The 141,447-nt window shown below is 52.8% G+C and overlaps 6 protein-coding genes across 17 annotated transcripts; 3 read left to right on the top strand and 3 right to left on the bottom strand.

Moving 5' to 3' along the window:
• Window positions 1-37,269: 37,269 nt before the first annotated feature.
• LOC122378403 lies at window positions 37,270-61,970 on the top strand. Its single transcript, XM_043359420.1, has 16 exons — window positions 37,270-37,350; window positions 37,637-41,294; window positions 44,202-45,120; window positions 45,526-48,145; window positions 48,417-48,855; window positions 48,901-49,071; window positions 49,330-49,497; window positions 50,080-50,441; window positions 50,747-50,970; window positions 51,457-51,657; window positions 53,065-53,255; window positions 53,608-53,838; window positions 58,343-58,663; window positions 59,141-59,224; window positions 59,590-59,711; window positions 60,038-61,970. The coding sequence occupies exons 1-16, from the start codon at window positions 37,333-37,335 to the stop codon at window positions 61,310-61,312; spliced, it is 11,004 nt and encodes a 3,667-aa protein (XP_043215355.1). The 5' UTR covers window positions 37,270-37,332; the 3' UTR covers window positions 61,313-61,970.
• A 522-nt stretch (window positions 61,971-62,492) lies between these two features.
• On the bottom strand, window positions 62,493-78,328 carry LOC122378402 (putative Polycomb group protein ASXL2). The gene is made up of 12 exons (XM_043359418.1): window positions 78,184-78,328; window positions 71,949-72,055; window positions 71,310-71,316; window positions 70,576-70,775; window positions 69,699-69,814; window positions 69,050-69,200; window positions 67,586-67,895; window positions 66,141-67,171; window positions 65,571-65,726; window positions 65,124-65,321; window positions 64,845-64,943; window positions 62,493-63,927 (listed from the first exon to the last, which is right to left on the bottom strand). The coding sequence occupies exons 1-12, from the start codon at window positions 78,326-78,328 to the stop codon at window positions 62,824-62,826; spliced, it is 3,624 nt and encodes a 1,207-aa protein (XP_043215353.1). The 3' UTR covers window positions 62,493-62,823.
• Window positions 74,900-96,472, top strand: LOC122378456 (serine/threonine-protein kinase MAK-like). 8 transcript variants are annotated; one of them, XM_043359548.1, is made up of 15 exons: window positions 74,910-74,963; window positions 75,168-75,228; window positions 82,123-82,249; window positions 84,409-84,689; window positions 85,256-85,310; window positions 85,981-86,102; window positions 88,129-88,231; window positions 88,633-88,742; window positions 91,740-91,911; window positions 92,688-92,863; window positions 93,184-93,336; window positions 93,737-93,912; window positions 94,425-94,575; window positions 95,167-95,250; window positions 95,711-96,472. In XM_043359548.1, exons 4-15 carry the CDS (start codon window positions 84,505-84,507, stop codon window positions 95,721-95,723), a joined length of 1,500 nt encoding a protein of 499 aa, XP_043215483.1. In that variant the 5' UTR covers window positions 74,910-74,963; window positions 75,168-75,228; window positions 82,123-82,249; window positions 84,409-84,504; the 3' UTR covers window positions 95,724-96,472. The 8 variants fall into 8 exon arrangements, with proteins under 8 accessions (XP_043215479.1, XP_043215483.1, XP_043215487.1 ...); XM_043359544.1 differs by lacking the exon at window positions 75,168-75,228 and having other exon boundaries at window positions 74,900-74,963; XM_043359552.1 differs by lacking the exon at window positions 75,168-75,228 and having other exon boundaries at window positions 74,914-74,954.
• A 332-nt stretch (window positions 96,473-96,804) lies between these two features.
• Window positions 96,805-126,578, bottom strand: LOC122378455. Of its 2 annotated transcripts, none has more exons than XM_043359542.1 (2): window positions 126,466-126,578; window positions 96,805-99,761 (listed from the first exon to the last, which is right to left on the bottom strand). In XM_043359542.1, the coding sequence occupies exon 2, from the start codon at window positions 99,728-99,730 to the stop codon at window positions 97,199-97,201; it is 2,532 nt and encodes an 843-aa protein (XP_043215477.1). In that variant the 5' UTR covers window positions 99,731-99,761; window positions 126,466-126,578; the 3' UTR covers window positions 96,805-97,198. The 2 variants fall into 2 exon arrangements, with proteins under 2 accessions (XP_043215477.1, XP_043215476.1); XM_043359541.1 differs by lacking the exon at window positions 126,466-126,578 and adding an exon at window positions 101,782-101,939.
• A 2,728-nt stretch (window positions 126,579-129,306) lies between these two features.
• LOC122378401 (acylcarnitine hydrolase-like) lies at window positions 129,307-131,061 on the top strand. The gene has a single exon (XM_043359417.1). It carries the CDS (start codon window positions 129,307-129,309, stop codon window positions 131,059-131,061), a length of 1,755 nt encoding a protein of 584 aa, XP_043215352.1.
• Window positions 131,062-132,252: 1,191 nt separating this feature from the next.
• Window positions 132,253-136,376, bottom strand: LOC122378454. 4 transcript variants are annotated; one of them, XM_043359538.1, is made up of 4 exons: window positions 136,284-136,376; window positions 134,076-134,318; window positions 133,352-133,544; window positions 132,253-132,722 (listed from the first exon to the last, which is right to left on the bottom strand). In XM_043359538.1, exons 2-4 carry the CDS (start codon window positions 134,310-134,312, stop codon window positions 132,583-132,585), a joined length of 570 nt encoding a protein of 189 aa, XP_043215473.1. In that variant the 5' UTR covers window positions 134,313-134,318; window positions 136,284-136,376; the 3' UTR covers window positions 132,253-132,582. The 4 variants fall into 4 exon arrangements, with proteins under 4 accessions (XP_043215473.1, XP_043215475.1, XP_043215472.1 ...); XM_043359540.1 differs by having other exon boundaries at window positions 136,257-136,285; XM_043359537.1 differs by lacking the exon at window positions 136,284-136,376 and adding an exon at window positions 136,056-136,228.
• Between the last annotated feature and the right edge of the window lie 5,071 nt (window positions 136,377-141,447).

Here is a 141,447-nt window from a genome sequence, read left to right as displayed (position 1 = left end):
ATACGGGTGCACTGCCGGTGTGCTTACTGCACGGACCATCCGTAGTGGCCGCGGTGGGACTGTGCGCCATGACATATAGTGGAATTGCACTGACTATATTGCACTTATGTTGGGTACTTGGGAGTATTGAAATACACTTAACACTTACGACTTTCGAAAATGACTTCTTTTCTAATGTGCATTCCATGGATTACAGACTGTTCCAGGATTGTGATAATTACATGACCTCTGTATGGCCGAAAGTGGTTATGTCCTATGTAATTTTGCATGAAGCAAGGTCATCGTGCTACCCTTTCGAAGTTCGTCAGATAAAAACATCTGTTCATTTGTGACATCAGCTTAAGTAAAACTTCTTGCAAAACACATTTATCTGCCACGAATCTTCGCTGCATAATTTCCAACCAGCAAGCAGCATCCGTGCACCGTCTCACAATGGGGATCGTAAGTCGTAACATAAATGAAGACACCCCTTCCTTTAGGCTGAGGTTCGCCACTGACCTCACGCCCGTCACGTCCGTTCGGCGCAACTAGGACGTGGTGACGCAAAGACGTGACTCACGGAAAGATTGAGTGACGCGTCCCGCCGACCACGGGGTCTCACCGGTCTGCCCCGACGGATATGAGTAACGTCAGGTCCGTGAGACTGCCGAGGAACTCTTGATGGTTGGTGCCGAACGTTTTTTTTATACTCTTTGAACGAATACCTAGTTCTAAAACTTTATTAGACGAAACTAAGAGCTCGACATTAAAATGTTGCCTGCTATGACATCCGCGCTTATTCAACGGGTCACACGGTGGCGGTTCAATAGCCTTAAAATGTGAGCCCTTCAAAAAATGATGAAATCAAGCCTACCTATCATTGAATTCACCAGTACAATTTACATCCCTCGCACTTCCCCGATTGCCACATTCCTGCATGTGTTTATTACGATGCGCGTTATATAACATAGTGAGCATAACATGAAAACTGCTCCTCTTAGTACTCTTTCTATAGTCTCCTGGCTTTAGTTCGTGCCTGAATTCGTGTTCGCAGCGGACGGCTTGTCGAGCCGCCCTTCACCGTGAGATAATCGCTGTTTGGTTTCGTTTGTTGTGTAAGGTGGATGTCTGAACTCCTTTCTACGCGACATTCCGAGGCTCTTTGTTCAGCACTCCGCTCCCCACCGTTCACGACCAACACCTCGAACCAAAGGTCACAATCCACAGTTAGTCCACGCTCACAGCTCACAGTATACACTGTGCAGTCAAGCTAGTCAGTCCACGCCCACAGGTCACAGTATACACTGTGCAGTCACTAGTCAGTCCACGCCCACAGGTCACAGTCCTCAGGCTCAGTTCACATGAAGCCCTCGTGTCACAGCGCTCAGTCCACAGCTGACAGATAGTTATTTTATCACCAGTACGAAGGACGATGTTCACTGTCATCTTTGTTCAGCATTGCGTTTCGGGATGGCCTGTATTTACTTGTATGTTGTGCATAATGCGCAGCATGTCACCCTAAAGCTAATGGGGCGGATTTGAAACGCACGTTCTGTTGATGCAGTGCTGTATATTTAACGCAGTGAACTGAATAAAACCAGCTGGCTGTATCTGGGAAACGCTCGTAGGCGTCGATTGTTATGAGATTTGGCGGTCTAGTTTCCTCGTTGACATATTTACCTGGATGTTTCGTGCCGGCAGCTGAGATTCGTCGTTAGCAGCCTTTGTGCTTTGAACAAGAATGTGTAGAAGGGCTCGCATTAAATGCTGCTGAGAAATAACACCCGGCTTGCTTCACTGACTAAGTGAGGCCGTAGCGTTTGGTTTTGTGTTGTTTTTAGCATAGAATCTGCATTGGCTCGAGAAAGTTGCAACCTTTTCCGTTGGTGTGTCATCCGCACCACTGCGGGCTCAAGAGCAATGTCGTGACTATTTTTACCACACTGAAGATAGCCAGCCCAGCAACACTGCAAGCTCTAACGTTCAACAGGCTTGCTAACAGTCTAAACTAATAACAATAGTAATTTGTTCTCGCTTTAATTGATAAGCTTCTACCTATAAATATTTCTTAGTTTTTTTGTAGTTTTATAATTAGTATTGAGCAACTTTAGCCATGAAAACAAAAAGAAAATACAATTAGTGGCCACTCGGCTAAATGTCTTCCTCGGCATGCCTACTGCCTAGCCTGTTGAGCCCGAGGAAGGCTTATGCTTAGCTCTGAGTTCGGTTCCGTGAAAGGACTGTGATCGAAATACCAACCAGTAAAACGCCTTTTGGGCAAAGAACGAGCGAGCGAGATAGTGAGCCCTGCACGTGCGAAAGGGCGAGGGGGTACTTCCAACGGGCTTGCGCAAAGCACCCCTCTAACCGGTCGCTAGCTGTGTACCAAATTTGAACGCAACCGGCCCAGCCGTTCCTGAGATCTGGAAGCGGCACTCTGCACGTGCGCACGTGCAAACGGGGTCCAAACTGACTTTTGCACGGCACCCTACTAACTGGTCCCCAGCCGTGTACCAAATTTGAGCGCAATCGGCCCAGCCGTTCTCGAGATCTGGAAGCGCCCCCTGCACGTGCGCACGTGCAGTAGCACCTTAACCGCAACACATGGGAATGCATTGCCTGGTGGGTGCCTACCTGTATGCCAAGTTTCAGCGAAATCGCCCCAGTAATTACCGAGTTATTAAAATGGGAACAAATTTGACACCTCTTATTGTTGTATTTTGCACGTGCACTGGGGGTGACCCACATGCATCGAGAGTATCCTATTTTAGGTAGAAAGGATGCAGCTACCCTATAAAAATTACCGCAAGTCAATCGCCCAAGCGGCTGCTGAGATATGAGCCTCTCAAAATCACTACTTTTGCAAAACAGCTTGAACACCCTTGGCTTTTCACGTGGCATGTGCCACGACGGTCACTGAGGTGTATCAAAAGTAGTCAATTACGGGGTAGAAGGGATGGGGCTACCCAGCAAAAAAGACCGCAGGCCAATCGGTCCAGCGGTTGCTGAGATATAAGCCTCTCAAAAGCGTTACAGGCCGGGCCGGGCCGGGCCGGGCCGGGCCGGGCCGCTCATACTTAGATTTTTCCGTTATATTGAAAAGACTCGCTTCGCTCGCTGCGCTCGCTCGCTCGTAATAATCATATTTTGATAACAAAAACAAATGCACACATAAATTATTTCAACAAACATATTAACGTTATTGCGATTTGGGAACTGAATCAGTCGGTTTTCGTAGGCGAGCTCGCCACGGCTGTGCCGCAGCGCGGCTCAACATTGCGGCACAGCATACGTTTTCCACAGACACAGCTGGTCCCTGCGATGGTAGGCAGCCCGCACTGCACCCATGCCATCCGGCACAGCCTACGCTACAGGGTGCTGCAAAGCGGACGAGTCTGCACGGCACGGATTTTTCAGTGAACACTGAACATCAGTTGCGCAATATCATGACCTCCCTCGTTGGGTTACGCAACAGCTCAGGTGAATGCTCATCACTTCATTGTCGAGCATTGTTTCGCGTTTGGCATCAGCTGAGTCTTCTGACCTTGCTGGTTGACGTGGCCCAGGTATGACGTCATCTGTTCAGACCATGTTGTGACGTGGCACTGGTGTGACGTCGTCGGAGCATACCGTGCCCGGCACTCCCGCCGGGCCGGGCCGAACTGCGCCGACCGCAGCCGCCTGTCACCGTCGCCGGTATATCCGTTATATGGACCGCTCCGCGCCGGCCGGAGCGAGGCGACGCTGGCGCTGGCCTGGTCAGATAGGAGATAGATAGGAAGGAACTGGTGGCTGTTCCTGGTGTCCCTGCTGTGTAGAGTGCACCGTACGGGCTGCTGACGCACCGGTACAACTCAATTTACACCAGATATTAGCGCTGCTGGTAGGTAGTGTGTGCACCGGAACATGGTGCTACTGACAGTACACTGAGAAAACAGTGTCCCCATTTTCGGTCTCAGAGACCAGTTTTCGGGCTAATGTACCATATTCAAAACAGACAGCACATTTCGAGAATACTTTCTGAGCAACGCCACATGGGATCATACGATCCCTTAAATCGGTATCATTGATCGCAGAAACAGAGCTCAGTCAGTACCCATTATCGGTGTCAAGCTTTAAAACTAGTCTCACTATGAAACCAGTTTTCAGCCCGATCCCCATTTTCGGGCTCACCTGAATCCAGTTTGAGGGCTCAACCCGATCCCTTTAATCGGTATATCATTGATCGCAGAAACAGAGCTCAGTCAGTACCCATTATCGGTGTCAAGCTTTAAAACTAGTCTCACTATGAAACCAGTTTTCAGCCCGATCCCGATTTTCGAGCTCACCTGAATCCAGTTTGAGGGCTCAAATTGTGTGGTGAAGCCAATATTAGGGCTCACCTCATCGCTTTTCGTCCGATGCAGCCCCTCCTTCCCCCTCCCCCGTGTCCAGCAGCTGCGAATAAGACGAAGCCGCGGAGAAACTTTTTTTTTGCTCGGCCAGCCTAGCGCCAGTCTCGAGCGGAGGGACAGTTAACCCGGCAATTTTGGCCGGGATGCAAAAGTTACGTTAAACCGGTTTATGTTAACCCGGGAGCAAATAACAACGTGGGAGCCTATCTTAGGTGTGGCAAAGCTAACGAATTACTTACTTGTTGCCGAGGTGCCCAAAGAAGGTACTGGAACCGAAAACACAACATTGGTTCATGTATTTATTAACATTCATACACACAGTCATACTTGTGCAAGGTGTCAGTGTTCGGTTGTGGGGTGTAATAGCCAGGGAAAAAGTTCTATGAACTGAAAAACCCGGCGCCTATTACTTCGCAACATGGTTGTGTATTCAACATGAACTGCAAGGAGTGCAGACGACATTGCCTGTGCTAACTTAACGTCTCACGGGCAGCGCCGCGCTCTGACACCTTGGTCCCAGGGTGCAGGGTCCCAGAAGCGGCGGCGTTTCTGACCGCAAATCGCCGGAGAGCCGGTCGACGCCGTTGAGGGGACTGAGCAGGCCGCTGCCAGCTCTACCTTCACGTCCGCGCGGCGCAGCTCGGTGTGCGGCGGCGGCTCATCGCGCGGGCCGCACCCGTCCGTCCGCTGCACGAGCCGCTTTTCGATCCGACAGCGCAACACCGGCACGCCATTGTGCTGGTTGAGCGGCGGCAGCGGCACGTAGGCAACAAAACAGTAGAAATCGATGGGCCTGGATCGGCGTTGCCAGCAACGCCGGTAGCGGCGCGGCGGGAGGCGCCAGTGCCGCCGTCGGGGACGTGTGCCCTTCGCTGCGCTCATTCGAGTTGGCCGGCCGGCCGCGCGGCGTAGTCCTTTTGACACGGTGCGAGAAGAGCCGGATGAAGGTGGACTTTTTATTGGCGTTGCTGGTGCTCACGCCGCCGGCGTCCAGTTTGGGCGGCAAGTCCGAGTACCAGGAGTCGAACAAGTCCCGCGCGAACGCCGCCAGCCGGTCGTCGTCACTGCTGGCGGTGGCCCGCCGACGGCGCTGCCTCAGAATCGGACGAGTCGGTGGTACTGAGCACCTCGCGGGACGGGTAGCTGGGAGTGGGCCGGCCGCGGCCCCTGCCAGGCCGCGCCACCTTCACCGGCGCAGCCGCCTTCAAACTGCCCTTGCTGGGCGGCGGGTTGGTCGGCGGAGGCGGCAGCGGTGCCTCGACGTCAGTCCGAGTCGCTGTCACTGGGCGGCCGCCGCGGAGACGGCTTCTGTTTGACCCGCAGCCGGCCTGGGCCGGCTCGGCGCCCTCGGCCGGCGGCGCGCGCCGTTTCGAGCGTTTCACCTTTTCACTGTTCCTCTCGCCTGGTCCTCAGCGTCGAGCGGCTCGGCGCTGTTCGGTTTCATGTGGCCCATGCTGCTGGGAAACTCGGGTGGGGACAGCTTTCTGACTGGAGTGCCGTCGAAGATGGAGGAGACGGGGGTGCTCGCAGAGTCCTTGCCCAATGCCCATGATAGAGCCGAGGCTCCACTGGACGCCCAGCTTAATCGGGCTATCGCCGCCCTCCTTCTATGGTGGATTCTTCGGCCCCCTACAGCCACTAGGGCCATCATATACTCCCAGATGGCGGCACCTAGGGGATGAGGGGGGGGGGGGGGGTGTCTGGGCCACTTGTCCACCTCGTGGCCTGCGAGTCGGAGCAAATGATTATGGGGTCTTCCTCGAAGGACGGGTGCTCCAGGAGATGTTGCTTTGCCGTCTTGAGCGCCACCATCTCAGATCGGTAACTGGAGCAAATCCTCCCCGCCGCCTCCCGCAGTACCAATGTTGTACTGTCTGGGTGCTCGGTGAGGACCCCAGCGCCGCCTTCCTATTACTCCCCCGGTCGCAGACCCGTCGACCCAGGCCCACGTCGCACGCTGGGGGAGCGCTCCCAGGCACGCCTCCGCATCACTCCTCCTCGCTGTTGCGGACGCCCCGATCGGCAGCCGGTCCAGGTGGACCGTGACGCCGTCTGTTGGCGTCTACGGGGGCAGTCTCGTGGATAAGCGCGCCTCGGCGGGCAGCGCCACTCCAGTGGTCCCACACCGCTCCCCCGCGCTCTCTCCAGCCGGTCACTGACTTCAGTCACGGTTGGGGGGGGGGGGCTTCCGCCACGACGCGGCGGGTCCTCCGACGGGAGGGAGAGCGCCTTCGCCAGTAGGCGCGATGCCAGCGCATCCCTCCTCATCTCTCCATCGGCACGACGCCCGCCTCTGCCCTCACGGCGAGTCTTGGAGCATGGAAATCGGGCAGCCAGTGATGACTCATGCCACCATCAGCATCTCCGCCTCCAGGACGCCAAGATGTGTGGCCGCAGCCGCAGGCAGCCACGCCGACCCCGCTGCCCGCATGCCCAAGTAGTCTCGAATCGCTGACACCTCTCCTGAAACAAGAGTGTTGTCGTAAACTTAAACCCCTTGCTGGCGCCCGCCAGCCGCGACAACACCGCCACACCAATTTTTGTGACCCCGGAACTTCCGTCCCGAGCTTTATTTCACGGCACGATGCTACAGTGCGCTACACGTATTGTGGTATTCAGCTTCCATGGAAACATCAACTAATTTGGACGCTCAAACATGGGAGTCAGGAGTGGTTAAGGCCCAGAGCGTTCTGTCTGGTTTATAAAACCTTGGCCAGCAGATGTAAACGTGCTTTTTGTATAAGTGGCTTAATTTTGACGCAAAAGGGCACTAACCTTCGGCGCAAATAATGCAGAAATTTCAGCGCAAATTGCAAAATAGCTTGCGCCGAACTTCGGCGCATGACGGCTTCACGGGCGTCCGGCGTACCATATGGATGTTTTCCAGTTTGGGCTGCAGGTTTTAGCTCTAGGTTTTAGACTGTAGGTTTTGGGTTGGGTTGGGCTGGGCTGGGCTGGGCTGGGCTGGGCTGGGTTGGGTTGGGCTGGGCTGGGCTGGTTGGGGTGGTTGGGTTGGGTTGGATTAGGTTAGGTAAGTTTAGGTTAGTTTAGTTTAGGATAGATATGAATACCGTAAAATGAGGGTGTTAAGGGACAGTTTTGAGGTGTTTTGTTATATAACTCAAGAAGAGTTGGAGATAGAAGCATCAAATTGTCAGTATTTGATGTGGAATTTGGTGCTTTACATGCCTGCCACATTAAAGTTTTTAAGATTTATACCTGCATATTATTTTTTATTATTTTTCATCACTGTCCCTTAGCACCCCAATGTGGGGTGTTAAGGGACACCTATATTATTCCAAGAAATGGTCATCAAATGCCCACAATTGGGGTGTGGAAGGGCACACAATTTATTTATTGAAATGTTTTGCATATTCTGTCACAAAACAAGTCAGGTTCATTCACCACTAATGACCTTTTTAGCCAATTACGTGTAATGCAGTTTACGCTTGTGGAAAATGTGCTAATTATAAGGTAAACAGAACTAAAAAGTAATCTTCTGTCATCAATAAAAACCCATGTTGAAGCTAGTCACTTGTCATTATGTTGCCCTCTTTGTTTTAGCCTTTTTATGATGACATCACATTTACCTACATCAGTCTCCATTGACCCATCATTGTAAAAGAGAGTGTTGAGATGTTTTGTTACATAACTTAAGATGTGTTAGAGATAAAAGCATGAACTTGCCAGCATTTTATGTGGAATTTGGTGTTTTCCATGCCTACTGAAAGAAAACTTAATGAAATTATATTTAGATATTATTTTTTATTTTTTCTTCACTGTCCCTTAGCACCCCACATCCACCTCAAAATATGCATGTATCCGGAAAAGAGGAAGAGGATGATGAATGAATGGGTGGATTTGCACAAGTTTTTCAGGAAACATGTGCAATACATGTAACAATACACCTTTGCATTCATTTTCCCTGTACCTACACCCACTAGTTTATGTGGTACACACAGAGTTTTGGAGATGTTTCAATTTTGTGAAAATGTAGCATGATTTTCAAATCCATTTTTGAACCAAATCACTTGCATGAAAAACCATACCATTTTGTCCTATGGTCAAGAGCAAAACAGTGTCAACTACCACACTGAAGGTTTTATTGAACCTTCTCAAATTAGGAAGTTAATATAACTCAAAGTTTTTCCCATGCAACTGTCCCTTAACACCCCACTGTCCCTTAACACCCCATTTTACGGTACCTATTTTTTGTAAGTTGAATTACTTTTTTCATTTTGTAGCATCATATGCCTTCCATCTTTGAACTGCCATATTCAAGCACCAGAATAAGTATGGACTTGAACCTTTTCCAGTCTGGATGCCTGTATGGCATCCAGTTGTGCAAAATCATGCAGTTGAAGGTATTGTAACCACAAATAAGAGCTGATGACTCAAGTCTGAACTTGTCCATAATTGGTTATCTTGATGTATACTTGTAGACCCTTCCTCTTACTTGGCACACAGGCATGGTGTCACAGTGTTCTAAAATTGGATTTCAATTGGGTGTCCCAACAAAAAAAAAATCTGAAGACAAAATGAGATAGATTTAGTCTTTCCGCAAAACTGCATAATGCCATTTTTTACCTCAGATTTTGTCAGAACCTTCACAGGATCTGAAATGAAATGATGTAGAGTAGATGCATCAACTGTCAAGTCATGCGTAACCTGGCAGCTGGCTGTTGAATCAAACTTTTGACATATTTTTTTTTAGCAAAGATGAAATAAAGCCACTTGTCATATTTTTAGGATGAAAATATTTTCCCCATCATGTGTGGTTAGTCACCTAAAATTCTGAAACATGGACCACTGTGATACCAGCATTCCATCATGTCAACCAGCATTCCGCAGCATGTTAGCAGAAGCAGCAGCATGTTATAAGTATATGAAAGATCCAAATAGGTTGCAGGTTGGTAGGTATTGGTACTAAGTTTAACTTAATAGGTTAGTAGGCAAGGTTAGGATTAATTTTAGTTGAGCATCAAGATAACCAATTACGAACAAGTAACAAAATCCTTACCTACCCTTGAAAGCATTGCTTCAATCACATCATCACGAAGAACCAGACAAAAATTTTGCACATTCTTACACTATTTGACATCCTGAATCCAGATATGATGCTTTCATGTGGCGCAAATACAAGAAAAACGAATTATCAAACCCGTGCGTATTCGTATCAACGGCGCCACAATTGTAGATCAGACCTTTTCTGAATAAATGCCACCACAATTATAATTGATAAGGGATTAAAATGGCATGAGCATCAACATCTTGATTTTTTCTAAAAGATAGCGATAACTGATAACTAATAACTTACCATTCATTTTGAAATCACGGCGGTAGGTACACCAACACATGGCACTGAAAACAGCAAAAGACGGAATGGCGGAATGTCGTATGGAGCCCTAAAACGCAGCTCGAATTGAGCCCGAAAAGGAAGACGAACTGAGCCCGAAAAGGAAGACGAACTGAAGCCGCTTTCGGGGCTAATGTACTTTATGCCCGAAAACGGCGCCTAACTGATACCGATTTTAAAATCATACAGATTTGAGCCCTGTTTTGGCACTCATATGAGCCCTTATTCAAAAATGTTCTCAAAGTGTTTTCTGAGTGTAGATACTCAATACACCCGCACAGTAAAAGACGGACAGCTAGCTTATCAGCTCAACACATAACTGGCATGTGCGTTGCACAGTATACCATTGAGAGTGGGTCCATCAGTAATCGGTACAACACCTTTCTGCCAGTTCGTTCATCAGTATGCCACAATACCGTCAGTTAGCTCAGGGTCGGTCCGAGCGTGACCGAAATATTAGCACGGCCGGGCGGCAAGCGACAGCGCCCCCGCTGATGAGAAGCAATCAGTACACGGGTCCCGTCCCTGTGGGTCTAATCAGCTGCACACGGGTCACGGGAACGGCACGGCTTCAGACTCAGCGACACCCCGGCAAGTGGGTCAGACGCTCAAGGCTATCTTGCGCCTCGACTCGAGCACACATATGCCAACAATGAGCGTTTCAGGGGCGTATCCAAGGGGGGGCATAGGGGTCATGCCCCCCCTGGAGCCCAAAAGGGCCCCCATCGCGGTGTCATAAGTACGGTAAGGGGCACAATAAAAGCGTAAGGGCCCCTCGGGGCATTCCACTGGGTTCGCGGGGGCCTTTCGGGCCTGAGACCTTGCCGCTAGGGCCCTCTGGGCTGAGGGGCTCTCTTCATTGGTTATAAAAGGGCCCTTCGGGCCTGAGGCTTTGCCACTGGGCCCCTCGGGGCCCTCTCCATTGGGTTCGCAGGGGCCCTTCGTAATTTTAAGGTAGTAAAGCAAATAACTACGTCATGAAATTAAGAAAATGTTGGCCCCTTCGCTCACATGGGCCCCTTTCGGTCTGATTGGCCCCCTGAGGAAAATCCTGGCTACGGGCCTGGCCCTGTCAGGCGTTCAGGGGCCCCTTGGGGTCCTTAATATGCTCAGAGAGTTTTCCTGTAGATCAGAGGACCCGTCACGCGCGCTCAGGGGCCTCTTCATGCACTTAGAGGGCCCTGTCGTGTACTCAGAGAGCCTTTCTGTGGCTTAGAGGGCCCCGTGAAGCGATCAGGGGCCCCTCCATGCGCTCAGGGGGCCCTGTCGTGTATTCAGAGGGTTTTTCTGTTCCTTAGAGTGCCCTCGTCAAGTTATCAGGGGCCCCGTCAAGCGAAGTTAAGACCTTGCCACTGGGGCCCCTCTGGGCCCTTTCCATTGGTTGTAGAAGGGCCATTTGGGCCTGAGACCCTGTCACTGGGCCCCTCTGGGCCCTCCATTGAGTTCGCAGGAGCCCTTCAAGCCTGAGACCTTGCCGCTAGGGCCCCTCTGGGCCCTCTTCATTGGTTATAAAAGGGCCCTTCGGGCCTAAAGTTTTGCCACTGGGCCCCTCGGGGCCCCTTTCCATTGTGTTCGCAGGGGCCCTTCGGTTCTCTCAGTTATAACATTTTTTTTTCCATTTTTTAAATATTTTTTTAAATTTATTTGGGCCCCCTCCAAAAAATAGTGGATGAAATCCGATGACTTTTTGGATTTTGAGGGGTTTACCTTGGGCCCCTGTAAGTTTGGCCCCCTCCTGGAGGAAATCCTGGCTACGCCCCTGGAGCGTTTACTGCGGGGCTCAACGGCATACATATACTGCGGGGGCTCAACCGCTGAGCCTCTTAGATGCCAGTTTTTTATGTTGAACTGATGTTTTGTGGCTTAAATTTACCTTTTGAATGCATTTTTTTTTTTGCCCAAGGTGTCAGGCGGTGTGTGAAGTTCTAAAACGCTTGCAGCCGTTTAGATATCAGCGAATCATTTATTAGAGCTGTTCGTTTAGATATACGATGCAAGGTAACTTCCCTATGGCTGACTGGTAGACGGACGCGTCAAATGAGTGTTTCGTTCAGTTAATGAACGATTTTAGTTGCCACACTTTGCTGTGCGACACAGTTGCCACCATATGTGAGAAAGTAAATGCACATTCCGAACGGTTTTGCGCCATTTTGTGTCGGCCGCAGATCAGGTTCGTTTCAGTCTTCGTAATGCGCATTTACGTTGATTATGCATCTGCGATATTTGAATGAACTCATCTCACCTTCCATTCAGGACATGGTATTCAAGATGCTTTACTCTGTATTTACAAATAAGTCAGCCATCTGACTACTAGGCCTTAAAGCGTATTGCTGTGTACGTACCGAGCACATATGCCACCGACGAGGGGCGGCCCGGTGGCAGATGTGCTGGCCATTTTGTTTCGCTCGACACATGTCTCGTCCTCACTGACAACGGTTCCCGGTTGAATATTTAGTGACCATGATTCTAGTTCGTTGAATCTCTGAGGTCAGTGCAGCGCACGATCTGTCAGAGGCAGGTTAGATATGTAGACACCACTCTCCTGCTCCTGCTCCAAGGTCGGTGTAGCGTGGACTCTCTGGCCGGCGCCGTAGTGCAAGCTGTAGTGAATAATGCACAGCCATACAATCGATTGGTGCTCAGCTATTGTCGAGGTTATGGGCGGTTTTCATGAAGGAATATCCTAACGTGGACGAATACAATGTAAATTGCAGGATTGCCATCACCATGTCGTGCCAGTGGACTCCACACAAGTTGGTAAAAGTCGCGCGCTGCTCAAGCTATGCTGTCTTGATGTTATCATTTTCCCTCTAAACTGGAGACTATTTAATCGCACTCCCTTAGTACCAAATTGATGCACATTTCTGATGCGTGGCGGGCAAACACAAAACAGGCTACAAACAAAATTAAAGTGGCTTCATGTGTCGACTGCTTGCAAACAACATGCTTTGCAATGGACCCACCATAAAGTTTATTTTACGGTGGTTCGCTGTCTGAGTGCGCGATGCGGCTCACATTAATGGAGCCAATAAGCGTCGCCAAGCCGCTACTATCAGTTACCAGCACTGCTACCCTTTCGAATGCACTCTATTGGTTACACGCAGATATACAGTTATCAGTTGCCCTTTAATGTATGTTTACCTACTGGGTAGTTGCATATTGGCACCAGTCCTTTGCTTTGGAAATCGAATGCCATCACCACCGGCGATGGAATATCGTGGGTGAAGCGGCACACCGAGGCGTTATAGGCATTGACGTCAGCAAGGCCTCCCCGTCGGGGTTCATGACGTCATATAAGGCGTGCTCAAATATAATGTGACGTAGGTTAGGCACATGCGCAGTGGTTATAGTTTCGTTTACACCCAGCCCAACTAGTCTGCTCCTATCGACGCTTGCATACGACTCACTAACAGCCATCGGCAGTTTTCGGCGGTGACCTGCAGCAAGGATGAACTGCCTATAGACTTGCTTCTCTCCATATGCCCCTCGACTCCGCTCACCGGATCAGACGGTGGCAGTGACTCAGCAGTTCAGAATCGAACTACGCAGCCATACACACCACCACAGACCGATCGATTCTCGTCTGCAACTCAACTCAACGGGACCTGCCACGTTCGCAATGCAGGAAACAATACAGTGCCCACTTCAATGGCGTAGAAACGGGGCATGACAAGCACATGAGCTGCACATGAAAAGTGACATTTTCTGTGGACGTTCAACGAAATACAATTTGAATCTTACGCGAGTGCAAGGCGTGTCACCAACCTTGACCGCCTTAAATTTGCTTTAGCGTCATCCTTCACTACCCGCCATCGACTTAGCAGCACTCGTGGAGCTGAATGTCCGTGTTTGCGGTGCAGACAGTGTCGCTCTTATGCGCCGACCACACGGGTCCATTACGGTTCATTTAGCCAACTGGGCTGAGTCGGCGGAGGCCCCTGACCGCCGCGCTTTGGCGGCGCCATGCGGCACGACTGTTCCCCGGTCCGACTGTTGCACTGTGCACCGTGTGTTCTTTGTTACAGTCACTTCGATAATGTGTTGCTCAGCATCAGAGAGATGAGAATATAGCATAGCCAATCAAGGTGGTCTTGAGAATTATCATTTTCGAAAATAGAACTTCAGGCTCAGCGCTTAATCGGTTTGGATCTCCCTCAAACTCATCACGATCTTTCTTTAATTAACCGAACTATTAGTGATCAGAACAACAAACAACAAGAACATGTTGGGAGGTAAGCAAAACTTCAGTACCTCCGGCCCTGCTTCTCCCATCCACCCTCAGTATTTTATTTTACCAGTCTTATTTGTCGTGTAATGACTAATTGCGGTGGTTCGCATTTAGTTGCCGTCCGCCGAACTAGATTCTCCGTCTCTACTTCCAATAGAGGTGGCTTGCCGTTTACTTACCATTCTGCGCCTAACCAAGCTCCACCGTCCGCTGGCGGTGGGTTACCGGTCTCCACCATTATTAATCGCCGACAGTTTACCGGTCTCTATCTATTGTCGGGCTCCGCACCGGTCTACTCCGTACACACATACGTTGGTAGTTTACCAGCCTCCTTTTATGGTTTGTTTACCAGTCAACCACTTTACCCTATCAAGTAGTTTACCGGTCTTCCATTCGTTGGTGGTTACTGGTTTACCGGTAAACCACCTTTCCCTATAAGATAGCTAACCAGTCTCTCTACCGCCTCTCGGAGTCGTGATCGGCCCGCAGAGGGCAGTCGGTGCCGCGCCCAGCACGAATTAATGCCAGCTGACGCAACCAAGTGGCGACGCAGCTCGACCGGGCGCGCCGGCCGACCCGCACGCGACCGTCGGCGGCGGCGGCGGCGGCGGCGGCGGCGCGGTATCGGTGACCGCCCCCGCCCTGAGAGCACGCCCGGCGGCACCGGAGCGGCAGCGGAGCGGACTCGCGGAGCGGAGAGCGGCCCACGCCGGCCCAAACAGACAGCAGCGCCACCGCCTCCAACGGGGAGTGTCTGAGAGGCCAGTCGTGGGCGTCGTCCTTTGGCAGCTGTGTCTCGCTGACAGTCTGAGGCGCGTGGAAATGAATCTGTATGGGCCGTGACGTTACATGTATATAGTTTGCCAGAACGCTTGGTTGAGAACTACAGGTCTTAACCATCACAGATTCACTTTCTTTTATTTGTTGGTAGGGCTCTAATTTTGTTACACAGTTAGGTTGATCTTAGGATACCTACCAAAACCATTTTACCGAGCATTCTGAATAGAAAGCACCTATTCAGAAGTTCGGATCTTTGAAGTTGGGTTGACTTTCACAAAGTCGCTATGACAGAACGTTTTATTTTTAGTCCCGAGCTGAAGGCTGCTGGACAGCCAGCAGCCAGTTTGGTGAAGCTGATCTAAACATAACTTAATTGGCTCGATTGGCTCAGCTAAGGTAGATTTCGCTGGAATGTTGTTGGTGAGGGAAATCTGCTCCTTCATCCTCATTGAAATTATACCTACCTTATTTTCACTGAACTTAGAAATTCCCGTTAAACGTTTAAACCTTGCCAGATACCCTTCCTTGCGTGTAATTATGCCGATCACAGGTGTCGTCGCTTAAATGCATGGTTTCAGTTTACACGGTTGGATTGAAGTCATTATGTCTGGCTGTGCACGAGTCTGCCCAGCCATCTGGGAGCTGTGCCATAGCTGTTCAGATTCGCCTGCTGTCTGCGGTTATGCGTTGGTGCGTTGGTGATGTAAATAATAACCCGACGAGTTCTACCTGGAAATGAGTTTTTGAGGGATTTGAGCAGCCGGTAATAGCGAAAGCGCCCCTGACAGGCGGAAAGCTTAGATAAAATAATGATGTTCAATCTAATGGATACGATTTAAAGACGGCTAAACTTGCAATGTCAACAGAGTTGATTGGGAAGCACACACATTCAACTACACGATACTTCGTTGCATACGACAGACGCTGGAAAAACACTCCCTAATATTTTTCACCTAAATAATATGGTCAGAGCGAAACTGCCTGGGTGTGACACATGTGCCAAAGCGCAGTGTGGTGTGGCAGGTTGGATAACGAACGTCCCATGTCGGAGGGATGCGGAAACTTAGTTGAGAGAAACAGATGTCTTATACAGTGCGACTCGTGTGATGTCGACGGCTGTGTGGTGAGATAAACTTGCGCGTTTTTCTGCTTGTATACATGATAACAGTCTCTTGCTGACTAAGCACACAATACACGCATAATTGCCTAAACAGGGAACCATTTCAAGTGTTAGCAGGACATGGCCTCAAAAATCGAAGGTTGGTGCGAAATCAGACACCATCTGATGGCTGATGGCGGGCAATGCAGCTATCAAGATGCACCGTTGACCGTTTTCCTTGAATTCTGATATACATGTAGTACGTCATATATAACATGAATAACATGAATAGATTCATGCCATGCTATCATAAGAACGTAAATAGCTTATATGAAGTTTGCACAATGTGTGGTAAAATTCAAACGAACTTTCAAAAATCCACGCCCAACCGCATAACACCCATGATATACCCATATACCCATGACGTGGGTATGGGTATACAGACGTGGTCAGGTAGGCTAAAGGGCTTCATTGACTTGCGGTTATGTGCTACAAACTGCCAAGCAAAATGTTGGAGCAATAACAACGTAATTCGAAATATAACGCAACTGATGAATACATTTGATAATATTCGAGATGGATGATTTCTTGCCGCAAAATCATGGAAGTGTTTGGCAGTAAACGCAAAAATGAACGGAATGCCTTCTGGCTTATTAGATTATGTATGCAATATTACATCACGTGGAGCATAGCGGAAACTTTAAGATTCAATCTAAACAGCGCACAGTGCGCCGTCGGTCGCCAGCATGCCCTGGTGGTGGTTCTTACGTAACCACACAGCCTGGCCGCGTTACCGACGCCCCAGTCGTACGCAGTTACCGCTAACTTAGACAAGTCAGCGACCTGCAGGTAGACTGGCGATGCAATTGGTTAGACCGTCTATCATTTGTAAGCTGACCTACCAGGACGACGGGGTCGAAATACCAGCACCCTTCCAGTCTCGAACCTACTATATCGTGCTTTGAGCCACGTTGCATAACAGTTGGAGCCTTATGTAATTGAGCTCCGTAGGGAAAAGCGTCCAAACATGATATGAGCCATGCAAACACCAGAAAAATTGCTTTGATGTTCCACACCACAAATAACACCGATTTGCCTTTTTGTTCACTTACGGTCATGGTCGGCTGCTTCACGGACAATTAAACTATTTAATAATGTGTTCTATGGGCAATAACAAAGCTGCAAGGGCGCACAGTAAAAGCAGAACATAAAGTACTATTACATGATGGCCCAACTATAACAATCGAATAATCCTAATTCAATAGATTTATATTGGTTTTGTCATCAAAACTGGTTTAATCGTTTCGTTTGCCAAGTAATGCTGTATTCATCATACGAGTTAGTTTTGAATTGTTGCCAAATAATATCACGATTGTGCAAGCTCGAAAATAGAACGAATTTTATTACAGGCAAGGCAACTTCAACATTTAGCACTGATTGAAACCACCCAGCCTTCACATTGACTTTGTCGGCCCTGAAGCGGGACGACGGCTCTGCTCAATGACATATCGCCGAGGACGAGGGCAGGAACGATTCGAGTCGGTCGGCTCTTTACAGTCCGGTGGGCTGCGCTCGCATCGCAGCTAAAATATCGCTGAATCCTCCGTTCCGTCGTTTCCATCCTCAGGATACTGAAATCCTTCTCCTCCACGCCGCAACCCCCACTACGGGCTGGACAGGCACCTTTATCTCATGCGGGCTGCTCCCTCGGAGCGGCACCGCCATGCTCCCGAGGGAGCACACCCCGTAGCCGGGTGCAGAAAGTGCTTGGGGGGGGGGGGGGGGGCCTGGTCGGCCTGTCCACTCGGACGGACTCAGCCCCGGCGACTCTCTGTCTGCCCAGACCAATGTCTCCCCCTGAATCCTATCATGCTTCCGGCTATGAAATGGTCTAAATGGACCGAAAGGGTCTAAAAGACCCAACAAAACAAAAACAAAAAATCGCTGAATCCTTGTGAACGGATGTGATTTGTGAATGCAGCATATAGGTACCGTTACATAAATGTTCGGTTTTTATTTCATAACTCAAGAGACCGTCATTCGGGATCTCGATCATAGGTATAAGCACAGACCTCGTGATTATACAGACGTCTATTGTGTAAGTTAGGAAGAAAAACAGTGAGAAAAAAAAACAGAACAAAACAGAGAAAAAAAAACAGAGAAAATACTCTTCTCGCTGCTGCCTTCATTAGTTGCATTCTGGCAGCTTCTAATGGATTACGGAGTAACGGTAATATGAAAAGACCACAGGAACGGTTTTAAGGAATAGGAGCGACGAGCGACGAATTGATATTTATTTATTTATTTATTGAACGTCTTTGGACCATCCACAGGAGCCGTGGCTATTCTCAGTCCAGTGTCACAATCGCTGAACAGTAGTAAAAGTGGGTAAAAAGGTAGGGGAGACCGGGGAGAAGTGGGACATTATTTTGACGTCAACTTTGAAAAATCGTAAAAAATAGAATATTTAAGATTTAAGTAATTTGATTGCATTTACTGGTAAACGGTTTATTTCTACTTCATTCTTTACTGTTTTTATGCGTGTTTGTTCACGTGCCATTTCTCAAATTTAAATTTTAGGAAAGGTTGACAATGGGGTGAACTGGGACACGTCCAGGAGAAGTGGGACAGATGATGGGGAGAACTGGGACTGGTCAAGAAATGTGATTTAAATGGAATACAATGAAAATTTGATGACCCATCACGAAGAAGAAGGTGTTTTTAAAATTGACACCAAAAGAAATCACCTCGATTATCTTTTTTGAATTACACTGACAGCACAGAGTATCCTGGAAAATTTTCCAATGCATTTGCATGCAGGAGAACTAGGACAGGGTTTAGGCACGTTGTCTCAGTTCTCCCCAAGTCGTCATTTTTATTTCAGCTGCTCTCCCACACAAAAAGTATAACATATACATAAAAAAGTGTTTCTGCATAATTAACCCGCGCCCTGGTGGGGTCTGTTTATAACGCGACCTGGTGGGGGGGGGGGCTATTTTTTGCCCCCCCCCCCCTCGTATCTCCGAAACTACTGGACGGATCCGCAAAATTCAAACGGCGTTCGATAGCCCTGTCAAATTTGTCGAAGGAAACCAAATTTCATTGACCTCGGGGTCACCGATGACGTCACAGGTCAGGTCAAAGATGAAATGTTTCACCGTTCACGGGTCTTCTAGGGAATGCGCTATAACACCGAAGAAAACGCATTTTGTCGAGAATCAGCGATAGGGCGTCAGGTGCCTAGTACATATGTTGCTATAAGAGGTCACTGACAATACCAGGTCAGGTCACAGGTCAGGTCACCAAGGGTCACAGGTCAGGTCACATGAACCTAACTTTAGGTACTATGGCTGTGCGATGCATGTTTATGGCCAATTTTTCATTTCCAACTCAATGGTGTTGGTTATAAGACTATCAGGTACGGCTTAGGTCACTTTCTGGTGAAGGTCAGGTCAAGATCAGGTCAAAAAAGGTCAAATTTTAAAGTTGATAGTTTTGCATAAAATGGGTATTGATTCGATGCAGCTCGTCACGGGGAGTCTAATGGTGTTCTTTGTTTTGCGCTACGGGGTCTAGAATTGCTAAAAATTGAGTTTGAAAATTTGACGTCATCAATTTTGAACCGTTTTTTCGCAATAACTTCGCCAAAAAAGAGGTATCAATCTGAAATTTGGTGTGTGGATAGAAGGTGGTAAGCACTATCACATATGTTCCGGTTTTTGCGAATTTAAAAAAAAAAACTTTTTGAATTTTTCGGCTATTTTATTCATTTTTTTTATTTTTAGGGGTCAAAATCCAAAAATTTCAAAAATCCGAGATAGCAGTTTTGTAGCCCTGTCAATTCTATAGCTTTTAAGTCTGGATCGTTTTTCTGTATTTGCAAAGCTATAGGCCTGACAGCTCTTCCCGCGAAACCCTTTTTTGGGTCGAAAACGGCAGAACATGACGTCACTCTGACGTCATTTCTGGCCAACCTATCATAGCCTTTGGAAATTTTTTGGTCACAATGTGTAAAATTGATGTCCGGGAGGGTACTGAAAGTTTGGTGACGATCGGCGCAGCGGTTCTGGAAATATATCGAAAAGTCTGGAGGGGGGGGGGGGCAAAAAATAGCCCCCCCCACCAGGGCGCGGGTTAAGATGACTTCACTGATATCCAAAGGTGAACGGCCTGAACATTTCACATCGCTGAATAAGCGGCAAATTGAATTAGAGTAAAATGCCACATAATCACATTTTAGACCCTAACTCAATATCTCAGAGACAGGCAACCGGAAAAGGAAACCGCTTGGTTGTGACGTGCCCCGACTAAATTCATGATAAAATATGTTAAAACAAAATTGTTTGTCCAATCGGTCACTAAGATATTGAAGGTGTCCCACTTCTCCCTCGTCCCAGTTATCCCCACTCTCCCCTACATGCATTCACCGCGTCCGGCTAAGGAAAGAACGTCACAACGCCACTTAGCTATTCATAAGGATTGAAAGTTTTCTTTTATTGATGGATTCAACCTAAAAACGCTGGAACATCGTCCACCACTGCACTTTGTTTACAAACCTATGGCGAAGTTTAGCCGTATGTGGACAAGCTTGTCCAAATTATAAACCCTGCTGTGGTTAGCCTGCACGCGGACAGCGATCAGTCCCCGGCTGACGACCTTAAAGAGGAAAATTTAAGAGGAAACGCAGGGTACCTACTTGGAACATTTCCCGGACTGATGATAGATAAAATGCGTTTCCGGGCAGGTTTGAGTTTTAACTAAGGAGCCTCTCCTTTGGTTGATATACCTGACTGTCGTGTCCAATCCACCCCTCCCCTGTGGAAATTCACTAAAATTAAAATTTCTGAAGAAATCCCCGGCAGTGATATCGTGACGCTTTGTGATACACGCAGCGTTATTATGGCACACGCTTTATGTATACATATACCTAATGCCTTTTGTGACACGTAGAACAGCGATGCGTTTACACTAGTTAACTGTTGTTTGACCTGCTGGAGCCATCAATACGGGAAAGTAAATGTCCTTTGTCTTTTCGAGTTGATTCAATGACTCAAATATACTAGGTTCATGAATTAACAGCATTGCTATAATAAAGCGATAGCCTATGCCCTCACAAAGATACAAAGATCGCAAAGACCTATTGATCATGGGACTGACAGACGTGACGTAAAGCTGATGGTAAGGGTGGAACATGTAGTTAGTAAAGAGGCAGTAGCCTACGAAGATATTCAAGAAACAATGAGATATAAATGTATATCTTGAAGAGCCAGTAGCCTTGAATATATTCGTAGGCTACTGGCTCTTTACTACATACCTGTCCAATATATCTACAAGGGTGGAACACTTCGATGCCTTGCATCATTATGTGAAAATTTTGTTAAATATTATGCACCCAAGACACACTATGCACATACATAAATGAATAATTTTATCGCTTCCCCCCACCCCTATTCAATAAATGATAACATTTGCGCTATGCAAAGTTAATATAACCGCTTCCATGTATGTATGCTCATTACAAATGCTATACTTATTTAAACGTCGCATGACATTCAAATATGTGGTTCTGTAAGTAAACGTTTCATGAAAGGTATAAATTTCTTATTATCATGGTTGTGGATAATTTGGTATGTAATAGCGATTTCAAGTGCAGGGAAAGTCATGACCGTTTTAAGGACAGTGAGGCACCAACATCTGGATGCATGCCAGTGCCTCTGGAGGGCAGCCAGACACATCACTCCTGTGAAAAGGCCCCCGAGTTCGTCAACTAAGTGATCAGGCAGAGCTGCCGAATCTGCTCGAAACGGTAACGCTTCATTATTCCTCAGGACTAGGTGTTGATGGTAACAGGGTTTAAAAGAGAATGGATGTTTGTTTTGTCATTTTGCCACCATATATGTAGGTATTGTACAGACAATGCAAAGACATTCATGGATGAACAATACATTGCATTTTTTTTTGGGGGGGGGGGGGGTCGGTCACTTATGTAACCAAAAAGTGGCCGAAATAAGCGCATGGCGATGCATTTAATTATCCATAACGTTTGTTGTCCAGATGGAAACAACCTATGGCCAATTGGAAGCTGGCCACTTTGCCCCGTCCACTTTGCCCCGCTACCGTCCGAGACAAAAATATTCCAGCTCACCTATTATGTGGGGCAAAAAGCATTAAAATTGATAGAAGGCATGTGCGATAACCGCGCAATGTATGAACGAGACCGATTTAATATAATTCCAAACGATCATAGCATAAAATAACATTTAAATTACGTAAAAATAGTTAGTAGCCTGGCAAGAAATGCTTTTCCGTGAACCACAGAACAATGGTGGCGGGCCAGAAACCTCGGCGTGGCTCATTCGAACGACCGCGAAGAGAACTATAATCGGCAACCAATAACTGGAGTTGACAGCAGTTGTGAAGGGCTAAAATACGGGGTGGCCACTTTGCCCCGGGTGGCCGTTTTGCTCCGCTTTACCCTATTGGTGAAGCTGTGCAGAATCGGAGACTGGCGGGAGACCAGAAGATAATACTACAGAAGACGGCCGGCTCTTGGCGAGCGCCGAAAATAGCCTTTTGCTGGAGGATTTTTAATGCAGCTACTTTTCTCATTATATAATCGCAGCGATAGATAATGCCTGGAGAACACGCCCGTTGCTGTATTACACCAACAATCGTTCGATGCACACAGCTATCTGGCAACTAAAGCAAACTTACCAAAAACCCGACCGCTGTTGATCGACTTTCTCGACATGGCAATTCGTTAACAGCTGGTTCGTTATAAGCAACATAACCATAGCGACTTTGAATCCCAGGATATTCGTCTGGTCGGAAATCTTTTTTTAACGAAGTTCCTCACTTTGCACCAATTGACCGAGGCCATTCCGAGTGGCGAATTGACTGCCGGTTCGAACGACTGCCGGTTCGAGCCTACTGGGCGCTCGCTGTTTTCTACGGACGGGAATGACCCGAGGTCAGTCAGAATCACGGCTTGTGGTGCAGCCTGCAGGTGAGATGAGTGGGCCGGTTTAGATCCGGTGAACGTTTTACTTAGAACTGTGCCGTCCTTCCGGAGAGCTCAGTTCGAGCGGTGTGAATCTCGACCTTCGCTGCCCAGGTCAGGTCAGCAGATCAGGACCCGGTCAAGCTTTGTTCTAGCTGAAGTATTATAATGGGATAGACAATGGGAACTATTTTGAGTTATGTTCTTTTGAAATAATAGTTCCCATTGTCTATCCCATTATAATACTACTTGTCTCCTAATCAATTTGTTCTAGCTGTTTACATGCGTGCTGGACTGCTGGATTTTTTTGGTCGATAAGGTAGGTAGGTACTCGAAAGGTTTTAAATGCCAAGTTTGAAGTTTATATCTAGAGTGACTTGAGTTATCCCGGTATATGCGTGACTGTGCTAAGATCTTTACAAAGCCTGTTTATGATATCGAATGTAATACATTTCAAATATTAGAAAATACATTAAAAATACAAATGTATTTTACAAGAAGCGATGCTCAAGCCTCAAATGGTGCTCGATTCATGGCTCACATGTTTTATACGGTTAGCACTTGAGCTGCCATGAGCTGATGTCAATCCTTGGTTGAGGACGACCATGGCTTATGAATATCACTCCTTACACAAGTTCACTAACGAATCTAACAAGTTTCGCTTCTTCTGTTTTGAAGCTGACAGTGGCACGGCTGAAAATGATGGAAATTTTGTTTAGAACAGGCCTAGTGTTTACTGGTATATCCCATTGGCACTCCCTCATATCAGTCATATTTCCTTTCGGCACATCGCTGTCTGCCGGTCCCGGCAAGGGAGGATGTGTCCGTCAACCGAATGGAGCCTTCCAGTGACTTCTGCACACCACCGCCACCGCTCTTGCACCAGCCGAGTCACTGGTCCCGTCCGGTACGGGCCTGCTATCCATCCGGCTTTGACCGGTAACCACGAGCCGGTACCCACGGAACGGACAAAGATCCCACCCGGCCCCTGACCGGCCGGCCGCGTCCCAGCCGCCGCCGGCGTCCCCCCAGGCCCGGCCCGAGCGCCCCCGCTCCTGTGACCGGGGCCCCGCAGGTCGCACCAGCTCGGCCTTGCGGCTTGCGGGCACGGTATCCTACCGTCCGTAGCCCCGAGAAGTTTCAGCCCCGGCCGAGACCCGCTGTGAGACCTATCGTCGTTCTGTTCGTATCGTATCGGCGTGAGCTGAACCACCGAGCGAATCGCTCCCGACGTTTCCATTTGCCCAGGACGGGTGCGCCGACCCTTTGGACCGAGTGGTGTGCTCTCGGACACCGGTGTCCCGTGTTTATCCACGCTCGTATAGGGCCGACAGAGGGCGGTCGGCGGCGATATTTGTGCCGCCCGTCTCGCCCAGCGCCGCGGCCGCCCGACCGTCATGCCCCGCACGGCGCGGCCCGCGGAGGTCGACACATTTGGCGGAATTTAAGTTGGCGGGTGCCGACGGAGGACGCCAAATCGATATCCAATCGGGCTAAAACCTGTCGGGGTTCGTCATCTAATGTAATTCTGTCTATCTGTGTCCTCACTCATGCAGTCTCTTTCTTTTACCAGTTATTTTCACCATCTGTTTCAATAAGGTCGAGCGAAAGGCCGTGCGACGGTCGGCAATAGCCAGTGCTCAGCTGACATACGCCTGGCGTGGTGCGGGAGGAAACTGCCCAGCAATTTCGTGATTTTCAGATGTTCTTCACCAGATAGGTAAGTGAATACTATCTCAAAACATTCTCCAGTGTCGATTACATGTTTTGTGAAAATCCCTTCAAACAGATTGTCCGCGTTTGCGAGTATTTTCAATGTATAGATGTGCCGAGAAATCGCTGGGCAGGCCGGGGCTAGTTGAAAATGGCGTTCGTCTCTTGTCGGCGGCGGCCGGGAGCGGCGGCCGCACGTGGGGGAGGGGAGTGGAGGGGGGGAGTACCGACCGGGGACGGAGGACGGTCCGTGTGGGGGTCGGCAGGAGGACTCGGAGGGCAAGTGAGGCGCCGCGTGGGCCGAGGGTCGCTCTGTTGGGTGCTATTGAGGATGGTGTTTGACAGTGTGTCTCTGCTCGGATTCTTGCTGTTTTGCGCGTAGGACTTGTGTTGTATAATCTTTCAGATGACGCCAGTCTTAGTGTGAGGACAACAAACAGGTGAGTTTGGCATGGTGGCAGATTTGACCCCAACAGGAGCGCGACTCGGACGTCAGAGCGGCGTGGGAAGACCGACAAACCACCGCTCGGCGTTCGAGGACTTCTCTTCAGGACCGTCGGGCCTTCGAGGACAGTTTGAGGACTCAGGGAGCTCAGTTTGGAGGCTCGGTGAGCACAATGGTGTCAGTGATAAGGTTTCGGTTTGGATATTTTTCAGGAAATGTTTTCACGGAATTCATTTGAAGGACTTTGTCCTGGACTTGTGAGATTGAGAACATTCACCTTTGAGCACTTGAAGTCGAGCCTAGGAGCTAGTTCTCACAGATAATGGTTTACACTGGAATAGCACAATGCTTTTTGCACCGGCATTAGGCATGCAGTTTATAAGATGCGTAGTTGTCCAGTGTCCTGGGTATCCTGGAAAAGGAACAGATAAGAGGAAATTTGAGCGCTCTCGTAGAATGTTCCATTTCTGGGAAATATGTGGATATTTTCAAGTCTTAGATTCGTGGAGTAGATTCCAGGCTGGCTAGTTTGCTGACTTCCATGTTCTAGTCGCTTCTTATAAACACATAGAAGCACTTTGCTGCAGGTTCCATCGACTGCCCGTGCAGAGGACCCTCGATGTGGCAGCGGTTTGGACACTCCACTCTGTGTCGACTTCGGCGTGAATTGAGAGGGCTGGCCTGGAACTGGACTAGCTGGACACATCGGGACTCCCGACTCGGGACTGCTAACTACATAGGTAGCCTCGGTTAGGCATTGACTTCCGTTTTGAAGCTCCAAATCCAAAATCGCAAAGTTGAGATTGAGACGGTGTCATTCTAGTGAACGCTCCACGGCTCAGTGCTAGACGAATTGCTTCGCATTTTGACGTTTATTTTATTCGTCTGTGTCCTAAGCATCAAAATTTCGTTATCAGAATCTGCTAATGATTGCTGCCAAGAGGTCTTTCGGTTGCTGTTTTCTTGGATTGTTCTGGTGATTGTTCCTGAAAAAAAGAGTCCTTGCTAGGCAATAAATTAAGTACGTGGCGATCAGGCCCAATTTTCGCTTACCTTTCCCTCTTGATCTTTGCACCAGACATTTGCATGGATCCCAGAAAATGGATCTGGGATCTGATCACACTGATTTTAATCTCAGATCCGATGGGATCATAGATCCAGCTCTCCCATTTGTCGAGAGATCCATTGGGATCATAGATCCGAATCTTCGTTTTATGTAGAGATCCGTGATTTCACCGGGTTCCTTTATGTGCAGTTTGTCGTCAGCTCCTATATGAGATCACAGATCCAAGATATATTCTTAGCGTAATGATCCAATGGGACAGCAGATCCCAACTTGTCGTTTGATTCGAGATCCACTGAGATCATAGATCCTTCACTCGGATCCTTCCGCATGTGCGCTTTGCACAATCTCTGAAGTGTCTTTCTCCAGTCTCCACTAGTCTCTCTCACGATACAGCCGAATACGCAGTTGGTACGGGCTTATGCGTTTCGTAACTATTTACTTTGACTTATCTGTAAAGGCTTGGTTGAAAAGTTTCCGTTGGTTGCCATCGACTCGTAAGTCGTATGCATCTTTTTTTCGAGATAGGTTCTCATAGCTGTCTACAATGCTGTCTGCATCATGCTTTTTGCTTATTTATTATATTGAAGACAATCGTTCTGAATGAGAATCGGATGCCCCATTGATATTTGGAAATTGTCAATCGGTTGCTGGTTTTTTTTCTGAAGACCATCCAGCTAAGTAGGTAGATGCTATTTCCTGTGCTGTGTGCCGCAGGCCGATCCCGTCGCAGTCGCACTTTGCTCTGGCTTTCTTTGTTCGGTTCCTTGGTTTTAGAAACTGTTGCGATAACATTGCATCATCTGCTCGCTCTGTCTGGAAAGATGATCGCACAGATACCGTGTTTGTGTGCCTTTCTAGGACACTGTTTCCTCATAGATACAGAGGGTTTCCTGTCTGGCATGGGATCATACTTTGCGTTGGTACACTCTGTTTTCTTACCGCCTAGTTAGTTACCACTTTGATGCCCTTTTGGCAGGCGCTCAGATAGGATTGGCTTCCAGATTTTTCTTTAGAGGACATTTGCCGATACCTTGTCGTTTTCGGGATTTTCACGTCTGGATGCATTACCCGGACGTTGATCTGCAAAGTCTTCCATGATTCGGTACCACTGATGGATCGTAAGCTTGACAATTTGTCGTTGGTTTGGCTTTGCGTTGGCTCGTTTGACGTTTGATTTATTCCATCGGTTTCCTTTTTTTTCATACTGCCTCCTCCTTTTCTAGGATTAGGTTTAGATGGACTTCGCCGTAGTGCTACTGCTAATCAAGGGAAGTGGAAGGCGTGATTTTTTTTTTCGGCTAGTGGCAATAGTCATGCTAGTAGCTTTATCGATATTTCTTTGCTTTTGACGAGACGCCGTGCTGTTTCAGATTAAATGGTACACTTTCGGTGACTACATACTGCACACTGCACAGTGCTCATTCCCTGCTGTTAGGTACCTACTCGCTGCCTTACTTGGTCAAGACTTCATTGTTAGCCTCTATTCGCAGGCCTGTTTTCATCCATAACTGGCAGCTCCATCGCTGTGTCCGCGTCGCATAACTGCACCTCTTGGGTGCATGCCTCCTGCATTTGAAGTTCTGTTGTTTTTCGTAGCTTGACCTGACAGAACCACTGTCTTGGTCGTATCCTGAAACGGCAGGTTTGCTGGGTACTGACTGGAATGTTGAATTCGTTCAATTGGCGACTCTTCTGGCTTCTGGCGACATTTCAACTTAGCAGTAGGTACCTACTTCTGTCGTTTTATCAGCAACTGGTAGGCTGTGAGGAGTGGCGTGTTTCCTGAATTTACCGTGCCGAATTTCTGCAATTACGTACCCTGAACCTGCTGCACCGGCTTGGTTTTCTTCCGAACCATCGGCTAGGTCGACCGGCCCACTGGCCTCATGGACAAACTGTTGCGATGGTAGTTTGGTGGTCTTACAAATCAGCAGATCTGCTGGTATGTTATCCTCGCAGGCCGGCTCTCCACTGGTTTGTTTGCCGGCCGATCCGGCAGCTCTGCTGGCTGGTGTGACTGCCGAACAGGCAGCTGAGCTCTACCATTTGCTGGTCTAATCGGCAGCTCTGCTGGCTGGTGTGACTGCCGAACAGGCAGCTCTACCATTTGCTGGTCTAATCGGCAGCTCTGCTGGCTGGTGTGACTGCCGAACAGGCAGCTCTACTGTTTGCTGGTCTCATTGGCAACTGCTGGCTCGTATATCTGCCAAATACATAGCTCCGCTGGTTTGTTTGCGGGCCGATTCGGCAGCTCTTCTGGCTTGCCGGCCGAACCGGCAGCCCTGCTGGCTGGTGTGACTGCCGAACAGCCAACAGGCAGCTCTACTGGCTGTTTTCTAGGCTAACCGGCAGCTCTGCAGGTTTGCCAGCCGAACCGGCAGCTCTGCCGGCTGTTTTGCCGTCCGAACCGGCAGCTCCACTGGTTTGTTTGTCAGTAAAAGCGGCAGCTCTAGTGGCGTGACGCCGTCATTCTGACAGCGAATGTCGTCGGTGACGCGTCGGTCAGCTTTCATGACTCATCAGACATTGCTTATCGGGCCCGCGTCGGGGCGCCGGCGGCGGCTGGAACCCAGCGACGATCAAAAGAGCCGACCGCCGACGGCTCGACGAGCTGATCCCACCTGGGCTTTTCCAGGAGCAAATAGGGGCCATCCCGGCAGCACTTTGGGATTTTGAAAGGAGGCAAATGCTTGGTTAATGTGGACTTGTCCTACTTTTCATGAGACTGCTAATTCTTTATGCTTTCATAAATGGCTTTGTTTAACCCGCGCATGACTGGGGGGGGGGGGGGGGCTCTACAGAGCCCCCCCTCATGTTTTTCAGCAATATCTTCTAAACCGTTTGACGGATCAACACGAAACTTGCGGTACCCTCAGAGGCATCAATTTGACACCTTTTGTTAAAATTTCAACTTTCTAGCTACCATAATTTAGCCGGAAATGACGTCAGAGTGACGTCATGTCGGCCGATTTTCATGCTAAATACTGAAATACGGCAAACGCTCTCAAGAGCTCAGTTTTAAAGCTAGATCCATTTTCTTTGCATGAGTGGACTACAAATACACGTAGCTATCGAACTGCCATCTCGAATTTTCAAAATTTTGATAATTTTGAAAAATATTTATTTACAATTCCAAAAATATATTTTTAATTTTTTTCAAAAAGTTTTTGACTTTTCTCAAAAACCAGAATATATGTGATAGAACACACACTGATGAACTACATTTGCAAGTTTTAGCCCAATATCTTCAAAAATAGCCAAGTTATTCGCATTATTGTCAAAATTTTACAATTTTATGTATTTTTTCTCAAATCCATTTTTCAGTACGTTTTTGACGTCGTACAGCAATATAAATGGCACCATCGTGTTCCTGAGCTCAAACTGCATCTGATAGGCACCTTTAAATTTCATTTTCAAAATTTGACCTTTTCTGACCTGAAAGTGACCTGACCTCCGGTAAATTCAGCTGACAATGACCTCAAATGACACAGACGACACCATTTTCGAAATCTACGAGTAAAATGGACCATAAAACATGCGTCACGTGACCGATACATGATATACAATTTTCGTGACCTAGGATGACCTGGCCTTGACCTTAAAAATTCGAAGTAAAAGTTCGGTACCCTCAGGGTATCTAAGGCATCCGTCAAGGAGTGCGTAAACCAAAAATGAGCCTGATCGAACCGGCGGTCCGGCGGTCAGAGCCTAAATTGTGAACTAACAAAAATGTCGATAATTTTTACTTTGACCTGGCCTGTGACGTCATCGGTGACCTCGAGGTCAATGAAAATAGGTTTTGCTCGACAGTTTTTCCAGGGCTATCAGACGCCGTTTGAATTTTTACGATCGGCCCAGTAGTTTCGGAGATAGGAGGGGGGGGGGCTCTGGAGAGCCCCCCCCCCTCCCCCCAGTCACTCGCGTTATGGAAAATACCCCAGTCATGCGCGGGTTAAAGAAAGCGTTTTCCCTCGTTGCTCGTTCCTTTTCAACAATTGATCGTTCCAAGTTTGTTACCTTCAATATACCTAGGTCCTATTCCTGTTTTATGTTACAATACTTTTCATTGTTACGCGGTACGCACTTTGCATATATCGTCACTGCCAGAATCTGTCGATAGTTTCTCCAGACCAGTCTGGTGTTTTTCGACCGAGCTATTTTCCGCTGCAGATTACGCCCCATCCGCTATCGATCTTCGGCGCGCCTATTTAACCCGTCCTAATTGCCCGGAACAGGCTCCCAGGACTCGGCTGGGCCAGGGTGGTTCCCAGGGAACGCCGTTCGTTGATTTACACCAATCGACGAGAGAGGTGTGCTTCGACGTGTCTAATGTAAGATGGTTCCAACTCCCAGCCCGTTGTAGTATTTTAATATTTTATAGATCGATTGGTATTGGCACCGTAAAAGAAAGCACCGAAAATAATTTTGCTTCTTTGCTCGAGTGCTTTGGCTGGTGGAAAGAGCCTTTTCTTTGACACTCCAGTGCTCGTAATTTATTTTTTATTATCTAGTTTTAACATCCTATAAACGGTCGAGGATTTGAATGTTAGTTAACGATCGGAAAGCTGGATGCTTAACAAATAGTTGTGCTTAGAGTGCCATCACAGTGTAGCTCATCGATGGACCTTCGGTTCTGCCTGGCGGCTCTTGTTGGAATTATCGACATATGGGGTCGAAGTATGTAGACGTTTTCGGCGCACGCCGTTTATTTGCAGAAATCTTACGAGAACCGTTAGGCCTTCTTCGCTAGCCAAGAAGTTGAAAGAGCAACAAAGTATATTCATTCGTGACTTACGTCGGTTTTCTAACTGGTGCGTCGTGACTTGTCTCCGAGATAACATACACAATTTCATTGGTCCCCATATATTCGTATTGCATTCTCTTGTTGCTATCCTCGACTACACTCCAAAGTGATAAGAAAATAACTTATCTCGTGGAAGTTCCCGGTGACCCCCGGGCATTCTGGAACCCCAATCATCATCCTGCATCCAAGAAAAATTCAGGTCGAGCTTGACTCGGCCGGTTTTATAGCGGTGGTCCGTGGTTTCGAAGTGACATTGGCTCGTGACCCTCCGTCGCCCCAATCGAACCCTTTTCCCCTCTCCGAATACCCCTCTCTAAGGTGCTCAAGAGGGCGTGGTGAGACCGATATAGGGGGCGACACGTAGACCTCTGGTGCCGGCTGCTGTCCCGTGGACGGAGCCGACGGAGGAATGTATGGCTGGCCCGGCGCGACGGGCTTGAAGCCGCATGCACCCGTTCGGTTATAAACTCGTAAAGTGATCCAGCACCGGTGATTATGTGACTGAGCTGTCTGGGCTAGCTTCCCGACCGGCGCGGTGGTGTGGTGGTGACTTGTGCGACTGGTAGGTGGCAGCTTTCATTGTGTTCTCGTTTCGGTATTTATTGGCCGATATTTATTATCGAATATTTACTTGCTCACGCTCCATAGGATACTGTGCCAATCAAGCACTTTGAATACTCTCTCGCTCCAGCATTTCCGTCTCGCTGTCGGTCTCCGTCGGCGTCTCCCTCTACTCTGACGGACAGGGTCGGCTCTCGGCGTCCTTGCACAGGGTCCTCTCCTACCTCCAGCGCTCCTTTCCGTGCAGAAGAACACCCCTGTCCTGCCGTGACGGGTCGGCACGGCAGACGCCCCTCCCGTGCAGGAGACCCCTTTCCTACCTCAGACACCCCCTCCCGTGCAGGAGAACCCTCTGTTGCCTCCATCGCCCCCCCCCCCCGCTCAGGAGACCCCTCTCCGATACTCTCTCCCGTGCAGGAGACCCCTCTGCTGCTGCCGCCTCTGCTTTCAAGCATTGGACCCCTCTCCTACCTCAGACATCCCCTCCCGTGCAGGAGACCCTGTCCTACCTCAGACACCCCCTTCCTTGCATTGTACCCTCTGCTGCCACCGGCGCCGCTGAGTCATCTCCCCCGTCCGTCCGCCGCCGCTGGCTGAAGACGCCCACCGGGCCGGCTGCGCGCGGCGCTGTGCTATCGCGGGCGGTGGTGGGCCGATTAGCTGGCCGGCCCGGCTGGCCGGCCCGGCGGGACCCTGCTCGGACCCGCGGCGGCGCGGTGCTGATCTGGCTGTCGGGGCGGACACCGCCACCAGCCGCCGTTGTTCGCCACATACTGTCCTGGGACGGTCATAGTCGCATTGACGGCTGGTGAAAGACCGGGGATAGTAGGCAGCAATCCTGGCTGGCGTGTAGGCTGGGTGATGTGCTCAGCCGCGTTCTTGTGCAGTGTGGTGTGTTATTTGGTTGAGTTCTATCGAACGAGATTTATTTGCTCCAGTCTCGCTTGTCTTACCTGACAGTCTAACTCTTCAGAAGAAAAGGCTTTTGAATTTGGGTAGAGTTGGGTCGTGTTGACAGTTGAAGAACCTCCCATTATAATTTGGAGGACCTAAGCAGTGAAGCATTCACCAACTTTTTACTTCATACGAAAGATTCCATCATCATTCTTTATGAGGACAGCTCGCCTTTTTTGTTTATAAATGTTATAGCAAATGTTGGGAGTTAATGGTCGCCCCGCTACTCTACTTGCACCAATTTCTGACCGCGCGGTTATCAAACAGCAACTCATGCTCTGAGGAGGTTGTTAGGGCCCCAGAAGTAGTTATGAGTTACATAATTCGTGGCCCAAACAAATGAGAGGCATGCTTATTTTAAGGCTCACATTTTAATTGCTGCTCGACGGTCGGGGAAATGTTTATGTTATGTTCCCTTATACCGGCTTGTAGCTTACCTTTTGATCTTATCATGCTGTACCCATTGTCGATTTGTTAGGACCATAAACATTCTAACGCTAATTTCGGGTACGTATCACCCCCGATCAGTGCTTTGCTCCTTGGATATGCTAACTGGATGCAAGGGCGGATCTAGGGGGTCGTTTTGGGGGGGGTCACCAGTCGGCCGACATACCAGGTCTGGTGAATGAATTCTGACGACCGGGGGGGGGGGGTAGGGAGCGAGTATGTCGAGATCAAAAAATGACATTTGATCTTCGTCGTTTATAAGATGAAGTTTTATCGTAAGTCACTCGGCTCAGTAGTTTTAGTTAGTGAAACCCACCTATATAGGAGCGTCGCCACGGATTTTTTACTGGGGGGGGGGGGGAGGCGGGTCGACCGACTTAAAAACCCAGAAGTAGATATAGTTACCTCACTTTTAGCCTAATGCATTAGTAAATAGTAGCATACAGTCACGATCTCTCTTATTGACCTGTGTATGAATCGGCGGCGCGAAGCGCCGCAAAAATTTGCAAAAAAAAGTTGTCAAAACACAGCTCTAAAACACAAATATTACAACCTTTTTAGCATGCTAGTACAAGCCGGAGTTCCTTCACAGTACACATATGAATTCCGATTCAATTTGACACGGTTGGTGTTATTACAGTCACTGTTATTTCTCTCTTATTGATTGGTGTATAAATCGGCGGCGCGAAGCGCCGAGAAAATTTGCAAAAGAATGTGTCGAAACACAGCTCCAAAACACAAATTTTACCACCCTTTTAGCATTGCAGTACAAGCCGGAGTTCCTTTACAGCACACATATGAATTCTGATTCAATTTGACACGGTTGGTTTATGTAATTACAGTCAAGATTTCGTATTGACCTGTACGTATGTACATAAATCGGCGGCGCGAAGCGCCGCGAAAAATTTGCAAAAACATTTGTCAAAACACAGAGGGGGCCTCCTCTCTACAGAGGACCACCGATCTCTACTGCGGGCCTCCTCTTTTCACAGGGCCTCTTAACTACAGAAGCTACAGGGCCTCCTCTCTACAGAGGGCTTCCTCTCTACTGAGGGTCTCTCCCTTTAAGAGGGCCTCCTTTACAGAGGGCCTCCTCTCTTCAAAGAGCCAGAGGACCTCATCTCTGCAAAGGGCCTCCTCTCTTCAGAGGGCCTCTTCTCTACAGAGGGCCTCCTTTCTTCAGAGGGCCTCTTCTCTACAGCGGGTCTCCACTCTTCAGAGGGCCTTCTGCATTCAGGCGGTCTCCTTTCCACAGAGGGCCTCCTCTCTACACAGGGCCTCCTCTCTACATAGAGCCTTCTCTCTACAGCAGGTCTCCTCTCTACAGAGGGCCTCCTCTTTAAAGGGGTCTCCTCTCTACAGGGGGCCTCCTCTCTACTGAGGGCCTCCTTTCTACAGAGGACCTCCTCTACAGAGGGCCTCCTACCTACTGAGGAGTCAGAGGGGCCCTAGCGGTCAGACACAGACACTAGCGGTTATTCACTGGAGGCCCCAGGAAGTAAGAAGGGCCCTAGCTGTCAGGCTGGTCAGAGGGCCCTGAATGTCCTGACGTGATTTTTGGGATTCCCGTGAATTTCTTTCGCCTCAGACGTGATTTTGACCTGCCAGGGCCCAGGGGCACTAAAAATAAAACAAACAAAATAAAAAATGAAAATAGGACATCACCAAAATTAAGTGACCGAAATCCGTTGAGTTTTTAATTTTGCGTATAGGTAGGGGCACCACGAATTAAATTCATGACCATCCCCTTGGAGTTTTCCTGGATCATCCCCTGGTGCTCGCACGGTTGAGACAAAAACGAGTAAGATTCTGGTCTTCAATACGCCTTTTCACGCAACACGATCCAGAAAAACAAAGGTATTAGCTCAGAAGTGTTTGACAGGTGATTTTGAGCATGCAAGACGGCGTCTATAGCGCATTTAGGTCTTCGGCTTTTGGGGGGGGTCAAATGACCCTCTCAGACCTTTTGGGGGGGGTCATGACCCCGTGGACCCCCCCCAGGATCCGCCAGTGACTGGATGGAGTCCCTTGAACATGCTAATCCTCTATACGACAATGACCCGGCCGGGCCTCGTTTTAATAACGAATGAATATTCCCGTCCCAAGCCTTGTCGAAACCACTTGCGCCACTCGCGGCGGCAGCGTCGTTTGGAATGGCGAGACAATGCGAGAGATGGGGTGCACTCGACGCCGCGTATACCAGCCAGTTACCAAACCCGCTAAGCGCATTCTCCGTCCGCCGTGAGCCAGACCCCCAGGCTGGAAAGGACCGGATCAGGGTCAGGCCGGTTCGGAGCCTGGTAGAGTCGGGTCAGGATCGTAGGGTAGAGTTGGGTCGGGTCAAGTCGGTTCCAAGTCTGGTAGAGTCGGGTCAGGTCGGGGTCGGGGTCAGTTTGGGCTGGGTCGCTCAGAGTTGGGTAAGTTACGCACGGGTCTGGTCGGGTTGGGTGGACCTGGTTGACTTAGGCTGAGCCGGGTCGGCTCTGTTCCTTCGCCTGTCTGCCGGGGCCTGGCCTGGTTCTATACCCGCTCACGGAGGCCGTCATGGCCAGAATATGGCCGCGCTGTGCCTATGCGTACTTGGCATGCAGCGGTCGAGGGTGGATGCTGCCTAAATCAGCCGGCACTGGGCCTCCTCAGACGCTTCCTGGGACGGTCAAACCAGCACCAGAGAGTCGTCAAGCAGGTGTTTGTTGTCATTCCGAGCCATTGTTTGGCGGTTGTTAATTCGCCCGGCTCAGTGTACCGGCACTGAGTGACGAAATGTGCGATTTTTCACGAGTTAACATAGTTCACACACGTTACCTATAAGGCAAAGGTCTGTCCGGTGGCGAGGCATGCGTGAAATCGGAACGGTCTCACGTATTTACGCCATCCGGACAGGCCGAGGCAGTCTCCTCGCCCTTATTGATCGTCGTCATTCGCCGGCCGTCGGCCCGGTACAGTGTTCACTCCGAGTTACACACGCTGCGACGAGCGCCGCCGGTTTCCTGATGTGATTCACGGTCTGGGCCCTTTGTTGTTAGCAAGACCGGCTTGTTGCCCGCTTCCTCCGTGCCGTCATGACCAGCCGCGTGTGTTTGTGTTTTATACGGTATGGCGTGTAGAGCGAGGCTGATAGGCGTTTACGGTTTAATTTAATTTACGAGATGTTGAAGGTCGCTCATACGAGCTCGAAGGTAAAGCGATGCTAAAGTTTTTATTTAGACTGTCAAAGTAGCATGATCTGTCGATACTGTTGTTTCCACGGAAGGCAGCTTCTACTAGCATTTTGCATATCGTCTTGCACCAATTCACGCGGCGCCTGCCGTGGTTTCCCTCAGCCTAACCCACCCCCTCCCCCGGCAGAGCTGTCATTCCTCTTTCCGCAGACGGTGCGTACCCCAGAGTCCCCGATCCGTGCCGGGAGGAAACGACCATCTGTCCCTCCGAACGACGACGGTTTTGCCGCAGTTTTTGCTGCTCTCTGCGCACTTCGGATGTGCCCCCGGCCGTGTGATAATTTCCCATCATTCCGCGGCTATAATTCGCCTACGAATGGCGATCAGTTGTTTAGTGGTTTTGTTGTCACAACGCGTTCATGAAGTTTTGGACAGAAAGTAACATATCCAACGATTTTTTTGTTTCGCGTTGCAACTACAAGGACATAAGAGGTGCAAGCGCCTATACTGGGACGTTGCCAAAAAGGCGTGTTTTGATACAGCGGATGTAAAAACGGATTTCGGCTTTCAGCTTGTTCAGGCGAGCGTAGCGTGAAGAAAGACGACTGCATGGAGGCCGCATGTTATCTTCACACACCTTGCATTTCATGTATATTGACGGTGTATTAGCAGGTAGCTTCAATGCAGTTAACCTTTAGCAGGTGACTGCAAATCTTTCTGCACTCTTATGCTTTGACGCCTGGGTGCGCCGCTTGAATAAGTCAACTTGCCGCAGCCCCTCACAGGTCCCGCGCGTGACGTGATGCGGCTACCCGCTACCTCTGTCGTCCTTCGAAACTCCGCTCCCACCTCTAACCTGACCCCTCTCTGCGTTCCAGAGGCGGCCGCGCCGATGCCGCACCACGCACACAAGATGGACCGGTCGGGCCGGCGCACGCCGCCGCCGCGCCAGGCGCCGCCGGTGCCGTTCCTGCCGTTCCCTGGGATGCCGCCGCTCGGCTGGCTGCCGCCGCCCACCTCGTCCTCCGCCGGCGGCCCGTCACCCGCCGGCGGCATCGCCTTCCCGCCCGTGTCGGCCGCCGCCGCCGCCGCGGCGCTCGGCTTCTCGCCGGCGGCGGCTGCGGCGGCGGCGGCCGCGCTCGGCGGCTTCCCGCCCGTCTCCAGCGGCGCGCTGGGCTTCCCGCCCACCTCGGCAGCGGCGGCGGCGGCCGTGGCGGCCATGGGCGGCTTTCCGCCGGGGGCGGGCGCGCCCGGGGCGGCCGGCTTCCCGGCGGCACTGCTGGCGGCGGCAGCGGCCGCCGGGTTCCCTCCGCTGCCGGCCGCCGCCGCGGCCAGATTCCCCAGAATGCCCTTCGGAGGACCGGTGAGTAAGACGCATCTGTTTATGCTGATTGTATTGTGTGAGAGAAGTAAGGCCTCAATAGCTACGGTTTAGTATGATGACTCTGACTACAAATGACGTGTGGCTCTTACAATATAATTTATAGTTACAGTTTCTCGTAGGATAAGTTATGGTAAATTTGAATATTGAAGCTGTTTTCAAATTCCTATCATGAGTGGCAACTTAACGTAATTGACCGCTGTTCTAGCGCCGTCTCCGATCGTCACACGGGCCTCGTGTGACTCGCCCCCGCCTGCCCTGTCCACAGATGTTCTTCCCTCGGCCGCCGCCGCCGGCGCACGCGCAGTCGTCCCAGCTGCCGCCGTCGTCGTTCGGCCCGCGCATGCCGGCTCACAGCCGTCGGCCGCCCACACCGGCGCCGGCACACTCGTCGAAAACGACGACGCCGCTGCCGCCGCCGCCCCCGTCGCCGCCGCCGCCGCCCAAACCGCCGTCCTCTGCCGGCTCGTCGGCCGGCCCGGCGCAGGATCTGGAGGCGGAGATGCGTGAGATGGCGGAGCTAGAGGCGCTCGAGATGGCCTCGTTCGAGGCGGAGGCGGCCGAGGCCGAGGCTCGCTCCACCGCCGACCAGGTATCGCACGCCATGGGCATCCAGCTGCCGAAGGAGCTGCAGATCACACTGGTTACCAAGGCGACCAAGTCGGGACGCAAACGACCGCCGCCGCCGAAACTGCACCCGATCCGGCCGGCCGAGCCGCGGGCGGGCGGAGCGGGCGCGGGCGCGGCGCCGGCCCGGTCGTCCGCGCCGCCGCCGCCGCTGCACCCGCTGCAGCCCGGGGTGCCCGTGCCGCCGTGTACGACTGTGGAGGTGGCCCGCACGTGGCGACCAGAGGGACCGCCCGTCTCCGGTCCGATCGAGACGCTGGCCAACCGGCAGAGAACGCCGCTGGACGCGGCCTCCGGCCCGGGAGAGTCAGGAGCCAAGAAGGCAGGTGCTGAGGTGACTGGGAAGAAACTGGGGGAGGGCGCGGTCAAGAAGGTCGGAGAGGGGGCGGTAAAGAAGTTACCCGATTTGAAGAAGGTTGGTGATGTGGCTAAGAAGGCAGACGGACTGGCGACTGCCCGGCCCAATTCCGAGTCGCGGTTGGCGCCGCCTGTGGACGGTGTGGCTCCTCCGAGCAAGGAGACAAAACTGACTCAGCCGACTCCAAAGCGGCCAGTGGAGGAGATGCCCGCACCTCCCACAATAAGTGTAGAACCCCCTCCTGCGAGTCAGGACCAATCCTCTAGTGGCGTTTTAGCCAAACAGGCTAGTGATGTGTCGCCGGTAAAAGTGACGAAAGCAGTCGACGACAAGGCTGCTACACCGCAAAAGAGTGACTCTAAGACGAAGAAACCAAGTGAGGTGAAGTCGAGTAGCTCAGGCATTTCAAATAGCAGTGTGGGTACAGAGACTTCAACGCCTCACAAGTCGTCGAGCAAATCCAAAGACGGGAGCAAGTCTAGCTCCAAACACAAATCTGACAAGAAATCTCACTCGTCCGACAAGAAGTCGTCGACCTCTGGTCGGCTGAGAACCTCCTCTGAGGACTCACGCTCGAGCAGCCCGAGTCTCTTCAAGAAGAAGAAAGACAAGCAGCACCGCCGCGAGGAGGGCGGTTCCGTGTCGGTATCGGCCGCCACCGACGGCTCTCAGATCAGCCCAATGCCGAAGATTCCCCCGCTGCGGATCACCAAGAACAAGGACGAAGGGTACTCGGTGCAGGCCGGCCGGCTGGGCTCGCCGACCAAGGCCATCACGGGTCCGCCGGCGCTGCTGGCGCTGCCGCCGGCGCCGTCCGCCGCGGCCGGATCCCCTCCGCCGCAGCAGGCCTCCCCGCAGGCGCGGCCCAAGAAGAGCGAGTCGTTTTACAGCTTCGAGGTGGACGAGGCGGTTCACATCCGCAACGGAGAGGACGGCCGGCCCAAGTTCGTCTGTGATATCTGTCAGACCAGCTACCAACGGCTGCATAGTCTCAAACGGCACTACTACCGCACACACATCAACCACAAGTACATCCACGAGAGCGACATGGCCAGCGCCGAGCTGACGGCCCTCGCAGACACCAGCGGCTTCAAGGAGGCCACAGAGCTGGCCGTGGGCTCGCGGCGGCCGTATCTCTACTGCTGCTACCCGTGCCGTTCGCTGTATGACTCCCTACCAGCTGTGGTTGAACACCACGCGGCCGCTCACACGGGCAAGACGCGCGAGGCGCCGATCGGAAAACGGCTAGAATGTGACAAGTGTGATGAGACATTCGCGACTAAGCGGGACCTGGAGAAGCACCGTGAGGTGCACGCGTGTAGCTCGTTCGCGTGCAAATTCTGCGATCAGGTGTTCCCGTGTGAGTCCGTCAAGAAGCGACACGAAAAGATCCACAGCCGTGAGGCGCGACCGGCGGAGGCGGGCTCGGGTCAGACGATCGCCAAAATCAACTTTGGCGGTGTCAAGATCAGCGTTGGTATCGGGAACCTGCAGCAGCTGAAGAAGTTCCAGGAGGCGTGCAAGGAGGTCGCTAAAACGAGCAACGGAACCATCAGTCTCGAGTCGGACGACCTGGAGGCGCTGGAGCGTCTCGAGGATAAACCTGTCGGTGAGCGCTGCATGTACCCCTGCAACGTGTGTGACAAAAGCTTCCCCACCTACAAACGCATGTGCTGTCACATGCGGATGGCGCACCCGCATAAGCCCGTGCCCGTGAAGGAGCACGCGCTGGTGGCCCGCCACCGCGAGCAGGGCGAGGGCGAGGTGGAACGGCAGCGTGCCGCCGACGAGTCGCTCTTCTACGCCGGCGTGCGGGAGAACGTGGCCGACAACCTCACCAACTACCTGGACGGCACGGAGGAGGTGCTGCGCCACCAGCCGCCGCGCCGCCGCTCCGTCGGGGATGCCGAGATGGCTCCGGACACCGAGCAGGCCGGCGCCGCCCGCTGTCTGGACGTGGCGTCAGGCCTGTGGGGCCGCCGGGCGGGCACCGCTCCGGCCGCGCCGCCGCCGCCGGCCGACCCCGTGCTGGCCGCGCTCGGTCTGTTCCCGGCGGCTCCACAGCCGCCGCCGATGGTGGTGAAACAGGAGCCACTCGAACTGCCGCCGGCGGCCGCCTGCTACCGCGCCATGCGAGAGCGGATCATGCAGAAGTCTGCGCCGCCCCCAACAGCGGCTACTGCGCCCGCGCCGGCAGCGGGGGGCGAGCCGGACGGCGACGAGACGAAACCGGCGGCAGAGGAGAGCGGGGAGGAGAAACCTACAGTGCCGACTCCACCAGCAGACACACCGGAGACAGTCACAGAAAACATGGAGACAGAGGGAGCCCCGGACACTGAGGGAGCCCCGGAGACTGAGGGAGCCCCGGAGACTGAGGGAGCCCCGGAGTCTGAGGGAGCCCCGGAGACTGAGGGAGCCCCGGAGACTGAGGGAGCCCCGGAGTCTGAGGGAGCGGTCGGAGGCGAGCCGGACGAACAGGAGAGTCTCACTGGGGAGTGGGAGCGTCTCATGTGTTTCGTCTGCCACGCCTGCGGTGCGGTGTTCGGTAGTCTGTACGAACTGGACGACCACAAGGCATACCGTCACCCGCACGTGCTGTGCGGTCACACCAGTCTACCGGACGACCTGGAGCTCCTCTCCGAGAGCGTGTTCGGGCAGTATGTCAGCGGCGTGTCGGCCGAGCGGGACAACCTCGACTTCCCCGTCGAGTGTGTCACGTGCGGCCGCAACTGCAACTCGCTGCCCGAGCTGCACCGGCACATCCTCGAGTGCGCCGGCGACGCGGACTGGAACACGTGGACCACGCCGAGGAAGCGCAAGTGGCGCGGTTTCGGCGCGCGTCGCCGACGCCGGTTCCAGAGCCGGCGCGGAATGAAGCGGATCCTGACGACGCCGAGCCGACCCAAGCGGGAGAAACAGCCCAAACCCAAACAGAACAGAGGTGAGTTGAACAGGATGAATGGGGTGAGCTGAGGGTTGTGACCTGTGTGTATGGGCGTGGGGCGAGATGTGGGCTGTGTGAGCATCATCTGTTTGCGTGAGCGTGGAGGGGTCTGAGCCAGTCTGGCTGTTTCGGATTAACCCGCGCCCTGCTGGGGGGGTGTTTGAACACCCCCCCTTGTGGTTTTTCGCGAATATCTCAAAAACGGCGGCGCGGAGCGCCGCCGTTTTTGGTACACCTTATCATACATTAATTCTACACATGTTATGAAAATTTCAGACCAAGGTCATTCAAGGCCAGGTCACCAGGTCACTTGAAGTGACCTCACCTCATAAAAAGTTTCAATGTCTGTCATAGCTACACCGAGTGACCGATCGCTTTAAAACTTTCAGCGATTGCTAAGAGCAATAGCACGTACAAAATGTATATCTCAGAGTTTTGATATCGATGACCTAAGGTCAGGTCAATTTTGCGACCTCCCCATTATAAGTCAATGGGAGAAAATTGAAATGCGCCTCCTTTGGACGAAAGACATTATAAACACTCCCAAACACTGAATTACAAGTAGTTTAGACACACTGAACATGAAAATGGTGTCCGTGACCCCTGTTTATGCCCTGAGGTCATCTTAAAACTTGAAGTGTCTGTTAGATACCATTGTCACGAATGGTATCTAACAGTTTTTCGCAAATAACTTTTGATAGAGGCATGCTAGAGCGATGAAAACGCATTAGATGTGTTCAGCTCGACGATACGGATCGACTGATATGCAACATGACCCTTTCAGGTCAGGTCATGACCTTGACCTGAGGTCAAATTTTCAAGTTGACCTTTTAAGGTCAAGTTGTAGTTCATTCGATGCGTCTTGACGAGAGGAACACGATGCCGGTAAAAGTAAGCTCGTGCAAGGCTTGGGTCAAAAGTTATTGCAGAAAAACTGTTTCCGAAAAAATCGGCTATTTTTGCAGTTTTTGCCCCCTGCAGGCAAAACTGTTGACGTTAGGTCAAATCTGAGAGGAATTCTCAGAAAGGGCGTTAATAGGGCTATCGAATGCGCTTTTCCGCGGCGCTGTAGCTCTATTGGTTCCCGAGTTATGCGTTGGCATCTTGGAAATTGTCGACATTCGACCTGGAAATCGGCGAAATTTTGCCTTCAATGACCTCTGGTGACCTGACCTTTGACCTGACCAAAAAATTGACTGAAGTGATTTCGTCATTATTTTTGACGCTCTTTCGAACGCCGCCTTCTGCGTATCGCTACGTGGCCCAGGAGCCGAGTTAGAAGGGGGGGGTGTTCAGACACCCCCCCCCCCCAGCAGGGCGTGGAAATCCAGGACCCCCAGCCGGGCGCGGGTTAATGGGCGTGTGCTGTGAATGAAGACATTGAGAAAGAAGGATGTGGTCATGTGATGATATGGAGCAGATAAGGGGCGAGTGGCGTGCATCTGATGACAATATCTGAGCGAATGAATGAATGATGCTTGTGCACTTGACCGCTTTTTGCTGGCTAACACCATCAAGGTAAGTTACCTTACTAATTTAATCATGTACGGTACCACATAGAAGCACTGCATGCTGCAATCCATTGATCGTTACACCACGATGTACACTAGAGGTGGCAAAATGTGGACCCGTGGACCCGGTCCAAAGAACCAGTCTGGACCCATATGGGTCCAGACCGGTTCCTGAAAATTTTCTGACGAGTCCAACCGGGTCCTACCATAAACTGTACATCTTGCACACTACACATTATTGCAAAATATGAAGCGAATGAAGCGAATGTTTCTTGGCACACAGTAGCTCATGAGTATTCCCAGTGGGAAATAGGCTGCTTTACATGATGCAAATAATGATACCTACAAGTAGTTTGTATTAATTGTCTTTTGCGGAACCGGGTCCAACTGGTTCCGATTCCAACTAAGGCCGGGTCCGACTGGTCCCAGAAATGTCCAGCCGGGTCTGGTTTGAGTCTGGTTCCCAAAATTTTCATCTTTTGCCACCTCTAATGTACACACACACTAGGCCAGAGTAGGCCCACCCGTACCTGGGCTCACCCAGCCGTACACATTTGGATAGTTTGACTGAGAATATCCGGACTTTGCAGCGTTCTCGATGCGGCTTCGCAGCAGTGAGTACAGTGTGCCTCCTCCAAGCTCTGCCTTTCTCCCACCCTCTCTCCATGGCTCCCCGCTCTTTCTTTTTCTGTTGCTCTTTGCCCAGCTCTTTTGCGGCACAGGTTTGGAGACTGCATCACAATGCGTAAGCTCAGTAGCTTCTACAGAATGAATGCGTTGGTTAAACCGTGTAGAGCCGAGTTTCCTTTTTATTTGTTTTGTCAGTCGAATAGTTTGAATTGTAATTTAGTTGGTGGATGTTTCTTTCTCAGTCGATTAGCTGAACTGGCAAGTATTGGTTAGTTGAGTCGAGCTAAGTGCTCTGAGTCTTTCCGTTGAGAAGCGATGCATGTAGCGAGAGAGTGTAGTGAAGTTTGTTTTGCACGTTGACACTTTTGGGATGGGAAAGTCTGTTATCATAGCGAACAATGATTTTTTTTTTGTCTGGTGGGCCACATGGTAGAACCGTAGCAAACAAACCCTGCGAGCGTAGACTCGTTTCCAATCTGAAAATCCGTAATAGACTTGAGTAATAAATCATGTTTTGACTAGTATTTTCACCCTTGCATGTAGATAAATACTCTCACTAAACGTCAAATAATTCCCTTAATGTCATCTCACCATGTATGACATGCTCAGTCGCGTGCTACATATCACTCGCGTATGTTGTTTGTTGGCATGCATTCAGACATTTGTGACGGTTTTGTGTCTCCCTATCAGGCATCACCCCACGGTCTGCTCAAACATTTTCCGACCCCTTGTGACATAACCGCTCTCTGTTTCTCTGTTTCAGACACCACGGCCGACACCATCGAGAAGATGCTGGCCAACCTGCCGGCCAAGCGGGTCTCCAAGCAGCTGTTCCCCATGCTGAACCTGGTGCAGCTGCAGAAGCGCCAGCAGAAGCAGCCGTTCTCCGGTGGTGAGCCGGAGGCGGTGGCCGGTCCTAGCGGCCTGTCGGTGCGCACCTCGCGACGCCTGGCCGCCTCGGTCGAGGAGCCGCCGCCGCCGCCGCCGCCGCCCCCGCCGGAGTCGGCGGGCGGGTCGCGCGGCGGCGGACGGTCGCGGCGCAGCCGGCGCTCCAGTCCGGTTCTGGAGACGGACACGGACTCGACGCCGACGTCAGTGACCTCGGCGGAGCTGCCGACCGACTCTGAGCCGCCCTCGGAGCTGCCGAGCGCGGCGGCCTCGCCCAGGGAGAGCGGCTCGCAGACGGACGCCGACCGGGCGGCGGAGGGCGAGGACCCGGCGACTGCCGACTCAGCGCAGCCTTCACCGCCGTCAGAGTCTGTGGATACTGTCGTAGAGGCAGAGCAGGGAGAGACTAACTCTGAGGGAGCGCCAGTGACTGTGAAGGTGGAGGGTGAGACGGAGCCGGCCGCGCCGCCGTCCGTGGACGCCAGCTCCACTGCGGACAGTGTCGAGTCGTCGGACGATGTGGCGGTGACGGCTGTGACCGCGGCGGCGGCGGCAGCGGCGGCCGCCGCGCTGGTGACGGACGCTGATGACGCCGGGACGGTCGAGGCGCCGGCGCCGGACGCTGTGAAAGTGACAGTGGATGATGGGTCGGCGGATAGTGGTGCCGCCGAGCCAACTACTCAGGGAACGACGCCTTCTGATCTCAGTGCTAGTGAAGGCAAGCTGAACGGTGAGGACACGGCGGCGGAGGCGACGAGCGTCGATACAGACGCTGCCAATGCAGTCGCTGTCTCGTCGGTTCCGTCAACCGATGGAGCGGCCGACGAGCAGAAACCTAAAAAATCAACTCCGACCAAATCAAAGAGCAAAAAAGCAAACACACCGGCGAAGAAGACTCCAGCTAAGGCAGACCCGAAATCCGGTGGCAAAGCTGGTGCAAAGACTGATTCCAAGCCTGGTGCTAAAACGACGGCGGCGGCTGGGGCGAAGGCTAAGAGCGCTCAGCGGAGCGCCAGTCTGCCCCGGCCCGCCGCTCGGGACCGGAGCGGTGCTGCAGCACGGTCCCAGTCGGTGGGCCGCGCCGCGGCGGGTCGGGTCACCCGCTCGGCGCCGGGCGCGGGGCGGACCGGCCGCGGCGCCGGCCGACCCAAGCGCCCGGCGCCGAGCCCCTCACCCTCCGTGCCGCGGTCCCGGCGCAGCAGTCCGGCGCCGTCTGTCAGCTCCGTGGCCTCTGCGGCGCCCGCACAGACGCCGGGGGCGGCCAAAAAGGGGCGCCGCGTGCAGCCCGAGGGAGCGGCCGCAGCCAAAACTGCCAAACGGAAGGGCGAGGAGCCGGCGGGGCCGCCAGCGAAGGTGCGTACCAAGCAAACTCCTGGCAAGGGCAAGGCAGCTGGGAAGGCAGCGACCGCGGCTCAGAAAGATGTCAAGGAGGGAGAGGAAGTGAAGAAGGAGCCTCAAGCCTCCGAGGAAGTGCAAGACGAGGCTGAGACCTCGCAAGAAGCTGCTAAAATGCCCGCTAAAACGGCGGCCGCGGCCAAGAAGCCAGCAGGCACTCCGGTACGGAGCAAGAAGAAGGCTGCTGATAAATCGCCTCAGGGTGGTAAAGCCAAGAAGGCGAAGAAAGACAAAGATGATTCTGAGAAAGCAGCCACAGAAAAGGACGAATCTACCCCAGGGGCAAAAGACGCCAATACTCCCCAGAAGAAGGGCAAATCGAAGGCTGCTGCCAAAGAAAAGACAGAATCCGCTCAGGCTGCGACAACACCGGGCGATGCGAAAGAAACCGACACGGAAGCTCCACCTAAGAAGACTCCCGCAAAGCGTAACCGATTGACGACCAAGAAAGGTTCCACCAAGAAGGCAAAACAGGACGTGGCAGCCGCACCATCTTCCGAAACTCCGAAAGACGAGCCGACCGTGGAAACCGCTTACTCAATGGCGCCCCCGGCGGACGCAGAGACACCGTCCACTCCGGCCGCAGCAGACGCCATGGAGACACGCTCATCACGACCGGCGTCACCGGAAGTGACGGAACGCAGCCGGAAGCGGGCGCCTTCCGGTGACACCGGTGACGGCCGGAAGCGCAGCCGCCGTCTGAGCGCCGAGTCCCGTGCTGGGAGTGATCTGGGGACCTCGGGCGCCGCCCGGGAGGCTGGAGACGACATGTTCACAGTCTCCCTCACCACCGGCCGCACTCGGACCGTGTACACGTGCAAGAAGTGCTGCCAGAAGCTGTACCGTCTCTCTACGCTGGAGCGGCACATTCAGAAGTGCTGCGATCTGGCCGACTTCAGCCTGCGCTCGCTGATGGACGCCGCCAGTCAGGCGGAGAGCGAGCTCGAGTGTCCGTTCTGCGCCAAACCGCAGGCGAGCTCTGACGAGCTGCAGCGGCACGTGGACGGCTGCCGGGAGGCGGAGGGCGCCCGGACACCGGTCGGAGAGTCGCAGGCGGACGCGCAGGAGACCAAGGAGGCAGCGAAGGAGCAGCAGGGGACGGAGGGAGAGACGCGGAAGGCGGCAGAGAAGCCGCAGAAGTCGGCGAAGGGGTCAAAGAAGGCGCAAAAAGACACGAAGAAGACTGCGAAAGGAGCGACCAAGTCGGCGACAGAGACTGACAAGGCCACGAAAGAGCCAGGGAAGCCACCGAAGGGAAAGAAGGCGGCGAAAGACGCTCAGAAGCCGGAAAAGGAGACCCAGAAGTCACCTAAGGAGTCGCCAAAATCACCCAAGTCACCGAAATCCCCTAAGGAAGCACCTAAATCACCCAAGGACGCTCAAAAGTCGCCGAAAGGGTCACCGAAATCACCCAAATCACCGAAGGACTCGCAAAAACTGCCGAAGCCATCACCCAAACCACTGACTGAACCTCTCACTGTGGAGCCTCCCGCGGACGAGCCTCTGTCTTTGAAGGATCTCTCGCCGCGGGAACCGCCGACGCTGAAGGAGCCGTCACCGCCGCTTCGGGAGCCTCCGCCTCTGGAGCCTCCGACCCTGAAGGAGGAGAGACAGCTGGAACTGCCAGCTCTGACCCCGCCGGCTCTGGCGCCGCCCACCCTGGCTCCTCCGGCAATGGCGGCACCGGTCCCGGCGCCGCCTGCCCTGGCGGCGCCGGCAGAACAGACACCGAGTGAGACGGCCAACGTCCAGACGGCTGATGGGAAGGAGATTAAACAGGAGATGTCTGATGGGAATGAGATTGAACAGGAGATGCCGGCCGCGGCTCCTGCTGCCGTCCCAGCCCCAGTGCCGGCGCCGGTGTCGGTCCCGGCCGCGGAGCAGCTGTCCCCGGGAGCCCAGGAGGTCACCTCGTCCACGGACGGCGACCTCCCGGCCGAGACGGCTCCGTGCCCCGCCGACGAGCCCGTCTCCTCCACCGACCCCGTGACCTCGTCCCGAGCCGCCGAGCCGGGCCAGGAGCCTCCGCAGGCCGCCGAGACCGCGCGGCCGCCCCGCCGCGAGATGACGTCTCCCGCTGCCGCCGGCCCGCCCAAGCCGCCGCCGGCCGGCGCCGCTCCGGCTGCCTTCCAGTGCAGCCGGTGTCAGAGACATTTCTTATCTGCAGCGCGGCTGACGGCGCACAAAAGTCGCGGCGGCTGTGAGCCCGTCCAGCGGCCTCGAGAGGAGCGGATCAGCAAGAAGGAGAGTCTGTTCAGCCTGCTCCACAATCTGAAGCGGGAGTTCCTGGCGGCTTCGCTGTCAGAGATGAAGTCGAGCGTTGAGGCGACGGATGCCAGTCTGGAGCAGATCCAGCTCATCTGGAGGATTGTGGACAAGTTTATCGGCTGCCTCTGCGACCGGGACACCGAGTGGGAGCACGAGGTGGGTGTCGGGGATGGGCAAATATAGTGAGGAGGGGTGGGTGATTGAGCTGTTGATTTCTGTGGAAGGAGTTTCAATCGTTAAGTGGGCCTTACGCACTGCTTTGATTTTCTTCTTTTTTCAACTTGTAGTGCACTCGTGAATTCCAGCATAGGTTTTGGTTAAAATGAGTTTTGATGGTGGAGGAGGAAAAAAATGCAGCATTGCTTTTCAATTGAATTATTTATTTCTGACATCTCCCTATTTTTCCCGTTCTTCCGCCCGCCTTTAGATGGACAAGAAGCGGTACCTGCGCGTGCGGCTGCTGCAGCGGGTGAAGGCGATGGCTGTCGGACGGGACCGAGACAACGGCGAGGACAACATGGACGCCGTGCTGCTCGGGCTCGACGAGCTGATGCGCAACGACGACGTGCTGCGCTTCCTGCGCGAGGTGCAGGGCCGCTGCCGGCGCGACACGCACATCGTCCAGAGCATGGAGCGCGAGGGCCTGTTCGGGTTCGGCGCGCGCGCCGCCGACAAGCGGCTCTGGGGCGCCGAGGACGGTCACCGGGCGGTCCCGGCGGCGGCCGGAGAGGAGCTGGGCGCCCCGCGCAGTCCGCGCCGGCCCCACTGTCCGCCGCAGCGCAACCGCAGCCCGCGGCCGGCCAGCGTCATAGAGACCATGCGGAACAACTTCAACCAGGGCCAGGACGGCGGCGCGAGCGGCGGCGGCGGGGCGGGGCTGGCGCTGCCGGCGCCGCAGCCCGAGGCGCCCCCGCCACCGCCGCCGCCACCCGCGCCCGAGCTGCCGGTGGACTACTACGACTACCCGCCGCCGCCGCCGCCCGGGGCGGGTGAGGAGTTCCTGTGCGGTCCGCCGCCGCCGGCCGACTCTGCGCCCCTGCCGCCGGTGCGGACTCTGATGGCCGAACAGGCCAGCTCGTCAGGTGAGGAGAAAGGGGACGGATGGGAGGGGCGGGGTTATTATGCTGGGATACATTGCTGCTACACAAGGCCTTCGGGCGTACGATTCAGCTTCAGATGTATTTGGCGAAGGATCCGTATGACTGACAGGAGTGAATATGACTGGATTGCAAAATCAAATTCGTATCCTTCGTTGATAATGTGAATATCTCGTCAAATTGTCTACCCAGCTGCGTCAAACCATGTCATCTCATGACAAAACGTTCCCCACCTGTCCACAGGACTGGGCTACATCATGAGCACTGTGAACTCTGTGCTGGATGACGACAACAGTAACTTGAGTGTGACCTCGTCGGCCGCCTCTCTGGGCGCCGCCGATACCCGGGAGGGTTTTCCCGCCGCCGGGCCGACGGATTTTACCATGGAGCCGGCACTGCAGCAGGCCATGGGTGAGTGAGGGATTGTGGTGGCTTCAGAGTCTGGGCATGAAAGACTTGTTCAAGAGATTCATAATGTGCTACTGTGGAAGGAGGTAATGGTTGTGCTGGATTGGTTTCCGCATTTTTCCTGATCTTTTCCCCGGTATTTTCTCCTAAAATGCATTTTCCCCGGCATTTTCTCTTTAAACACTGTACGCAATGTTTCCTCTTTGTCACAGTTTGCCTTATCATTCTGTTTTGCTTTCTTGGAATGGCTGTCAAGTGTCGTACTGTGGGGGGGGGGGGGGATATTCTGGCGGCTTCTTTGGACGATCTGTTTACTCAAAGTCTGTGTCGGTTTTCTGAGATAACACGTTCCCAGCACGACCCCCCATTAGCTGATGCATCGCATGTTAGACGATAGTCGGCCTCAAAGGCAGCATGTGCTTCGTGCCCGGTCCCTGATCTGTCTCGTTCTCTGGAGTCTGCGGTCTGGTGTCTGCCCGCTGCCCGCCGCCGCCCGCTGTCTGGGCGGGGGCGGGGGCGGCCGGCGGCGCGCGCTCCGTCTGACCGGCGTCGTCTGCCCGTGTCTCACCAGCGGACCCTCGCCAGGTATCACCGACGAGGAGATGACCATGCTCGAACAACTCGGCTCCTGCAACAAGGCCGAGCTCGTCTACGACAGCGGCTCGGCAGACGGACAGCTGCCTCCGCCGCCGCCGCCGCCGCCGCCCGCGCCGTCCGCGCTGCCGCCGCCGCCGCCGCCCCCGCCGGCAGCGGCCGTGGCGGCGGCGTCGGACGCGACGACGGCAGCCGAGCGGCGACGGGAGGAGGACATTGGAGGCGAGTTCGAGTGCCCGATCTGTGACCGGCGGTTCCGCGGCCGCGCCTCCGTCCGCCAGCACCTCATGTGGCAGCACCGCGCATCGCAGGGCAAAGTGGCGCGCAAAATCGAACACCTTGTGCCCATTCAGGTGAGTTGGGTGTCGGAACGGATTAGGATGGGCTGCTCGATTTATCTGCCTGCTTTGCATAATGGTTGCAGTGTAGGCAATTTATCAATGGACGATAAAAAACTAAAAGGCCACCTTGTGGCCTTTTTTAACTTGTCGGCAGGGACCATTCTTTCAGGACTATTCTGTTCTGTTGACTAAGTTACGACAAACTTCTGCTACGATTTCCTAGTCATCTGCTTGCGTTGCACTGTTGTTACTTTAATGCTACTTTCCTATACTGGCTCAATGTAACGTTTTTTTAACCCAACTTTCCACTCCGGCAGATTATCCCGGCCAGCCAGCGGAACCAGGCGTGTTTCGTGTGCGGTGAGCTGATTCGTGACCCGCTGCACCTGAACTTACACATCGCGCGGCAGCACATCCGACGCCCCCAGCCGGGTGCCGACCGGAGCGGGCTCAAATCGCAGATGACCTCTGCGCTGGGTGGTCTGTTCGACCGGGCCATCACCAACATGCTCGGCAAGAGCAAGATCTCCAAGAGCAAGGGGTGAGTCGGGATTGAAGAGACGGAATATTTGGGATTCGAGGTGAGAAAGATGGACATTTAAAGCTGTGAAGAAAAGAGGGGTCTGGGTGGATAAAGTCATGTTTGGTATGAGACTGAGGAGTCTAGGTGACTGAGCTGAAAAGCTGTTCGTGTTATGGGTGAGGAGGTTTGGGTCGAAGGGGACGAATGTTGTACTTAACTAAAGAGTAGGACGCAGATGTTGGGAAAGTTTCGACCAGTATGAACAATCCTGTGTGTTTGAAAGCTCAGCTTGTTCTCGAGAAGTTATGAGAATCTGAAGTTTTATTCTGGTCAGTGTGCGATAGTGAAAGTATGCCGGAGTCACCCCCGTTTAGTGTCGGATGAAATATCGAGTGCGGTTTTAAATGTCAGTTACACCTCGCCCCGACTACAATAGCGCTATTAATGTCAGCTGAATCCCCTCTCTCTCTGGCTATATCTGACGCTCTGTCTGCCCACCCCCAGCAGCTCGGACGCCAAGAGCTCCCCTCAGAGCACGGGTCGGTCGTCTCCTGCCGGTGGCGCCGGACCGTCGGCGGCGGACGCCGCGGCCTCGCCCGCCTCTGTCCCCGCGGGCGGAGCGGTGACGTACCCGCTGGCCGTGGGCCGCCTGGACAGCTCCAGTCCGACCAACCAGCCGTACGCGTGCCGGCTCTGCGACGAACGGTTAGTCGGCGACAGGGGACGGGCGACGGGTGGGGAGGGCGAGAGACTGTTTGGTTTTGTCACACCGATAACAGTCCGTGATTGAAGCGAAATAGTTTGAAGGGCTTGCACAGTTATAACTAAATGAAAGCCATTAATGTAATTATGCTCATGGGTGGAGAACCTGCCCCGGCCACCCCGGCCGTGGCCGGGGTAACTTTCAGTCGACCCCGGCGCGGCCGGGGTAACTTTTTCCACTTTTGTAAATCCCAAAAGCTGTCTCCATACGAAAAAACTGCCATCTATAAAAGCGTCTCTCATTATTCTTATCTACCTTGAAAAGTTCTTGAAAATTTACTTTATTTTCATTTTGGAGCTTCTATGTTTTTAAGTCTTTTCATCGCGGAGCCCGACATGTTTCATCAAACAGAAGTCAATCATATTTAAGGGCCGTTATCGTAAGATGGCACTGTAATAACATCACAAGACAGGACGAGGGTAATATTAGTGAGATAGAAGGACGAGCTGCTGGGGCTCAAGGCTCCCCCAACTTAACCCGCGCCAGGGTGGTGGCCCTATTGTAACACGTTGAGTCGAGAGGTGGGCTTTTCACGCTCCTCCTAACTCGGCTACTGGGCTACGAGGCGGGAAGCGGAACGACGTTTGAAAGAGCGACAAACGTGATCAGAGAAATCTGGTCATGTTTTAGGCGAGCTCAAAAATAAAATCACCATAGATCATCAAAAGCCAAATTTCTCTGATTTTAGCGTTCTCCGACAACTTTTCTCACAGTTCATGAACATAACGGAGCTTAAACACTGCAAACAAAACATTCGATTACTCGTCTAAGGCTCGGTCGCGAATAATATTTCAGGTGCGAGCTCAAATCAATAAGAGGGTCAAAACGGTCAAATTTGACATTTTGTTTTGTGTGGGAAAGTTGCAACTTCCACGGAATAAGCTTTGCAAAGGGCATGATGGCATATTTAGCACGATCATCCAGCAAATTTGACCTGATGACCTGACCTAGCACTAGGTGACATGCGTCCGAAATTTTAAGGCGTGTTGCAAAATTGTTGTTACAATTACGAAATCTTCCGCACCTGCGTGCAGCAGTTTTCCCTAAAAACGTACAAACGGCAGACATCCATTATTCTATGCCACAGAATAGGGGTTCGTTGATAACCGTTGACAAATATTTGAGCATCATCGTCTTTCTGACTTTCGGTCGCCGGCCGGGGTAACTTTTTCAAACATTCTCCACCCGTGATTATGCTGATTTTATTGCAAACCAAGACGGGGCACTAGCCCCAATAGATATATTTTCTGTCAGTAAAGGCGTGGGGCGTGCAAGGTTTCAGCGGGAACGTTGTACTCTTGTAGTGTTATCTACCAGTATCTGACAACACCGATGTCTTTTGATTCCAGATTCAAGCAGGCAAGCGGCCTGGGTCGTCACATCGCCTCGGCGCACAAGCACGTCAAAATCAACCTGTCCGACCTGGGTGACGTCAAAAAGTGTCCGCTGTGTGACGTCATATTCGAGAACATGGCGTCGGTGGCGCTGCACGCGCAGCTGGCGCACAAGGAGGCCGGCGTCAGCCGGCGCGATATCATCGGTGAGCGGGGAGCTTAACGGGACGGGGATACGAATATAGCGGAACATTGTATTCGGTACAATGTTGAACATGTCAACGGTTTAATGCTTGCCGGCTGCTGTGTTGTAATAATTATTATCTTTCGACCTAGTTAATTGTATTGGATCGTTGTTCCTTAATTGTCTTTGTTAGTTTCCGTACAGATAGCCTGAATAGTGCGTTTCTCATTTGGGACGATTTTTATCGTTCATGTGTCGTATTTTTGTACCGTTTCCTTCTGTTGATTTTCTTGGAGTCGTTCTGTATTCCGTCTGCCCTACCTCAGTTTGGCACTGACCCCGCCCCGTCTAACCCCACCCCCACCGTCCCGCAGCGCTGGCGCTGCAGAAGGACCAGGACTCGGCCTCCAGTCTGGTTCAGTGCCCGGTCTGCGGCGACAGCTATCCGATCTCTGGCTCTGCCGGCCTCACCCGGCACATGGCGCAGACACACAAACACTGGCGGCTGGCGCTCGATGTGGTCGACGGAGAGATCAAGTTCGTGTGCCACTGTCTGAGCGACCTGAGCGGCGCGCCGCCGCTCGTCAAACCGGTCATCATTAAAAGTGAGCGGGCAAAGCGGTGGGGAGAACGGGAGGGAGGAAATGTGATCAGTGTGGTTGGGCTAAATGCCATTTTGATTATACTCGTTAGCTGATTTACTTGTATTGGGTTGTAGGATCGCGCTTTTCGAACTCAAAGGTGCAGATGTAGGCTTCAATGTAATTTGTCAATTTTGATGACTTGTAACAAATGTCAGTTACGTTCTAATGGATGCTAAGGTATATATATTTTCACATCCATGATCAAAAGTTATGACAATTTTTCGAAATGCTGTATCCAGCTGCGCAACATAATATTATCGTCACCCCACACACCGTCACCGCGTCACTTCCCCTCCGTCCTTCTGGCTCCTACCCCCCACCATGTCCCAGGTCAGCCGTCCGCGTGGCTGCCGAGTCAAATCGCGTGGCAGCGCTGCTGGCGGTCCCGCCCCGCCACCGCGAGGGTGGGGGAGCGCGTATCGTGCTACTGCCGGCCAGCGCGGTTCGCCACTCGCCGTGCGCCGGGGCAGTGCTCTTGGCACCATCATCGCCAGTGAAAACTCCTTCAGGGGCGTGTCTCTCTCGGGCCCTGTAGCAGAGAAGGTAGGCGGTGGCGTCTCGAACGCTTGCGGCAGAGCACTCTCTCACTTTAGAGTCATCCATGAAGAACCAGCTGTCGGCGGGATGATTGAAGCTGTACGCTGTGTAGTGGCCGCTATCTTGACTGCCGTGGTGCTCTACCACGCCATAGAGGTCGTAGACCAGCCTGTACGTGTTGGGGTGCGACCCAACTGCCAGCCGACTCAGGTCGAGGTCCCGCAGGGGGAAGGTCACCTGAGCGTGGTTCTTGCTCGCGGTGCCGCCTGCGAAACTGAACCTCTTCAGGTGGAGGATGACAATGGGTGGAAGCCACCAGAGGTCGAGTTTCTTGTGGACGTCGCACCGACACTGACACTTTGGACAGGTCCAGTCCGTGATGAGGTCGCCACGTACGTACTCGTCCAGACACTGAGTCAGATTGCTTTTGCCTATCGCTAACGGCAGCGACAGCAGAGAGAATGTTTCAAATGTGACCGACTCGGACCCGCAGCCGGTGCAGAGTAGTGTCGACTTATGCAGCCCGTGAAACAGTTGCGTCACTATCGAGCTGTTGTACCGCTGGAAGTCGCACCACGCCGCCTCGCCTGCCTTGATGTTCGGGAGGCCTTCCGCCGGCGGTCGGGGAGGCAGTTCTCCAGTCGTAGTCACAGCATTCAAGTCGTCGTGCAGCCAACTAAGTAGCAGGATTATAAACTCATGCGCGTCTTGCATTTCCATGCCGCCGAAGTCCCTGCAACGAGCACTTACTGCATTGCGAAAGCGGTGAGGTGATATGCATTGAAACTTTTGCGATCAAATTACCTCAAACAGCTGAGAGATTTCCGTCGCCACCTGACCTTGGCTTAGCGGCTGCTTGTTCGTGTTTTCATAGAGAAACTCGCCTACCATGTATTTCACCAGCGCTTGCGTTTGTGCGAGAACCTGGAGGACGGCGTTCATGTAGCAGGTGTTCCCGAGGTTTTCTAGGCCAGCAGAACCGGCCGGGAGAGACGCTGCTTTGGTTTTCGAAATGAGGAACGAAGTAGTCCTAGAGATTCCTTCGCCTCCGGCTACTGACTGGCGAGGCGCTGGTGCTGCTGGGGCGGTCTTCGGCTGGCCAGCCGAGACTGTTCCAAAGCTGGTCAGTTCAGAGGCTGGTGACATCAAAGAATATCGTGGGCACATTGCAATGGACTTCGCATCCGCACTTGAGCATGTGTGATGAGGCTTGCTGGTGTGACTTGGCGACACATAAGCGCCTGTTGGGATGTGATGCTCTTGCGTGGCGGCGTCAAACGCTGACTGTGGCGCAGAGCCTCGTACTGCAGCTGCGTTGCCTCGGATGATGGCCATTGAGACACGCTGCCAGAGCCAAGCCGTCTCACGCCTTTCGCCGGTCGCAGCTACCAACAAGCGACCTAGCTCGTTGATGAAGCTAGTGGAGGCTGGGCCAACAACTCCAGATGTTTCGACTGCAACCGGCGTAAATAGGTACTGCGTTGAGATGCTGAGGTATCGGTGCTTCTTACGCGTCTCTGCAGCCAGGGCAGCCGATCCCGGCTTTAGTGCTGAGTTAACGACTGTGCTTTCGGCGTATGTGTCCGTGCAGGTCGCGTCCCAAGCTAAGCACTTTCCGCATTTAAATGGAAAGGTCGTCAGCCCGTCCGGTCGTCTCCCATCTCCACGGTCCAGTCCTACCGGCTCAAGAACTGAAGGGATGCCGGCGACGGAGAGGCTACGCTTTACCAGGTCATTGAGCTGGGCGTGGCGCGGGAAACGGCCTGCACTTTTCTTGCACGATAGAGCATGGTGCCCAAGGTGACCAACAATACCACCACAGAGGCGGCAGACATGTTGTTCGCAAACGGGAGCGCCGAGTCGGAGAGCGATAGCAATTCTGACTGTTTCGGGGTCCAAATGTAAGCCTAGACTGGGCACGGGAACCGCATGCAGCCATGCACCAGTATGTGGCTCGCTCGAGGCTAAAAGACGCGCCCTGTGAACTTGGTTTGCGTCTTTCAATAAGCTTTCCTTGATGATGGTACACGCCGCGTCATCCCATGTTCTCTGTCGTCCGGCCACCGATGGATCAGGAAGAGTGGTGAGGCCGGTTCGGGCGAGGAAAGAGGCATGGGCTGGTTCGAGAGCTGCGGGCGTAGCGCCATTCGCCACGATGGTAGGTATAACTGAGGCGATGAGGGATGTAGCTGCTGTCAAAGAAGCGATGTAGCATGGTAAGGCCAGGGTCTCCACCGAGCGAACCCCCAGACCCCCATGCCTAGTGGGCAGAGACGCTTGTATCCAAGCCCTGTCTCCGATTGCGACGTTGGAAACGTCACTGAGTGTCAATCTGACAAGTTCATCGATTGCCTGTAATCCTGTTAGGTTCTTGTACATCGGACTGGACCGTAGAAGGTACTGTAGTCTAGGAGCTGACGTATGGTGAGAAAGGAAGAAGATGGCAGTATGTGCGTCCAGCATGCGGATTCTGTCGCACAGCATCTTCACCGTAGAAGCGGCTATTTCTTGACAAATAGAAATACTACCCTCGCCTAGAGGAGAGCCGAGTAGAGTTAGTTGGTCCATTGCAGTTTCCATAATTCCTGGAAGGGCATCTTGTATTTTCCTCACAGTGCAGGAATGAAGCTCTTCCGAGGGCTTCCCAAGGACTGCGACCTCACATTTTGAGCTATTTAGTTCCAGGCCGAGCTCTTGTAGCGTGCATTGAATTTTCTCCAGGTCCCTTGCGACAATATCGGCGGGTCCAGCTATTGTCGCGTCATCCAAATACCATACGTTTAATGGTGATTTCATTGAGCGAGCGCACTCGTCTACGGCAAGGGAAAAGGCGACTGGGCCCAGCTGGTCCCCTTGCTGTATACCGGAGCAGGACCGGATGGAGTGGCTTCCGATGAAGAGAGGAGTCGTGGCGCTGTATGCCTGAAAGGCGAGTCGGTATATTTCAGGACATCGCAAGAGGATACTTTTTAACATCCGGTCCCTCCTAACTGAGTTGAAGGCATTTTTAACATCAACTTTTACCAGAACCGATGGCAATGAGGTGCCAGCCATTGATGAAATAAATTCGCGGGTGGCGTGAACTGCCAACTCACACCCCTGACGAGTTCCTACACCTAGCTGGACAGGCCTGAGCTCATGGGCAAGGAGACTGGCTGCATGATGGGCGGCTATCCGGCAGGGCAGCCGCCGGTAGATACTGCCTACTGCAATTGGCCGGAGACCGCCGTCCTTCTTACGAAGTGCAAAAAGAGACGCGCCGTAAAAGGCTTCTCGAGCACACTCCGGGATTCTTCCGTCCAATGCTAAGTTCACCAATGCAGTTAGAGAAGACAGGAGTCGTTTTCCAGGCTCTGCCGCTTCGTTTGAAGTTAGCTGGCGGAGATGGAGGGGCCTCATGCCGTCTAAGCCAGCCGATGACCCGGTCGGCATGGACTCTATGGCCAGTCGGACTTGCTTCATCGATACCTGGAGCGGTTGGGTGTTGACCTCTTGCGCCACAAGAGGGAAGTTCTGGTCAGATGGTGCGCTTGGATGCTTACTTTTGAGAGCATGGATTACATCGCTGGTCGGATGGACGATGTCCTCGTTGGACGTTAGCGCTCTAAGGGCGGCCTTGATGTCCCCGTCTGCACACTTGGAGCGAACACGGCGGGCTATGCTGTCTTCCGCTGTACAAGGTCTGCGATGACCTGTTTGAAGCACAGCTATAGGCTGAGAGGCCGACTCCATTTCTGCAATCTGCTTACAAAACTGCGTGACGAATCAATTCTAATGGATTGATTCTACACATCATTTTTGAACCGGTTTTTGTCTTGAGTCGCCGCGATCAGAGTCGAACCTCATCACATACGTTGTCCCAACTTTCTAATTAGTCCGCCACCGTCATTCCACTACCACTGACACCGTGTGCCCTCCCTTCCCTCAGCTCTGCGGGAGGACAAAACGGACGACTCCCGTACCCTGGAGGAGTACTCCCGGCCCGGAGCGGCAGCGGGACGCGCCGCCTCCGCTGGAGGTCCTCCCGGAAAGGCATCTCCGGCGCCCACGGACGAGGTCGAGAGCCCCTCTCTGCTCGACATCTCCAACTACACGCCGACCAAGCCGGGCCCGTCCCAGCCTGCTGCTACCTCTGGGGCCGCCCCGGACGCCGCGGCGGCTGACAGGGCGCCCTCAGAGGCCGGTTCGGAGGATACTGCGGCGGCGCCGGCAACGGCGGAGGACGGGGAAGGCGACTTCATGTGTTCAGGTGAGTTGAGGTGATTGTTAGACCGGCGCTGTGAGCGGTCAGCTGGCATGGTTAGTGGTGAGAGCTCGAGCGAGACGACCTGTACCCCCTCCCCAGGCCGTCCCTGTCCCCCGCTCCGCCGGAGATGGTCCGCTTTCCCAGATGTCTTGACTCTCCGTGTCGACTGATTAAGTGACGGCCTGGACTGGTATGACTGAACTCTCTTTGTATCAGAGTAGAACGCTAGTTATGCGTCGAGGCTTGCGATCGCTTCTGTGTCTTAAACAGTACGATTGTCTATTACAAACGCTACATGAACTTTCTGTTTGCATAATATCTCATAGAATGACTTACCTTAGGTGTTGGAATGCCCCCGCCGCATGGTTTCCCGTTGCGCTGTTCTTTCTGAGTTGACGGCTGCTCTTTTCCCGAATGCCTGCCCCCCGGCCCAGTTTCGCGTCGTTTTGCCTGGCTAGAACCCGGTGTTGGGATTTTCAGAAGCTGATTGGGCCAGTCTGGAGTTTTCTGACACTAACAGCAACGCTAGCGGAGCCAGTGAGATAAACAACTTCTCTTGCTCAGGTAGACATCCGGTGCATTTCTTTTGATCAATGTTTCTCACACGGGTCAGATGTGCTTTCTCTCTTTTATGTGGTGGAAGATTTTGCTGCACAGCGAATATAGCGATTCTAGGTTGGATGTTTCCACAACATAGCTTGTCCCACTCAGTAAATCTGTATGCTTTGTTTGGTGCTACGTAACGAAGCGAAAGTTTATGCCGAAGATTGATTTTTTTTTTTACACTCTAAGCACTAGAATTTCGATAACCGTCGTGATTTTAACAATCGTTCGATCGTAGCTCTGGCACCTACCATCTTGTCTTAGTTGGCCGTCTTCCTTCCCTGCCCCTCCCACTATCTGACCCGCGCCCTGTCCGCCCCCTGCAGAGTGCGGTATCAGCTTCTGCACGCCGCAGAAGGTTGTGGCTCACATGGAGAGCGAACATCCACTCAACTCGGCCACTGTCACTGTGCCTGGACTGGAGGATACGCGGTCGGAGGCCTCCGAGGTTAGTTTCGGGGTGGAAGGAGTGCGTGGGGAGGAATGTGGATATCGGTGTCACACTGTGGTGGTGTGGTGTCAAACCACCGGTTGGTTTGAATGAAGGTTGGCTTTGTTTACTTTGTGGTCGTTATATTGCTTGACATAATATTTGACGAAGCGAAGCACTCCATTGTGAGAAGTTTGCGTTATCTTGAGGTTTTGCTTAAAGCTCTTGCTTGAGTGCGACGCTCTTCCGGCTGTTTTTTTTTTGTGTGTGTGTGATAACCCTAGGAGTGGAATATTTCCTCCCATCGCGTTCCCTTCCCTGACGGCCGTGCTGTGTCCCCACAGGAGGACGGGGACTCGGACAGTAAGCTGCTCTCCGAGCTGGTCGAGGCCCATCCGTACGGCTCGGCGCTGGCCGAGCTGGCGCGGCAGCTCAAACAGGCGGACCGGCTGGCCTCGCCGAGCTCCCGCCGCCAGCCGCTCTCCGACGAGCAGCTCCAAAAGTGCCTCCAGCTCACCTCACGGATGCGCAAAGGAGGCGTGTCGCGCCCGGCGACCGCCCGCGTGCCGCGGCGCACCGGCTCCGGCACCATCGAGGGGAGCTCCTCTCGCGTGGAGCGCGTCGACCGCGCGTCAAGTCTGAAGATCATGAGCATGCTGCAGCGCGTGGAGCGTCGGCCGGGCCGGCGCGTGGCCGCTGAGCAGCCGGACGACCCGCCGGCCGACCCGTACCAGTTCACGGAGGACGGGGAGCCCCGTCGGCCGGCCGTGGTGCGCACATACGCCCGCAGTCGGCTGCCGGGCAGCGCCAAAAGCACCACACCGGCGGCGGTGACCAGGACGCCGCCGACGCCCCGCAGGGATATCGCCAAACCGACCCAGATTCTAGAGTCGATGAAACAGAACTTCAACGAGCCGACGATGCCCGCCGCACCGATGACGCTTGGGAGTGAGGTGGGTGAACCGACGCCAACCCCGACCTCGACACCGTTGGCTGCGACGGGGGAGGGTTTAGAGGTGAAGACTGAGAAAGCGGAAACCAAGGAGCGCCGCTCACCGACCAAGCGAGTGCGGCCCAAGAAACCAGTGACGGATGATGGGGATCTGGACCGGGTAATCGAGGAGGTGATCCGCTCCTGTGCGGTGGAGGAGGGGGGAGACGCCAGTCAGGAGGCGTCCCAAACGCCGGCCGCGCCGGCGGAGAAGGCGACTGACGGCTCAGAACCTCCCACAGCAGCCGCTAGCGACGCAGCAAAGGCGAGGCTCGAAGCTCCAGTTAAGGAGACGGAGAGCTCCAGCAAAGATGAGGCGACTCACAAAGATGATGGTGCAATCTCGGACTCTGAAAAAGCCGATAGCGCGTCAAGTAAATCGGTGAAAGATGTGACGAACGGTGGTGCAGCGGGTGCCAGTGAAAGTGACGCGGGTGTGACAACAGCGACGGTGACGGCGACGGCGGGGTCGCCGGGAGAGGGTGAGAGCTCGACCTCGACCGTCGCCGACTCGGACTCCAAACCGGACCCGCCGCGGCCGAGGCCGAAGCCGGTGGCGCGGCCGGTGCCGGCCCCAGCTCGGATACCGAGCGATGTCGAGGCCCAGCTGGCCGACTGGGACGCGTAGTGAGGCCGCCGCCGCCGCCGGCGCTGGGCGGCACACAGCGCACCCACCCATCACAGTCTTTCCATGCGCCGCGCGCGCAGCCGCCACCGCCTCTAGGGCCACCGCCCGCCAGCCGGGCACAGGGTAACTACTAGAACGAGCTGCTTGCTGAAGTAGCAGGCATCACACTCAGCACACGTCTTTGTCGGTGCTGTGAAGTGGAGGAAGTGTGAGGAATTTTGCCGAACGTTGCCGCTCCGTTCTCTTTCGGTGTGAATGTGGTGTGTTTGTTAGCATGAATTCGAATGTGTTTGAACTTTTGTAGCGACCTGTAATCACGAGTGTATCTCTTGTACTGTCCTGTCGTTTTGGGAGCGTTTTCCAGTTGGGCACGGACGGAGCTCCGCTCACGGCGCCGGTCCGCCCCGTCAGGTGTAGAATTTGTGATATATCTGCGCGCCGCGCCATACCGGTAGTTCAGACGCCGCGCACTGCGCGCGCGCGCGGTGTCCCAATACATATCTAGTCGGGCGGGCGGCACTGCGCCCGGTGCAGGGGCGCAGCGCCGCCGCCCCGCCCGCCGCCGCCGGTTGAAGGTGTGTGACAATGTGCATGATGTAATCTGATCGTGGGCCCGCGCCGGCCCGTCGTGGCATTCAATATATACTATTCTTATGTATCCAGGGAGTTCTGATCGCGGATCGAAGTCTTCCTACAGCGCGCTTGAAACACACCACTACCAGTATGCGCTGTCCAATCGCGTCTGCCATCAGGTGCTGTTCTAGAAGGATATACATAGAGTGGGCCTCTCAGATGCGTCGGGTAGTGGCGACGGTTTGGCTAAACGGACTTTTGGGTCTGTCATGGTGCACGGCCACGGCTAGACAACATAAGTAAATGCAAATATCTCTAGTTCGAATCCCCCGGCGGGTCTCTGGATGAAAAGACTATCCACATTCCGCGATCAACCCTTGGCACCGTGTCCAGAGCATTACGCGCCCGTCACACGGACCAGCCAGTCCACAGCGAGTGGTCCCGTTTGTGGGACCCAGTTCAGCGTACTTGGGCTGCTTGCTTCACGTGGTGTTTGCGCTACATCACTGACGCACGACTCGTTAAGTGCACGAACTATCTCGCACCGCACTGAACGTTTTCCTAGCTCGATTTCGAGTTGCCTCGACGTCAGGTCAACACAACCCTCTGCGCACATCATATGTATTTTACAAATGGCGTTGAACATCGCCCGACGGTGAATGCAGTACAATAAATATCAGTGCACTATAAACAAAATACCCTTAACTGCATTAGGTAAAAAAGAACAAGATCAACGCCCGCACTGGAAAGCATGGGAACGCGCCGCGCGATAATAGATCATATGGGCCGCCGGACTCGGGGGCCAGTACACTCAGCCGGCTGACGCGCCGACCGCTGCTAAAACCACGCGCACTCACACAGCGAAGGCACTATCACACACGCCGGCGGCCGCGGGGATGCCTCGCGCCGCCGTCGGCAGTCGACTCGCCGCGCGCCGATCACCGGCACGCCAGACAGGTGGTGCAGACGGCCGGCTGCGGCGGACCCGGCATACAGTCGTCGTGGCAGAACGCGCCGCACTTCTGACACATCACCATGGCCTTGAGGCTGCAGCCGCAGTCGCCGCCGCCGCCCGAGACCACCTTCACCATGGGCCGGCCGCCCGGCTGCAGGTGGAACATGGACTGGCCGGCCGAGACGGGCGCGGCCGCGGCGGCTGCCGCTGCAGCTGCGGCTGCGGCCGCCGCCGCCGCCCCGGCCGCCGTGGGGTTGGGAGAGTTCTGAATCTGCACCACCTGCTGGTTTAGACTGACATACTGCGTGGCGCCATTGTCCAACTGCGCCGGCCGGTAGGCGGTTACCGCCGGCGTCCACTGACGCGGCCGCACAGACACGTTCTGATTCGGGTCCAGCATGAACCGCTGCTGCGGTACACCGGGCCGCTGCTGCTGCTGCTGCTGCATCATAGACAGCTGCTGCTGCTGCTGCTGTTGCTGGGCGGCCAGCATCTGCTGCTGCCGCTGCTGCTGCATCTGCTGACTGATAAAGTGCTGCTGCTGTTGCTGCTGAACCATGAGATGCTGCTGCTGCTGCTGTTGCACAGGCTGCTGTTGCTGGTGCACTTGCTGTTGTGGTTGTGGTTGTGGTGGCTGCTGCTGCTGTACATGCTGAACATGTTGTTGCTGCTGCTGCTGCTGTTGTACCTGTTGCTGCTGTACATGTTGCTGTTGCTGAATTTGCTGCTGTTGAACCTGCTGCTGCTGCTGCTGCTGCTGCTGCTGCTGCTGCTGCTGTTGTCTCGCCTGCATCTGTTGTTGCTGTAACATCTGTTGGTGTGTGACCATCTGTTGCTGTTGCTGCTGCTGTTGTTGTATGAACTGCTGGTGCTGCTGGTGCTGCTGCTGCTGTAGGAGCTGGTGCTGTCCCGCCGGCTGGGAGGTCAGCTGGGTCAGCTGGGTCAGCTGCACGGCGCCGCCCGTGGAGCTCGGTCGGGCCAGCCGGTGGAGGACGGCCGGCGGCCGGTCGGGCGGGGCGCTGGACGCGCGTGGTGACTCGAGGACAGGTCGCATCACCAGCACCGTCTTACCGCTGCTGTCAGTCATCTGCGTCCACACACAAAAATACCATCAGACAGAGTCACACGGTTACACAGTTACGTGAGGTACCGTCATGCAGACAGACACACGCATTCGTCAGGTACCGCTTACACGTGGGCACACAGCAGTGATGCACTATCACACACTCATAGCAGGACACTGCGGGCCCGGCAAAAGAGAAAGAGCATTATAGGGCCTCACGGAAAAGAACGTTCACTGTTAGAGCCCAGTGTCTCCTGTCTAAGCGCACACCAACGCACTAACGATTAAACTACCGTGTTGATAACTTAGCCTTCTTCATCTGTTTCTCAACAGATCGCCTGCAACGCCAAGACATCAAATGACCATCAGCTAGAGAAGATTTTCCCGCAGTCTAGTTACCATGTACTCTGACCACTTCGGTCCTACCTTAGCGTTGTCGTTTGCGCTCAGTCGGTCGGAAGGAGGCGCGGCATCCGACACAGAATCGGCACGGATCCGAGGACCAGGCCGAGTGGGAGCGGGCCCGCTTCCGAGAGAGGCGGGTCGAGCGGCGCGGCGGCTGACGGGACGGTGCGGATGGAGAGGGAGGGGAGCGGACAGAGCGGGGAGGGAGAGAGAAACCGAGAAACGGAGGTCAGCGCGGTGAAAGGGCAAGCACAAAACAAAAGTTGGACAGAAGGACGTCACCGATATTCGTTGATCAGGTCAGAATTGCTTGAAGATCGGAAAAGCGGCGAAGGTTCGCATCGAGGATTGAAGGGCAAACTTCTGTGCATCTTCACCGTTCACAACGGTAGTAGTTGCATGTTAGGGATGAATGTTCGTTGCTCTTTCAGGAACATTTGGGAAAATGACAGAAGCTGGAAGACTGATGCGACCAAATCCACATATACCCCAAATCCCCACCAACCAGCGCAAGCCCGCACCGCCGGCAGTCTCACCTGATAGACCTTCTGTTTGCCGCGGACGAGCAGGTCCTTCCGCAGCACCACGGTTCCGTTCTCCCCCAGTTCTCCGAGCACCAGCGGCGCCGCCTGTTCCTGACTGACGGACACCGTCCCGGGCGGCGGCGCCGGCGGCGGGGTGGCCGCGTGGCCGCCGCCGCCGGCCGCCGGCATCGCCACCACGCGCGTGGCCGTGAACACCTTCTGGCCGGGCACCTGGACGTACTTGACCTGCATGGCGTGCGGCGCGGCCGAGACGGCGGCGGCGGCGGCGGCGGCGGCGGCGGTGGGGGCGGCCGAGCGCCGGCCGGCCGGGCCGCCGCGCTCCGCCAGCAGCGCCGGCAGCGGTTTGAGCTGCGCCTGCAGCTGAGCGCGGTTCTGCGACTTGTTGATGACCGCCTGACAGATCTGGTAGGAGCGCTCCAGGTTCACCGTACCCGCCGGCGGACGGGCCGCCTTACCCGCTTTGCCGGCCTGCCGGTGCAGAGAATGTGGCGTCAAAGAGAGAAACGGATAACAAAGCATCAAAGTAGACAGTTCAAACAGATAGAGACGTGACAAACGTGTTTGAAAACAAGGTCCTTGTTGGAGCCCCAGTTATCGCACAGAAAACCTAGGCATTATAATATATACAGAAGATGCGAGGATGAGCAATTGACAGAAATTGTGGCCCAGCCCAGCCCAGCCCGACACACCAGTACACGTCCTGACTTCCTCACTGACCTGCCCACGTCCCTTCCCCTTGGTGCGCAGCTGCGCGACGGGCGCGGCCGAGGTCTGTGGCCGGGGCTGAGCGCCCGCCGTGGCCGGCAGGGGAAGGGTACCGGCCACGGCCACCGGCTGGGGCTGGCCGGCGGATACCGCCAGCGCCGGCCGCACCTGGACAACATGTTTTGTTTCGTCAGAATATAGCAAAACGATCACGACTTCAAGGAAAAACACAGACAGGCTCATCGGCAAGATCATCGATAAAAACTTTACGGCGCCGAGCCGCCGAGGTGACCCTTATTGTAGCGACTGACGAGAATGTAGAATGAAACTCGCTTGCTGGCATACAACCCGAGTAAATAAAACTAGATAGAAATGCGGCAGACCAGAGCTCTCACTGACCAGCTGCTGCTGCGGCGGAACTGCCGGCTGGGACTGGGTTGGCAGCTGTGTCTGCTGCTGCTGCTGCTGCTGGGCAGGGGGCGGTGCCGGCGCCAGCTGCTCCTCAGCCGCCGGCTGCTGCTGTGCTGCCTCTGACACCGCCGGCTGAGGCTGCTGGGTGACAGCGCCTGACACCGCTGTCACCGTCGTGGAGACCGCCGGAGCCGGGACTGAGGCGGCGACCGGAGCTGGAGCGGCAGACGACACCACCACGGCAGCGGCAGAGACAGCGGCAGCAGCAGCGGCGGGGGAGAGGGTGGCAGACGCTGCCGGCGGCGGCGACCGGTGAGGCGCGGCCGGGACCGCCGCCGGGGCCGGTGACGTGCTCGGCGTCACCAGAGGCGTCACAGTGACTTCCTCCTGCCGAGCCGGAGACGCCACCGCTGGGGTCACTGTCGGCGGGGTGTCGCTCTCCATCCCCTCAACAGCCTCTGACACTGCCTGCACGGCCGGGGCCGGCGCCGGACCAGGCACCGGCACTATCGTTACCCGCTGTTCCTCCTCCTCGTCCTCATCTTCTCCTTCCTCCTGCTCCTCCTGCTCGGCGGGGGAGGTGGGCCGGTCAGGCGGCCGTCCCGCCGCGGTCTGCAGCTCCACGGTGACGGGTTCGGCCGCCGCCGCCGCCGCCGCCGCCGGAGGCTCCTCCTCCGTGCCCTGTTCGCCGCCGACTTCGCTGGCCGGAGAGGAGGGCTCCGAGTTGGCCGTCGTGATCGAGATGGTGGTGATGAGAGGGTCAGCCGGCGCGGCCCTCTCCGAGCCGCTCGGTCCCCCAGAGGAGCTCACACCGACCGGCAGCACGGACACGCCGACACCGGCCGGCGGCGGGGACGGCGGCGGGGAGTCCCTCCGTCCGGCGGCGCGCGGGGCCACCAGAGCAGTCAGCTGCACCCGCGGCGGGCTGTCGGGCGCCGGCGGGGTGCCGCACACCGACCCGGCCACAAACACGGCCACCTCGGCGGCCGCCTCCTCCGGCTCTTCTTCCTCGTCCTCCTCCTCCTCCACCTGCTCCATCATCCTCTCCAGTTCCTCCTCCTCGGGCTCCTCCTCCTCGCCGACGTCGTCCTCGTCCTCCTCGGCCGGAGGAAGCTCGTCCTCGGTCCGACCCGAGTCGTCCGCTTCCTCAGTCGGAGACCACGTGGTGGACTCGAGAGACACGTCGTTGGGGGAGCTCCACTCTGCGGAGAGAGGGGAGGGTAAGTCAGACATCACGCACCTTCTGTCACGGCGGACTATCGTGGGACAATCTGATACGCGCTGGGAAGGGACGGAGCAAAAAGCCGCTGACGCATTCAGAGCGAGGGTAAATTTGAGCTAGTAAATCGAAATAAGTGGCAAAATGTAATGTACACAGGCATGTAGCACAACCGCAGCAGTGCTGCTATGTGGATCACTTGAATCGTCTTAAATGTCAAAATGCAGCCAAAATGAAGCCTTTATGCGTTACTCGTACAAATATCTTATTGAGCACTCGCCTAACGAAAATGATCAGAAATGCTTTCCAAGAAATTACTTCTCCGGTTTCTTTTCAGGACTGAATTCGCTTAACCAACGCGTATCAAAGCCACCTATCCCGTCTCCCCTGAACGCACCTTCGTCCTCGGCGCCGGCTGCTCTCTCGGCTGACTCCGGCGGCGGCGTGGCCCACGACCTCTTTGGCTTCACTTCAGGTACGGACGAGGCGGCGGCCGAGCCGCTGGGTGCGCTGCTCGCTGCTGCCGCCGCCGAGACGGGGACGGCCGCCGGGGCGGTGGTGGTGGCGGCGGCGGCTGGTAGGACGGCGGCGGCGGCGGCGGCGGGCACCGGCGGCAGGGCGGTGCCGAGCACCGACTGGGCCTCACGCGTCACCGGACTGCCGGAGCGGCGCGGCCGCCGGCCCCAGACCGGCTCAAAGTTCCGCGCCTGTGGCACAAGCACAGAGAGGTACAGAGTCATAGAAGGAAGGGTGCGACGATGAATAAACAGAAATCAAAGCGGCACATATTGCAGAGTGCTCTACGGTAAACAACCGGCAGTAGCATCAGCAAAAACAATGTCAAGTTTTACAGCACTACGTATGATGATCGAGTACGTTGCATGCGAATGACAGCCACTAAAAGCCCCTACAAAACCAGCAGGATGATTAAACCATCTGACATTCCCTTGCAGATCAGTGGATTCGGTAAATTTCAATTCCAGAGTTATGACATCGTAACTGTTGGAGACTCTCCGCGTCACGTCATCAATATTACCAAACTTCTGACGTTAGTCGCTCGGCTATTCCCAGAAAATTCAGCTATCAAATGGCAGGGCTGGTCCCAGAGAAATCATTCAATCGTTAAGGCCGCCCCACACTGGACCTCGCATGCGGGTTGCGAGTTTGCGGGTTTTGAGTTTGCGGGCATAATACTAATTCATAGTGATTAGACCGTTCCCTTATTGTAACTTCATAAATGCAGTGAAGCCGGCACACCTTCAGAAAATTACATATAGTCGCAATAACAGCGCAACGAACCAAAATTCGACTCCAACGAAAAACCCGCAAACCTCGCAGAACTCGCAGACCTCGCAGCGAGGAAAATCGAGAGTTGACTAAACATCAACTTTTGGAATGCGATGCAAGATCGCTCGCAAGCTAAAAATATGCAGACTCGGTTGTTAAATGATAGTGTGGGTCACTCAGCATAGATTGCATTATTAAATTTTGAAGAAACCCGAAAACCCAAAAACTCGCAACCCGCATGCGAGGTCCAGTGTGGGGCGGCCTTTAGATGCCCGCTGGGGGTTCATAGAGAACGCGCCAGCGACCAAGTCAGATAAATTACGCACGCAGTATTCACGCGGTCAGCACACAAGGCTCCCAGCGACTTGCTCAAATAGTCCCACAAACGATCAGTTTATCTCTCACCAGTAGCACTGTCACTTTTCCTCAAATCGTTCCGCACTATCCTCAACCAAGCTGCAAACGTCCACATCGCCACATAGCACCAACCTTCCCTCCTGCCCCTTTCCTCTCCACCCTTTTCTCGTTTCCTATCCCGAAAAGCACTGTCCCTTTTCTCGTTTCCTATTCTCACCTTCCAGGGGTCCAGCCGGCGCCGCATCATGTCCACGTCTGCGCGGTACTTGTGCTGGTTCTCGTGCGTGAACTCGCCCCGCCTCAGTCGCTCCTGCCACTGCTGACAGGCGCGAGCCAGGAACTCGTTGTTGAGGCTCGCCCCGCCCAGTCTGCCGGAAGAGCACGGAGTTAGAAATTATGGGGCAATGGGTGTTTGGAGTTTGCCAACAAACTATGATGGAAGCGAGAAACAATGGAGGAAGCGGCAGCGGTGTTGCGCCGAGGCAAAGTGGGGTACAATTTATCGCATGCACACAGTTTGCCGCACACAGAGCATGATATATTGGGAAAGTAAAGGGCTCCATTGGATAATCCAGTGAAACCACTTAGCTTAATTGCATGGGAGATCCAAATAAAGGGGCATCCAGACCCAGACAATGAGAACTATCGGAACACCCCGACATCGACTTTCCGATAGCGAATATTTCGAAATCGTTCGATGTTTGTTGCCAAAGCTGGCACTAAAGGGGTGCTCCAGTACTTAAGAATCATAACAACCACAAACTCACAGTGTTCAGCACACTGCAGTGGGCTCTGTCGCTGCCACATCCACCAGTCACCATAAGCCATCATAGACCTGCAACCGTCGCCCGTCGCCCAAGACTCACTTCATGGTTCCGTCTGATCCGCTGGGTCCGTCGGCGTCGGGCAGCATCTTAGCCAGCTGCAGCTGGTAGAGCGACGGCAGCCGGCAGAAGGCCGACCGGCTCAGCAGAGACTTCACCTGGGGGAGGACGAGCAGGTGAAGTCAGGTGGGGAGGCAGAGTAACAGAGGGCGACGCCAGCCGGCAGAAGGCCGACCGGCTCAATAGTGACTTCACCTGCGGGAGGACACGGCGGATCAGTAAGGTGGGGAGTCAGAGTAGCGGAGAGGGTGCCGGGGAGAGTAGAGGACACACCGGGTCAGTAGACTTCACCTGCCGCGGGTGAACGCGACGGGTCAGTTGGAAAGGGGGTCAGAGTAACGGGGACGGAGAGCCATGGATGGAAGCGAGGGACGGGCCAGATGAGAGGGGCGTAGAGATCAATCGCAGCGATAAACCATGAGCTGGCATGGTCGACTCTTACAAAACCCGTACTTGAATGAAGAGATGCATTAAACACATTATATCTGCCGCTTGATAACATGATATCAGTGCACACGGTAATGGACAGGACACCATGGCGTGCCTGATATGTGCAAGAGCAGACTCCAGTGCACCGTGCAGAGTATAATCACCCGGCAACTGAATCATTCCACGACAACAAACATGACTCCCGTGATTAAGAGCCCTGCATTACTGCCGGGATGATTTACCCTCGGAGGCCCCGCTGAGACTAACAACCTCCCAGAGCACCAGCAAACAAATAACGGACATTATCTACGACACACCCCAGAACTGGACCAGGCCAGCACACCCTTCCAGCCACGACCGTAGCGATGCCGTTCCACTGACAAACCTCCACCAAAAGAGGTCGAGAAGCGGCGGTCGCCGTGTCACTGACCTGCACTCTGGTGAGGATACTGTCCGGCGTCTCCAGGTCAATGACCCCCTCCTGGGTCTGTTTCAGCTGAGCGGCGTTGGAGAGTTTCCGGGCGCGTCTCTGGCGAGGCCTGCGGCCGAGCGCGCGCAGAATCTGCTGCATCTTGCTGGTGGCCTCCGTACCGGCTGGGGTACGGATTACCAGGGGCTCACCGCCAGCCGCTGGGGAAGAGGGGAGGGGCAGAGTGGTCAGAGGAGAGCCACAGAGGCGGCGGGTACACGGAACACTAGAATGGCCGGTGCGCGGGGGAGAGGCGGAGATCAGAGCATCCAGAGTCGGTGGTTTTGGTTCATTAGTTATATGACGTCCGTGGAATAAAGATCGCACGATAGTATCATGGACCAAATACGGAAAATGGCATTCATCATTGTACGGAACAAATGCGTCTTTCGCAATTCGGAAGCCTTCCAATACACTTCCATGAAGCATCCTAAGGTGATCTTCCAAACACTGTTCACGGCGCCGTTAACCCTCTACATCAGATGTCAGCTCAAAGTATCGTGACTTGCATCCAATACATTCATCTGTCTCCCAATACATCTTTTCTTGGGGCCCCTGGTACTGACATGTTACGTAACAGAAGCACAGGCAGCATTACAAGTACCTAACTGCCGTTCGTGCATACACTATACAGTCTAGTGTCGTCGTTGTATAGTTATACAACCAACAATCATTGACTAGTGACCACTATTCACCATCGACCTGTCATGGCAACACATCATCACATTAGCAGACAACGATCATTAGCTACTTATTTGGCTGAGTAATACGCTAAACGAATTGCACGGCAATAATCATATGTTTATTGGGCCCCATAGCGCGCTGACAGTGACATCGTTTTGCACGAATCGATCACCGCTAGTTCGCAGAGATAAATGACTAATCAGCGTGAGCCGCAATGACCCTTGCTTCGGAGGCTCTCGATTTATGGTGGTGCTGATCACAAGAGCTGCTAGTTAGCATCACGACCTTTGTGGGAAACAAAGGTCATGCTTCCACAGTCCACAAGTAACTACATAAGTCATAAAGCGCGCAGTATTTTGGTCGAAAATAGCTTGGTGGCTGCAGCTGGTGCGATCCCCGCTCGAATGCATTGCTATGAACTACAGCCTGCGAGCCTCACTTGCGAGCACCGCTATATCTACGGCGACTCAGGGCCCTCACCCAATCGCATGGCGGCTGCTGGTGCGAGCAATGAGCATCATCTGCCTGTGGAGTTAGGAGTAACTGTAGCTCAGAGCTCTCACCTGAGCGTCTACCCGTGTCCTGCATCCCTCACCTGAGTGCGTGGCTGCGGCGGCGGCCGGCGCGGCGGGTGCGGCCGGCGGCGCCACCTGCAGCTGGCGCACCGACAGCGGCGCCGGCGCCGGCGCCGACACCGGCTCCTGGCCGGTGGCCCGCCGGCGCCGCTTCTCCGGCAGGCGCGGCTCCGTCTCCATCTCTGAAATAGGGGCACAGGGGGACAGTCAGCACACACTGTAACAGCACAGACCAGCACACATTGTAACAGCATAGACCGCCCCTTCTCGGCAGGCGCGGCTCCGTCTCCATCTCTGTAATAGGGGCACAGGGGGACGCTCAGCACACACTGTGACAGCACAGACCGCCCCTTCTCCGGCAGTCGCGGCTCCGTCTCTGTAGTAGAGGCACAGAGGGGGTCGCTCAGCCATGGAAAAACAGGCAAAGACGGCCGCTAAGGACACAAACGGCCGCTCAGGGCACAATGAACAGCACAAATGGACACTTGGGCACACAACAAACAGCACAGATTAACTCAATCACACATTCTAACAGATAAAACAACCATCGAATAGGGGGTGATCCTGAGCAATCAAAAGGTGATGCTAATGTGATCTGATGCTAGATGGTCAGTTATGACCATTTTTGTGTGGTACTTTTGGTGAGGGAGAACACACACAACATGACCACTTGAAACTTAAAAGTATCTCATTGTCAGCTAAAACCTTGCAGAGAGGAAGGACTGATCAATAATAGACATTAACATGCTGATCTTGAGATTTGGTGGGTAGGTAGCAATAACTTCCTTTTTAGCAATTTAGGGCCATTTTGGTTCATTTCAACAGTGGTGAATGGCATAGAATGTAGTGGATACATGACAAATATGTCAGGATTTTACACTCACAAATGGGCTGTGCTTACCACACACATACTCCCTAAAAATCACATTTGGTTATCAACCAAAATCATCCTTTGGATCTTTAGGCAATATCCACCTTCTATAATTTTATAAATCCTTGAAATTCTATAAACCCTTCTATCATTGAATGTATGCCTAATGAACTCTACCTTACACAAAAGTTACGGTAAATTAACTATCAAAAACCTATCTATCCATGATCCCAGATGACACTGACAGATTCCATTTCCACACATTCCATTCTTAGGAAGTGATGTATCAAAATTCAGTACACAATCTACATGCAATAAGTCTTCACTAGGTAATCTAGCTGTTAGAGGATTTATAGTAGGTATGTAGAATCATTTTCATAGCTTTCATTTTTATGTCCAATTATATAGGTATCAAAATAAAACTTCTTCAGAGTAAATTTTTGAGTTATACTAAAATTCTCATTACAACCTGAACATAATTTTGGTACCAATGACAACACTTTTAATGAAATATTTGAGCTATATCAGAAGAAAAAAAAATCCATTTAAAATGTCTTCTTAATTGTTCAATGAACTTGAGAAATGATTATTGTAAATACACACGCAATAATTGTTCTACAAATCATCAGCTTCCAAAATGTCTGCATAGTGCATACATGCTTGGTAGGTATGAATGGGTATGAACATGCTTGTGTACATCAATAGGCAAATACACACAAGTCTTGCTTGGTAATAGTTAAGCATTATAAAAACAAACAGACATGCATTTCATAATAACCAACACCTTAAATCTCAATCTCAGTTTTCAAATCATATAGCATATATTCTAAAACTGTGAAGAATCTAAAACAACATCAGTGAAGAAAGGATTATCAGGACATTGTGGTTTCAGTCTCGGACTGGATAAAATGCACACAGCTCGACACAAAAAACAAATCATACCTTGACTGGCAGATCTTATTTTATAAAAATGGGAGAAAACATTATTGTGTCTTAAAGCATACAAATAACACAAAATTACATGATAGACTAATGGTAAAAATTTAATAATCCGTTTCATAGCTTTCAATGTACGGTTTTCATCAACCTGGACCAAGCTAGCAATACAAAACAAAACAATTGTTAGCTTTTAAAGGAAATAGCTCACTTTTAACATGGGATTTTGAACTGGAATAGCAGTTTCGTAGCTTGAGCTGAGACTAGCACAAATCAGGAGCTTTTACGGCTCAACGATCACCCTAGACGAAGATATTCCATTTCTCGTTCCGAAAAGAGTGCCTTGCAGAGGAATGTGTGCCTTGCACAGGAATGCAGCCAAGTCATCATCAGCCAATCAGCATGCTGCTTACAGCTAATGCAGCATGCGTAGGTTTGAACTCCGCAATATGATTGGTCAACGCGTAATAAGCTTCCGCGTCAAACATTATTTTACATAGAATATAGTTCATCCTATATTAAAATATAGAAAATAATTGTTTTTACAAAAAGGTTTTATTTTATTTTCTGATCATTTTGAGCATAAAAAATCGTAAATCCATAGCAAAATACTAATTTCAGGAAAGTGAACTGTTTCCTTTAAAACATGGATAAACAATTACCTTGAAATGCTGGCTGCCTATTGAGGTAATGCCTCAGATTTCATCTTATACTCCGATCTTCAAAATTTCACTCAAATTGCAAACACATGCACCAGGATTCCTATAACGCAGCTGATACAATTATGATCCCTTTTCAAAGTGATACAGTTCACATGAGCAGACTTGACACCCTTGTAGCTTCAAAAAATCAACACCACATCCAAACAAGACTCTCCACTTCAATCGCTTAAATTAAACGATATTGAACATCAATCGCAAAAAACAACAAATCCCATCACAAGGTCCACGCCATCTTGAATTTCTACGAATGTGTCCGTTGGAGCTTACAAAAATTGGCAGTAGATGGCAGGGCTAAAAGTACGGTTTACTCCAAGGCTTACTCTAATAATTTTTTTTTCATTTGGTAGATTTATTTGTAATTTAAATGCAATTCACAAAATAATTCCTGATCAATTATTAGATCACCATTACTGTCTTTGCTCATGTGATGTATCGTACTTCGAAAAATGATTGGAGGGAAATATGTTTGACCGTACATAGTGCTGTGTGTAGCTTTTGTTTACATTTGAGAAGTTTCGTTTCGGAAGTTTTGGCGGCGAACGTGCTCAAAACGTGCTCAAGGTTATGGAATATTGATTTATGCGCTTGCGTAGCTTCAATGAATCCAAAATTAATCCAATTCAATATTCAGTGAGCACTGCCTCTGTACTTGTATTGTAAAATTGAAGTTCGCTTCAGTTTTGAGGTCGTTTCTTTATCAAAAAGCGACCAAAGTTGAAGTCTTTTCACTTCAACTTGGTTTTCACATTGAACATTCTAATTCAGCATTTGCTCCTGTAAAACTGCCTACCTTCTCACCTATCTAACCAGTTTTCAGCATATGAAGGTATGCTGCTCAATGGTAAACCTTCCAAACATTTTTTTCTGAATGGGACTAGCCTAAGCCTATAGCATTTGAAATAGATAATGGGCAATTACAATTTACAGACAGACAAGTGCACTCGCTGTTCAGACTGATATTTTCTCTAATTGAAGTGTAACATATGTAGATATCCATTAAAGAATATTGAATATGATGGAACAGAATATGAGACAAAAATGCTAAGTTTATAAATCAAAATCATATCTGGATGCTTAATGTTAAATCCTCAGTGATAAGATACCCCTTCTGAGCATTGCTGAAAATTAGGCATATTTGTTGGGTTCCTATCTGCTGATAATTAGCCTAAAAAATGTGCATTGTGTGACTGCACAGTATTTAACACCTGTTTTAACTGTTCAACCACCTGCTATAGTTTGTTGCTCTTGCTGCCATGTTGAGCTGAACAGTCAACAGTCTAAGGGCTCACAAATTACACTCAGACCTCATTTACAGATGGATATCACAAGTTGAAGTAGAATGTGTTAATCCTCAGCTGTTGCCTTCTTAAGCTGGAGCTGCCCATCCTCTTCTTATCCTCATCCCTGCTGCCCCATCCTCATCTGCAACGTCTGATCCTCACTCCTCAGCTGCCCCATCCTCAGCTGTAGCTGTGCCTATCCTCAGATGCACACATCAGAATGCTTATCTTACCAGTTTTTTTCTTCAATCAATTGTGACTAACTTCAGTCACTTTTTGATCATGAAAACAGTAGAACTATCAAGCAACTGCCTTAATTACCTCTCCTGATTTGAAGTTTTCTTCTAGCTCTGAGTCTTAGCAGAAACCTGATTTCCCTTTATCCTAAAAAAGTAAATAGTGATCTTCTGTTTTTTCCTCCATAAATGATCTGATTTTCCCAGCATAATAGCCTAGCCTTGGCCTAGCCTAGCCACCAGAAGCCCCATTCCTGTATTTTAAATGGTGGGATAATTAGTTAAATGTGTGCAATATGCTTGTCAATATCCTTACCAGTCCTACCACCCTTCCTTTTCTTCTATGTAGACACCACAGCCAGAATTAATTATGTCCATTCCAGGATTGCTGGTGTCTCAGCACGTGACCGTGACTGTTTATTACGGAGCGAGCGAAGCGAGCGGAGTCTCATACTGAATTAAGGGAAAATCCTGAGTATGAGCGGCCGGCCGGCCGGCCGGCCGGCCGTGGGGACGCTCTTCAAAAGCTAATATCTTAGGAACGGGACATCCGATTGACAAGCGGTCTTCTTTACTGAATGTCACTTGGACGTAAAAGTTCTTTGGTGTGATGGCCACCATGCGTTCTTGCCAACCACCGCACGTGGCGCGTGGTAAAGTTGGACATTTTTTAAGAACCTCCAAAATTGCAACCTCAATAACGGCACAACGGTTGGGCCGATTGAATTGAAACTCGGTACACAGTTAGGTCTCCATCAGATAATTCATCTGCATGTGTTAAGGTTGGGGTGCTACAGCACGTGCGCACGTGCAGGGGGCGCTCCCAGATCTCGAGAACGGCTGGGCCGATTGCGCTCAAATTTGGTACACGGTTGGGGACCAGTTAGTAGGGTGCCGTGCAAAAGTCAATTTGGACCCCGCTTGCACGTGCGCACGTGCAGTGTGCCGCTTCCAGATCTCGAGAACGGCTAGGCCGATTGCGCTGAAATTTGGCACATCGCTAAAGACCGGTTAGTAGGGTGCAGTGCACAAGCTAGTTGGAGGTACCCCCTCGCAATTTCGCACGTGCAAGGCCCATCCTCTCGCTCGCTCCGTTGGTCGCCCAAAAGGCGTTTTACTGGTTGTATCCGTGTTAACCAAGTATCAACAAATGCTGCAACTATTCTGCTGCAATATTCCGACACATCTCCCCCTTTTTACTGAGACACATCTTTCTACGCAAACGACACCGGCTCTGAACTAAACATCGGCACGACACAGCGGCCCTCTACAGATCCAAACGCGTGGGGGCAACCGAGGCGCGTCCCGATCGTGTCAGGATTGGGCGCGCGGGCTGACGCGACGGGGGCGGAGCTGGCTTTGTGGTCCGCGGCGACGGCTGCTCGGGCGACCGCGGCGACGGCTGCTCGGGCGACCTCTGGATCCGCGGGGTCTGCGGCCGCTCGTCTTCCGTTCCCCCTTAGTGATCCCAGAGTCGTTGAGAGCCCAAATGCTGCAACGGATCCATGATGACGGGCACACGAGTCTCTCGAAGTCCCGCGAGCGAGCGTACGCCTCGGTGTGGTGGCCTCGCTTGAGTCCTGACCTCAAGAGTTGGATAGAATCATGTAGATTCTGTCAAACGAACCGTCGAGCTCAGCACGCAGAACCCATGGTCTCCAGGGGACTGCCAGAGCGTCCGTGGATGAAGATAGGCGCGGATCTCTGTCAATATGGCTCACAGATGTATCTAATCGTCGTGGATTATTTCAGCCGGTGGATAGAGATTGAACACCTCAGAAGTACCACCAGCGCGCAGGTGATCAACCACATGAAGTCGCTGTTCGCCAGATGGGGCATCCCCGAGGAAGTACGGTCAGACGGTGGACCTCAATTCACTAGTGCCGAGTTTGCTGACTTCGCACGGCACTACGGGTTCCTCCACACTCTGTCTGACCCGTACTGCCCCCAGGGAAACGGCGCGGCTGAGCGAGGCGTCCAGACGGCGAAGCGAATCATGGCTCAGCCAGACCCGTATCTCGCGCTTCTGACGTACCGGTCAACGCCGCTCGACGTCACAGGATGCACGCCGTCCCAGCTGATCATGGGCCGCCAGCTTCGATCGCGACTACCGACGACTAAGGCCCATCTCGCGCCGCGCTGGCCAGACATGGCTCACATCGCTCGCCGGGCGGACGAAGCCAAGCGCAAGAGCACTGCTGACTTCAACAGGAGGCATGGAGTCAGGCCGCTGCCTGCTCTTCGGCCCGGTGATGTCGTCCTCACCCGCGTGCCAAGAGAGCGCTGCTGGACCGATCCCCAGCAGATCATCGGTCGAGCCGGTGAGCGGACGTATCATGTGCGTAACCGCCGACACCTGCAGCCAGTCGACGTTCCGTACGTGCCGGACACCCGCCGACCGCTCGCCCATAACGGAGACGGTCACGTGCTGAGACAGCTGGAACCAAGCCCCTACATTGACATTGATATATGGCTGGAACTTGACTCCTCAGGTTAAAAGTGTTTCACCAATATTACTGGTACTGCAGAATACCTCCCGTCGACTTAAATAAATCCCGTCGATGTCGATTTCTTCAACAAAAGACATCATATCCTGGCTGATTTCTATTGGTTTTCTATCCAGGGATGACCCGAGGAAAGATATCCGCCAGCTTCGATCGCGACTACCGACGACTAAGGCCCATCTCGCGCCGCGCTGGCCAGACATGGCTCACATCGCTCGCCGGGCGGACGAAGCCAAGCGCAAGAGCACTGCTGACTTCAACAGGAGGCATGGAGTCAGGCCGCTGCCTGCTCTTCGGCCCGGTGATGTCGTCCTCACCCGCCTGCCAGGAGAGCGCTGCTGGACCGATCCCCAGCAGATCATCGGTCGAGCCGGTGAGCGGACGTATCATGTGCGTAACCGCCGACACCTGCAGCCAGTCGACGTTCCGTACGTGCCGGACACCCGCCGACCGCTCGCCCATAACGGAGACGGTCACGTGCTGAGACAGCTGGAACCAAGCCCCTACATTGACATTGATATATGGCTGGAACTTGACTCCTCAGGTTAAAAGTGTTTCACCAATATTACTGGTACTGCAGAATACCTCCCGTCGACTTAAATAAATCCCGTCGATGTCGATTTCTTCAACAAAAGACATCATATCCTGGCTGATTTCTATTGGTTTTCTATCCAGGGATGACCCGAGGAAAGATATAAGGTATCTGTTGTTTATGGACTCCACCTTGATATAATATGTGAAAATCTGACAAAATAGTTACCTCCATGATTGCTCCTCTTCGACTTCTGGCCTAATCTTCTGTTCCGCGGACCACCCCGTCCCACCTCGCGAACCGGCGCCTGCCGGCCACACGTTTCAAATGACCCGCTCCGCCGGTTGGTGCCCTCCGGGCATCACGTGACGGGTCGGGGGCAGTGGCGCACCCAACCACGTCTGTAGGGAGGGTAAATGGACAGGCAGAAGGTTGCAGCTCCGACATAAATATGGTTTATAAATCGGTCAGCGATTGCATAAAGTCCCATCGGGTGTAGAGGAAAACGGTATTGTGGTCACATAGACGTGTAGTTGGAGCAGCTGAAGTTACTGCGAATCGACTGAGATGTGTGTAAGTATATGGATGCGCGATTATTTGCCGTGCCTTAGGCGTGCAATAGTATTTTGTAATGCAAGTACCAAAAAGTGGTAGATTAATAATCGCGGACGGTTCACGCTCTCACATTTATGGGTTATCGATAAACCAAGCGGTGCCTGTCCCGCTGTCGCATGGCCGCCCCCAGCGGGCTCGTAAGTTCCCCAAGGGCAGCTCGATGATCGTCGACGGTTTCCCTGAACCCACTCAGTGGTCTCCGAACGAGCCGCGAGCACTCGTCAGTGGTCTCCAAATGAGCAGCGGCCGCCTACCTGCGGCCACTGCGGGCTCAGCGTCGGTCGATATATTGGTGACCGGTGCTGCGGAGGGGTACGGGTAGGGGAGGGGGTGAGCAGGGCCGTCGTCGAACGGTAGGGTCCAGTCGCCGTCGGTAGGCCGCAGGTGGCGGGCGGGTCCCCTCGCGCTGCCGACTCCGACTCCGACTCCGCTCCCGTCGACGACGATTCCACTCACGTTGGCAGCGACGATACTTGTTGTCGAAGGTGCTCACTGCTCAGTCCAAGGGGGTGGGTTGGAAGAGGACGTTGACTTGTCTGAGAGTTCTCCCGGGAACTGAGGGTGATGTAGCTGACTGCTGTGGTGGTGGAGAGAAGTGACTGTCCCTTCCGAGAGCGGCAGGGAATGCAACAGAGCTACAGGTGGGCTTTGAAGGTGAATTGGGTGATCGGAGAGAATGTTTACTCGTGGATTTAATCATGTAGGGGAGAGTGGTATTTCATGACGGTTGTCGAAAATTACTGAGAGGTAGCATGTGCTAGCCGGGACATTGTTGGCATGCGTGGGTGTCAACTGAAAGGTTATGTGGTAATGTCGGGTACCTTTATCGGAATCGGCACTTAACGTTGGCCGCCGATGCCTGTTGATCAATACGATGATGATGAATGGACCATCGGTGAATCATTATCCATGCGGGGTCGTTGGCCTTCGTGAGCCGTACCATGAAAATAGCGTTCGATGGTGTTTTGTGTCGCCGGTTTTTGCAGAAATGCCACAGTTGTATGCGGGTTGATCGTGTACCAAATATTAGGTCGTTCAATAAGTAACGAACAATCGGCCATAACTTCTTTATTTCTTTATTTAGCACTTTCAAACTTTCACAGATTATAGATCAAATGTTTCTGAATGTAGCCTTTGCCTCAAACCAGTCGCCGCCCGCCTGCACACACTTCTCCCAGCGTTCCGGCCAACGCCGGAATTCCGCCCGGAAAAAACGCGTTTTCCGTCTTTTCACCCAGTTCTTGACAGCGCACCTGACTTCAGCGTCGGTCTCGAAGTGTTCACCACGGAGGCCATCCTTCAGGGGACCAAAGAGGTGAAAATCTGAAGGAGCCAGGTTCGGACTGTAGGGCGGCTGAGGCATGATATTCAGCCCTGTCTCGCGATCTCCTCGCGTGTGGCGTGAGACATGTGCGGACGAGCGTTGTCATGGTGTCATCCTGGTGGGCTTTCTTGAACCTGGGCGGACTATGGACAGCGGGCCGCTACATCACAGTCCTGCAGGAGACTGAGAAAAGCAATCCTGAAGAAGAGGCGCGGCTCGGATGTCAACAACATCACCATACACCATGACAACGCCCGACCGCACTTGTCTCACGCCACGCGCGAGGAGATCGCGTGACAGGGCTGAATATCATGCCCCAGCCGCCCTACAGTCCAGACCTGGCTCCTTCAGATTTTCACCTCTTTGGTCCCCTAAAGGATGGCCTCCATGGTGAACACTTCGAGACCGACGCTGAAGTCATGTGCGCTGTCATGAACTGGGTGAAAAAGACGGAAAACGCGTTTTTCCGAGCGGAATTCCGGCGTTGGCCGGAACGCTGGGAGAAGTGTGTGCAGGCGGGCGGCGACTGGTTTGAGGCAAAGGCTACATTCAGAAATGTCTGATCTATAATCTGTGAAAGTTTGAAAGTGTTAAATAAACAAATAAAGAAGTTATGACCGATTGTTCGTTACTTATTGAACGACCTAATAGTTGCAGCAACACCCACAAGTTTTTCCCAATAAATCACGTTTCTTTGACCGGTCTAGACGTTGCTATTTATCAAAATATTGACGTGAGCGTCATCAGACTGTTTTTGCACATTAGCGTCAACATTCGTACAATATAAATTTTATCAGCAAACGTCATCTTGGCTTTGCACGCCGTAAATGATAAGATATAGTGAAAGAATCACCATATTCCGTTTTTCGTAACCTCTTCTCCATTGCTTTTTATGAAACTCTTCTGCAGACATTAACACCAACTTAGGGTCTGTTTTACTGTGATACTCTCTCCATGGCGGTGACTCTTCCTCCCGCGACCTGTGGCGCGCTTTCTCCATATCTGTGACGCCCCTCCTGTGACTGTGATCTCCCTTCAGGGACTGTGACACTTCCTCCTGTGGTTGTGTCCCACAACCTCCATCCCTGTGATATTTATCTCCTCCCGCGACTGTGATGCTCCCTTCGTAATCATCCCCGCGCGACTGCACGTCTCCACCCCACGGATGCACCCCCCACAGAGCGATGTGTTCTCTCTCCTTGTCTTACTCTCCCTCTCGACCCGTGCAGGCCGGCGCCGCACCATGATTGAGACGATGGACCGGTACGTGACGCTCAGTCAGCTGGGGGACGGCACCTACGGCTCCGTGGTGCTCGGACAGAGACTCGACACAGGCGAAAAAGTCGCCATCAAACGGTGAGAACTGCGCGCCACGGGAGAGGGAGCTTCTGTAATACCTACGCTGAATGTGGCTTTTTGGTGTACATCGGTTGCAGTCGTCATGTATGTATTTCTTCATTGTACTTGATAGGCCTTTCGTCGGAGAAGATCTTTTTGTAGCTGTGGTGCCTGCCTCCTGATGAGTCTTGTAAATTTCCTAATTCAGATTATTTTGTACTCGAATACATTTATGGACAATGTGGACGTTCCCAATATTTTTTTATTATTTATTTTAGCTCAAATCATCAACGATCGATATTTCCTTTCTCGCTTTGTTGGTGTTGGTGGCTTATATTCACGGCTATGTTCAGTTGTTTTATCAATGTCCAGTCCCTGCTGTTTCCCCTCACTCACCAGCACCCTTCCCCCAATCACCGGCTCTGGCTCCCCTACCCCTTCCATTGGTATCGACATTTCCGGCCGTGCAGCTCCTAATGACCACACAGACCCTCCCCTGTCCCTCCGGCGCCCCTCCCCTCCCCCATGAACACATGTCGATCACGCCACCACCCGCGCCCACCCTTCCGTCGTGTCACCGCGGGGCTCTGCACAGCCCCGGGACACGTGCGATGACACGTATCACGTGCCGCGACCCGTGCCGTGTGTCGGGCGCTCCTCGGTGGCGTCGTCCGTCGGGGGCTCGTCACGGTGGGTTGGGTGCGTCCGTCGGGCACTCGTCGGGGGCTCGTCGGTCCGAACAGTGCGTGTCAGGTGTCTGATGAGCGCGCCGCCTCCAATTTCAGCCGCGGGCGGCTCGATTCGAGCCTTGTTTGTTGCGGCGTGCCCCCGGCTGGTTCGAAATGGTGTGTTCGACGGCCGCTGCGGCCGCGATTCCGTCCGCATGGCATAATTATCTGCTGAATTATGCACGGGTGGAGGGCGACACTCGCGGTACGACAGAACAGTGGTCGGAGATTGTGTGGTATTGATGGCGGTTGCGGTAGTGGTGGTCGGCGGATTGGTGTTTTGATGTGTAGGGTTAATTTCAGGATGACATTTTGCTATCCGCTTATATCGAGAACGGTGTGCTCAATACCTGGGAGGCTATAATTATACCTATAGAGGTACTGGATAGATCCTGCTCACCGTGCGTAGCCGTCTAAATGTCAGCTATTAGATGAACATTTGGCTAAATATAGATCACTGCGACATGGGTACTGCGCGTCTAGTATCATTACCCTTTGTATCCCATAGTGCATCACGCTGCCCCATATGGTCGCCATACCATCCGCTAAGCCACCGCACCCACCACAGTCCGGGACTGCACCACGTTTATCACGGTTCCATTGACGAGCATTGAGTGTGGGTGGCCCACGCTATCGGGCTGTGGCCGGCTGCAGTGCCCGCGCTGGGTTATTCCGGCTGTATTGACGTATATCGGACGGGTGAAGGGAGCCAGGGAGGGGAGAGGAGCGGGTATTGACGTCTGTCGGATCGGGGAGGTGCTGAGCTGGGTTGGGTGTCGGGCGTGGGACATTGAACGAATGCAGTTGAACTTAGAACACCGATAAAAGGCACATGTTCAGAGGAAAAATGGATGATGGGTGTTTGGGGGGCGCGACTTTTGGTAAGCATGTAAATCAATCATCGTTGTAAGTTGTCAAGCTGAAGAAAGTCCATCATGATGTACTGGGCTGGCCTGAGATGACTCAGGCTGATTTGATTCAACTCCATCCAACCCAATCTGACCTGATCTTACCTTGTTTAATATGACGTGACCTGGCATGACCCGATCTAACCAACCTTGATTTATTTCTAGGCGCACCTGCACTCCCGACGGCACACTGCACCACTGCACCAGTGATGGCACCAGTCAGTGCCCCGCAGCAGCAGCACGCCAGTGGAGATGCTCTATCCCCTGTCTGCACCACTGGCCCTCACTGGACCGCTGTTGTGTCTGTCACGCACCCACCCTTGCACCTGCACCTTGCACCCTGCACCCTGCACCTTTTACTTGACTTGGGTTGTTCTGACTGCGTGTAATCGATGTCTGGAATAAAGTTCACTTCGACCTCATGCACCTCAAGCTGGCCCCACCTCTATCCTATGGTGACCTACCCTGACCTCAACCTGACATATCTTGACCCTCCCTGAGCCTATCCTGACCCCATCCGTGCCTCCTGACCTGCCGGCAGCGTCCAGTGAAAACCAGTCCCTCTCCTCCCCTCCTCTCCCCTCCCCCACCACTCTCTCCCCTCCTCCCTCCCCCTCTCCCCGTCCCCCACCGTCCAATGAGCACATCGCTGCCGCCGGTGGGGGAGAAACGTCAACGACAGCGTCAGCAACAGCAGCAGCAGGAGCGGGACCCGGGCGGTATGCACCGCTACTCGATCCTCAAGGTGCTCGGGGACGGCACCTATGGCGATGTCAGTCTCGGTCTCAACAAGGAGACGGGCGAAAAGGTCGCCATCAAAAGGTGCGCTAAGCCTCTCGCTTTTCACATCTTGCTCTACCCCCGCTCTAGCCTTTGTCCTCTTCGTGTTAGTCCTTTAATTCGCCCTGGACTTTGCCTATGCCCATTCGTCCGCCCCGTCCCTGTCGGTAAAAGGCGCTAGTGATTCCTTCCAATTGTGTCATAAAACCCCGCACTAGGCCGTGTTATAGGGGTGCCGGTGTATGAGTTTCATGCATAATTCAACGTGATACGACAGCGTGAAATGGGCGTCATCATCTTATATTTGATACCGTGTGTTGCATAAGGACGTGTGGTATGGGATACAAAGTGCCCTCTGATGGTCTGTCATGCTTTTCGCTTGTCTGCATGTGAAGCCAGCATGCCCCGTTGAAAGCCCACTCTAGAGGTACACTGCTGCATGTAAACTGCACACGTTGATTGATTTTCAGGCTGCACCGTTACGACCATCCCCTGGAACCGCTGAGGTTTGATCAATAGAGAAGTTTGGCGACCTTGAATTGGCCGTGTCATCGCGCAGTGGCCATGTGACGGTCGTTAGAGACTGACCTTTGACCGGTGTGTTTCAGGATGAAGCGCAAGTACACCTCCTGGGAGGAGGCTATGAACCTGCGGGAAGTGAAGGTGAGACAGGTTTTTTCTGTGTCTGTCCAAGTACGTTAAAGAAGAGCAAATATGCCTTATCTGTGCATTGTATCTTGCCACTCGGTTACTATGGTAACCTGCTCGCTGCGCCACCGGAGATTCGTTGTGGCTTGTTTGTCAGTTCGTGTGGCCGTCCGGCTGATAGCCGTTATCGCTGATCGTGCACCTCACTCTAACAAGGATGGTTTTATCCGGCCACTTTTTCCGGAACGTAGTTCCGTCGGAGTTGCCGTGTAATTTAGTGTGACCTTGGCATTTCGGAAGCAGTTTTACGGCGATTATGGGTTTTCAATAACCGTGGATGGTGTTCTTGTGATGCCATTTTACTCACGCACGGCTCTTTTCAAGCCGTTATTCTGAAATTCATGGATCCCTTTGACGGCACGCAACTTGGCTCGAAGATGCTCATGATAGTCGATGGAGCTGATGAAACGAACGCTTTATGTTTCGTAATCCATGGCCAGGGTAAAGATCCGCAGATATTGAACAGCTCGGTGTTATCATTTGCCTGTCCCTCGCAACATTATCATTCTAGGACAAAGTTGCGAAATGGTCCAGTAACTAGAGCGCCCTGTCAATCAGCGATGTAGGTTTCATGAGTGCAACTCACAGAATAAGTGCCCGCTAACCTCACCTTCCTCTTTTCCAGTCACTGAAGAAACTGAGCCATGCCAACGTCGTGAAACTGAAGGAGGTGATACGGGAGAACGACACCCTCTACTTTGTGTTCGAGTACATGAAGGAGAACCTCTACCAGCTCATGAAGGAAAGGTGAGTCCGTCAGATAGTAATCTTGGTCAGAGTGATGTACTGTGGTGTGCTGTGATGTCTGCTCAGTAGATACTCAGGGCAATTGATGTGATGCGAGATCATCGACACAATACTGTAAATACTCTGCTTTTGGAGTTGGTTCTGTCCCGACTCGACTGATGTAAAGTGGTTCTGTGGTAGCCGGTGGGAGACATCAATGAGCGTTAGATAGCCATATCACACTGTCTACTCGTATTCTAAAAGATCGCACCATCGCTCACTTTTCTCTCTACCGAACTGCAGTTTTCTAGTTATTCTATGCCCATCAGAACACTTCGGTCTTATTACACCAAATCACCATTCAACTGTAGCTTACCGTTGTGTGCCCTCCTCTCTATCGCTGGATTCTTAGCCAACAGCGGTTACGGGATGGCCACAGGTATGTCTACGCAGTGCTCAATTGCATCGCTCAATGTTCACCGACTGGCCCGGCTTATGGATGTGGTGCTTGTGTTTGCTGGAATAATACGGCATCATCCTGCCTGCATTCATGGACATCAACTACTGTGCGGTGCAGTGCACATAATTGATTTCATATTTATGCCATTCCTTTTACAGCACAACGGACCGAAACATTTTCTGTGTTAATGAATTGCATGTGCATATTTGTACTTCAGTTTGGAGAAGATAGACGTTTTTGCGATAGGTTACCCACTGAATTTGATAACTTTTTGACGGTTTGAAGTTGCGTGATCACCTTTTGTTCCCTTTGTGTGCACGGTTTTCAGGCCGGCTGCTGGAATATCCGTGAATCCAAAATTTTCCGACATAGTGCCTGCTTTTTTCCTGTGCCTTCACACGCACTTCACCTTATGCACTACAGCAATTATAATTGGAAAACATATGATAGTCTGTGGCTCTAATGGTATGCCTGGCCAGACCGCGCTATTGACGACATATGCGCGTTGTCGTCGCAGTCTGTTTGTATTATTTGTTACCTGAATCGGTCATGGTCACATGCATCGTGCATATCCGATGGCTGACAGCCCTGGGTTGTTGCCCCCTCAGCCAATACTAGCCTGGGCAGTAGGCGTGTGTTCGACCTTGTCACTGCCGTTATATCTGCATTACTAATGACCCCAGCCGCGGCACTCGGCTTCTTATAGTACATGACCTTGATGTCATCGCACCGGGGCAATGACTGCGCTTTGGTATCGATTTAATCAGCATTGCTTAGACGAGGGACAAGTGCGGGGTCTGTGTAGCAGTGCTTTGCCAGGAATTGCAGCTTATGGCACTAAGAAAATCTTGCAGACTTATATAACAAACACTGCTTAGGAAAAATCGACTTCCTGATTGGGAATAATCTGCTCAAACCCATGTGTTTGTCTCTTCAGTAGGTATTGTAAAATATATTTCGCCTCATGGTCCACAGTGGGCCATGCAGAGTGCGTGACTCCAATGAATCAGATCTCAGCAGTGCGTACGTTGTTGTTGCTGACTTCTGGGGTGGGGTTAGTGAGTCTCCGTCAACCTTGGGGACACTGCCGTCTGCTGTGGACAGCTTGGGTAGCCCGATATGACCCTGACCGGCACCGACCGTCGTCCGTCGGGTCGATGGGTGACCTTGGTGGTCGGTAATCACCCCCCGTCAACCCGTGCCGCCGTCTGCACCGTGTGGCTCCTAGGGAACGGCGGTGTGGTGGCTACGATGCATCGAGGTGTTGATTTACCCGGGCATCGATGGTTCGCATGCGTGTTTTGCTGTCAAAAGTGACTGATGCTGGGCTTGGCGACGCGGCAAGCGCAATTTTCTTTAGTAGAATCAAGTATAATGCTGACTGGGAGGAACATGGGCATTGGGTATGCGTATGCTAGGGGAGGATGTTTGAATAAATATGGGTCCATCGCCATACACCATATTGCCTGTGACCTTACTCATGATGCATTACCTTATGCCGCACTTCTACAATTTTAGAAATTTGAAGGTGAAATAACCTAACTGACGGTGAACGTGTGCGTCTGACTGACCCCGGTCTGTCCTCAGGGACAAGGTGCTGTCGGAGCCGGTGATCCGTAACATCATGTACCAGGTGCTGCAGGGACTGGCGTTCATGCACAAACACGGCTTCTTCCACCGAGACATGAAGGTTAGGCAGCGCATACCTACGCAGTGCATGGAACTCGACCAGCCTAGTTTGGGATGGGGTCAACCTTTAGGGATAGGATCGGCCCTAGCATGACATTAGTCATATAGGTTTGGAGTAACGCGGATTATTTTGCGTTTGACCTTTTTCATCGAAATAGGCGACCAGTGGACGTCCTTTTGTTTTTCGAAATATGTAGACTGAAAATTTCCCTGGGATGTCGGAATGAAGTGTGAATTATGACCCGAAAGATACCCGTCGTGTGTTAACCATATGGATGCCACGAAGATGAGCAATGGGCTAATGTGTTGCTGAACATAATAACCCACCTTTCTAAATAATGCATGTTTTGAATGCCGAACAACTCGAGTGTTCCATTATGACGAATTACTGCTGTCCCGCAGCCGGAGAACCTGCTCTGTATGGGTCCGGACCTGATCAAAATCGCCGACTTCGGCCTGGCGCGGGAGATCCGCTCCCGTCCGCCCTACACCGACTACGTGTCCACGCGCTGGTGAGTTACACCTCCCTTAGGAGTTATCATACCCCTATCCCATCCGCCCTACACCGACTACGTGTCCACGCGCTGGTGAGTTACACCTCCCTTAGGAGTTGTCATACCCCTATCCCATCCGCCCTACACCGACTACGTGTCCACGCGCTGGTGAGTTACACCTCCCTTAGGAGTTACCGTACCCCTCTCCCGTCCGCCCTATACACGTACGTATCCACGCGCTGGTGAGTGTCCATATACACCTCCCATAGGAGTTATCCTACCCCTCTCCCGTCCGCCCTACACCGACCACGTGTCCACGCGCTGGTGAGTTACACCTCCCTTAGGAGTTACCGTACTCCTCTTCCATCCCTCGTACGCCGACTACGTGTCCATGCGCTGGTGAGTTACACCTCCCATAGGAGTTACCGTACCCCTCTCCCGTCCGCTGTACGCCGACTACGTGTCCACATAGTCGGTGGAAACTATAACATCCATAGGGAGTTATCGTACCCCTCTTCCATCCCTCGTACACCGACTACGTGTCCACGCGCTGGTGAGTTTCCCACAGGCTTCTCCCACGACAATCGTCGTACTCTTTCGCACTTGTCAGTACCCATCAATATTTCCCATCGGAATAGTTGTAGCCTTTTGTGCTGGCGAGTTTCCATCGGAATAGTTGTAGCTCTTATTACACAAACTACTACACAGTACGCAGTGAGGTGCTCGACTAAGTCCAAATAGTGTAACTCCCCGAACCATGCCTAGCCGTATCGAGTGGGCCCTGTTACCAACTCTGAACACACAGGCAAACCAACTGATGTTATCTGATACATCGGAGAACATACGAAATGAGAGTCTAACCACATTAAAAGAACAGATCAGGCCTAGCAAGCACTCTGCGTTTATGAAGCTATTGTCTGGTTACCATGACAACCTGTCAGCCTGTTCACTACGCATTGTCGAGGAGCGTGTCGGGCGGGGTAGGATGGGCGCATGAACACCGCTTGATCCTTAAGTCCAGGCTGCTCATGCTAACTTCTAAACGGTCTCGTCCATTTCGACTGTCCAATGTCCATGCTTGGCGTGCTGGTTGTCTTCTATGACTGCACTAATCAATGGGTGTCGCCGATCGGACCATTGATTAGCGAAGCTGACGTGTCCTGTGGGCCGGGGGAGTCACGTGATAGCCGCCGGTTCAAGGGCAGTGTGCCAGCCGCATGACCCGCTGACCTGGCCCCCTGGGGTCTACAGGAAGGGCAAGGCCCTATATGGGAGGGTAAAAGCAGCTGGTTAGGTGTGGCGGTGTCGGCTTAGTTGATTAGGTGCCTTTGAATAAAACACGAACGTCGTCAGCATTGAGGTATGGTGGTGGTAATTCATGTTGTGGTTATCGTCTTGGCACCCTGGGGCAGTAGCATGTAGCTCGGGTAAGGAATATTCCGCCGTACACTGAGTTAGGGGGATATATTGATGGTTGGATACTTGGGTGGTTTGTCCGGCTAACAACCGCTCCAGGCTGAGCTGCGACAAAGTCGTTAGGCAGCGGCATTAAATTGTAGTGATGGGCCGGTTGTACGGTAGTTTCATGGTAATGATGGTTCAGTGGCTAATAGGCCGGCAAGGAGATTGGCTTCAATTAATAATCTAATTCATTTTTTTTTGTTATTTTATTCATTATTGGCTGTTCTAAAGAAGAGCATGGTACAAGATACTACATAGTTCTTAAGGCGGCCTGTTCCTTCGTAAAGTCCCTTTCCCACATTACCCTTACCACTTATCAGTGAGTTACACATTACCAAGCACCACTTACAAAGAACATGGGTGTCTGGAACATATGGCGAGCACGAAACACCATATCACCTCGAATTGTGCTCTCATGGTCGGATGGCCCAGTGAGTTTGTTCTTCTTCAAAGCTTTGACTCTCGAAGAAGTTTGAGCCCTGTAATGGAAGTGTTTTGCAGGCGACTACTCGTTTGTGAAAGAACACGTGTGAAAGTTTCTTTCCATTTTCGACCGTTTTCAACTTGTGCGTAGTCGAGACATTCCGCTTTGAAATAGTACTGAAAAATTAATCGAACAAGCTGACTTCGCTTGCTTCTCACCTAAATTATTTCAACCAAAGCACACACTGGCTTCCACGCACAGAACCGAGAACATTCTGGTCGTACATACGTGTAGTTCCTGTGGTAAATGTATTCACACGTTCCGCTGGGGATGTGGGCCATCTCGTGATTGGGGTCACGACTCTGGATTGGGGTCGTGTCGTGAGTGCGTGTCCGCTAAGCCCCGTTTCAGCGCCAGAATACACGGGAAAGGCCTTGTCACCGTCGCCCCGGCCCCGATCTACTGAATATGGTCACAGGGGTGGCGGTACATCACGCTGTAACGACCTGGAGCAAAGCCGACAGTGGGCCCATGCATCGCATTCAGCAAAGCATCATTCATTTACGTTAATTTGGAAATGGGTTAGTGTCTCCCCATGGTAAATATTATGACAGCATCGCGTTCGTCGTAACAATTAAAGAAGTTTCACCGCTTCATATGAAGTAGATTAAGTGCTACGTTTGAAATGAATATCGGTTATTACTTCAAGTGCTTCAATTTCTGGCAATCAATCATTTGTGCCTATTCATTTGGAACAATTTATGACTTTGCGTTGGTAACTCCCGGGCTACTGCATTTTGCCTCGGACTGATACGAATGTAATGTTTAGTATTAATCGCCTGAATTGCCAGTGTGGTGTATTGAATGGCTCCTGGTTTACCGAGTCTTTTCTACACATGCTCCCTCTGAGCTCCTACGTCCTCTACATTGCATGCTGTGTCCCTCCAGACGCTCTACCAGCTATATTACTCCTCACCTACTCCCCCTGTACTCCTCCAGATACCACGCTCCGGAGGTACTGCTCCGCTCCACCAGCTACGATACTCCTAGCCTACCACCCACACTCCAGCTACTGGGCGCCGCGGGTACTGTACTCCTCACGTACCCCCCCCCCCCGTACCTTCCGTCAGGTACCGCGCGCCGGAGGTGCTGCTCCGTTCGACCAGCTACAGCAGCCCCATCGACATCTGGGCGGTCGGCTGCATCATGGCCGAGCTCTACACCTACCGGCCGCTGTTCCCCGGCAGCTCGGAGATCGACGAAATCTTCAAAATCTGCTCCGTCCTGGGCACACCAGACAAGGTATGACAGACATGGGGTCGTGAGGCGAAAGTTCAGTCCCATGAATACATTTGGCAGTAGCATTTATTTGCCTACATTTTTGACGCAAGACATGGAATAAAGTTCTTTTAAAAAATCTAGATCTATCATAGCTTCACGAACAGGTTGGCGTACTTGATTGTTCTTTTGAAGATCCATTTATTATAAGAATGTCCACCGGCGACTAGCATTCGTTTGCATACACTCGTAATTATTCATTCATTTGCGTCATTTCTACACACTAGGACGACTTTGTCGCCCATTACGCTGTTTGCCCGTGGCGAGCCTCCCCAGTGAGTTGTCGCTGTCCTGGTGACACCGTTTGACCCGACTTTTGTCGCTCGATGCCGCCCTTCTGTTGACCTCTTTACCTGCACTCAACGGGTGTTATAAACTCACATAACATGGCTGTGTTTGTGCTGGATTGTTGACGTCTGCAGTTGACTTTGTGGAACCGCCCCGTTTCTGGCTGCGAATACCGTAACACAACACATAAAACCCATGACGGCGGCGTGTTACGTTTGCACCCAACTGCCGATTACCTAGAGCGCTGTGAAGTCACCACCTGAAGACGGTGCTGATTTGATCGATACTTTTGCCCAGCTACGGCGAAAAGCTTGTGTCACACCGTACCGTGCTATATTGAACCGTCTGTTACCGTACGGCGTACTGTACCGGCCCCCAGGCATTCCGTGACATAACGTCACATACCTCGCTATGATGTAATATAACGCCCCCCCCCCCCCCTCCTTCCACAGCGCGACTGGCCGGAGGGGTACCAGCTGGCGTCCACCATGAACTTCACGTTCCCACCGTTCAGCCCGGCCTCGCTGGAGAAGCTGATCCCGACCGCCAGTGCTGAGGCCATCACCCTCATCGTCGACATGCTGCGGTGGAACCCGGGCAAACGGCCCACCGCCCAGCAGGCGCTCAGGTGGGCGGGAGGGGCGCACTTAGCCGTGGCTCGTTTGCAGTCACAGGGGTAGACAGAGGGAGGATGAGGGTTGGGCAAGGCTGCTTTGGTCGTTGGGAGAGAGATAATAGGAGGATTGGGGATGGATGGACGAAGAAAGCAGACGAGTTTGTTGTCTCTTCTGGTTTATCTGACCCTTCTCTGACCTAACTTCTCTGGCCTAACTCCAGACTGTCCCATTGTGGCAGGTACCCGTATTTCCAGGTGGGTCAGAAGCTGTTGTTGTCCTCTCCCGGTTTATTCCAACCTTATATGACCTATGCCCTGTCCCGTCCGGACAGGTACCCGTATTTCCAGGTGGGCCAGAAGCTGGGCGGCGGCAGCGGCGCCACCCTGCCCGCCGTCTCCTCCAAGGTCAGCCGCGGTTCGTTCGCCGTCACAGACGCCGTCTCTGCGCGGCGCTTTTCCAAGATGGACGACGAGCCGAAGGAAGAGTGAGTTAAGAGTAGAAGGAGATGAGGGAGGGGTTTGGTAGTGGGCAGGGAAGCTGGATGAGGGAGGGTGTAGTTTGCGTCTGGAAAAGAGCGAAAGATGTGACTGTGACTTCCATAATTGGTACTGGGAAAATTTCTGGTTGGGAGGGATGATGTGTAGTTTCTTCAGCGCTCGATAACTGAGGCTATATTAGATGAGCGTTAAAAATCTAGTCCATATTTTTGGGTAGCTAGAAAGTCATGACTTCAATGGACCGAATAGGGCTACAGAAAAGTCATCTTCTATAGGGCTAGATCGGAGGACTAAAGTAGTCTTATCAGAGGGTAGTTTTCGCTGTGCGAAAGTATTAATTTGATTTATATGTCTGTCCAGCCGATAACACCTCCCCGCTCTCCCCAGGCTGAGCGCGGTGCGTATGAACCCGGCTCTGAGCCGGACGGTGGCGGCGGCGCCGTCAGCTGTGGGCGGCGGCGAGATGGCTGCCCGCTCCAGCTCCCGCACCGTTACCGCCAAACAGGTCTACCTCAACAAGTCGCGCTACGTGGCCGGACAGAACACACGAAACGCGCAGTACGGTAAGTGAGGTGGGGAGGGTGCCACTTCTTTGTCGAAGTTTTATCCTACGGTGATTATCGTCGTGTTGTGTATCTAGCGGCCATGCCGCTGCGTTCTCGACGAATTTCGTCATTGGCGACCTCTGTCGTGTTGGCTGGTGACTGGTGATGAGTGACCCATCCGACAGGTGGTGCGATCGTTAGGTCTCGGTGTTGTGTGGTGTATCGTCTAGCTGCTGTTGCCGACTTCGAATTAGTGACATTGACCGTGTTTTGAACTGACCGCAGACAGTGGGGTTGGCGACACCATTTGTGCTACCACCCTGAAATCGACTCAGATGCATTGCCTGACTAACTTGCGACTCTCTGTCCCTGACTGTCCCCCCAAAGGGAGTGTCGCCGGCACCGAGTCGGGTTTCGCCCTAACTCTAATCTCCCTGAATCTCTCCTCTGCAGGCAGTGTGGCCGGCACGGAGTCGGGTATCGCCCTGACTCTATCCCTGACTCTGACTCCGTCCCTGACTCCTCTGCAGGCAGTGTGGCCGGTACGGAGTCGGGTATCGCTCTCACCGGCCGCGGCTCCTACTACAACAGTCAGGTGTCGATGAGGGCGTCGGGAACTCGGGCCAGCGTGGCCGCCGGATCGACGGGCAGCCTGCACGGGAGGACCGACTGGGCGGCCAAGTGAGTTCGCCGACCCTTGAGCTTACCCACGACCCGACCCGATCCATCAGCTTGTCCATGCCGTTGTCTCTTCCCTTCTCGCCCCGGCCCGACCCTTGCATTTGGTGGATAATCACTCGTTATTGCGATGTTTATCAGCTGGATTGTATTGTTCAACACAGGAGTTCAAGAGGCATGCGTTTGAGATGTTGAGGTTAATCGTCACAGTATTTCCAACGCAACTCACTGGTTGTATTTTGCATGAGGTTTGATGTTTTGACGTTGCAATTGGATGAGACTGGATATCTGTCACTTTGATTCGCATGGTACACCAGAAAATCGGTGTAAGATGATTTTTTGATGCCGTGTGGCGGCTGGGTTTCGGCGATTTTAGCGCCCGTGTTGTCCGTATGCAGTGCCTGATGCGTGCGTGAGATATTGTGATGACACTTGTAACACTTGTTGCCGACACCTTGTGACGCCCCAGGGCTGCGTTCGGCGCCCCGTGACACCCGTGTGCCGTGAGTGACACCCGTGCGACACCCGTGTGACACCCGAGTGACACCCGTGTGACACCCACGCTGACACGGCCCGCTTCTGTTCCGCCGCAAGGTATAACATGTACAGGTCCCAGGTTGGCCAGGGCGGCTCCAACTCCAAGGCGGCTCTGCACGGCCGAACCAACTGGGCCGCAAAGTAAGTCGCTCAGTTTGGGAACCTCTGACCACAACCTGTATGCTTGTCGTGACTAGATTCCTGCATGACAGAACAGCTGAAGCTGTTAGTGTTGTCTCGCGGTCGCGGACGGTCGTCTGTTGTGGTTTCATCAGGTCACGAGCGTGGCCAGTGAGTGTCATGCGATGCCCTTGTTCTTGCCGGTCATCCTGCCAAGCCAACTTCCAGTGTCAACAGTGCATCCTGTGTTTGCGCCTCTCAGCCCGGCTGACCGCCTGTTTGTGCAACTGTTGACTGTTGATAGTCGCTGCTCGATTGTTGACGGTGGCTAAACGACGATGAGTGACCAGACCGTGCTGGCTGCTGGCCGCCCCGCCCTGCTGACTGCTGAGCGCTGCTGTGCCGACACTGACCTTCTGACTCTGTCGCTGACTCTGACTCAGCCGAACTGACCACCGCTAACCACTGTTGTCCTTGACAGGTACCTGAAGTAGCGTCGAGCGTCAGGTCTTCGGCTCTTCAATGTCCGGCCTCCTGACGGCACACCGAGCTCCTCGGCGCAGAGACGTGGCGTTACGTCACACCGTGACGCTGCAACGTCACGTCAGATCACGGACGTCCAACACCTCCGTCCGGTCAGTCAGAGGACCGTGAGCAGAGTGGTGAGCGACGTGGAGCGATTACTAGCGGCCCCCAGCGGCCAAAAAGACAAAGAGACAGAGGCAGAGACTGAGAGACACATAGTTGGCACGTCAGGCGTGAAGTGGTTGGTTTGTTGCGCCGGTGTCTGTATTATGTAAGGATGATAGTACGTGTGATTCAAATTCCGTCCAACGCCAGACGTATGGTCTTAGTTATGAGGCGGGGTTGATATGTAAGGGTGAGATGTGTGTGATTCAAATTCCGTCCAGCGCCTGATTTGCCGTCTCAGTTTTGAGGCGGGGTGTAGAAGACAGCTGCCAGTGCTGTGTGGAGGCGCCACGGGGGTTGCAATTGGACAGGGAGGGTCTCGCCGGTTCTGAGTTTTGAGGGGAGGAGCGAGGACAAAAGTATGGAGCCACGGAGCGCAGAGGATTTGACGATGAGCTTGTTTTTGTTCGTACCGAGCTTAACAACAGACAACGGTTGGTTTCTAGTCATTGACAAGCGGTGACCACCCTCACGGGGATATTCTCATTGTAAATCCTGTCGTCTGGGGCAATGCGTTTGCATGAAAATTGTAATACAATTGTACTCAGTTGTTCACTGGATGTTTATGAAGCAGATTCACAAGGAACCTAGGCGCCCTCTAATGAGCACAACGAAGCTGAAGCGCCATGGTCAATTACCAGATGGCTGCTGATCACGAATGCCGCGTACTTCTTCACGTCCTACCAGGATTTTAAGAATCTAAAATTGCGGTGGCAATCGAGGTACGAGTATGTGAAACTTGCAGAGAACTTCGTATATTTTGTGGTATGCCACATTGCTGAGACTAGGACTGTATTGCTTCTTCATTACGCTACTAAAATACTGCACTTCCGAACATCGCTACCACGAGCGCTGGGGTCGGGCTTGTGTATCACTTCCCGAGTCTATCACAAGGTTTGCGTTTATTTTGCGAAGCACATCCCCAAAACTAATAGCGACGGTACACAGGCGAGTGAGTAGGCTGTGCGCCCCGCCGCCGGCCGAGGCGGCCTGCCTAGGGCAGTGGGCGGCAGCCGCCGGCGCACAACGCCGGTAAATATTAAAAACAACTCTCCTCCGGCCGGTCTGCGGCCGTCCCCGACAGCACGAGCCGACCGCGACACGTCCCGCGTGGCTCCGACGGGCCTAAGGCCTCCGCACCACTCACGCGCGCCGAGAGGAGCTCGGCATAAGCCCGACAAATACTGGCACACTTGTCACCGGACCACCGCGTAGCGGCCCCTCGACAACCACAGCTTCTCGCCGCCGCCCAGAGATGGCAGCAGTGGGCGGCGCTGCCTCACAGCCTGCCGCCACTCCACTCCCCGGGCTCGTCCACAATCGAGGCCGAGGCGGAGCGGATCATTTGCACCAGATAGTTCTCGCCGAAATTGTTATCCCAAAACTGTTGACCCTGACACTCGAACCGCAGCACAAACTGCAGCCGCTCGCCGGGCGAGAGGGCGCCGGCGTGCAGAGTGAACCGGAACCGGTCCGAGAGGCCGTCGCACGAGCCGGGCACGTACTCGGCGCGCAACTCGGGCGCCGTCCGCCACTCGTCCAGCGTGTAGCGCACGTACACCGTCTTGTGAAAGTCCATATTGAGCACGCGAACCACACCGTTGACCGTGTACTCGTCGTTGTTGCAGCAGACGTTTTCGAGTACGATCCGTTCTCGGCGCAGACGGTCCAGGAAGCCCAGGCTGCCTCCGGGCTGTAGGAACATGGGCACCAGCTGTCGCAACGGCGCGCCGCCCGCGCCCGACGACAGCGCCGCCGAGCCGAACGACATCTGAAAGGTGGCTGGCGGCGGCGGCGTGGGCGACGGCGGCCGGGCGGTCATGTCCAGCTCCAGTCCCCGGAACGCCGCCGCGGGCACCGTGGGGATCTCATCTCTAAATGTGTGCACCCGCTGGAGGTCCAGACCCATCGCGTCGGCGAACCGGACGAACTTCTTTCTGCCGGGCGTCTGCGGTGGCGTCTTGCCAGATTTGAGCGAGGTGCTGCGTTTCAGCTGGTCCGGCGGCGCGAACGACGAGGAGGCGCCGCTCGTCGAGGCCGCCTCGTCATCCGCGTCGGCGTCGGCCGAATCGGCAGCGCCGCCGACAGCTCCGCCCTCGGCGCCGAGCGGGGGCCGCTCCACCGGTACGGGGCGGACCGGCCGGTAGTGGTGATCCGGCGGCCGGTGGTAGTCACGCTCTGGGGATCCGTGGCAGTCCCTCTCCCGTGGCCGGTGATAATCCCTCTCCGGCTCGAACGCTCCCCTCATGCAGCTGTACTCCTGCGGGCCGTCGAAGCCGGTCGCTCCTCCGACGGCGCCCTCGAGTTCCTCCTGCTCCGGCAGCCCCTCGTCCTCGGCGTCTCCGGCCCTCGGAGTCTCCGGGTCGGGCTCCAGGTCGAGCAGCTGCATTCCCCGCGCCATCAGCTCGCGGAGGTCGTGTACGTCATCCACTCCGAGCGCGTCGACCATCTCCTCGGTGGCCGAGCTGTCCTCCAGCTCACTGGCGCGGTCCTCTTCCAGCTGAAACTGCGGCTCGTCCGACTCGGCCGCCGCCGCCGCCGCCGCGCCCTGCGTCTGCTCGGCCTCCTCCTCCTCCGTGCTGGCGCCGCTGTCCTCCTGCTGGCAGGCCCGCAGCCAGGCGTCCACCTTTTCACTGGGACTCTGCTGCGGCCGGTTACCCAGGCTGCCGCCCACCATACGGCGGAGACAGTTCTGGGGCGGTGCGGGCCGGTCGGCGCTCTGTGCGCACACGCATCGGCACCGCGCGCCGCCGGGCACGGGCACCGCGTTAGAGCGGCCCGACGGTAGGTCTGCCTGGCCGGCCGCTTGTGCGCCCGCCTGCCCGTCCGCCGGGTCCGCTTGTGCATCGGCTTGTGCGCCCGCTGGTGCATCCGCAGGTCCTCCCGCCTGCCGTTCGGCGTTCCGGGCAGCCTCGCAGCAACAGCAGCAACGCTCGCGGTACCGGTTGCCGTCTTGGTCGCGGCTCGGCCCTGGCTCGCATTCTTTCTTGCACGCTGACCGGTCGGCCTGTCGGCACGCGTCCTGAGTACACTCACAGGTGCAGCAGCGGGCGCCGTCCGGTACAGGCACCGCATCTGAGCGGCCCAAGCAACAATCGGCGCTCAGCTCCGCGGCGGCGGCGGCTGCACCGGCCAGGGCGTCGGCAGGATCGGCAGCCACCGCTCCGGCAACGACATCCTCTACGGCGACACCACCGTCGGCGGCGATGGCGCCGGCGACTGCTGCGGCATCGACAGCGACCTCGTCGGCGATGGGCGCCGCTGCTGCGGCGAGGGCTGCTGCGCTGGTGGCTGCTGCCGCTGCGGCGGCGGTGGCTGCGGCGGCTGCGGCGGCGTCTACGGGGAGTGGATGTAACGCGGAGGAGACTACGGGGGAGCCCGCGTTGTTGGTGTTGTTGTTGGTGGTAGGTGCAGCGGCAGTGGTTGTAGCCGAGTTCTCCGGGAAGTGCAGCAGGACGGGAGACAGGTCGCGGCTGCCGCCGGCCGGCGAGGTCAGCGCGCAGCCGGTGTCGGCGCCGCCGGCCGCGCCGCCGCTCGCCGAGCCGGCCGCGCCGCTCTCCGTGTCGTACTCGAAGAAGATGTCGGCGTCGGCCGAGTCGTTCTGCGGTGCGGCGCCGGGGAGCGGGCCGTCGGGCGCGCCGGCCGCCGGCGAGAGGCGCTCGCGGCGCTCCATGGGACTGGCGCCGCCGGCTTCCGTCGGCAGGCCGGCCTGGCTGGCGGCGAGCGAGATGCAGGCCGACTGGAGCAGGTGCAGCCGGCCGGACTCTGGCGAGGCGGGCCGCTCAGGCGCGGCGCCGGCGTCCAGCTCCATGGCCGCCGTCCGCGCGCAGGCTACGCGCCATCTGTGGACACCGAACAGCGCATTACTGACGCCGCCCTCGAAGGCAGTCATCGGTGAGACCGAACGGTCGGAGCAACACTACAGCGCAACCGCTGACGGGCATCCAAACAAACAAATCTTAACACAAACAAACTGAAATGAAATGCGAACGTTTAGTCGATCAGTTCAAACGAAGCAAGACGTAAATGCCGCTGTAATCGAGACAACCAAAGGCAACGACCGCAGAGCCAATTATCAATTGAAAAGAACAGTCGCTCCGTGACATTTCTAATCCACGCACCTCCCACTAGAAAAGGCTACGTCATGGGACAACAAATGCGACATTGGAGTAGAGCCTGCTATTTTGGCTCAACCTTGTGACCAAATAAATGCACCTTCCCGACAGCTCGACCACATCACACGAACAGATATTTACGTTTTCGCCACCGGTAGACACACAAACAACATTATCGTTTATCAACAGGCTTCCCGATCAATATTTCTCCGGTCATAAGCCATGACCAATCCCGACTCGTATGCCAACTGTTGCGACTCAGCTGCCCCGGGCGGCGTCCCGCAGTCGCCGGGGGCCAAGAATTGATTGCACAAACGCCGTCGCCGGGCCCGGTGGTGCCGTGGCGTCGCCAGAGCTAATTTTAACCGCCAACGGAGGGAGTCCTGTCGATCGCCGTCACAGATTCGGCGTGACAGCGTCTCAGGTCCCTCCCCCATCCATAGGCGGCGGAACGGGGAGGGCACCGGGGCACCGTGCCCCCCTTTGATTTTGGCATTTTAACATTAGCCCTATGGGCGTTGCATGGAAAGAATGGGACCACAAGTCGGCAGTGCCCCCCCCCCCCTTAATTGAAGGTGTTCCGCCGCTACTGCCCCCATCCTCTATCGTCCTCTCACTCTCCCTCGCTCTTTCAAGAGACAAGAAGCTACCCAGGGGACGACTGTGTGAGATGAGTCATGAGGGCAGACTCAAGTCACTGGTCTGGTCATCGTGAGTCTAAAAAGTGCGACTCGAATTCTCAAGAGGAGACCGACACAACAAAGCAAACCGGTGCTAAGTGCTACGAGGCGAGCCTCTCAGCCTCTTGCCGGCGTCAAATCGCCATTCGCCAAGAGGCTTTCCAGCTAGGACCGCCTGAAGCCGGGGACGTCAAATACGGAACGATGCTTCTGCCCAGTCATCCAGGCCTACTCCAAGATCCGATGGCACAACAAATGTGTTTGTTTAGTGCCGATTTGACGGGTAGTCAACTCAGCTGAAGAGGAGACTCATCGTCTTTGACAGAACACTGTTTATGACGATATTCTCGGCCTATTGGTGGCTTGTCCCATCCCGTCCGTGATTTGTTATGTAACCCGGTTATTTTTAAACGGGACCCATTCTACCGCCAGAAGGAAAAGGTAACTGATTGTAAAAGAAGCTCATAGCATGGAATTTCAAGATCTTATTCTCGTTGTTAGCTGCGCCTAAGCGAGGCGCCACCGATCTGGCTAACATAAACCATGCCCGGCTATAGATAGATCGTTCCAGAACGGCGCAGACGGCTCCCGAATAGCAACTGCGCCACAGACTGTCCAGGTAGCCCGCCGGTACTGGAGCAAACTGACTGACTGGAGTCTGACTGACGGCCCAGGTACCGACCGACACCCGCCAGACACGCAGCCGACACCTCGTGCCAACAGTGAACCGAGGTCAGTTTCGGGGGCCCACACTCCACCACGACAGCCATTGCCCCCGCTGACGCACACTCAGACGCCGACGAACTGATGACGTCACATACCCGGTGACGTCACTCGTGGCAAGGTCACGTGACCGTCGCCGGCGGCGTCGGCGGTAAAAATAGAGGCCGTAACTGCGGAAGGCTGATGCAACCGGGCCAAATGCACGCGACGACGGCCATCGACAGTTCCGGGTTTGGAACGACGACGCAGGGCGACCGACGGGGCAGGTGGCGGCCGCCGCGCCGGGCGAGACGCCAGGGCGACTGGCGGCGCTCCTGTACCTACCATCCGCCGCGGCTACTCACTGTTGGAGCCGCCACACACACAGGCACAGCAGGCCGCAGAGCGCCGCGGCGGCACACAGCCGGCAGCAGCAGCAGCGGTCCGACATCGCCACCCCTTCCCGCGTCCCGTACGCACCGTGCCGACTGGCCGCCCGACCACCGCGCGCAGAGCTCGCCACCCGACTGGCGCCGGCGGGCGCGGTCACCGCCGCCGGCGCCGCGGCCCGGTCACGGGTCACAGGGGCGGAGCCAGGCCGAGAGGGAGGGGAGGGTCAGTCACGCCACTGCGGCGTCTGCCGGGGGAGAGGGAGGGGTGGGGACGACAGGGTTCGGATCGGACGAGTCTCGCGGGAAGGTGTGTTGAATGAATGGGTGTTGAAAGCTAGGGCGATGCCGAAACATACCTAATTGAGGTGAAGCAAAGTCTGGTCAAAAATAACGAAAAACGGCACAAAAAACAAGGCCCTGTGATTGCACCGTGAAAAAACAACGGAGCCGTCTAAACGGTAAGCACCGAAAAGGGGATGACGATTGATGACAACGCTTCCTTGGAAGCTGAAGCTAAAAAATGGATGAGTCTGAGCAGACGATGGGATGAATTAGATGGGACTTTAAGGATAGATGGCGTGCATTTCAGTGCCTTGATACACATCCGATAACAGCGAAGCAAACCCAATCATGAGCAAACGCCGTGCGGAGTCTTAGTGATTGCACATTGTCAAATGGTACCGATGGAAGTAAGCCCTAGGCATTGGTCAGCTCATAAACACACCGCCAGGAGGGCCACTGACGGATGCTGGCCGTTCTACATTTAATAAACTTCCTCTTCTGTGCATTGGAATTCCGGGGCAAAGGTTCTGAAAACGCTTAATGACGAGCGACAAGCCATTAACAGGCGACGTTCGTAGGTGCATTTCCAAATATAAGCAGCGCTGTTAGACGGTGTCCAAACAGACGGGCGTTTGTCCCAAACAGATCTGTTTCCGCCCAATAAAAAGTCGCACACCATGCTAACAGGGACCGGAGACGATTTTATTTCTGTCGGTCATGAAGCCCAGTCACGCCCAGCAGTCCCTGCTTTTTCTTCGACGTACTTTTTTAAAGAAATTTAGTCCGAATGGATTCATGAGTGACTCTCGGCCCGGGTGTCACGCTAACCAGTGTTAGGTATGAATGAAATCACGGACCCACCTCTCGGCCCTGCCCGAGCCTGTCACCAGTGATAATTTTCATCAATGGTTTAAACATCCGTTACAACGAAAGCCAATTAACTGACTTGTTCATGTTCATGAATCGTTTTTGTAGCCTGGAACACATGCGGTCACGGACTTCATCCAGCCTGCATGGCAACACTGTACTTGGCCAGTGGCCAGGCCACCATGGTTTGGCACCGGCAGGTCAAACGCACGCGTCGTCACCGTGCTATTCTATCGCGTTTTGCATGCCCATTGCCCACTTACTTCTTTGACCCTAGATGGCGCTAGCGCCGACCGCCTGAAGGTATGCTGTACCGCATACTTAGAAAACGATACATAGATGGCGCTAGTGTATAGCGCCGGAAGGTATACTGTGCCGCAAGGCTCGGAGCCAACGGGACCGCCCGCGGACGCCGCACTAAATGCACGCGCATGCTCCTAAGTCTGACGTTTGCATGGGAACTTCAAAAAAGTCAAGATGTATGCATCTACTGTGCTTTAGCTCAAGTGTTTATTCGCGATGAGTAAGTCCATTATTCATCCCGTAAGACGCAAATTTTACCGCTAAACTCGGCAGACCATGAGGGCGTTAAGCGTGCCGTTTGACCGTGAAACAAGCGTCAATCAATATTGGCCTTTGGTAAGCCCGGATAAGGTTGAAATTGATCGGTCTAGCGGTAATGCCTGCCCTGTAGCCCGACATTTCAGCAAATGCGCAGCAAGGGAAGCTTTTAAGTAATAATAAGTGTTTTTTTTTTGCGTTGTTTGCGGTGTTAAATTTGTTTGCGGTTGGCGGCCGCTTTATCGTTTCTTTTGCGGTGTTTGCTTTTGGCGGCGGGCGGGCGATTTTTAGGCGTTTTCGGTTGGCGGTTAGCGGGCGTGCGATGCGGGCGGTTTTATTGTTTTGCGGCGTTTTTGCGTTTTTTTATTTGCGGTTTGCGGCGGGCGGGCGTTTGTTTATTTTTTGCGATCTTTGCGTTGGCGTTTCGGGTGTGCGTTTTGCGCGTTTTGCGGTGTTTGCGTTTTGCGGCGGGCGGGCGTTTTTCACAATTCAAAGTCCAAACCTTCGGGCCACAGCGCTCCTCGAAAAGCGCTGCCCTCGAGTAATAATAAGTGGTTCTCATGAGTCGCATTCCCCATGGGACAAAGTTAGCTTCGCAAGAGTTGATAAGAATGGAGCGGCATCGGCAGAATAGTTAAGCCCGTCGGAAGTTGGCATGGAATCATAGGTATACATCCTTTAGAGCTAACTTGAGCAGTCAGAATGCCAATTAAATCATTTCAAACTTCACCCAGACTTAAGACTGCCACAGCTGTCTTTGTTTTCGTCTGAGTTTCTTTAAACCACTTAAGTGTTGTAAAAGAATGGCAAATGAGATGCAAGTTTTTACAGATCAACGTATTTGAGAAGATGAAAATCCAAATAATATTGAGAGCTAGTGTGCTTTATCGGATTCATATGCCGCAACGTGGGCATAACACACGAATAACAATGATTTAACTTTCCCCGACCCAGTGCCTACATATGGAATTGAAACACGGTACCGTACTTGTATTACAATATAAGTCGGCGGTCTGGGGGCTGCTCACTGCTATTCATACACAAGCGCGGTGTTCAAGACCGGTAAAACGTGTTAACCACCGTCAGCCACTACGGCTGTGTCTGATAACTCAGCGGGCCGTAATAGCGGCACGTCTCTGCAATTAGAGAATCGTTCTCACGCTATTGAGCCGAGAGCCAGGAGCTTCAGCACAACATGTTTTCACACACTCCACAGTACACACTCCACACAATTATGGTGAGATTGCGCTAAGTGCGCCACACACACTGCACAGTGGTGTGCAGAGTTCTATTTAGAGGAACCTTTTGCAGTCTGACCTCACAAAGCTTGATATGAAAGCCAACTGAAATTCATTACTTGCTGCTAACGACTAGGTATTTGATTATAATTAATTTTACAATCGAAATACTACCCCAGCTGGAACATTTTGATTTGAAGCTTATAGACACTTAACCCTCGCCGGCACACGGTTGATGCAACCCCCCCCCTAAGGTTTTTCGCGAATAACTCGCGTAAAAAGCGGCCGATCGCGACGAAACTTTCAGTACCCTCGCATTGATCAATTTTACACGTTCCCTGAAAATTTCATGACCCCGACCCCAATGACCTTTGACCTGTGACCTCATTTCTGAGACCATGTTTGGCCGGAATCGCGATTCGGCGTATGTCGGCTCGCATTAGCCGCGCGTTTGCAAGCTTTTCGTGGGTTCAAACGTTCAAACATGTGATTTGATGTTGCTCCCATACATTAGGGTGGGTGTGAAGGTCACCTGAAGGTCAGGTCAGGTCATTGACCTTTGGTGACCGGACCCCATTCGAAAGTAAATTGGCTGGTGTCGCAAGTTTCCTACCACGCAGCAAAGCAAGTGGCGCAGCCGCTTGTCTAACTTACTATTCAAACAGAATCCGTCTGTTTGTGTGTCCGCACATCGTGTAGTGGGTTCAATTGACCTCGCCTACAGGGCAGACGGTACGGCGTAGGAAGTTGAAATTTGCACACCTTATAGGTGACAGAGCGGGTCAGCGCCTTTTCTAGGTTCCGACTCGCTGGGGTGCACGGTTCGCGCGTGAAGCGCGCCGGAAGAACGCCAATGAAATTTTGATCGGTTCGTAGATCTTCATTGAGAGCCGGGGTCGACAAACTTTGTGAGCTAAATGCATGCCGATCGGCGGCGGGTGCCTCGCATTGAAGGATGGTGAAATTATTGATTTTGATAAATGGTGGCGAAAAAATGTGTTGATTGTTGCTAAATGGGTACAGTTTGTGATACGAGTTTACAAATCCACCGCGTTTGCCGCAATGCGCCACAATTATCTCGGGGCGTCATTTTTGCCGCAAAATCGCACAGTTTTGTCCAAATAGTCCGATAGGGGTGCAATTTGGTGCAAAGATGCATGCTCAATCGCCGGGTGAAAATACGCCGCGTTTGTCGCAATGCGCCACATATGCCACAAGGCGTCATTTCCGACAAATACGATTGAACGTAATGGAATGGCACGAATAGGGGCAGGGCTGGGAACACTTTAAGTCTGATATTTTAGTACTGATTTTATCCAATTATTCTGTGACCTGACATGACCCAGCGGTGTTGGTAGGGGTAGGGGTAGGGGTAGTGGTAGGGGTAGGGGTAGTAGTAGGGGTAGTAGTAAGGGTAGTGGTAGGGGTAGTGGTAGGGGTAGTGTTAGGGGTAGGAGTATGGGTAGTAGTAGTGGTAGGGGTAGGGGGTAGGAGTAGATGTAGTGGTAGGGGTAGGGGTAGTGGTAGGGGTAGTGGTAGGGGTAGTGGTAGGGGTAGGGGTAGGGGTAGTGGTAGGGGTAGGGGTAGTGGTGGAGGCAAAAGCAGAACAGTGGCCCGGGCTGATCCCAGCGGACGAGAGGTGACCTATGTGACCTGGCCTGACCCAAAGTGACCGGGGCTGACCCCTTTGACCCGTCTTGACCCCGTATCACCCAAATTTCATCCAACAACGCCCTCAGAACAGTTCTTTTTTAAATTCTCTTCACATTTCCGTCCATATCTATGCTTCTAGACCAGTGGTCGGCAGGTCATTCGGGGTCGTGCCCCCTTTTTGGGCGCCAGGCAGGGCCATTACCCCCACCTACCAGACCCCATTGCTGACACAACCAAGTTTACTGAAATTCCATACCGTCCTGGAACTCTTTGGGTATTTGTGCATTTCCAATGCATCAAATTTAAAACATGACACTTTCTCCACAAAACATTTAATACCTATATCCCAGTAGCGGCGGAACACCTTCAATTAAGGGGGGGGGGGGGCACTGCCGACTTTTGGTCCCATTCTTTTCATGCAACGCCCATAGGGCTAATGTTAAAATGCAAAAATCAAAGGGTGCACGGTGCCCCGGTGCCCTCCCCGTTCCGCCTCCTATGCTATATCCCATTTAACCCTTGTACAGCCCTCTGCAGACTGCGCGGTAGGTATTATTTTTCCGACAAAACTGATAATAATTCAAAAGTCATGTTATCAGTCGGTCGAAACTCACTGCAAATAGATGCGCCATGCTCCACTCCTTCGATAGGGCCTATCAATAAACAAAGCATACGCCTTGTGTGGCAACAAAATGTAAGAGTTTGTTTTGGGGGCAAATATAAACTTTTGGGTTTTGTTGCCAAACTGGATGGAAAATGCATACGATGATAATGCCAATCTAAGCCGCGGAGTCTCGCGCATCTTGCTGTTACGATTTCCGAGTGCCCGATAGCATAGTATTCGCGTTATTCTCGGTTTTGTTGAAAAAAGAATACCTACCACGCAGTCTGCAGAGGGCTGTACGTATAGGGGCGGCGGGTGGTTTTTCGTTAAAAGCTCACGTAAAAGGCATTGGATCACGACCAAATTGTACCCTCGAGTTAATCATTTTTTTTTACCAGCCCGGAAAATATGACCTGAGACCAGTTTTACCAACAGAAAAATAACCGCCTGCCGGAATTTTTGCCTCAAGACCGCTTCACATACGGAGCGTGAACGCGATGGGCTCGTAAGCGGATAGGGCTTTACCGTTTACGCTCCATATGTGAAACGATCTTTAGGCAAAAATTCCGGCAGGCGGCTATTTTTCTGTTGGTAAAACTAGTCTCTGGACCCATAATGACCGTTGGCTTATGAGCTTTTTCTGGAGATCATCTTGAGCCATAAAATCTCACTTCAAGAAGTTATAGCGGGTCCCGATTTTCTCGACACTTGTCATTGCCCTCTTGAATGAGACGGAATGACCAAGGACCTTAAAAATGGGCAGCAGCGGCTTCCTATTGTCACGGGTAGCACGCTCGTCTTTTTTTATGCACAGCTCCATATCAGAGTCCGAGAGGCCGCGGGGGTCCGATCGACTCCTCCCCCTTACGTTAGCGGCTGTTGAAACGCCAACAGACGGGCGACGGTTAAAAGTTGCAGCTGCTTTTGTACGACTGTACGGAGGGGTGAGATGGTGAGGCGAGCAGGTACGTGAAAATTGGTATCTAATCAATGTGTGCTGTGCCTTTGGCCTGGGCTAATCTTTGAACCCTGGGATGCAACAGTCACGATGGCTCCATCACTGGAGCTACAAACTCTAAAAAGATAGGCTTTCTCAGAATCCCTCATTACCCCCACCGAAAGGGCTCCATTACCCCCAAAGGGGGCATGCCCCACCATTTGCCGACCCCTGTTCTAGACGACACATCGACATGAATCAAACACCATTCGAAAGCAAATTGGCTGGTGCCGCAATTTTTTCCTACCACGCAGCAAAGCAAGTGGCGCAGCCGCTTGTCTAACTTACTATTCAAACAGAATCCGTCTGTCTGTGAGTGTGTGTGTCCGCACATCGTGTAGTGGGTTCAATTTGTTACGCCTACAGGGCAGACGGTATGCCGTAGGAGGTTGAAATTTGCACACCTTATAGGTGATAGAGCGGGTCAGCGCCTTTTCTAGGTTCCGACTCGCTGGGGTGCACGGTTCGCGCGTGGGGCGCGCTGGAACAACGCCAATGAAAATTTGATCGGTTCGTAGATCTTCATTGAGAGCCGGGGTCGACAAACTTTGTGAGCTAAATGCATGCCGATCGGTGGCGGGTGCCTCGCATTGGCGGATAGGCAAGTTATTAATTTTAATAAATGGTGGCGAAAAATGTGTAGATCTTTCGTTCAACAGGAGCAGTTTGCGATACGAGTATACAAATGCACCGAGTTTGCCGCAATGCGTCACTTTGGTGACAAGGCGTCATTTTTGCCGCAACTCGCGCAGTTTTATCAAATATGGTCCGATATGGGTGCAATTTGGTGCCAGGATGCATGCTCAATCGCCTGGTGAAAATGCGCCGCGTTTGTCGCAATGCGCCACATATGCCACAATGCGCCATTCCGACAAATACGATTAAGCGTAATGGAATGGTACGAACAGGGGCAGGGCTGGGAACACGTTAAGTCTGATATTTTAGTACTGATTGGATCCAATTATTCTGTGACCTGACATGACCCGGCGGTGTTGGTAGGGGTAGGGGTAGGGGTAGTGGTATGGGTAGTGGTAGGAGTAGTAGTAGGGGTAGGGGTAGTGGTAGGGGTAGTAGTAGTGGTAGGGGTAGTAGTAGTGGTAGGGGTAGTAGTAGGGGTAGTAGTAGGGGTAGTGGTAGGGGTAGGAGTATGGGTAGTGGTAGTGGTAGGGGTAGGGGTAGGGGTAGATGTAGTGGTAGGGGTAGGGGTAGTGGTAGTGGTAGGGGTAGTGGTAGGGGTAGTGGTAGGGGTAGTGGTAGGGGTAGTGGTAGGGGTAGTAGTAGGGGTAGTGGTAGGGGTAGTGGTAGGGGTAGTGGTAGGGGTAGTGGTAGGGATAGTGGTAGGGATAGGGGTAGTGGTGGAGGCAAAAGCAGAACAGTGGCCCGGGCTGATCCCAGCGGACGGGAGGTGACCTATGTGACCTGGCCTGACCCAAAGTGACCGGGGCTGACCCCATTGACCCGTCTTGACCCCGTATCACCCAAATTTCATCAAACAAAGCCCTCAGAGCAGTTTTTTCAAAATGTTATCTTTACATTTCCGTCCATATCTATGCTTCTAGACGACACATCGACATGAATCAAACACCATTCGAAAGCAAATTGGCTGGTGCCGCAATTTTTTCCTACCACGCAGCAAAGCAAGTGGCGCAGCCGCTTGTCTAACTTACTATTCCAACAGAATCCGTCTGTGAGTCTGTCTGTGTGTCCGCACATCGTGTAGTGGGTTCAATTTGTTACGGCTACAGGGCAGACGGTACGGCGTAGGAGGTTGAAATTTGCACACCTTCTAGGTGACGTAACGGGTCAGCGCCTTTTCTAGGTTCCGACTCGCTGGGGTGCACGGTTCGCGCGTGGGGCGCGCTGGAAGAACGCCAATGAAATTTTGATCGGTTCGTAGATCTTCATTGAGAGCCGGGGTCGACAAACTTTGTGGACTAAATGCATGCCGATCGGTGGCGGGTGCCTCGCATTGGCGGATGGGCAGGTTTTAATTTGAATAAAAAGTGGCGAGATAATGTGTTGATTTGCATTCAATGGGAACAATTTGTGATACGATTATACAAATGCACCGCGTTTGCCGCTATGCGCCACATATGTCCGAAGGCTTCATTTTCGTCGCAAATTGCACAACTTTGTCAAATATGGTCCTATAAGGATACAATTTGGTGCCAGGATGCATGCTCAACCAACAGGTTCAGATGCGCCGAGTTTGCCGGAATGCGCAACAATTATCTCAGGGCGTCATTTTTGCCGCAAATCGCACAGTTTTGTCAAATATGGTTCGATATGGGCGCAATTTGGTGCAAAGATGCATGCTCAATCACCGGGTGAAAATGCACCGCGTTTGCCGTAACACGCCACATTTGTCACAAAGCACCATTTCCGACAAAATCGATTAAGGGTAATGGAATGGCACGAATAGGAGCGGGGCTAGAAGATCTTTTAAATTATGATTTTTTAAAAACATTTATTGGATCCAATTAGTATGTGACCTGACATGACCCAGTGGTAGGTAGTGGCAGTGGTAGGGGTATTGGTAGTGGTAGGAGGTAGGGGTAGGGGAAGGGGTAGTAGTAGGGGTAGGGGTAGGGGTAGTGATAGGAGTAGTAGTAGGGGTAGGGGTAGTGGTAGGAGTAGTAGTAGGGGTAGGGGTAGTGGTAGGGGTAGTAGTAGGGGTAGTAGTAGGGGTAGTGGTAGGGGTAGGGGTAGTGGTAGTGGTAGGGGTAGGGGTAGTGGTAGGGGTAGGGGTAGGAGTATGGGTAGTAGTAGTGGTAGGGGTAGGGGTAGTGGTGGTGGTAGATGCAGTGGTAGGGGTAGGGGTAGGGGTAGTGTTAGGGGCAGTGGTAGGGGTAGTGTTAGGGGCAGTGGTAGGGGTAGTGGTAGGGGAAGGGGTAGTGGTGGAGGCAAAAGTTGAACAGTGGCCCGGGCTGATCCCATCGGACGAGAGGTGACCTTTGTGACCTGGCCTCACCCAAAGTGACCGGGGCTGACCCCTTTGACCCGTCTTGACCCCGTATCAGCCAAATTTCATCCAACAAAGGCCTCAGAACACTTCTTTTTTAAATTCTCTTCACATTTCCGTCCATATCTATGCTTCTAGACGACACATCGATTTGAATCGAACACCATTCGAAAGCAAATTGGCTGGTGCCGCAATTTTTTCCTACCACGCAGCAAAGCAAGTGGCGCAGCCGCTTGTCTAACTTACTATTCCAACAGAATCCGTCTGTGAGTCTGTCTGTGTGTCCGCACATCGTGTAGTGGGTTCAATTAACCACGCCTACAGGGCAGACGGTACGGCGTAGGGGGTTGAAATTTGCACACCATATAGGTGACGTTACGGGTCAGCGCCTTTTCTAGGTTCCGACTCGCTGGGGTGCACGGTTCGCGCGTGGCGGGCGCCGGAAGAACGCCAATGAAATTTTGATCGGTTCGTAGATCTTCATTGAGAGCCGGGGTCGACAAACTTTGTGGACTAAATGCATGCCGATCGGCGGCGGGTGCCTCGCATTGGCGGATGGGCAAGTTTTTAATTTGAATAAAAAGTGGCGAGAGAATGTGTTGATTTTCGTTCAATGGGAACAGTTTGTGATACAAGTATTAAAATGCACCGCGTTTGTCGCAATGCGTCACATTTGTCCCAAGGCTCCATCTTCGTCGCAAAACGCACAGTTTTGTCAAATATAGTCCGATATGGGTGCAATTTGGTGCCAAGATGCATGCTCAATCGCCGGGTGAAAATGCGCCGCGTTTGTCGCAGTGCGCCACATATGCCACAAAGCGCCATTTCCGACAAATACGATTAAGCGTAATGGAATGGCACGAATAGGGGCAGGGCTGGGAACACTTTAAGTCTGATATTTTAGTACTGATTGGATCCACTTATTCTGTGACCTGACATGACCCAGCGGTGTTGGTAGGGGTAGGGGTAGGGGTAGGGGTAGGGGTAGGGGTAGGGTAGTGGTAGGGTAGTGGTAGGGGTAGGGGTAGGGGTAGTGGTAGGAGTAGTAGTAGGGGTAGGGGTAGTGGTAGGGGTAGGGGTAGGGGTAGTGGTAGGAGTAGTAGTAGGGGTAGGGGTAGTGGTAGGGGTAGTAGCAGTGGTAGGGGTAGTAGTAGAGGTAGTGGTAGGGGTAGTGGTAGGGGTAGTGGTAGGGGTAGTGGTAGGGGTAGGAGTATGGGTAGGAGTATGGGTAGTAGTAGTGGAAGGGGTAGGGATAGATGTAGTGGTAGGGGGTAGGGGTAGGGATAGGGGTATTGGTAGTGGTAGGGGTAGTGGTAGTGGTAGGGGTAGTGGTAGTGGTAGGGGTAGGGGTAGTGGTGGAGGCAAAAGCAGAACAGTGGCCCGGGCTGATCCCAGCGGACGAGAGGTGACCTATGTGACCTGGCCTGACCCAAAGTGACCGGGGCTGACCCCTTTGACCCGTCTTGACCCTGTATCACCCAAATTTCATCCAACAACGCCCTCAGAACAGTTGTTTTTTAAATTCTCTTCACATTTCCGTCCATATCTATGCTTCTAGACGACACATGAATTTGAATCGAACACCATTCAAAAGCAAATTGGCTGCGTGCCGCAATTTTTTCCTACCACGCAGCAAAGCAAGTGGCGCAGCCGCTTGCTCCCCATGTTAAGTCAATGGGCGTTTTTGCAGAGACATTTTCAGACTCGGGTGACCTCGGTTCACTTTTTCGAGTTTTACATGTTTCTAGGCTAGTTTTTGGAGCTGAATTCGAATTTAGCAACCATTTGAACATTTATGAAGTAGTTTGGTGCCTTCGTAACATGTTACGAAGCTGTCAGAGGCGGTTGACACGTATTACGAATACCCGTCACAATCCCTACCGGTTGACCTGACCTGACCTGACCCGACCTGGTCTAAATGCTTAAAGACATCATCTCTGATCAAAACTAACACGATATTCGTGATCAGCACCCCGGAAAACCACATAGCAGCCACATTTTACGACTTTCTAACAGGTCCCGATTTTCCCGGTTTTCGGGTCATTGACCTGGTCACCCGATGACCTAGGACCTTAAAATTGGGTATCATCGGCTTCCTCTCGTGACGGGCAACACGCTCGTTTTTTCCGCGAAGCTCTAGCTCGATCAGGGGCCAAACGCGAAGGGGGGGTCGTACCAACCCCCCCCCCCCTTGTGCCGTCGAAGGACGCAAATTGGCCTGTGCCGGCGAGGGTTAATATACCAACAAAAGTGGATGTTTCCGAAATGGAAGTAATGTGACACGGTCTAAGTGACCTTAATCGGCGACAAACACTCACAGGTTGGGCCGGTTCGCGGGTCCCGCACACTTCTGAGGCTCCTGAATGCTATCCGTGAGAGGTGATATCATTCACACTGAGGAAGAATCGAACACACCACTCCGCCGTGCTCTCGCCGTCTGCTTCGCTCGCTCACTGAGTGATCATCTGATCACTGATCACAGATTATACTCTGCGCACTCGGCACCATCCACGGACCATTCGCCACCGCCCCGACTCGACCCACACACACTACACACGCCTCACTTTCATGTGACGAGACTCTCCGCCCGGGGCGCCGTCACACGTGCTACCGACCCGCCTCCTGCCGCAGGCGCCGCCTCCTGCCGCGAGTTCCGTGGGAGCCACTGGCGCCCCGCCCCCAGCACCATCCAATTATAGTGCCGCTCAGGGGTGACGTCATACCGCATGGCACTGTGCCAGACCCTTCCAGACCCGGCGGCGGCTGATGGCGTGGACTTTGATCGATTCGAGCCGGGACAACGCGTGCCTGCAACGGCGGAACATCGCCCCCCCCCCCCTCCTCGCCCGCCCGCCCGCCCACCGCGCGCCGCCGTCGCTGCTGTCGCCGTTCCGTCCGGTCGTTCGCAGCAGAATCGAGACACGTGACGTCACGGAGACGTACAACTCTGCCGCCCACCGCCCGCGGCGGATGTCGGCCGTGAGACAACGTATACGACAGACCCACAGAGGCGGAGGCAGGCCCGGCCGACGGGGCAGGCTCCAAACGACCGGGGAATCTGGCCGGTCGGAAGTCGGGAGCTTCTGAGAAGTCAGCCATCTGACCGCCTCCCAAATTCGGTGCGGCTGCATGCAGAAACTGTGGTTGAATGACCCATGCGATCGTTCAAATGATCCGAGACGCTTTGCCTTTGTAGCGACTTCCTCTTGAACAAGGTTCAACGAAATTCTAAGATCTGAGCTACGACACAGCAGGAGCTGAATGTGGCTGGTTAACTTCCCAGAGAGTCTCTGACAGAAACTCAGCAACCAATTGACCCCCATGGATGTTATGGTTGCTATAGTGCTGGTCTAATGTCAGGTCACGTCACTCATGACCCAAGAGATCGAAACTATGATCGAAACGGCATCCTTCCCCGGTTCGAAGCGCTCAGCGACGTTATTATAAATTATAAATCATCTCGGCTGAATGCCATGTGGACTGGATGCCTTATGATATCCCGACTCCATTAAGTAGGGACGTTGGGTTCAAAGTCGGGTAAATGTTGATACCTGTATCAATAATCATTGTGACTGTCCCGTGCTGTCAGGCCAGCGTCGGAAAAGATGTCCGCTCATACACCTAAGGTCTTACTGAAAAATTACCGCTGCCAGCGTCGTTAAAATTATTCCTCAATAAGTGCAGTTGGTCTTCATGTAGGTAAAGAAGGTAAAACTGATTACATTTTTCGCTTAAGTTCTTATCAGGGAGGAATGCAAGGTACATACAAAATACGAGATGAAACACAGGGAGTTTCGTTAAATCAATATAATGAGTCAACGACAACGTAATGAACTGAAAATGTTGATTTTGACATTTCAAAATACTTTACACATATCTTTGCTCATTACTTGCTCTAAAGCAATAAGCCAGTTCCAAGGCTTAATATGAATGGAGGATATATGATGCAAATATTTCGAGAAAGGTTTTGCAACATGAATTAATCTTGGTTGGGTATTCATACATGCGCATTGCACATCTAGTGGATCATTTACTATACCGTCCTTTCACATGAAGACACTTCGTTCTTACTATAAACAAATCATATGTTAGGAATGCCTTCGTTGCTTAACCCCCAGCATTACGTCGTGCAGGACGCAGGTGCATACTGCAAGCAGCACAGTAAAACAAACATGTTACTGACAATGCCCTTCACCATACCCACTAGTATGTCGGTCTCATATAAGTAAAGGCGGTCGAGGACTGCCTGAAGGGAGGGTTAATTTCTTCATAATCCACGAACTCCTTCCCAATTGAGATGGCATCGATGAATGAACTTATGGAGACCATCGGCAACAAAATTTAGTTTTTTATCTCTTACCTATATATAACAATGGACATGCCTTTGGGACATGATATGTAGAGGATATATATGAAACAAGATCCGACACGGGTCTGCATCCGCAGACTTTAACCGTGATTAATTGCCTGTTGTTAACAGCAAGCATGCTGGAACCGATTCTGATTAGACGACTTCGTTAACATTTTGCCAGAATAGAAATCTAAATAAAACAAACATGCTCAAATGCCAAAAACTTTTTCGACATGAAAAGATAGTCTGTCATTCAATACGAAACGTCACCCGTGCACCGTGGAGCAATTGCATATTTCGTTAGGTGTCGTCAATCCGGTTGCAGCGCACTTTGTTGACATATAATGCATGCCGTCTCACTTTGTCAGGGCTACTGGACTCTGGAGCTTATTTCGCAACGGGCGCTGCCACGAGCGCTCGGAGTGTCGCATAAGAAATAATGTTAAATAAACTGGCCTGGGTTGCATCATTGGCCGACGGCCCAGCCCTGGTCTGAGACCATGGACGCCAACCGACTCGGAAGGATCGCTCCATATCCTGAGTTGCGAAACAGGATGGGTGTCAGGACAACAGTCCTGCTGCACCTCAATGTAAATTATGATACGCACCCACTGCATGTTTGTGTGTTGCATGTTTCCAAGTGAACACGGTCGCTCCTTCTGCGTCATTGGGTGAGTTGGGTAAGTTGGGCATATTTCCGTCGTATTCTGGGGTCCACTGGGGGTATGCTACCAACGCAACGCGTGCGTCTCACCAATAACGTAACATGTTACACATGGTGTCGTACTTTTCTGGGACGTTGTTCCAATGCCTTGGGGGTCTATGTTAGCAGCGAAAGCTCAACATGAAGCCCACTTGTGAACGGATTGACGATCCAATAACAACCCAAGACACTTTCGACGCCGTCTGACGGTCACCTCTGCTCTCTACCTCCCCTGGGAGACCCCTCGACCTCGACCGTGGCCGGTGGACCGGTCCGTTCGATCACCAGCACCACACTACCATCTGGTGTCGTCAGCGACCCGGCGGCGGCCGACGCGTGCCAGAAGGTCACGTGGCCAGCTCCAGACGAGCTCCGCCGCGCCGCCCAGGGCGGGGGCGGGGGCAGGGGCGGGGCGGCGGCGCGCAGTAGCGGCGGAAGGAGCGCCGACGCGCCCGCCGCCCTCGCCGGCTCATGACCTGGCTGTCTGCCACAGTCAGCGGCCAAGGCGCCAGGTGACTTCAGAACGTCACATGCCGCGAGTCTGACATCACATGACGCCAAACACGCGTGTGATGTCACGGGACGAGTTGGAGGGGTTTGGCTACCGTGTCGGCCCTCGGAGGGGGAGGGGGGGGGGCGAAGTTCCGAGCCGTCAGAGCTGATTGATGAACGGGGTCTGGGGACAGAGGGAGCAGGCTCAGACAGCCCATGGGATGAAACATTCAGAGCGGCTACTTATGTAACCAGAGTGCAGTGGAACACTTGTCATGCAGCAACACTCACAGAGAGGAATGCATTTGCAGCAGTGAGTCAATATTTTCGGGCCGTTACGTAACCGAGATAATTTAAGTCACAAAGAGAACAGTGACATTTGGACAGCAGCCTTATTTCGTTTGCTATTCAATTCGAGAATCAAATGCCCCCTGTCCAGCATCTTTGGCATGCTCAAAATCCCAACACGCTCGAATAGGGGAGTGACGTTCAAATAACGAAATATTCTTAACAAACTCAGATGTGTCCGTCTCACCCATTTGCGGATGGCACTCAATTCCATCTCTGTCAATCATCATATAAAACCATGCCATTTCCTGGAAGTCGGAGCACACGTTTCAGCGTTTTTATTGACTGGTAATCGAAGCGGTTCTGTGAATTACAGGGTGGGGCAGAAAGATTTACCTCTTGATTTTCTTAAATATTTTTGCCCCGAACAAAGATATCCAATTGATTTCTCGCACATATATGCAGTAGCATGTACACATCTCAGCGACGGCATAATGACTCAATATGGTCACCTTTGTCCTTCACCACTGCTTCGAAACGTCCCTCTGCGGAGGGACACGAGCGCCGCACTGTGTCCCCGCCAAGATTCGACGGTGCCGTCTCGAGGGCCAGCTTCAGGGCGGCGATTCTGCTGTGTGGCGCTGCACACACCCTCCTCTCTAAGATGGTCCAGATTGCGAAGTCCATCGAGTTCAGGTTTGGACTTGATGATGGCCGAATGTCTTTGTCCCAGAACCCAGGCATGTGGGTCATGCACCACGGTTGAGCGATGTTGGCCATTTGCGGCGAAGACGTCCTGGACGAAGACGTATCCGTCTCAGAACGACTGAGTGACCCAAGGCAAAGCAGGTTCCTCCAGCAGATGGTCTTGAACTTGTGAATTCACTTTCACAGCCTCCTTGATGAAGACCAAGGTCCCTTTTGAGCCGTCGGATGCGACGGCAGCCCAAACCATGCCACCAGCAGGCTCCAAGCAACAAAAAATGGTGCGAATAGCAGGATCAATGCTGGATGGACCATCTGTCAAACTTTTGACGCTTTGGGAGTGTCTCTGGGGCTCAGGCATGAACATGTTGTCATTGGACCAGCAGATTGCCTTGTTACCGGCGCTCCTGATCTCCTCCAATGTCTTTTGGATCCTGTGTAGCCGCTTTTCCCTGGATGCCGCCGAAATTAGGTGTCGACGTTGCATCCTGTATGACATGAAGCCTAAGCCGTCGTTTATGATTCTCTTGGCGGTTCTGGGCTAAACAACGAGTTCCCTTGACAGTTTGCGCATGCTTCGCCTAGGAATTGAAACACCTTCTTGTGCACAATATTAACTAGCTTTTTGAAGCGGAAATCCCTTGTTCTGCCTGGCATGTACTTCGACGACACTAACACTGTCTTTTTAAGTCATTTAATTACACTGCAAACAGCTTTTACGGCAACACCGAGCTGTTTGGCAACGCTTCGGGAGCTGTGGCCAGCCTACATCAGCGCCGCAATTTGGGCTCACTTAGTCATCTTCGCCATAGCTCACCAACAACTATTACAAAATGTAAAAACGATCTTAAAGGGACAGTATCACCATTTTGATGAAATTTGACATTGCATAGGCCCCACCTTTCTGGTCCGGGAACTGAAGACCGATCCTCGAAGCTCCACACCGTTATCCCGCTATCGCCGCTCAAAGTACGAAAGGTGTACTACACTTTGAATCGTGCTTCACTATCTTCACTGTTTAAATGTTTGCGCCGTTTTGAATTGACCGCCAGTAATAAAACTTTTACCCTGGTCATTTCATCAAATTTGATAAAGCCAAAACCTTTTTTGCACTTATTCATCACCGTTAAATTCATTAAATAGTCGTAGGCAATTTCCGCTGTTTCCTTCGGATTCTAGCGGCTCAACAAAGGAATTCCTCCACCTTGAATCACAATCTCCCTCCAATGTATGACGTAAATGTATGACGTCATCTGATCAGTCTCGATCTCAACGACAACTCAATCAGAAGAGCGGCCGCGTAAGCGTAGCGTCAATAATGTATTATCTGCGCCAGTTCTGTAGTAATTTCGCAGGCTTCCAAAGTGGCGGCCATGCTTGTAGTGGTGGTTCGCTCATGAAAATGACTTGCTCATGAAAAAATATTTTTCACCGAGTTCGGTCCTCAAACTATGTTTTTCTGATTCAGAAAAATAAGAAATGCTAGTAAAAAAAAAAATCAGCTCCATACATTGATTTTTTTTTTCGATGATACTGTCCCTTTAATGTTGATACATGAGTCAGTTGGGAAGCTGCATGCAAAATTTTATCAAAATCCGTTCATAACTTTTTAAGTTATGGACTGAAAACAAACAGGTAAATCTTTCTGCCCCACCCTGTAGATCCCCTGGTTTGTCTCCGGCATCTGTGGTCGTCTAAAAACCTCAGATACCTTTCCAATCGTTTAGTAGGGGAGAGTGGGGTAAGATGCCCAGGGTGGGAAAGACGCCCCACCCCCTCTAGCGGGGAAACAAAGAATCGAACCTGGAAATTAATGTTTTTAGCGTAAAGCGGAAGCCTGCCTTGTTAACTGCACAAAAATTTGTGAAGCTCAGTTGGGCAACGGCTGGTTGGTGATTGCATGTTTTTTATTTGCTGCTTTCAAAAAATATTTTGGTGTCAAAACATTGTAAATATCAAAGAAGGTAGATAATTTTTGCGTCCCTTGCTATAGTCGTGATACATTAACATGCGTGTAATGTGTCCCAAACAGTTTGTTTCAGGGTGTAGTTTTATGGCTAACAAATTGTGCTGATTTAATGTTACTTCGGTACCTTGGGGTAAGATGCCCCCTGTCCTGATGGGGAAAGACGCCCCCCTAAATCCGTAGGCTGTCCTTCAAGCAGCCCGTCAAATCATTTATTACATACTTGTGATGAGAGACAAAAGCCGATCTGGGACTATTGAGAGTCCGGTACGGTCGGGTGCTCCCCATGCCGGTCTCTCGGCCCACACAGCGACTTTTTGGGCGGCATCTGACTCTGAGAGCCCTCACGACGGCCTCTGTGGGCCCCATTATTGCCTCCAGGGCCCCTCACGACATCCTTTGAGGGCTTCCACGTTGCCTCCACGGGCCGCACTGGCATCTGAGGTCCCCACGATGGGCTCGAGGGCCCTCAAGCATCATGAAGACCTATAAGGGCCCCACAGTGGTCTTCGAACGCCACCACGGAGGCTTGTTTGGCCACGCTGGACTATGATGGCCCTAACGATGACCTCTGAAGCCCCTTACGACTACTTTTGAGGGCCCTTACGATGACGTTTGGTGTCTACTGCAGGCTCGAAGGAACTACTGATTCGTTCTGGCGATTCACGTGCCTATTTATGTCACTTATAGTGCAGGGGGCATCTTCCCCAACGCCAGGGGGCGTCTTTTCCACCCTGTGGGGTAAGATGCCCTCTTTCACTTCTTCAGGAAAATGGTTAATAGCAAAAAAAGTTATCATATTTCAGGCAAGTGTGATATTTTTGGAGAAAAATGATGTCGGCTTCCGTTGAAACTCCAAGTTTTGGCTTTCCGATCGTCATTTTCGAATAATATATGACATAGTAAAACCCTGGGCATCTTTCCCCACTTTCCCCTATTCTCTCTAATCAATTTAGTTATTCACAGATCCCAGCGGTGGCACAGAGGTATATACGGTGCATCCAGTCTCTAGCGAGTTGTTACGGCATGAACTGAACCGATGCGGACAGTGATCTATGTAAGGCCAGTGAAAAGGTGGGTTTTCGTCATTAGCCTCGGTATAAGAAGTTCAAATTCGAAATTAACTGTCAGGAGCACTATACGGCATTCGGTTCGTTATGCCACAAAAGCCCAAAGGCACCTAATTGTCTGGGCAGAAAATCTGAATGAATTTATTGCTCCCAGACTGTATCTTGGATTTATAAGGACCCGCCTTTTACTGGCTTCAGGCCACGATCTGCATCATCTCAGGCTTTGGGGGCAGTGTAGGTACTGCTCTACAAACTCTGAAAACCGGAACGTTATGCGTCACAAAATATGGCAGGGCGAGATGAAAACCATGACCCTTCTGAATTAACAAAACAAAATGCTTTTTCAAGCACCTACGAGCTCCTATTTGAGAACAAAACTGAGAGGGAATCAGGACTAGCACGAGTGATTCACATGCAAACATTCACAACAACCTACTTGTTGCTTTCTCGGCTATATCAGAGGAAATCTGAGGCTTCAGTGGGCGAGCTTGTAGCCAGTCCGGGCATTGATCTTCATGATTCGAAAACAAACACAATGAGGGCTGCTGACACAGCCAAGCTATCCGGCTATACCGGAGCGTCCGGCGGCACCTGCAGCCGGCCGCCGCGCGGACGGCCGTGTCGATTCCGACGGCCGACCTGACCTGGCGACGGAGCCGGCGGCCGGTCGGTCGGGCCGACACGCGGCTGAGCAGGCCAAACACGTGCCGTTCACGTGCAGACGGCGTCTGCCAGAGGCGGCCGAGCGTGCCCGCGAGCTGGCAGACTGTGAGCCGAGCCGGGCCGAGCGGCCGGGCCGCCGCCGCACCCGCATTCACCGGCGCCGCAGTCCAAACAACAACACAATGAGTCATCGATCGGCCTTTTTGCACGCCGCTTTTAATGATGGTTCCCTGTCGATTGGCACGTGCAGCCGAGGAATTGCAGCGCAAGGCAAGGAACTTCTAAGATGTCTGACCCAAATGACTGCCGATTGGACGCTGAAAGAACTTTAAGCTATACGACTTGTCTCGGCATTGGTATTCGCTCAAAGATAACCTTTACTGCAGCGACTTTGTATCAGATCGATAACAGCGACCGAAACGAGACGTCCGCAGAACGAGGAACTACGTTTGTTTATGCAGGCCATCACAAGTTCGGTTCTCGAACGACGGGGAACTGGGGCTCGGACAACATGATCCGTCCAAAAGTGATCTCATCACATCAAAATAAGCAATACAGCGCGGGATAAAACAGGGAATAAGGGGTCATTCTCTATCGGTGACCTTCAAGAAGCTACTTAGTTCTTCACGAAGTTCACTGACACCAACCTTTGAACATCAACATAACACGGTGCGTCTGCCAGTGCGCGATCCGTATTTATGACACCAGCGATAGCTAGTGGCATGGTCATTGGTCAAGGTTATATCAGCACTGACACAGTATATGCTGTACGATACCGTCTATGCTATGCTATAAGGACAATGTAAAATCGCGCAGAAACCGTCTCCGCCGTCCCGCGGGCGCGAGTGGATCGAATGCTACTGATTTCGGGACGCCATATGCTGACGAAATTAGCCTGTCCAAGTCACAGGGGCCAGGGGGAGGACCTCCGGGTGCCTGTGATAACCGGAACTGCGTCTTTGACCGGCCACGATCGTCGAGGTCAACATCTTTTGCAATAGTTGGTCACCAAAGCTCACGCCCGGGGGGCGCGTTTAGGGTCAACGGTGTCAACATCCACCGAAAAGTGTGATGAAATTGTCGGTGAGAAGTGTGGCGTAGTGTAGGCAATTAGGCAAAGCTGGTATGTCAATGCTATGCTACCACACGTCGCGTCTTTCTAGAGAAATCGCTATTCTCAAAGTGGGAAATACGCAAGTACAGCTCTTTGTATTAAACTTTTAACTAAGTGAAGAATAGCCGTGCGAGATGCGTCATCGAGTTACGCGGGAATCAGTCACTCCTCATGGCGAGGGCTTAATCATGAGAGAGTAACAGGCCAGCTGCCAAGGCGGATGCATCCATTGTATCTATTAGTCTGCTGACAACAACTCAATCCGTGATCACTGAACTGGAAGCGACATCGAGCTGGGCCGACCAATCACAGCCACTCCCTGGATGCCGCCCAATGAAATAATCGATGGACCGAGCTGGGCAGAGATGCAGGCTAGGTCCCTCGGAAACGGATACGGCATTGCTTTCAGCCAAGTATCTCACTTTGTCCGCTGAAGTCTTTCTGTCATGATAATACTATCGACGCTGCATTTAGACCATCGCTACGTCGTTCATACGTTGCTAAATAATGCAGCGAACATCATCCGTTTGCAGAACTCTTAGTGCGCCGTTTAACTTTACGGCCAAACCTACCCCGTGATTCTTCAAAACTGCTCTCCCATACACACTGAGGTCGATCTCGTCATGAGATTATTAACCTCTGTTATCGATCTCATATAGTCACCTTCGCAAAGGACGTGTAATGAGCTCCAGTTCAGGTCCGGGCCCCAGGGCTGGCTGGAATGGGCTGGTACATACGTGCCTGAAGCCGAAGGACACATGACTGGGTGCGGGTATGGTATAGGATTAATTTGCACTAGCCATTTTCGCTCGAATGTATCTCAACCACGGGTTTAGGGTCAAAAGTAACTTTGTTTACGTGGACAAGTGTATACGTACTGTAGGCATGCTGTGTGGTTACTGGTTAATTGCAGAGCTCGCGAGAGAAACTAATGACTTCCACTTTTGAACTGTCCACTTTTTGACATCGAAAATAAAAGGAAACTAAGTCAACGGTTATCATTTACAACTCGGTTTTAGTCCTATCAGTTCATAAAAAGACGTTTCGAATTACTCTATTTTTATTTCTTGAAATGCGAAGGCATAAAATGTGAAAATACCGCTCATGCATGATTGGTAATAAGTAAAATGGTCAAACAAAGCTGCAGACAGTCACGCTTACTTAATGCCACTGGAAATAATTTATGGATGACAACAACTAAGTGAGTCAGGCAAAGAAATCTCATTAAGCTGGAAGATATAAACAGCGGGCACTGAGGCAGGACGTCGAACCCGGGCCCCATGGCAGGCGCATGGAGATAGGCCTCTACGAGATAACCTTGGACCGCCTTTGTTGAACAGATCCGCCATGGTTGAACGGTTGGGGGACTGATATCGTCTTACGAGTATGTCAACCCCACGCAGCATCTAGGTATATCCCAGGGTCTAACCTCTAATCCCAGGGTCGCATAGACCATATACCAGCATGTATCTTCTTTACGAACACAAACACTAATTAGATTCAATATCTGCCTCAGCCTGCTGTGCGTTGAGCTCAACGGTCACATAACCTGTGAACATGTGCATTGTTTGTTTGTCATGTTGCCTCGCCCGGAGAGTGAAACTTAGAAAGTGAGAAGGGTCGTGAATATTTGTTTGAAGACTGAGCGCGGGAATCTGGCCCGAAAAAGAGAGGAGAGAGAAGAGCTATCGAGATCGATCGCTAGCCCAAGCCCAGACAACTGATGTTCAACATGACCACACCAGACCAAGTGCATATTCAGAGACGTCCTCTGGAAGACGGACTGCGGACGGGAGCTCTCAGACAGATGAATCTCGCCCTCGGGAGCCATGAGTCCAGCCCGTGGCTGCTCTATCTGGCTCGGGTAGACGGCCAGTGCTCCGCCCCGTAGCGGCGCGGAGTGCTGTGAAATCCCCGGAACGAGAGCAGCAATTATAATTAAAATGCCGAAACGCCAGGCGCCAGCTACCAGACCAATCAGACACAGTTGATCTCGAGGCTTTACGGTGAATGAAATGAACCGGCAAATATGTGGAGGTTGAACTAAAGCTTCATATTTCTGTAACCTGATCACGAACATGACTCGGCCGCTGTCATGAACGCCATCGAATGACGCGCCTATTTTGACGGTCGTACTCTGACGTGCTGGTGTTTGCTGGAACGTTAGGGGCTTCCATTACAGAGGGCTTTGGCCCTGACATTGGAATCATTAGAGCGGGGCCTGCGTAGGCCGACCAGTCCCGTTAAGTGTTCATTCCAGAGGTTCCATAGCATGGCTGACGAATGACCCACAGACTGGACTAGAGACTGTTTCACCAGACCGCCGACAGACTGAACTAGTGGCGGCCCATACAGGTTCACACACCGATCCACCGATTGGTTCACCGGCCAATCCACCTACCAGTCAGATGACTGCCTCCGACTGGCCCACTAATTGTCCCATCATACGGCCCACCGGCTGGCTCGCCAATTTCACAGCCCCGCCGACGGCCGAGTTTGGCCTGGGCTGCATCGTCCACCATGTTTACTGACGGCCTCAAAGACTGACACCGTTTACACATGTCCGGTATACACAGTTGAGCTCTCGCGAGGTTTTGTGCCCGATGTCCCCACATCCCGCAAGCCAAGTGGCACGCAGTAGGCGGCTGAAGTGCGACAAACAACCCATAGTCGGCTCGCAAATGCTCAACTAACGCTCCGCTAATAGTTTGCTCGTCACTCTAGCCGTTTCAAGTCAAATAATTCCACACGTTCACCGAAGGATAGACTGCGGATGACGACTCCCCCGCCACTGCCGCATCGCAGCCGAATACCAAAATAAACCACCCGTGCGAGGCGTATTTACATTCCTGGCGCCGCTGTGGAAACAGCACCCGGCGAGACGTAGTTAGCTCGGCGGCCAGTGACCACGCCGCTCGCCGCTGGCGCTGCTAACTCGTATAACTAGGCGTTATACGAGGGCCGTGCACGGCTTGTATCGAGCACGGCCAACTGGTCCTGTTGAAGTATCGATCGGTGCACCGTACGACGTAGGACGGCTCGTCCGGCGGATGGAGCAGCTGTCGGCGGCCTCACAGACCAGTGACGTCAGAAAAACTCGGCTCCACTCGCAGTGTGTGCCCCAGACAGCGAGCACCGACCCCGATACTACGAGCGGGGTTTGACCTGGATGGCAGGCGAACGCTGCAGCGCGAGCGGGGCGCGGATGGAGTGATCTAGATTGGACGGAGGATGATCGGATCGGATGGTAATCCACACAGAGCCAGTGAGATAGGGCGAGAGAATCATTAGATAAACGGGGGTTGATGCCGATTGAGAGACGCGTCCCATGGCAGGCGCGGATAGCTTGCTCGATGCTCTATCACCTGTCGCCAGCAGGGATGTCTGCATTTACCACATGTGCCTGCATTCATCACTTGTTCTCGGGGACATGGGTAGACCAGACGGTGCGGCGATTCAGCCTCTGCAGCCCGCCGGTCTGGTCAGTCTGTCCGCCTGTCTGTGTGTCTGGGGAGGTGAGTGACCGTGTCTGTCCGACCTCGCTCGGTACGACGGAGAAGAAAGGGAGGACGTAACGTCTGGCACCGTGCCGGCGGACCACCAGCCGCAGAGTCCTGCGGCCGGCGGCGGGTGCGGACCGGGACGACGCAGCTCAGCCGCTCAGTGATACCGGCCTGGAGTGGGCCTCTCGACCGCCCCCGGAGGGGAGGGTATGACGCCGCAGCGGCTCCTTCCGTGCAGGCTCGGCGACCGACCGCGCAGGGGCGCCGAGCTGCAACACAAGGTCAGCACCGATCGATGCCGTCGACACGTGGTGAAAACAACACCGCCGGCCGGCCGGCGAGGGCACTGGAGGGTCCAGAGTCCAAGGCAGACTTGAGTGGAGGGAGAGAGGCGGAGAAACCACCCAGCTCGCCTAACATGGCTTCCACGGGGACGGCCAGATCGATCCCCAGAGATTGTCCCGAGGTGAGGACAGAGGATCGCCCGCGCCGCCCCGCCCCCTCCGCCGGACTTCGGTGTGATGCCCACCGAGTCTGCGCAGAGGCTGCTCTCGCAGCGGCAAGGTCACACAAGGTCACCGCTCCGGGAGGCCGCCGGTGACCGGTCACGGCGAGGGGTGCAGAGTCACGTGACTCACCTGCAGTCTGTCGGGGCGACATGTCGCTGGCAGCGCGGTCGTCAGCAGCGTGACGCGGCAGCACCTCCGCGGCAGCCGCACGGCGCGCAACTGTGACCCGCCGACCTTGGCCAGTCAGCTGATCGCACGCGCGCACCGTCTTCTGCTGCGCGCGCCGCCACCCGCCCGATGGCGTCGTTCGTCGGAGGGTCACGTGATTGGGGTATGACGTCACACTGCTGACCGCCGGTGACGACGGGACGGTGAGGCCTCATCCGTTTGAAGGAAACCAGCAAGGCCGGTATGGAAATCAGTGGCGATAACGACTGCGGTAGTTTTTGTTTTCCGGGACGATGGCTTCAAAAGACCGAGCGAACGCTCGAATATGACATGGACGTTTTTCAGCGCACAAAATTGCGTGACTTAGGTAGTTACGAGTGTGACACTGACGACTTAGGAAATCAGTTAGCAGTCACCAGTCATGCAGCGAGCAAATGCAATGCAGAGCGATCCATCAATGTCGCAGTCTGGAGGACTCGGGAGTCCACTGGTCTGTCATAAATGTTTATGGACCAGGCGTAGCGGAAACCACACCGTTATACGCGAGTGCGTTTGAAACGATAATCTGTCCACCGCACAGCGTCTTTACAGGCTCAGTCCAATCTCGCTGAAACTGTACCGGTTGTAGCCGGTAGACTTTTAAAATAATAGTTTATATAGCCACTCCCTGACAAACACAGCATGCAGCAATCATCATGTAACGGTATTGAACAAAAGCCGCTTGCAAGAACCATTAATCCGTTATAAAGGAGCACAACGCATCCCATCATTCGAACTTTGATGTTACATTTGGCCCGTAAATACTTTCCGAGTGCCAAGTATCGACCAATAGCTAAAAAATATTGCCTACAAATATTTCTATGAACTCTAGTACCGTTTCATGATAAGATGAAAATAGGCAATCCACGTTTTCAGATAAGTTAGCCCCGAGCCCATCTACAGGGTGTCCCATAAGTTCGTTCTCACCTTATATTTGCATGTAAAACGGAGCACATTGCGTTTTGATATGTTAATGACCCCTCAATGTGCTCCCAATTTCATAGGCAAACACATGAATACATGCTGCGGCATGCCAACCGGCATGTTTGGCAGCATAGCAGGCTTGAAGTTAGCCCAGACTGACTTGACATGCGCCGTGAGCTCCTCGAGGCTGGAACAGCGCTTCGCTTCGACGAGCCTCGATTTCAATATTCCCAACACATTTTTATGAAATTTGGATCCGATGAGTTGCCTGGGATGTGACCTTGCCACAGACGCCTATCACAGTGTCCTGGCACTGCTTTTAAGCTTTGCTTGATCTGTGCACTGATGCACTGTCTTGCTTGAAGATGGGCCTACGACCTCCCGGATGCCATTTTCTCCTCCAAAAATGTGTTCATACTTGCGGTTTGAGTTAAGCTAGAAGGCTGAAACTCTTCCTAGACCTTCTTGGAGAAGCATTCTGCGTCCCAACACTGTTTCTGGAGTATCAATCGCAACCTGATCAGCGACTGGTCGCATATTACCCACACATTACCGTGACCCTGGCCCTTTGCAATAGGAATAAAGCGGGATGACACGAAGGCCCTTTCCGTCGCCCATATGGGACCGTTTTGGGGTTTGGATGGGTGTTTTATCTCGAACACGGACTAGGTAGTCCAGATGACCACATTAATGTCATCGGCCCTCCAGGTTTTTAGCCTCAGGCGTAATGAAGCACATGTTTGGCCATTTTAAGACATTTTCGACTGTTTTGCGTCCTCCTTTAAGTTTAAGCCCAAGTGACCGTGAGTTATGTACCCCGAAATAATACTCTTAGACAGCTGGTAATCCATCCTGAAAAGCCTGCTTACCAACTTTCTAACGCTAAGACCTTTTTGACGGTCACTTTGGCGCCTCACAGTTTTGGCCACATGGCTCACTCCTGAGAACTGACAAAAAAAGAGCATAAATTTGCAGCAATTGACTCCCGACAAATCATCGGCGTCACTTGCTGACTGTGCGTCCAGTTAGCGACAGACATTGGCTACAGACTGGATGGCCTCAATCACCCTCAACCGTCGCGAATAGCCCACGTGCGGACTAAATACCGACACGTACCCGTATCGGAGACCTCTATGTTGCGGCGTAAGCCGTCTCCACAGGAAGTGACCTCTCTACCAAAAAATATTTTGTCTAGACGAATTAGTTACCGTGAAGCATATTCACAGTTGCCATGGCAACCCCTAAAGCTCAGTTATAAAATAAATTAAGCGTGGCTTTAAATAAGAGAGCCTCTAAAAGAAAAATTTAGGTGAGAAGGAACTTATGGGACACCCTGTAGTCTCACATCACAAATACCTATAAATCGCCTTGGTAGCACTACAATGACCATAAGTCCATTCGGCCATCAAACCTTGGCGTGTCACAGCGTTTCCTGTCAATACTAATCAGCATTGCCACAGCTTCAAATGGACTCCAAATGGTCACCCATCCAGACAGACTCGCCCACAAAAAGTGGTCAGCGACAGGAACAGGTACAGGAGCCCATCCAGCTAACGACAAGGACCGGTGGCAGAGGGAGCGGTGTCATGTGAGGTGCCCCTTCGATTCAGGTAGTCGTCGCCGGGGTGGCACGCGGTGCACAGGACGGTTACCAAGGGTCAGGTCAGGTCAGGTCAGGTGGACCATCGGATGAGATTCGGTACTCGGTAGTGGACGGTGTTGTCCGGTTTGAGGTCAGTGACATCAGGAAAGTCTGCGGCTGGCTGTGAGGTGAGAAGTCCAGTTTTGGTCACCAACTCAGCCTAGACCCTCGAGACAGCCTTCTCTGGACACCCCGCCATGCGGGACAGGACCTTCTTCCTCCTCCTGTTGACAGTCCTGCTCTGCGTCTGTCCTACCCGCTCCTGGCGTTTGACCACCAGGTGGCTCCCAGACAGGACGCTCCGACTCGGCTGGCTGATCCCCGCGCCACCTCCCACCGTGCACACCCGCGAAGGAGAGCTGCGAGGCCTGGTCGCTCACAGCGCCGACGGACATCTATTCTACAGCTTCCTGGGCATCCCGTACGCGCGCGCGCCGGTCCGCTTTCGTCCACCGGAGCGCAATCCCGGCTGGAGCGGCGTCAGGTCGGCCACCCGGCACGGCAGCAAGTGCGTCCAGTGGGTCCACGATGACCTGGTGGGCTCTGAGGACTGTCTGTTCGCCAACGTCTACACGCGGCAGCTGCCTGCCTCCGGCGCGTCGGCCGGCCCGCGGCTGCCGGTGATGGTATTCATACATGGCGGGGGATTTGTCGAGGGCCACGGCGACGGCGAAAACCACGGACCGAGGTACTTCATGGACGAGGACATCGTGCTGGTGACGTTCAACTACCGGCTCGGACCGTTCGGCTTCTTCACCACGCACGACGGCCACGCGCCGGGAAACTACGGGCTGCGCGACCAGGTGCTGCTGCTGCACTGGGTGCGGGATAACATCGCCGCGTTCGGCGGCGACCCGCGCTCGGTGACCGTCTTCGGCAGCTCGGCCGGGGCGGCCAGCGTGTCGCTGATGGTGCTCAGCCCGCTCACCAAGGATCTCTTCCATCACGCCATCAGCCAGTCGGGCTCAGCGATCTCCAGTTTCGCCGCCAGCGGCAGACGCAAGGGTCTGGCACGCCGCTTCGCCGCAGAGCTCGGCTGCGCAGGGTCGGACAGCACTGCGTATGTGGAGTGCGCGGTGGCCGCGTCCGCACGCCAACTGATGGAGGCGAGTCACCGGATTCGGATCGCCGAGATCCACACGGAAGGCCGCTTCCTTCCCCGCGTCGACAGAGAGTCTGTGCAGCCAGTCCTTCCTGATGATCCGAGAGCTCTTCTCCTGCGCGGCGAGTTCAACCTTGTCCCCTGGATGGCCGGGCTTGTGGAAGAAGAGGGTGTCTTTTATCTCTCATCAATTCCAGAAGAGGAAGACTTGCTCGATGGACTATACGCAGGAAACCTCACCCTGTGGAGCCTTCTGGCGGACCTCACCACCCCATCAGAGACCAGTATCGTGGAATGCGGCGCCGACCCGATCGTGGAGACCCACAACATCTACCACTTCCTCCTGTACATGCTGCCAGCGGCCAGCCCCACCAACCCGCTGCCGTTCGCCAGACTCCTCTCCGACCGGCTGTTCGTCGCCAGCAGCTCGGAGGAGATGCGGCTCGCCTCGCAGGTGGCTCCCGTCTACAAGTACCTGCTGGACCACCGCGGGCCCGGCCGGCTGTACTACCACCCTCCGGTGCTGCCCGAGCTGGGCGTCACCCACTCGGACGAGCTGGCCTACATGTTCAACAGGGAGGGCCGCCCGCTGGAGCCGGCCCACAGTCCGGCACGCACCATGATCCGCTTCATCGTCTCGCTGTGGACCAGTTTCGCGCGCACGGGCCGGCCCAGCTCGGACGTGCGACCCATGCCCGACTGGCCCATGTACTCGGAGCAGCGCGAGCTGTACATGCGGCTCAACTGGGAGCCCAGCGTCGACCGGAGGCTCTTTCCGGACCGGGTCGATTTCTGGCAAACCGTGCGCATCAACGAGCCCTGGAGGCGTATCGTGGAGGAATGTGACTAGGCAGTTTATATCCATTCTTAGTTCAAACTTGTGGTGCAGTGCTGTAAAATTCGTTCGTGTTCTTGATACGATTAGTTTATCATGCAGCGTTTGTAGAACCGCATAACGCTCAAGTCAGATCAAGCAGGTCACTCAGGGTCGAGTCAGGTTAGGGAGACGCGAATCAAGGTGTGGTCGCCGGGTGTCGACACATTCGCCATCAACTCATGAATTGGCATTTAAATAAAACGCTAATGAAAAATAAGAAATGTTTTCAGACGGATTACAAAACGACAGCTGATTCCTCTCGAACTTTCAACGGTTAAAACCTTCACAATGTCAAAAAGCTCAAGCTCGCAAGGAGACGAAAAACATCAGAAATTCTCAACGACTTTAACTGAGTGTTTTACGTCGTATGCAAACGCTCCGGCCCATTAATTGTCCTTGCTGGTCGCTGCACATTCTGCATAACACCTGGGATCGTTGGTCGTGCGACGCTGCCTAAACACATGTCGTTTTACCATATGAAACTACGCCATAGCCAGGGCCGTGCGACCATCCTCATCCGTCAGGGGACGGGGCGCGCGGTCGATGGCACGCGACGTTGCATCATCCTGGAAGTGGGATTCCCCCTCCTCCTCCCCGTCCAGCTCACCACTCGTTCGGCGTGGTACGCTGAAGGGTTCAGGACGGAATAAGGGTTTCGGCTCGATCACTAGCTGCAGAGAATAACGCCAAGGCGGTAATCTCAAAAGCGTAATCTCAACTCACCACAAAGCTTACTTTTGAATAAATCAATGAAACTTAGGGCATCACCCTTTCATTGCACGTTAGCGAGCGTGTTAGAAACGCAGCTTCTCACGTCGCTGCTAACTTTGCACTACTTGGTCTATGCAAGGAGTCTGCAAAGTGTAACGACCCAAGTACAGAACCCTGCGTATCACCATAATGACCGGCCATTAGATGAAATCATTAACATTCCGCCCTCGTGGGCTGTTTGGTTGCCAAAGGCGTCAGTGGGCTGTTTGGCAGCCATTAAGTGACAATGCAGTTAAGCGAGCTAAAGTTCACATACGGTATTCACATATCCGCTGCCTTTCCAAACGGTGGGTCTATGTAAACTGCAACTTCATTAGCCAAACAGCGTTCTACTGACCTTGAATTTAGAGCATTAGCGTAGATCGGCAGTATGCGACGAATAAAAAACTTGTATGCGATCTTGGATCAAATGTATTTTCGAAAGCTTTTAAGTAGCAAAATACTGGGCGCCTTCTTGCCCCACTCGTCTCAGACGCTTCACAGCCCCGCGCTTCCACCAAGCGATGCACAGCCGCAAACACCCTGTCTGAAAAAGGCTCAAAAGGGAATCTGATTAAGTACCATCAACTACAGGCCTCGCCGGTCTGGGACCGGGCGGGCTCTTGGCTACAAACTACCAACCTCGCCGCTCCGCTCCGGGCGACCTCTCCCCGCTCCTCCGCTACCCGTCGTCCTATCACAGCCGTCGCCCGGAGGCCACCCGTACCGCCACCGTCCGGGCGCCTAGTTCTTCCACTGTCCCTTCTCGTAGTCCCAGTTGGAAGCCACGCCCTGGACGGGGTTCATGCGCAGGTCGATCATGCGCTGCACCTGCGCCTCGACGCGCTGCGGGTCGGTGATGGTGGCGGGCATCTTGTCGTACACTGCGGGACCAGACCGCGGGCGACGGGTCCGTCAGTGGCAGAAAAGGGCGACGGCATTTCACAGTGGGTTCATGGATGCTGTGTTAGTGCAAATGCGCGAGTGTATGGGATAAAAAGTAAAAAATAAATGATGAAATTGACAGCAATGAAAATGATATAAGTTTGACGACGTTCTGAACAGCGAAGCTTCTCGGTAACAGCAGCCTGAATTTCACAACACAAGCTGGGAGCACCTGTGTATGGCTTCTTCTGCAATTTCGGTCAGAAACTGATACGCTGCATTGCTCGGGTCTAACGATGCAAAACACTTGGGCCATAAACCACCATCTACAGTTCTTTGGCCTCTCTGGAAGGTCAAATTGGGGCTGAAAACGTTAAAAACAAGTTTCGCCCACAAGGTGATGACAAAAGGATTAATAGTAAGAAATGGAGACCAAACGAAAAAAAATCGTCGGTACGCGACAAAAACGAATCTGCATCTTTCAAGCTACCACAAGCATTCATCTTGAGATGGACCCCAGTCCCACCACTCTATCGACTTGGTAGATCCCACTTGGCTCCCTCTAGTCCCTTTCGACTCACCGAAGAGTCGACTTGGAAGACCCCAACTTGGCTCCCTCTCAACTCACCGAAGAGCTTCATCCAGATGTAGACCCAGATGGCTAGCGAGCAGGCGATCAGGGTGCCGCCGAGCGCCAGCTTCCACTCGCCGGTGGGCGCCTGGATCTCGGCGAACGTGCGGCAGAAGGTGGCGCGGTACAGCTCCTGCACCTCCTCCTTGGTGAGGTTCTTCCAGTCACCCTTCTCCTTCTCACGCAGCGCCTGACGAACAGAACAGGTCAGAGTCGCAACGGGAGAGAGGCGTGAAGCGGGCACATAAAATCAAACACACCTGTTCAATGTGACCATCCATTGTGGTACAGAAGTCGAGGAGCAATATGTGGCAGTCCAGGCCATGGCAGAACTTAACGTGTTTGACAGCGGCAGCGCGACCTATGCCGAGACTCGAGACGCCAACTGAAGCGCCATCTACCCAGGACGGTCAGGCTTGTCGCCGAGTCCGGACTCGCGAGATCGCATCTACTTGGCAATTGGCATGAATGCCCAACCCGTTTGATGATGTTCTATTTGCCTACTCAACTGTGTCACAAGTCACAGCTTTCCGAAAGTCGATTTTTGAAAAATTTGCAACTGTCAATATAACATATACTGACCCCAAAGCTCGACAAATCGACAAGCATTAAAATTAAAAACAGACTTTCTCTTAGACCACCGGCCTCCCGAGTCCCCACCCAGTCCAGTCTGACCACTGCCGCAACCACATCCCGAGCCGGTCCCTTCTCCGACCCTCACCTTGATCTGGGGCGTCTCCTCCTTGAAGCGGACGGCCGGGATCGGGTAGTCGACGCGGTCGATGTAGTTGGGCTGCCCGTTGTACCCGTAGCCGATCACCTCACGCTTGCCGTGACGCTCGATGATGGCCGGCATGCCGTCTCCGCCGAGCGCGCGCGCCGAGGTGCTGAGACGCGCCGCGCCGCCGGCCAGCCGCCCGCAGCGGCGCACCACCGAGCCCACGGCGAAGCTGGCCATCGTGACCTGGAGCGAGGGAGGGGGGGACACTGGCGGTCAGTTCTGGGGCACTGGTAGCGTTTGTATGATAACTCGCTGGTGGTTAGGTGAGTCGCTAGGTGGCAACTCAGCAATACCGATTGCATGAGCAGCGAGTGGTATCATGTCGGCTTCTCTTAAAGTGTGTTCTTAAAACCGAATTCCAGAAACGTGCATCACCTATTCTTACTTTAGGTAAGCTCTGATGGGAGTGGTCGAAAAACAAACATTAAGTAGATATATTTAAAACCAACAAGGCCTGCTAGTCAGAGCTCAGGTATTAGCAAGTTACGGGCAACTTGAGCCCCGGCTAGGGAGCCAAAACGATATGTTGTGTCGCCGTTCGGAAATCCAAGAGCGGCAGTTTTATGCCCGTTGCATCAGAATGACACCGGGCAGTGATCGACTGCGCTGGCAGGTAGCCAGTGTTTATATAGCCGAAATAGGTGGCACAGGGCGCCTGTCTTCCAGGGGTGTAAAGTGTCTGCAGTCTGTGAGCTTGGAAAGCCAGGTGCTATACTTAATACACTGGCTAACAGTGACCTGATCAAAGCTAAGATGATGTCACAGATGGTCACAACAAACTCAATGTTGTGTGAGATAATGTGGCATGTTGTGTATGAATCATTTACTCATAGAATGAAATGGTCACCTAGGCAATTTGACCCACATATAGGTCAAGCTAGGCTATGTTTTTAGTTTTTTTTAGTTATTCTTTTTTCATTCCAAATTTAAGAGCTGAATTTACAGCTGAAATTTTCATGCCATTTTCAATTGTTTTACATATGGAGAGAAAACAAATTTATGTATTTATCTCAAAAGTTTGCATTACCATTGCCATTGCCATTGGGTACTATACCCACTACCCATATAGCTAGAAACAAACAGCCTTGGCAGCAGAAATGAGTAAATCAGCATTATCTTTAAATAAAATATATTATTTTATAGTCAGCCAGCATCAAGTTAATGCAAAATAGCATATGGAAAACTAAGCAAAAAGATTTTCAATAAGCTGATTTGCATGTTCTGAAATATATTTGAGGTGTTAGACAATAAAATGTGTTATCCTGCTACAATAACCACTTCCTTAACATTTCATTCTGCATCTGCACAGGCAGTCTAGATCTGGGAGGTTAGGAGTCCTAGTCCAAGTAGGTAGTCCTAGACTCAGATCTGCAGTCTGTTAAGTTACAGCACATGCATGCTAGGACAGCATTCCGATCCAGCACGCAAAGGCTTTGTTGCCATACCTAAGCCTGAGCCAGAAGTACAGGGCACAGGCTTGTAAATGTCCTACACACTGGCACTATTGTATGATGGGTGCTATCTTGATCATTGATCATAAAAGCATATCAACATGATATAAGCCACCCTTGTAAGACAAGATAAACACTGTTGTTGATTGACACATATGCTGTTCAACTGTTCTAGTTCTGTCCATAGCTTTTCCATACATATTACCTAGTAAAATTGCATGGTAGTCGGTAGATATCTATTAAATATTTCAACAAAGTCTTGCATTGTACAAATTGATTAAAACTGCATATCAACACAACACTTTAATCTTTCAAATTGAAAAGAATTAAAAACACTGTAAAGTGTAAGGTAGGGTAGGGCAAAGTGAGCAAATTGAAATCAACAGTGCATGCCGATGCAAGCAAACAAATAATAACAACAAGAATTCAATCCATCCTCTAATAAGGCTGTCGAATCAATTGCATTTACATAGAATAGTTTACAAGCAAGGTCCAAGCCAATATTGATATTTATCAGGCTCCAGTTCATGTTGAGGTCAAGGTGCTCGACGCTCGCCAGCTGAAACATGAGTTTTCAGCATTCAAAAGCCAACAATAAGACAAATAAATTAAAAACATCCATTTTCGAGCAAGATGAACCATTTTGCGACCACACTGCCTAATTATGTACCTAAATTACTTAGAAAACGTTACCCACCTTCTCTAATTCCCGCCGCCACACGCGCCGCCCCGCTCACACGACCTCCAAGGTCAAGGTCATCGAATTGGAATGGCGACAGTTGCAAAAGCCGTTACCTTTGGTATGGATGTTGTATATGACGTCATTGGTTGCCAGTCATTTGGTTCCTTTGATTCATTGCATGAGATAAAGCTTAAAAAATCCAACTCATTCGAAAATATTCAGATAGTAAAGCAAACTTTCGTGCAGAAATTGATCGAATAGTGTTGTGATTTGAACAAATCACATAATTACATGTTACAACATTGAAAAGCTGGGAACCGAATAACTTACCAGAAATCAAATTGAATAGGCAAAACTAAGTGACCAAAGTAGAGCTGACCTAAAACTGCATTTTCCCCTATGTCTTACCTAGTAGTAGCGGCGGAACACCTTCAATTAAGGGGGGCACCGCCGACTTTTGGTCCCATTATTTCCATGCAACGCCCATAGGGCTATTGTTAAAATGGCAAAATCAGGGGGGGGGGCACGGTGCCCCGGTGCTCCCCCCGTTCCGCCGCCTATGTTACCTAGGCCCTACCTACACGCTCCGGACATTTTCCTTGCATAAAACCTGATCCACCTGAAGCCAACGATGAATCCAACTGGCTTTTTAAGACGTCATGAATAGCATGTCTCGTGGCTCTAAGCTCCAATAGCCTGAGGCCTGGGCGAGCTGGCGTGGCATGGCGTGGCCAATCCGAATGTAAACACACCACAGACGGCCGGGTGAAAAAAATGATGCAACGTCGATGGCGGTCCGCGCGACCTTGAGAAACAGTTCTGGTGCCTGGCGTTAGGGCCGGAGCGTGACCTTCAAATGGGCTCGGAGCTCGAGATGCGACAGAGGTGTGTCCCCACTCCCCGGCGAGGGGGCGGATTGTGACGTGTGAGCTCCCCGATAGGGACGGGGGACTGGGGAGGGGTGTCCGCAGTGAGAGCCGAGAGGGGTGTGTCCCCGGTGGGGAGGGGCATGTCGGGCGCCCCAGCTGTGGAGGGTGTGTCCCCGGCAGGAGGGGGCGTGTCACGGTTGGGAGGGGCGTACCCGGTGGCAGGGGCGGATCCAGAAAATCTCCAAGGGAGGGGCCATTAGAAACTAGGAGGCCCCCATAATCCCACCTGTTGGAGGCCCCATCTTCCCACTTGTTGGGCCCCCCCCCCCAAAAAAAAAACTGCGTCTATTGAGCTTATCTAGCTGTTCAGGCAACATCTCAACATGAATAGCCACTTTATTTTCAGGAGGCCCCCTTTTCAGCTTTTTAACTTTTTATTTTATTTTTGAAAAAAATCGGCCAAGGGGGGGGCCATGGCCCCCATGGCCCCCCCCCCCCCTTGTATCCGCGCCTGCCCGGTGGGAAGGGTGTGTTACCGGTGGGGAGAGGCGTAGCCGGTGAAGAGGGCCAGTAGCGGCGGAACACCTTCAATTAAAGGGGGGGCACTGCCGACTTTTGGTCCCATTCTTTCCATGCAACGGCCGTAGGGCTAATGTTAAAATGCCAAAATCAAAGGGGGCACGGTGCCCCGGTACCCTCCCCGTTCCGCCGCCTATGAAGAGGGCCTGTCAGGTGTCGCAGATGGGGGGAGGGGGTGCTACTGTTGGGAGGACGGTGGTCGGGAGGGGCGTCCGCGTATCCGGCCGATGCAAGCTGGGGCTGTGTGGCGTGAGGCTTGTAGGGAGTGCCGAGAAGTGTATCGTTTATACGGCACGGGTTTGATGGCCGAGAGGTGTGTTCCCGATAAGATAAAAATGGCAGAACGCACCGGGATCGTGGAATCGGAGCCTGTGTGTATAGTCGGATTCGACAGTTCTGCCCGCAGTCGGTGTTTCGAGTCTATTTTTGCAAGCCGAAATCGGAGTAGGATGGAAGTAGGAGTCAGAGTAGGCGGATATCAATTGACTCCGCCGCCTTGTCACTGGCGTATCGTTGTCAGGGTAAGACGTTATCCTGCTTTAATCCGCTTTTTTATTGGCGTGGGTTTGGTTTTGTCGAGAAGTGAGAACATAAAAAGCGAAGGAAACATGTCATCTCACATACCAAACCTTGCTTAGATAGTACCATCGTAGTCCCTATAGAGATTTACCATACACCGCCGTCGCCCTATTAGGGGAGACCCGGGAGGTATGGGCCGGTTTTGTGAAAAGGCAATTTTCTTCAAGTGGGTAGGCTAGACCTGGTTTTTCACTCTGTGTACGTGAAATTGCCTTTCGCCTATCAAGTGTGCCATGTATTAGGCATCTGGGATCAACTATTTTGTCTTCAGAAAACTTTAAATAAATCATGCGTTTTTTCGATCCATCAAAATACACCGGGAGGTATGGGCCATGGCCCGGGAGGTATGGGCCGGTGCCATGTTTCATATTCTTTTCTCGACATTGAGAACAATGCTCGTAGCTGGAGTTTAAGATGTTTTAGTAAAACATATTATTTGTCGTATACGACAAATAATATGTTTTTCTGTTCGAATGCAATTAGTAGTTAAATTTTCGACCTTGCGCGACAAGAATAAAACATATTGAAGAGGACATTGAGTGATTTTATCATCATTCATCATTTTATTGATTTATTATCACCGAGGGTGGGTGGCCCGTACCTCCCGGTTAGGACGCCAGAATGCGCGTAGCATCTCAGCTCGTAATCTTGCAAGAAAACTTTAAATTGTCTATCCAGTCTTAATTTGCATGCTTTAAACTTTATCTTAGCGATGGCCTGACATGATAAAACAAGCCTGGTTCACATAAATCACGAATTTCCTCTATGTATCGTATTTTACTCGAAAAGGACAAAAACGCTTTATCACCACCCATCGCCAAAAAGACTGAGGAATATTTTGGAAATCACTTGGGTTGTATGACGAAATGGCTGCTACCAGTTTACGCGGTCAAATGTGTAAAAATACGCAACACTTTTTAAAAACTTCGATGGCCCATATCTCCCGGGGGCCCATACCTCCCGGGTTTCCCCTACTCGTATTCCTGTTTGCTATATGTATAGTCCCATATGTGCATGGCGCAATAAATAATGATACTGAAAACAATCAAGTGTCCCGTGTTCCACCGTTCCACCGCGTAGGTACGATTATAGGGTTTGAATCGACATAGGTACGCACGCGACGTCGCACGCCTTTGTGCTCTAAACTGCATCGCGATCGTTCGCTCAGCAGACCCCGGTGATTTGTTCCGGGCCGAGACACCAAACTGCATTATTCTGTTTGTAGCCGAGTCAGCAGCCATAAATTGACGTTCGTTCACGGGTGTCGTGGTATTTTCTTGTCGCGGTGGAATTGTTTACCTACGGCGACGTCCGTGTGCACCGCTGGCCTTCTCGCTCAGGCTTCCTGTGTTCAGGCTTCAAAGTCATTTCCTCTCATTCTCCTCTCTGGCTCCTCTTTCTCTCTCGCTCTTATTCTCGCCCTCTAACGCAATGCGTGATCCGTGTTGTTGTTGTTTGTAAAACATAGTTTAACATGTTTTCGTTCAAGTTTTTTTTAGATGATAGAGGGGTTTCTTCTAAATCGGATTATAGTTACAATTGATTTTCCGATTTTGAGGGATAGGTGTGGTATTCTCAAATCCCTATGTCGAATCAATTTGACCAATAATGATCGAACAAATCAACCAGAAACCCTTCAGTTTCCCTAGCATAATCTTTTGCCCACAATCAATAAGGAGCTTTCTCTTCCGCGTGAAACCCTCGCCGACCTGTTGCAGCCTCGCCTCGCTCGTCGGACGTTCTGCGGCGACGCGCCGGCCGTCGGTTCCCATCGCCGGCGACGCGTCCGAGCTGCAGTCGGCGACGGACGGCCGGGCGGAGCGTCGCGGACGACGAGCGAGCGTTGGCGCCGTGTCTCGCTGCGGCGACCGTGTGTCCGCGGAGCAGTGGGCCGTGCGGCGGTGAGGTACGAGGCTCGAGCGTGGTGCGGCATCTCGCGGCGGCCCGCCGGCCGCGATATGAGTCTGTTTGTGTTGGTCGAGCCGTGCCGGCCGCCGTCGAGTGATCTCCCCTGAGACGGGGTACGGCTCTCAGAGACGGCGCCGCGGCGAGACAGAGGCGCCGCGCTACGTGACGGCGCGGCCAAACCGGCGCTAATCGGAGCCGTGTCCGTGTGACCGGCGCGCTGCGCGTGGGGCTCCGGCAGCGAGCCGCGATGGCCTGGAGTCAGCGGAACGGACAGGTACCGGTGGACCGCTCCGTCCCCGACCCGGAAACCATCCCCATGAGGCGCCTCTCCGGGCAGGACTCTCCGACTTATGACGTCACTGATCCTCCGTACGGCGTCAGCACCCCTCCGTATGACGTTAGCACCCCTCCGTATGACGTCAGTACCCCTCCGTATGACGTGGCGTTTCCCCACGTGCTGCCGTCTCGGCCGCCCCATGCATCGGAACTGGGAGGGTTCCGGGGACTGGACCTTTTGGCGAGGGCCGAGGGACCTCCTGAGTGCCCAGACACTCCGCCGCCTCCTCCAGAGTGTCTGGTGGACATTCCTCCGGACTTGGAGGAGCACCTCCAGAGCTGCCGCTGCCCGTGCGACCACCTTGGCTACGGAAACTACCAGGTGGGTCGTCACACGGAAACAATGCACATGCACTGCCCTAACTCAACTCTCATGAGGGTAAACGGCGCACGCAACCCACAAACCACTGCTCTCACTTCGACTTTTTTTGTCTTGCTTCACCGCTCTCCCTTCATCCCTGACTAACCTAACCTAACCGCACAGACGGCGTCGATAGAAGAGGGGCGGAGGCGACCACCCGGGTGCTGAGCTGGCCTCCACGTGACGTATCGGGTCTGATCACCCGTCCGACACGCGTCGGGTGGGGTCACCAGCTAACACAGAGGGGAGAGGTCCCCACTCCCCCGGCAACGGGCAATGACCGGGAAGTGGGAACAATTAGAATTGGAGGCAGTGCCTCCGCAGTGGTTTCAGCACTACTTAGTAGACAGTAGTGGGATATTTCAAATCTTTGATTTGAACAGGGTGAGACATATAAAACATATGTTTCTTGGCATTTATGTGCCGTAGGCTGCGTAGTGTGTGCATAGGCATATATTAAAAGCCATGTCTAATGCCCAACAGATTGGTTTACATATTCATTTTAAGTTTTTTCTTTTTACTTAGCTTTAGGTATAGGTACTAACCT

This window comes from Amphibalanus amphitrite, unplaced genomic scaffold (genome assembly GCF_019059575.1).
Source record: "Amphibalanus amphitrite isolate SeventyFive unplaced genomic scaffold, NRLGWU_Aamphi_draft 000059F_arrow, whole genome shotgun sequence".
Classification (NCBI taxonomy): Eukaryota; Metazoa; Arthropoda; class Thecostraca; order Balanomorpha; family Balanidae; genus Amphibalanus; species Amphibalanus amphitrite.
This window is presented reverse-complemented; position numbering and strand designations above follow the sequence as displayed.

Excerpts from the sequence above, each read along its gene's own strand:
- LOC122378403 (XM_043359420.1), top strand. Across the intron at positions 48,146-48,416 it reads ACACCGAGTGGGAGCACGAG|ATGGACAAGAAGCGGTACCT; the intron begins GTGGGTGTCGGG and ends GCCCGCCTTTAG. Across the intron at positions 49,498-50,079 it reads GGCACTGCAGCAGGCCATGG|GTATCACCGACGAGGAGATG; the intron begins GTGAGTGAGGGA and ends GACCCTCGCCAG.
- LOC122378402 (XM_043359418.1), bottom strand. The coding sequence starts at position 78,328 with ATGGGCGAGCGGTCGGCGGGTGTCCGGCACGTACGGAACGTCGACTGG. Across the intron at positions 69,201-69,698 it reads GGATCAGACGGAACCATGAA|ACTGGGCGGGGCGAGCCTCA; the intron begins GTGAGTCTTGGG and ends CTCTTCCGGCAG. Across the intron at positions 63,928-64,844 it reads GCAAACAGAAGGTCTATCAG|ATGACTGACAGCAGCGGTAA; the intron begins GTGAGACTGCCG and ends GTGTGGACGCAG.
- LOC122378456 (XM_043359544.1), top strand. The coding sequence starts at position 84,505 with ATGAGCACATCGCTGCCGCCGGTGGGGGAGAAACGTCAACGACAGCGT. Across the intron at positions 88,232-88,632 it reads TCTTCCACCGAGACATGAAG|CCGGAGAACCTGCTCTGTAT; the intron begins GTTAGGCAGCGC and ends GCTGTCCCGCAG. Across the intron at positions 94,576-95,166 it reads AGGACCGACTGGGCGGCCAA|GTATAACATGTACAGGTCCC; the intron begins GTGAGTTCGCCG and ends TTCCGCCGCAAG.
- LOC122378455 (XM_043359541.1), bottom strand. The coding sequence starts at position 101,867 with ATGTCGGACCGCTGCTGCTGCTGCCGGCTGTGTGCCGCCGCGGCGCTC. Across the intron at positions 99,762-101,781 it reads TGTGTGTGGCGGCTCCAACA|ATGGCGCGTAGCCTGCGCGC; the intron begins GTGAGTAGCCGC and ends CGGTGTCCACAG.
- LOC122378401 (XM_043359417.1), top strand. The coding sequence starts at position 129,307 with ATGCGGGACAGGACCTTCTTCCTCCTCCTGTTGACAGTCCTGCTCTGC.
- LOC122378454 (XM_043359537.1), bottom strand. The coding sequence starts at position 136,154 with ATGTTTCAGCTGGCGAGCGTCGAGCACCTTGACCTCAACATGAACTGG. Across the intron at positions 134,319-136,055 it reads TTGCTTGTAAACTATTCTAT|GTCACGATGGCCAGCTTCGC; the intron begins GTAAATGCAATT and ends CCCTCGCTCCAG. Across the intron at positions 132,723-133,351 it reads CATCTGGATGAAGCTCTTCG|TGTACGACAAGATGCCCGCC; the intron begins GTGAGTTGAGAG and ends CTGGTCCCGCAG.